The 144,179-nt window shown below is 44.7% G+C and overlaps 3 protein-coding genes across 3 annotated transcripts; 1 reads left to right on the plus strand and 2 right to left on the minus strand.

Annotated features, from left to right (window-relative positions):
* Positions 1 to 35,520: 35,520 nt before the first annotated feature.
* Positions 35,521 to 52,555, minus strand: TAL1 (TAL bHLH transcription factor 1, erythroid differentiation factor). The gene is made up of 4 exons (XM_075002661.1): positions 52,421 to 52,555; positions 47,135 to 47,560; positions 45,524 to 45,615; positions 35,521 to 39,227 (listed from the first exon to the last, which is right to left on the minus strand). Exons 1-4 carry the CDS (start codon positions 52,432 to 52,434, stop codon positions 38,809 to 38,811), a joined length of 951 nt encoding a protein of 316 aa, XP_074858762.1. The 5' UTR covers positions 52,435 to 52,555; the 3' UTR covers positions 35,521 to 38,808.
* Positions 52,556 to 58,948: 6,393 nt separating this feature from the next.
* STIL (STIL centriolar assembly protein) lies at positions 58,949 to 92,705 on the minus strand. Its single transcript, XM_075002571.1, has 17 exons — positions 92,654 to 92,705; positions 92,061 to 92,122; positions 87,609 to 87,716; positions 85,615 to 85,730; positions 84,844 to 85,031; positions 81,588 to 81,835; positions 80,654 to 80,737; positions 80,439 to 80,525; positions 78,585 to 78,732; positions 77,406 to 77,515; positions 76,438 to 76,552; positions 72,875 to 73,960; positions 70,840 to 71,005; positions 69,109 to 69,334; positions 66,348 to 66,540; positions 64,143 to 64,393; positions 58,949 to 60,647 (listed from the first exon to the last, which is right to left on the minus strand). The coding sequence occupies exons 2-17, from the start codon at positions 92,102 to 92,104 to the stop codon at positions 59,822 to 59,824; spliced, it is 3,996 nt and encodes a 1,331-aa protein (XP_074858672.1). The 5' UTR covers positions 92,105 to 92,122; positions 92,654 to 92,705; the 3' UTR covers positions 58,949 to 59,821.
* A 7,166-nt stretch (positions 92,706 to 99,871) lies between these two features.
* CMPK1 (cytidine/uridine monophosphate kinase 1) lies at positions 99,872 to 114,080 on the plus strand. The gene is made up of 6 exons (XM_075003119.1): positions 99,872 to 100,081; positions 107,494 to 107,640; positions 109,461 to 109,613; positions 110,903 to 110,979; positions 111,057 to 111,153; positions 112,677 to 114,080. The coding sequence occupies exons 1-6, from the start codon at positions 99,911 to 99,913 to the stop codon at positions 112,716 to 112,718; spliced, it is 687 nt and encodes a 228-aa protein (XP_074859220.1). The 5' UTR covers positions 99,872 to 99,910; the 3' UTR covers positions 112,719 to 114,080.
* The last annotated feature ends 30,099 nt before the right edge of the window (positions 114,081 to 144,179 follow it).

The following is a 144,179-nucleotide window of genomic DNA, read 5'->3' on the forward strand; positions in this document are numbered from 1 at the left end:
AAAAAGCCATTTAAATGAGTGTGGGGTGGGGGGTGTCTTAAAAGAGATGTACACTTTGATTCATTTCAGATCTTATTGTTGAAAAGCATTGTGGAAAACTAGCAAACAAAGGAAAACTTGTTCATTGGTTTTGCTGCTTTGGATGAAATTAAATACTGTGGCCACAGACCCCGGTCCTAACACTGAACTTCTTGACTTCATTCTCTAGTTTACCGCAGGGGTGCACAAAGTGAGGGGGCATGAAATTTCGTGAGGGGGGCGCAGCATGATCAGCTGCTGGGTCTCAGGCTTGACCATCTAATTAAAAATACTGAAGTGTGTTAGTGTTTTTATGTCTGTGTATTCACATTTATATTCCAATTAATACATTTTTTACATTCTATGGACTTATTTTCTTACACAGGCCAAAAGGGTTTTTTTGTTTTTTTTTTTGCATATGGGGATAACTGAAATTTCAGTCGGTTTTCATTACATTAGACTGGTTGGGGGCCCTGCTAATTGCAGGGAAGAAAAGAGGGGCCCAAAGTAAAAAGTTTGCTCACTTCTGGTCTTCAGCAGCTGACTCTCAAGTGTTTAAAACACTCCAGGTTCCTCTTCAGAGAGAGCCTACAACTATATCCTTGACTAGACAAAGGTTCTGTTTATGCAGCATACCCATAATGAGTCCTGAACTTTATTTTCAACTCTGCCACATGCCCCTGATAACCCAGCAGGCAAATTTTGAGACTCAGTTTCCTCATCTGTAAAATGGGGATAAATCTATTAAAGTTCTTTGTAAAAGGCTTTGAGTTCAACTGATGAAAACTGCCATAAACAGCTATGTATGGTACTGCCTGGATCTGAGAGGGATTTTGTTTTCCAGGGATTCTGTTTACCTGGGGAACAAAGCAAGATGTTTGGAAGGAAATTCTGTTTTCCCCAAGCTGGAATCCTGCCTCCTGGTGCAGTTTGGAAGGCAGGCGCTAGCAGAGAGTTTCACTTCCCTGCATGGTGCCAGAGCACACACGCAAAAGATAGCAAAGAAAGAGGCGCCTCTCACAGTTTGCTTTCCACTTCCCAAGCCCCCTGAGGGCTGGTGCTAATTAGACACTTTTCTGTACAAGAGGGCCTTTCTTTTGCGGCAGGCCTGGAATGATCCATGCAGAGGAAGGCTTTGAAAAGAGGGCAGGGCTACAGATTGCCTGGATAAACAGTGCCTGGTGGGGGGATGAAGGCACACAATAGATGTCAGGGCAGAGCAAGTGTTTGTGTTTCCTCCAAGTGTTTGTTCATCCTGGGGCAGCTGGATTCCTGCAAATACATCCTCAGGGCTGCTCAGAATGTGTGTCCAAGGCTGCTACTCAGGCGGTCAGATGGGCGATGGCTGGTGAGCATCAGCTCCCAGGATGGTGACATCAAAGGCTGGCGTGCCAGTGCCCAGCCCCAGGGATTGGGATACCTAGCAGAACAGTGGCCCTGGCAAAGCACACTGCCCAGTGGAACACTAATGCTACGTTACCTATGGGACAGGCCTGGCAGTGGCACTGTCCAGAGGATAACGAGAAGCCGGCACAATAGCGCTCATGAAGTGCCAGGCCTCTGTCGGGCAGAAAGCAGCCCGCACGTTGGAACCGGTAAAGCCCAGGGCCACCCCACCTGCAAGCAGCGTGGAAAGCCCGGTGGGGCTGTGAGGTGCACACTCAGGGCTGGGGGCAGGGACCTCAGTGTGCTGTTTTCCTCCCTCCCTGGGCAAAAGTCTGCATTGCAGACCTGCAGGGTCCCCTGCCCTTCGCCAGGTCTCAACACCCCAACCGCAGTGCTGCGGGGTTCCCTCCCGCCCCTCGGCCAGGGATCTCATGGCTGGGGCTGCCTGTCCCGCATAATTACAGAGAGATGGCCGTGTTAGTCTGGACTGTCACAAAACCAAAAAGCAGCCCTGTAGCAATTGAAAGACTAGCAAAATAATTGATTAGGTGATGAGCTTTTATGGGGCAGGCCCACTTCCTCAGATCTGGGGACAGTGCTGAAAGTGAACTGGCACAACAAATATAACTATATAACAGTATAAAAAGGATGTGGATGTGCTGGAGCAGGAGCGGAGGGCAACAAAAATGATTAAGGGGCTGGAGCACAAGACCTATGAGGAGAGGCTGAGGGATTTGGGCTTATTTAGTTTACAGTAGAGAAGACTGAGGGGTGATTTACTAGCAGCCTGCAACTTCCTGAAGGGGAGCTCTTAACAGGATGGAGAGAAACCGTTCCCTGCACAGACAGCCGGCAGAACAAGGAGCAATGGTCTGTAGTTACAGAAGGACAGGAGTAGGTTGGATATTAGGAAAAGTTACTTCCCCAGCAGGGTGGTGAAGTACTGGAATGCGTTGCCTAGAGAGGTGGTGGAATCTCCATCCCTAGAGGTTTTTAAGTCCTGGCTCGGCAAGCTCCTGGCTGGGATGACTTAATTGGGGCCGCTTGAAGGATCATATATATTCATCATGCTAGCTCACTTTCAGCACTATTCCAGATCTGAAGAAGTAGGTCTGCCCCACAAAAGCTCATCATCTGATAACAGGGTGACCACCCATCCCGCTTCGGCCCAGACACTCCCGTATTTCTGGCCTCAGGAAGATGTCCTGCCTTACTTTAACAAAAGCGCTAATTGTCTCATATTCACATGCCCTCCTGAGCAGCCCTTTCCCCCAAGGCAGCGCAGTTGCAGGTACCAGCTGCAGGCCAGAGAGCATGTGCAGTACATACTGACCAGCCAGGTGCACAGGCTGCAGCAGGAGAGAGAGTTTGGGGCCCTGCCTTACGGTAAGGCACAGTATGTTGAAACAGTGGGGAGGAGTGCATCCCCCCCACCTGCTTCTTGTTTAAGATTTTAAGGGGATCTGGTGCCCTTCTTTGGGGCAGCTGTCCCTCCAGCCAGGGAGACCCCTGCAGACAGGTAGCCCCATCCATGCTGTGCTGCAGGGCTTCCTCCTGGGGAGCGGCGGTACCTTCTGTGGGGCAGCTGCCTCCTGCAGCCAGGGAGCTCCTCCCCCACGGCAGGGCTACAACCCTGTTCCCTGCTCCTTGTGGTGTGGGGCAGCTGGGAACCACACTGGAGGGCTTCCACCCTGTTCCTGGCTCCTCGCTGCTTGGGGCAGCCAGGAGCCACAGCCACAGGGCTGCAGCCCTGTTCCCAGCTCCCCATGGTGTGTACATGGCTACATTTGGTAAACGTTGACACTGTAATGTCATATGCACCTCATTGCAAGACAAGAAGAGTTTTTGCATTAGAAACCATGAGCAAGTCGCATGCTCCACTTCTGGCTAACTTCAATTCCGTTCAAATAGTTTTAGTATTTTAACTACTAGTTATAAAAATGCAGCATGTCTTTTTAATGGGTGCTCAGTAAACAATGTTATTTTGAATGTACTGCATACATCTGATTGATTTCCACTGAACTCGCTGACGTCTGGGCTATTTTACCAGATGTCCTGGATTTGGCATAGAGAAACACGGTCACCCTACCCAGTAAAGTATTTTTTTAGTCTTTAAAGAGCTGCAGGACTGCTTTTTCGTTTAGTGCCGCATAAGTTTTCCAGAAATCTGGCAACTCTCCCCACCCCTGAGGTCTGTACGTAATCTGAAGATACTGTCTGACAAAGCAATACTGTCAGTTCCCTTCCTGCTTCCAAGGAGGTAGCCAATAGTTCCCACACGAAGTGATATTTTAAATGCAAGGCGAGACGCCCAGATAGAAATGCTCCACTGACCGATTTACACCAGCTCATTAATTACTGTCCCATGGCCCTAATATTTCATGCATCCTCCGCGGCCAACCAATGCCCCAAGTGTTGCCTACTTTGTAGCTGCACCAGGCTGTCATATTGCAGCTCCAAGGGAATCCTGAGCCTTTCACGCTAATGCCTGGAGTTCTTGCTCCGTTTTCACTCAGTGCTTAGCAGGCCAAACTCCCATCCGTTGCAATGGGCTTGGCCTGAGTTGAGACTGAGCAAAAAGATTCAATGGGATAGTCACAGCTGCAATTGACTGATGATACAAGCCTGGATTAAGAGTACTTATAAGAACTGCCTATTGAAGGCAATGGGACTACAGGTGCAGATGAGATTATGGGGCATCATATTGTCTAGCACATTACCAACACTGTCACTGCTTACTGGGCTCTTAGGGGTAAATTACAGCACAGAACACTGAGAGCCAGGACTGGTGGCTGGAAGCAAACTTTATGGGACCGCGGGAAACTTGGCCACACCCATGATAAGTGGCTGTCCGGCTAAATGAAATCATGCTGGATTAGGGATGTCGCCGGATGAGAGAGTTCTGGATTAGAGAGGTTCAACCTGTGTTCACATGAGTAACTGCTGTACAGACAGGGCAGGTGAGGTAATATCCTCTGTGGGCCCAGCTTGCACTGGTGAGATATACAAGCTTTCAAGCTCCCCCAAGACCAGGACACACCTACTCAAGAGCCCTGCCAGAACAACAGATGCCAAACTCACTGACATTTTTCCATTACCGCAAAGATCATCTCCCACCCCCATGTAGCTTTCAAGACCCCCTGGGGCCTACTCACACCTGCCACAACATGGGGTGTCCCTTATCTGGTGTACTAAATGCCCCAGTAATAACATGCGTGAAACAATTACTACGCTCTTGAATGAGCTCACACTTCAGAATGATATAAAACAAGCTCACCGACGCCACCGGTGAGCACCAGTGGTCCCTAGACACTGTGAACTTGGGCAGCCCCTGCCCCTCCAGTAGAGCTTCAGGTACTCCCCAGCTGATTGCCAGAGTGCCCACAGACACCCAAAGTGGTGGTGCACACTAGCACGTGTCTTGGGGCACACAACAAAATTTATTCCACCCATGGATGGACGAAATCAGAGGAAACAGTGGGGAACACCCTTCGTAAAGCGATCACTCTATAGATGACCCCCTCAGTCTTGTACAACACTTTAAAAACCGAGCCTGGGAGCTTAAACTCATAACTCTGCTAGATACTACAAACCATGGACCGAACTGAGACACTGGGTATGTGGCTTATTACAACAATCCATAACGCAAGAACAACTGCTTTTTTTTTTTCAATGTGACAACAGAGGCATTAACAGGCCTGTATGGTACATTAGAACATGTGCTGTTGACTCCCTATGATCTTTAAATGATCTCTTCCGGGGCGTATTTTGCCAGAGTGCTGGCAGCATCTTTCTCAGACCTCGGGAAGAGCTCTGTGGAGCTCATGTCTCGATCACCAAAGGATGTTGGTCCCATAAAGCCCTAAGGCCAACCCACCTTGTCGCAAATGTCCTGGAACCAAGTCTGCAAAGAGGCAGACAGACTCATCTATCAGCAAAAAGCAGTCGAGTAGCACTTTAAAGACTAGCAAAATAATTTATCAGGTGAGCTTTCGTGGGACAGACCCACTTCTTCAGACCATAGCTATACCAGAACAGACTCCATATTTAAGGCACAGAGAACTTGATTATCTTTTTCCGATTTGTCCGCCTTGCTTACTGTTTTTGGTTCTCTGTGCCTTAAATATGGAGTCTGTTCTGGTCTGGCTATGGTCTGAAGAAATGGGTCTGTCCCACGGAAGCTCACCTAATAAACTATTTTGCTAGTCTATAAAGTGCTACTTGACTGCTTTTTGTTTTGATAGTGTATAGACTAGCACGGCTTCCTCTCTGTTACTATTCATCTATCAGCAATGCATCTGGCTCTGGGGCAGAGCTGAAGGAAACCTGCAATCGCTTGAACGCCCCCTGCTGGCTGATCCATAGGAGTGTCCTACATTGGTTGACTGCAGAACTCCAAGCAAACGACTGATTCTGCTGCACTCTTGAGATGAATGTAATAGTGGCCCAGCAGTATATAAGAACCTTGCACAGCAGTTTTGGCATGGAAGCAAAGAACATCTGAGTCTGGGAAAACTGATCAGCTAAATGGCAACTCAGCTAGGACAGGGACGTTAATTTCATCTCTCACCAAAAAACCCAATCTGTCTTCTTCTGTCCCACCTAGGGGGACATTCTCCGGCTGGTGTTACGCAGACACTCTGATTACTTTATCCCAACAGTTCCTTCTGGCCTTAATCTATGAAACTCTGAGTAACTCCAGAGATCACAGCCAGGTGACTCCAGTCCTGCCCGAGTGCAATAGTTGAAACCTTCTATTCATAATTGTCCTTTTGCTCACTATTCAGAGCACAGATGACCAGTAATTCAAGGACAAGTGTTACAGTAACACTGAGGTGGAAGATCATAAGTGTTCCCAACCTGGATACTGAGGAAGAGGAGAGAGATTAATCTTATCTAGATATGCCCTGTTGCCTGCTGGTATCAATGGAATGCACAATTTACTATTCGATCTTCTCTAATCTTCACCCCATAAAATCAGCTGCAAGTCAGGCTGGTGTTTGAAGCCTTCAGCTGCATCCACTGATAAGACAGGAAGCCAGAGGGGCTGGAAACCCCATAAAAATGATAATCTCCGCTGACAGCCTAGATGGTGCAGGAGTTTTCTGCCTTCTTATCAGTAGGTTTGATTCTAAATGGATTTCATGATCATCCCCAAATCATAACTGGTCTCTGTCCTGGGGCAGCTCCAATCATGAATACGGCTTGCATTCTGGCCTAGGAACAGCTGGCCCAACTGAGCAGAGAAAGCAGCCAGACCACAGATGAGTCCCAAGGACTGAGCCCTGTGGGGAGCTCTTCTAAAAGGCTTCAGCCTTCCTTGTGTGGTTTGAAACTGCCCAATTTGAGGGCAAGGGCAATCAATTTGCCTGATGTGCAATTAAGCAATTAAGCTTAGGTGGATGCCAAGGACCCTCAACACTGCCATGAGCATAATTCATGATGGGGCAGGGGTTGGAAAGTGGCCAAGGGCTGCACCTTTCTATAGAGGGAGTGCAGGGTCCAGGATGGAGGCTGGGGGCAGCAGGGAGCTCGGGGTACAGGACTTGAGTGCAGGAAAGAGTGGGGGGGGGCAGCTGGGTGAAGAAGCGGGTTGTGACCTGGGACAGGGGCTTGGAGGCAGGGTCTGGGAGGGATTTGGGTGCAGGAGAGGAGTCTGGCTTGGGTGAGGGAGTTCGAAGGGGTGCAGAGTCTGAGCGGGAGTTGTGACCTGGGGGAGGGAGGTGGGATGAGGGAGGGGCAGGCTGTGGCTGGGAGGTGTTCATCAAGGCAGCCCCCAGCCAGCAGCCCTGCAGGACTCCGAAGTAGGCTCCCTGCCTGCTACAGCCCCAGATAGCTCAAAACTGCTGCCTGCTCCAGGTGGCTCTCTGCTCCACACACCCAGGGGAGGGGGAGGATTTGCACATTGCCCCCACCTCCACAGCAACCTCACTCCACTCCTATTGGTCAGAAACTGGCCAATGGGAGCTGAGAGATTTTGCTAAGGGGACGGTGCAGTGCAGGAAGCCTCTTCCTCCTCCCAGCATCTGGAGCAGAGGGATACATGGAGCAGGAAGCAGCCTGGGGCTGCTGTGAAGTGGTAGGTTGTTCTGTGCCTGAAGGGCCCTGTGGCATGGTGCACGGGCCGTATCCATTGGCTTGGTTGGCTGCATCCAGCCCACAGGACATTATCTTGCCCACTGCTGCTCAACACGAAGCTGGTTTTCTTATATTTGGCTGACTTACCCCCACTGTAGAAGCTCTTGGCAGGCTGAGGCAGACGCACCTCCGAAGTACAATGACAGTATTGTTAGGGTCCTACCAAATTCACCATCCATTTTGGTCAATTTCACATCATAGGTATTTTAAATTTGTAAATTTCAGGTATTTAAATCTGAAATTTCATGGCATTGTAATGTCAGGGACCTGAGGGGGTCACAAGGTTATTGTAGGGTGGGGATGCGGCACTGCTACTCCTACTTCTGCATTTCCTTCAAGGCTTGGCCCCTGGAGATTGGAGGCTGCTGGCTGGGAGCCCAGCTCTTAAGGCAGAGTGACCAGCAGCAGCCCAGAAGTCAGGATGTAATAGGGTGGCATTGCCACCCTTTCTTCTGCATTGCTGCCTGCAGAGCTGGGTCGTTAGTCAGCAGCTACTCTCAGGAGCCCAGCGCTGAAGGCAGCAGAACAGAAGTAAGGAGGACACGGGATGGCATTGCCATCCTTACTTCTGCTGGCAGGCTACTGCCTTCAGAGCTGGGCACCCAGCCAATATGACAACCACCGCTCTCCCGTTACAAGCTCTGCAGGCAGTGCAGAAGTGAGGGTGGTGATACCATCACCCTCCTAAAATAACTTTGTGATTCCCCCCGCTCAAGTCCCTGTTAGGTCAGGACACCCCCCCTCCCCATTTGAGAAACTTTGGTCTCCCCCCCATGGAATCTGTATAGTATAGAGTAAAAGCACCCAAAAGGTCAGATTTCACTGGTGGACACTAGATTTCATGGTCCATGACGCATGGCTATGAATTTGGTAGGGCCCTAATTATAATAGATCACTTATTATTATTATAAAGTTAGTATTAGAATAGCACTTAGTTGCCTCAGATCAGGCTCTTATGCTATGTACTACACCTCCACTTACTAGGGGTACATCTCCACTACTCGGTAGATCAACCCAGTCAGGGTCGATCTTCTGGGATTCGATTTTGTGCCCCGAGTGGAGATGCGTGAAATCGAACTATCAGGAATTGCCAGTCAACCCCCATACTCTTCAATCTCACAAGTAGTAAGGCAGGTCAGTGGGAGAGTTTCTCCCATCAACCTCCCACAGTGAAGATGGAGAGATAAGTCCATCATAAATACTTCAATTCCAGCTACACAATTGCCATAGCTGGAATTGCATATCTATGGTCTACTTTAAAGTCTAGTGTGGACCTGGCCTAGGAGACAGGCCCAGCTGCAATGGTCTTGTCATCTGCAGAGAAGGAAACATTACTTTCAGCCCCATTTTGCAGATGGGGAGCAGATAAATGGGGCGACTTCCATAAGATCACCCAGCGAATGTGTGGAAGACCCAGGAATGGAATGTAGACCCATGTCCAGACCAGCACCAGAGAAGCTTCCTGTATAAATTAAAAAGAATAGAACAACTGGTTCATAGTTCAGGACCTTTTTATGAACAACAGCATCATAGCTAATATCACCTGCACAAATGACAGGCCAGGCCTGGAGAAGGTAAAAGTGGAGAGGAAGCAATTTTCCCTCTAAATTTTGCAGTTATAGCTGTCATCTGGGAGAAAAGTTGGAAGTATGAAAACACAATGTCATGTGTACTACAACCGCGCTGGAAGGTGGTGGCAGCCAAGAGGGATGGCCCAGGAAAATCATTATCCAAGATAACTGACTAGAAGAAAATTAAAAGCATCAACTATAATCAGATGTTAAGTTGATTTTCTTCTACTAATTGAAATATTGTTTCACACACACACACACATCCCTTTCAGATGCTAATCCCTATCATACATGCACTTACAATTACCAATTCACAGACACCTTTCCCAGGAGCAGAAATGATTTCACCCTGTAACCCCTACAATGAGGTCTTAATAGAAATTCACGAGCAGTAGCTGGTGAAGCTTCATTAGCCAGAGAGAATAGACCAGGGTGAGCAGTAGTGGTCCCTAACCACTCTAGGGAGAAATTAATTTAAATTACTTTGTAAAGTGACAAGGCCAGATAATGTGTTTCCTTCTTGGATGATTGTTTTCCCACATCCTAATGCGCCTGTAGATGAGGTTGCTTTGCCTCCCTTGGTGGTGGGCCATATTGATAAGGCTGTGATTTATTAGCAACAACATCCTCCTGGAAAACTCCCTATCCTGAGTTGGAAGGGAGGTAAGCTGCATGCGTCTGCATATTGATGATTATTGTCTATTTGTCTACTTCGGAGCAATATTCAAGTTGGTGCTTGGCTGGACAACTCTAGACATCTCTGATATTAGGGAAACATTCAGATTAAGACAGGTAGCAAACCTTCAACAGAACCAGCAGAAGAGACGTTCTCAGCTACGGACGCAAGTCCAGAAGGACAAGTAAGCATTTTCCTGAATGAGTATTTACAGGATGGACCCAAAGAGCGCTGGAATCAGCGGAAAGAGTCTATCTATCTGTAACTGTGATTCTCTCGGTAAGCAAAGAGTTGAATAATCCCTCCAGCTGTTTAAAAAGTTTTGCCAATAAAAGGATCAGATAAATAGATATATTCCCTTTCCAGTTCAGGTAGCTTCTCAGATATCTTCCAGGCTTCAGCATCGTCTCCTAGGACTCCAGGGTCAGTAGCAAACAGTGTTATCTGGAGAGATGCATGTGCCACCAGGCTGGTTAGCAGAGCCCATGTGTTTCTATTGGTGGTGCCCATCCTTGAATGCCTCAGTGACCATAACAAAATTTATTCCACCCCAGATGGAAAAGCTTAGAGAGAATACTGATAGCAAACCAAGCTAATCAGCTCAGACAGTCCTGGAAAGTGTTGTGTTGACTTCTATCCACTTTGGATCTGGTTTCTTGAATCCTGGAGCGTCCAATCTACCCTAACTCTTATGGACATTGCTGCTGTGCCAAGCTTGGATCTGCGCCTACCCCCTTTCACATCCATGGGAGTTTTGCTGGGGATTTTATTGGGAACCCTTCACATTCCAGTGCATTGTCTGTGTGTTCGCCACCTGTTTTTAAAATGGGAAACTCGGTTACTAAGATCTACAAATGAAGCTGCTCAGGATGATGAAGCAATGGGAGGTTTGGAAAAGAGGAACTGACAGTTGCAATTATTCACATCACTTTGCTCTTTCAGCTTTTTTGTTGTTGGTTTTTTTTTAAAGCCCTCAACTGGAGCCAGCCTGGCACATTATTAACCAGAGAACTGCTGTGCAGAATAGGCTGGCTGGTTAAATCATCAACAACAACATGCCCAGATAATTCAGTAAAGATACAAAGCTTTCAAAGGGCCTTTCGGCAGCTTGGGAGCAACCAACGGGACTGATCATATGAGCTGATTAAATAGGTTTGTGACTGACCCTGGAGTCCTAGGAAACAATGCTGAAGCCTAGAAGATATATGAGGATCTACCTGAATTGGAGAGGGAATACAGCTATTTATCTGATCCTTTTGTTGGCAGAACTGCTTAAACCGCTAGGTCGTGGCCACATTAGCCCTTCCTTTCGGAAGGGCTATGGTAATGTGGCACTTCAGAATATACTAATGAGGCACTGCTCTGAATATGCAGAGCCTCATTAACATAATAGGGGCCCCACATGCTTTGAAACTGCCATAGAGTGATAGTTCAACTTACAGAGAAAAACCATGATTGCAGAGCAAGAGAGAGGAGGGGGATAGATGCATATGTAAGGCCGATGGACCCAGGTCATCAGCAGCAGGGAATGAACCTACAACCGTAGGGGCTAAAGTCTTGTGCTCAGCCATACGAGCTAAAGGCCAGCTGCTGCTCAGCTGAGGCTGCAGAGACTTCTCTCTCCAAGGTCGTCTCAGTGGCTCTGGGGTTACAGCTCGACAGATAGATAGATAGCGACAGTGAGAGGAAGATCTAAGAACCCCACAGCAATCAATGATGTCACTCACAGTCCTGGGGTGATTTAGAACTGGCGTGTGCTGGGTCAGATTAGGGCAAAAGGCCTTCACTGGTAGGGAGCACCATCCTACAGGCATGGGAAAGAAACCCATGGATGAAAATCACGTAGCAAACGCAGCTGCACCCAGGCTGAGGGATGGATTTTGACCAGGCAGTATTGTTCATGTTTTAAGCACTTTGCAACACTAATTGATTAATATTACCCACCCCTGAGACATGGGCAGGTGAACGAGCATCAGCCTCCTCCTTTTACAGATACAAGTTGAACCTTGTCTAGAAGAAACAGCAAGAAGTCCTGTGGCACCTTATAGACTAACAGATATTTTGCAGCATAAGCCTTACTGGGCAAAGACCCACTTTGTCAGATGCCTCTGACGAAGCAGGTCTTTGCCCACAAAAGTTCATGCTCCCAAATATCTGTTAGTCTATGAGATGCCACAGGACTTCTTGTTGTTTTTGAAGATACAGACTAACTCAGCTACCTCTCTGATACTTGTCTAGCACCATTACCATTACTTCTACTTCTGACTTAGAAGCCATTGGGGGGTAAATTACAGAGAAGTAACAGCACAGAACATTGAGAGCCAGGACCGGTGGCTGGAAAACTTTGTGGGACTGCAGGAAACGTGGCCACACCCACAATAAGTTGACACCCGGCTAAGTAAGATCATAACAGACCAGGGATATTGCTGGACCAGAGAGCACCGGACTACAGAGGTTCAACCTGTAGAGGAATGCAGGCACACAAAGGTTAAGTGTCTTGCTGAAGTCCACAGACGGTGTGAGTGTCAGAGCCAGGGTTAGCTCTCAAGCGGTGCGCTAGATCAGGTCATGGGCTCCAGGCTGACAGGAGTTCCAGTCTGTGCCCTTCATCCAGAGGGTGACCAAACAAAACAGTTTGCTTGAAACCCCTTGGTCCAATTCTCCTGTGTTCTGTTCACTGGGCTTTTACAAGCCCCATATTGTGGGGCCCTGCATGGCCCACTGGGGCAGCCTTAACTCATGGTCCCCACTTAGCCCCAGGAAGCAGAGAACAGCAGCTGTGCAGTGTGATCTGACCATGCCCCTGGCCAGCCCTCTGGTCTCACTCCCTGCCCCTGACTCACCAGGTCACCAACACACTCTCTGTTTCAAACAGGTTGCACCAAACCCCAACTCCAAACAGCCCCTGAGCCTCAGAGCTCCATCAACCCCAACTCAGCTTTGGGAGCCAGATTCCCTGGCAGGGACCCACCAGACTTCTGATCTGCAACACTTGTAATATTAAGAAATCACCCTAATATTCTCATCTCCCCCACATCCCTCCCAAACTGCACCCCCCCACCCTGGGATGGGTGACTTCTCCTCCCCCACCCCACACACACCAGTTGTCACAGCGAAGGCACTTCCATACTTCAGCTATGGCAGAAACCAAGCCCCCCCACTGCTCAAACCAGACCCACCCCCCTTCAGAAACAAGCGAAACATATCTAATGACCTGCACTTCCCTGGAACACACTCCTTACAAGTGTCCTCCACCCCCAGGAAGTGCCTCACAAAAGCATCGCTCTCCTCCGCTGTGTCTGTTGAACAGTTGTATTATTTACCAGCCTGCATCTGCTTGGTGGGGACAGCAGCCGGGTGATTACCATAACAGAGGCCTGGGATTTGGCCTAGCTGCTTGGCTGGGACTTTGCAACAGGCAGGCGGGTTTGCTTGGCTCAGAAAAAAAAATCTCACAAAGCCCCAAGAACTTATGAAGTCACTTCTTTGGCCTTCGACCAAGCAAGCAGATGCAAGTAGTAAAGGGGAGGCTATGGGCAGATGAATCTGTGCACATATATCTCTGCTTCACATTATCACCCTGGGCCTCTCATTGTAGAGAGGTGATGAGGGGGAAGCCAGAGATGCTGCATCGATTTCAGAGGAACTCAGGGGACGTGATTTTTAAAGGTGTGATGGGACAGAGGGAGTATCTGAAGGTTCCTCTTTGCTGAGTGGGATGGTCACATGTACTCAGCTGGGAGAGTTTTGTAGGACCCGGGGGTTAACAGCCAAGTGTCCCATGGGAGGGAGGCAGAGAAAGACCTGAATAAAGCAGAGAATTGTCACTATGTCATCTGGTCTCTGGGAAGAGCCATGCTCTTTACACTGGCAGTGTGAATAGATTTCATGGACAGACGTGTGAGACCCTTGAGAGATGCTTGTGCCTGGGATTGAAGAGAAGAGCAAGTCTCCAGGATGTAAAGATCTATTAATTTAAATTGAAGCGTGCATGCACGCGCGCGCGCGCGCACACACACACACACACACAGAGCAGAACACCTCCTTCCCCAACAAAGCACTGCCTCATTCCCATTCAGCCCAACTGGAAAATAGCAGTCACACAAAAGAGTTGAAATCCCTCTGATGATCAGCCAGTGAGTCTCCAAGGCCACATGGAAGAGTCAACAATTTCAGGATCTCATGGTGGAATTGAATGGTGCCTCAGTGACACAACAGTTTCTACCTCTTAAAGGAATAAAAAAGTCCATCATGAAGGGCACCATTGCTACCAAGAGGGCCTAATTGCAAAGAAGTATCACAGTTTGCATTATTTCTTCTCCTTTGATTTTTGTGTTGAGCTCAACCTGTGGAGGGCTGAAATCCAGGTGCTCAAAATGAAGACGTGTTTCCGGGCAGGGCTGGCACAATGCTAAGTAGAAATGTTGGAAAACGATCCTTAAACCAGACAAGCACTCCTGCAGCACTTTAAACACTAACAAAATAGTTTATTAGGTGAAAAGCTAATTATCATCTGATTATTATCATTTATCAGCATTTTCCACATCTCAAGGGGGCCACGGATTTGTCACATTACCATAGAATTTTAAATCGGAAAAGACTTCTGAAGGTCATCCTAACCCAGTGGTTCCCAGCCTGGGGTCCATAGAGCCTTGGGTTTCCACCAGGGCATTGCAGGGGGTCTGTGAAAAAAATAAAAGATAAATAAAAATGATCATAGCAAATAAGTTTTAAATACATTGCGGAGTGACAATCTATAGTTTGTTGCGATGAGATGTGCAGTCGAATTGTTGCGATGTCAGACATGAATGTGCATTGTTTTAAATGTTAATTATTTATATTACCTTTTTCATTTAAGAAGGTGTACGGGAGAGGTTCAGGTGCCACCCAGCTGATTCGCAGAGCACCCGCCTCCACGCACAGGGGGCAGCGTGTATTTCTACTGGTGGTGCACATCCACACATGCCTTGGTGCATGTAACAAATTTTTTTCCACTCATGGATGAAAAACATTGGAGGGAACTTAATAGGAGCGCGAGGAAACTTTGCTGATATCGCTTTTCACAGCAGACTTGTCGTTCCATTCCCACCCCAACAACTTTCTGTGCTGGCTGCCGGCAGCAACACCGACTTCACACTTGGACAGCTTGTGAGCCCTGCATAAAACAACCTTGTGAGCCCCTAAGCGGTCATGACCTCCAGCTGGAGACAGCTGTGACGCTTTTCACTCACGCCGAACAGCTCCTCATTCCCCACTTGCCCCATCGACATCAACGGGATTAATCCAGGGGCAGGCAGTAATTTTTGATGGTTAGGAACTGGAATAAATCACCTGGAGAGGTTGTAGAATCTCCGTTATTGGAGGCTTTTAAAAGTAGCTTAAGTAAACACCTGTCGGGGGTGGTCTAGACGGTGTTTGTCCTTCCACGAGTGCAGGGGACTGGACTTGATGATCTACAATCCTGTGATTTTATGATACAGTCTTTAAAGATGTGGTCACATGTTATTTGTTCCCAGGAGCCCTGGCTCACTTAGTGCATGAGCTGGACCTACTCTGGGAATAAATCAAAGATGCCTGATGAATGAGAATGTTGTGGGAGGAGCTGTGCCTCATCTGTGACCAAAATAGGAAGGGGTTTGGAGGAAGGAGTATAGAGAATGAGGCAGGGAGTTGCAGAAATACAAAGGATAGTGTCAGGGGGTTATAGCAGTTGAATCGTGCCCTTGAGAACTGGAATTTAGGCCTGCCTCTGCCAAAGACCTCTTGTGCGATTATTGGAAAGGCAGCCTTTTCATAGCTGGCCACTAACTCTATGGCTACGTCTACACGTGCCCCGAACTTCGAAATGGCCACGCAACTGGCCATTTCGAAGTTTACTAATGAAGCGCTGAAATGCATATTCAGCGCCTCATTAGCATGCGGGCGGCCGCGGCACTTCGAAATTGACGCGCCTCGCCGCCGCGCGTCTCGTCCCGACGGGGCTCCTTTTCGAAAGGCCAGTTGCGTGGCCATTTCGAAGTTTGGGGCACGTGTAGACACGGCCTATCTTTGTCATATTTGAGTCAGCTGGGGTCAGATTTGCAGAAGAGCTCAACACTCACAGCTGCAAAGGCCAGTAGAAATGTGCACTGAGCCTTTAAAGTCTTACCAAAATGGAAAGCACTCTGCGAAATCAGGGGCTAGGCTTCTCAGTTTTGGCACAAAGGATCAGTGTTTACTTTTGACAATTTTGGCCTCAGTCTCCCTAGCCTCATCTGTAAAATGGGGATAATACAACGGGGTGCTGTGACGATTAATTCATTAATGTTTATGATGCACTTGCCTGTAGACACTGCCAGTAAGGAATGAATTATTCTGCATTCAGCACAAGGTATGGATGATGTGCAGTAAACAAGTTGTGGGGCACACAGAATGAAGGAGGGAATAAAGACATATTGATTAGCTGTCTATTCAGCTCTGTCCCTAGCTTCTCTCCCAGGGCACCAGCAAAGAGAACAGAGAGAGCACAGGCTTGACAGGTTCCCTGCTTTCAGTGCCTGTGCCCAATGCCACAGCATCCCTGGTCTGCAAAAGATTAATTGCAAGGAAAGCCTGATTCAGACTTTGAAGCTGTGGGATGGGACGTGTAACGGCCTGGAACCTCTGGAGCTTAGTGCAGGAGCCTCTACAGTTTGAGCAAAAAGCTGGTGTGCTCTCAGTTAAGGCTGCCGAGGAGGTTTGTTTTTTTTCTCTTTGGAAGTGGTCCAGGTGCCTCTACATGGGACAGTGATGGGTTACAAATGTTTAATCACTTCGTGGGAGCAGCTGGCCAGCAAGCGAGGGGCTCTGCAGGGATGGAGCATGCTCAGAGCAGACAGATTCTTCGGAGAATTTAGCTGCCAAACTCCAACAAACCTCTACTGAGCATGTGCAAATTGAGATTTTACCAGATGCTTATAAATTGACCAATGTGGGTGGATTTTCCAAGTGAGAGAAAAAGGCACCTCCCTGACACCAGGTGTCCCCTCCCGTCCCCCTACGGGTAAGTCCTGAGAAATGTAGCTGTTGCTGCAACTTCGGTGCTCCAGCCTCAGCTGCGCTACCAGACGGTGCAGCAAGTTCATTCAACAGACCTCCAAGCTGTTCACACGAGCGAATACAGGGTTGGTTCAGCCGGGGTTATTGTGGGCAAAGCACGGTACTAGCCCCCTGTAGAAGCCGCTAGTGCAGGGACACATGTATGCCTGCCACAATGGTACTAGCGCAATTGGGTCATCAGGACATTACATCCTAGGCCCAGGGTCTGCAACAGATGGCTCCGGAGCCATGTGCATCTCTTCAAGGACTTCTTTGTGGCTCCTGGTGAGTGTCTAAAAGCCCAAAAATGACCAGCTCCTATCTGAGTAGCAAACGATACGTGATCTCGGAACTTTGGCTAACTCCCTCTGTAGCCTCCTCCAGGGAGTGAGAAGGTTCAGGAGTGAACGTTAGGAAGACAGTGGTGCAACCACACATGTAAAGTGCGAGGAAATTGCCTATGTAAAAAGTTTGTGAAGGTCCTGCTGTAAACAGGTATCACAGCACAAATCTTTGTGTGTGCGCTCTTCTTAAAATAGGGGCTGCAAATGTATGGTTTGACTTAATTTATTAAGGGTCATCTCACATTTGCAAGCATCGTGGCTCTTGAATTATCGAGTTTTTTACCAAATGGGACAAAACTGCTCTTTTTGCTATTTTGGTTGCCAGCCCTGCCCTAGTCTGACCGAAGGTGCCCCTTGAAGGCCAAGAGTACAACACGGCTCAGAAAAAGTGCTAGTTTAGGTCCATCAATGGCTATTAGCCGTGATGGGTAGGACCAGTGTCCCTAGCCTCTGTTTGCCCCAAAGCTGGGAATGGCTGACAGAGGAGGCACTCGATGGCTATATGTGCTGTCCCCTCCCTTTGGGCACTTGGTATAGGCCACTGTCAGAAGACAGGACACTGGGTGAGAGGGACCTTTGGTCTGACCCAGCGTGGCCATTCTTATGTTCTATTACTTCCTCTTTTATATGTTGAGACAAACAAGTTCCATACTACACATTTGACACGATTAGTTACCAACTCTCGAACATAAGAGTGCGTCCCCATCCGTTACCCTGTCGCCACGTCCTCACCTCACGAGGGGTCACTGCGAGCCTGCACCATCTCTAAGAAATACATTTACATAGTCTCTTGAGAGTTCTTGGTGTTCTTATACCGCCTTCTCTGGTCCAACGTGGCCTTACTTGGTTAGCCAATACTGGTATGTGGTTACTTTGCCGTGGCCTGGCCTGCTGTGGGTCACAGCCTATGGTTCACACTGCTAGTTACGCCTTGGGCTCCAGTATATCATACAGCCCTCTCTGCAGCTCCAAGTTAAGTTCTTGCACTAAAGCACAAAGGCACTAGAGCAGGGGTGGCCAACCATTGAGGGACTCAGAGACATGGATAGAATGCAAAGAGCCAGATATGATATATTTATTTTTATCTAGCTAGCTAATTATAATATCTATCTATCCAGAGAGAGAAAGAGATATAGAAAAATATATACATAATACGTGGCTCAGTGACCTCCCCTTCCCTCACAGCCAGGCACCCACAGCCCCCTGCTCTAGCCTAATCCCCCGCTTCCTCCAGAGCCAGGCACCCGCAGCTTCCCCTCAATCCAATGCCCTCCCCATCCCCCAGAACCAGACATCCCCAACCCTTTTTCTGCTGGCTAACTCAATGCCTTCTCCCCAGAGCCGGGCACCTCCAGTCTCCCACTCAAACTCGATGCCAGCGACTCCCCGGCACTGCCGCAACTACCACTGCCGGCACTGGCGCGTACTTCTCCCATCAAGCGCTGGGGCCCATGCTCAGAATGGTGAACGGCCCTGCCAGCAGGCAGCTCTGGGCAGGAGCTGCAGTTAACTGCTGAAAAAGCCACATGCTGCTCGAGAGCCAGGCCTGGCCACCGCTGTGCTAGAGATCCTCAGTTAAATGGCTGTAAGGATGTTTTAAGCTGGGCAAAACCACCAGGTTTTTGCCCTAATCTTAATCTCAGAAAAGGCAGAACCAGCTAATTGGAATTTAAAAAAAAGTCAGCCTGAGACAGCCACCCTGCATGGAAAACTTGAGCCGACACAGTTAACATTTGGCAAAGTCATAGGCTCCTGAAAACTGAGGCTCTTAATTGGCGCTGTCAGGCAACCTTACCCCAAGGCAACGCTGCTCTATTTTGCACACTGCTGTAATACAGTCAGATGCAGAAAACAATAGCAGTTCGCAAGCAAATTGCCACTTCCCAATGTTATTCCTCTTGCAACAGTTAGAATCCAATTCACAACAGCACAGTAATAATACCCGGTTCATAGCCCCAACAGTTTGACATAATCTGACCTATAAAAACAATACCAGCTCAGACTACTTCGGGCATGAAGTGCCAGACCAGAGAATGAGCGTTTTCCTATATATACCCACACAAAGCCAGGAGTGAAACTGCCGGCTGGGATCATTTACATTTGGTGAAACAATAGAGCAGGCTCTGCGCCAGTTTACTAGAGCTGCTATTTTTATGCATGTTCGGTTTGTTTTATTAAACCCTCTGTAGTGGTTCCAAATTCCTTTGAGGTTATTTAGTGTGAGAACCATGACTGGAGGTCTGATAGCACACAGATAGTATGTGCGTGGCTATTATACAGTACACTGTGTTGTTTGCTGTCATGCATTTGGTTTGGATTTTCTATTATTAGTATTTTCAGCCTTTGGCTTCTTTCTTATTCACTCTCTGGTGTCCAGACCTTGCAATAGTACAGAGCCATCCATCTCACGTCATTTTACAAGCAGACACCACGCTGACTGCCTTGCTTAGCAGTTTCAGTTTGAAACAGAAAACACGAGTTGTCTTCACATTTGGAAGGATTCAGTTCTGATCAGTAAATACCAGTAAACATCGGTTTCCCCAAACACACACAAAGTGGCCCCCAAACAAAATTATTTCCAGATATAATAATTGGGAATGCTACTTGCAAACTTAGTATAGTTTGATTTAAGGATATTTATTGTGTCTATTTTGACCTGTGATATTGCCAATTTGTGTTTTAACAGCTGGAAAGCTATACCTTTGTGACTCTGAATGCCTACTGCCATTAAAGAGTTATTGTCCCATAATTCCATGCAACTATGAAAAATTCAGTTAATAAAAATCTAAAAAATACATAAAAATAAATACTGATATTGTCCATTGAAATTATTTTAAAAAGTCAGGTTTGGGCCAAGCCCAGTCACACAGCACCATTTGCCTTACATCATATTTGCAGCACAGATCTAGCCAGTTTTCTGTCTTTATCTGAAAGGCAGTGTTATCTTGTGCAGTCATTCCCAACCAGGGGTCCAAAACCCTCCCAGAATTAACAAGCAAGTAGCAGGGGCGTGGCTGGCATCATACTCACCAACCGTCAAGGCAGAAAGCCAAAACCTTGCTGTATGGGACTGCAAACTTGACTCCCACCTCCTTGGGCTGAAGTAAGGCCTGAGCAAGTTAGCATTGTGTTGTCCTTTGTCAAGGCTGATTCCCATTCTGACACTCTGAGTGCAGAAGGTGGACGTCTCTCTGTAGGCTTCTGCTTAATAACTTCTGAGGTCACAGACTCCCTGACCCTGGGAGGTAGCTGCCACCACCCAAGCGAGAAAACCCCCCACTTTAAAACCCGGGAAGACACTCTTGGGATGTCTCCTTGTGAGGTAACCCTTAGTGCCTAACTCTCCCTCAGAGAACTTGAAAACAAAAAGGAAGAAGTTAAGCTGCCATCTGATAGCTGACCTCTCATTCTTAAAAGTGGGTATACACAGATACTCCTCAAGGCACCGGAATCAAATCATTGCCTGAAAAAGGTGATTTATTAACAAAACAAGAGATTTACGTGATAAAGTATACTTGGTTGCTAGGTGTTACACAGCAACAACAACAAAAAAAGTTAGGTTAAAGCATAGAGAATTACTGCCCTGGGATTCAGTTTAAAACTTACAGTGTAGAGGGGTACATCAGTCAGCCTGGGATGTCCGGCACCAAACCCAAAATAAACAATAACCTGATTATGTCTGACTAAACATTTCCTTTCTGTTTACATATCTGTATGCCCAGCTCTCCTTGCTCCCTGGATATTTATGGAATTCCTTAAGCCTACTCAGGTTTAAATATCTGTGTGTTTCTCTCCTCTGGCCACACAAAAGAAAGACTCCTCAGAAGGTAACTGCTTCAATTCATAAAATCCCCCCACTCTCTTCCCATCAGCTCTCCTGGCTGCTTGCCAACAGAGAACCCCCTCTCTCTGGATTTAACTATTAACAGGCATTCATTCATGACTCCCTGTATGGCAGGTGGCCCAGGGCGATTACCCTCCTCGCTACCCCCTCATGGCAGCCCTGGATTTTACATGCAGAAAAATGGTTGTTGTGTCACAGCTGGGCCAGGGCTTTTTTATAGCACATTGGCGAGAGGGGTTCAAAATAAAAAAAGGTTGAGAGCTCCTGGTTTAGTGCGTAGGGCTGGAACAAGGGCTGTGGGAGGTGCTACAGCAGCCTTTGGCTACGTGGTTTCTATTATGTACAGGATTTACAGTCTGGTTCAAGGGCTCTCCGAATCCCCACCACACAAAGTGTTCCAGCACCCGATCTACTGGCTAGGCATGCAGAGCATAACTCAGGAGCTCTGTTTCTACTCCTGACGGGTACAATGCGCTGCATGGGGCTGGTCATTTCCTTCCCTGTTTCCCTCTTTACCCACATTGGCTGTGGCCACACTTGGCCAAAACTTCGAAATGGCCAAATCGAAGAATACTAATGAGGTGCTGAAATGAATATTCAGCACCTCATTAGCATGCTGCTGGCCCCGGCACGTCAAAAGTGCCGCCTTTGACTTGCGAATGGCTCAGCTACACGGGGGTCCTTTTCAAAAGGACCCCGCAGACTTCGAAATCCCCTTATTCCTATCATGATCGGAATGATAGCAATCTCAGCTGATAGGAATAAGGGGATTTTGATTTTGAATAAGGGGATTTCGAAGTCTGCAGGGGCCTTTCAAAAAGGACCCCCCACGTAGACGAGCCACACGCAAGCGAAACACGGCACTTTCGAAGTGCCACGGCTGGCAGTATGCTAATGAGGGGCTGAATATTCATTTCCACACCTCATTAGCATTCTCCAATATGCTCATTAGCAGGGCCATTTCAAAGTTTTGGCCAAGTGTGGCCACAGCCTGTCTGTCTTTTCGTTTACAGATTGAACCTTCACTGTCCAGCAACATCTGTAATTCAGCATCATTTTAGTTCTCCAGAGAGCTATTGATCATGCGCGGCCAAGTTTCCTGCAGTCCCATGAAGTTTGTTTCCAGCTACCAGTCCTGGCTCTCAGTGGCCTGTGCTGTTTTTTAGCTGTAATTTACCCCTAAATGTCCTCTAAGAGCCCAGTCAGCAGTGGAAGTGTTGATAATGCTGCCAGACAAAATTGATCTCCTGTCAACCAGCAATTCCCTCATCCCACACCAGTCAGATCCTGAGGGTGCTGGACTAGAGAGGGACAACCTGTATACGCTGTTTAAGACAGGGACTGCTCTTTACCATGTGTTTGTACAGCACCTAGCACAACGGAGCCCTGATCATCTTAGGGCTCTCTGAGTGCTAGAAAATAATGTAACTAAAATAGGTACTTACACAGATGCCCTCCCCATAGTACAGCTTGAACCTCTCTAATCTGGCAGCATCCGTAATCTGGCATGATGTTAGTTAGCTGGACAACCACTTATTAGCTGCGTCTACACGTGCACGCTACTTCGAAGTAGCGGCACCAACTTCGAAATAGCGCCTGTTGCGTCTACACGCGTCGAGCGCTATTTCGAAGTTAACTTCGACGTTAGGCAGCGAGACGTCGAAGTCGCTAACCTCATGAGGAGATAGGAATAGCGCCCTACTTCGACGTTCAACGTCGAGGTAGGGACCGTGTAGACGATCCGTGTCCCGCAACGTCGAAATTGCTGGGTCCTCCATGGCGGCCATCAGCTGGGGGGTTGAGAGATGCTCTCTCTCCAGCCCCTGCGGGGCTCTATGGTCACCGTGGGCAGCAGCCCTTAGCCCAGGGCTTCTGGCTGCTTCTGCGGCAGCTGGGGATCTATGCTGCAGGCACAGGATCTGCAACCAGTTGTCAGCTCTGTGTATCTTGTGTTGTTTAGTGCAACTGTGTCTGGGAGGGGCCCTTTAAGGGAGCGGCTTGCTGTTGAGTCCGCCCTGTGACCCTGTCTGCAGCTGTGCCTGGCATCCCTATTTCGATGTGTGCTACTTTGACATGTAGACGTTCCCTCGCTGCGCCTATTTCGATGTTGGGCTGAGCAACGTCGAAGTTGAACATCGACGTTGCCGGCCCTGGAGGACATGTAGACGTTATTCATCGAAATAGACTATTTCGATGTCGCAACATCGAAATAAGCTATTTCGATGTTGGCTGCACGTGTAGACGTAGCCATTATGGGTTTGGCTAAGATTCTCCTGGTCTCATAAAGTTTGTTTCCAGCCACCAGTCCTGGCTCTCAGGGTTCTGTGCTGTTATTTAGCTGTAATTTACCCCTAAATGTCTTCTAAGAGCCCAGTAAGCAGTGGAAGAGTTGGTAATGCTGCTCGACAAAACTGACCTCCTGTGATCCAGCAAGTTCTCTCATTCAGCACTGGTCAGGTCCGAAGATTGCCAGACTAGAGACATTCTACCTGTGCCTCAACACCCCAAAACAGCAGTTCCAGCAACCGCCCCAGAACATCCTGTAAATTCTCTTGTGAGCGCCAAATCTTTGCGCTCCTGCAGGCAGAGGGAAAGGGGATCTGGAAATATGAGGAAAAAGTTGTATGAAGTTTTCCCTGGGGCCGCATCGATCTGCAGTGCCTTGACCTCAATGCCTATAAGAAATGCAAGACAGGGTTTTATAAAGTGTACTCCTTCGAATTATTTTCCCTTACAGAGAAAAGGGCTTTCTGGCATAGTGGGGTGTTTCTGAAGCCCTGTAAAACAAATTGATGATGAAATAGTTTGGTCTGGTGGGGTTACCTGGGCATCTGTCAATCCCTGGGAACCAGAATTACCATAGAACTGGAAGGGGCCTGGAGAGGTCACCAAGTCCAGTCCCCTGCTCTCATAGCAGGACTTATTGCCATCCCTGATGGGGTTGTTTTTAATATAACCTGCCCAGACAGGGCCCCCCCTCAAGGATAGAGCTCCCACGCCTGGAGTGACAGGCCAAGGCTGTAAACACTGAGCTATTCCCTGCACCCCCAAGGAAATTGATGTCAGGAGTGGGATTGAACCCATACTTCCCTTTGTCAACCGGGACACACAGGTGAGGGAAAGCCAGTATCTTGAGGCCTTCGACCACTCAGCCATCCTGACAGAAGAAAAGAGAGAGCCCTACCGAGGTTCTGCTGTTCATAGGCTAAGCAATGTCTAGCTCCTCAACCAGTGTAAAACTGGTGTGGAGTCAATAGAATGTCCCTGATGTCCACTGGCTGAGAATCTGGCCACATTTTTAAATGTGTTGACAATGCTGCCAGACAATACTGACCTCCTGTGATCCAGCAAGTTCTCTCATTCAGCACTGGTCGGGTCCTGAGAGTGCCGGACTAGAGAGGTTCTACCTGTGCCTTAGTGCCAGGGATAGCACTCAGGTAGCTGTGCTTGAGCGTAAGAGGGGAGGGGGAACTAATACTAAAACTTGAACGAGAAGTTGTGTTTCCCATCGTTTGGGATTGGGGAGCAGGTAAGAAGTCAGAAATATGGACAGCTGATTTGCAAAGCAAATGGGACTAATTTCAAGTCTCCATGTGCATTTCATGATCTCAAGCAGGGCTCCCACCTCCTGCACAGAAAATCCACAATAGCAAGTCGCTAAGATGCCATGTGGCCCCAGGGAAAACTTCACACAACTTTTTCCTCATATTTCCAGATCCCCTTTCCCTCTGCCTGGAGGAGCGCAAAGATTTGGCGCTCACAAGAGAATTGACAGGACATTCCGTGGTGGTTGCTGGAACTGCTGTTTTGGGGTGCTAGCGTTTTTCATTTCTACTCCACTGTATTTGCATTGCATGTATTTCTGGAAGCCTCAAACATCTACACCCCGAAACTGTCAGACTCGCTCTCCAAGACTCTTAATGTGCATCGACACATAATCAAACATTACAAAGGACGCTGTAAAAGGATGCAGAACAGCCTGTGAAAAGTGGCCTCCGAAGCCTACTGAAGATAATGGGAATCTTTCCCGGATACACGCTTCATGTGCTGCTGGTAATAATTCCTTGCATGAGGAATCAGCAGACCTCACCTCTGCAAGGCCAGTCATTGGACCCCCACTTAGACAAATCTACTGCCAGCAGATCCAAGTGCCAATGCTCTAACAGAGCTGCCGCCCCTCCCTGTTACTACGAGCTAGATTCCCAAAGGGTTCCCTTTCTCCAGATCAGCAAAACAGAGTGTAAAAATAGGGGCAAGTCGGCACAAAAACAATGGCAAATTGTTCCCTGGAAAGGTCACTGCCGCTTCTCAGAACAGCTCTCCGCAACTAGCTCAGCCAGAAGCCAAGAAACGAACCAAGCAAAAAACAACCGTAGAGACAAACGTGAAAATGACATCACCAAGGCAGCTGTACCCGTGTTTCCTTTCCCTAAATCAAAGGGATTAGTATGAACCCTTGGTTAGATTCGATAATAAGGTTCCATTTCTACAGGGCTTACAGAGACTTTACTGCCCTGCCTTTGCTTAGCACAATGGGGATCTAGCTTGGTCACGAGACATGCCCATAATAAACATCATTAAGTGTTATACACGGTTGTAAGTACATCACTACCAGGTGTTAAGGATCGTTATAATCTGTGCAACCTATTGCCTAATTGAACACCACCCCTGTGTGTGTGTGTGTGTGTGCGCGCGCGCGCGTGCTTTTACTCAAGTAGTTTTCCAGAGGTGGCACCAGTGACTTGTACTTAAGTATATCCACCCCTCCACCACCAGCAGCAACTGTACTTTTACTCAGGTAACTTTTGGGGTACTTTTTCCTCCTCTGCATGCAACTGTAATGCAGATAGGAATATCCATGCCTTCTAATCTGAGCACTTGGGTGGCCACCCAGGAGGGCTTCAAATGCCACCTAATTGATTACCGCAGCAATCACAGCTGGCAGCATGTGTTTCTAATGGTGGTGCGAATCTGCACATGCCTCAGCGCACATAACAAGATTTATTCCACCCATGGATGGAATTAAAAATAGAAGGAACTCAGCCCATAACTAGCTATAGCAATTATTGAGCCATTTAGTTTGAGGTGCCTTGCTTGACTGAAACCCTACAAGTCTCCTCCACTTCACTCTGCCTTGGGACAAAACTTCTAGATGACCCCAGGAGTACCCCAGTTGTTGTCCTTTAAGCTCAGTAGATCTTCTCCACTGTGTCCGAGGTCCTCCTCTTTTGTGTTTTCCTTGCAGGTTCCAGGTGAGAGCTTGACGGACTTTGCTGGATGATGGTTTTGGCCAAGCCTCCCCCACCTTCTTCTCTTGATTTGAATGTTAAGTGGTTCTTGGCTTGCTCTGTTCCAAAGTCAGATCTCGTATCCATCCAAGAGCACACTCTTGGCATTTGTATCGAAGATCTGCAGTTTTGTCTTTGCAGATATTATTTGTGATCTTCATATGGGATGAAGAGTCTTGAATGCAGCTGTTGCTTTCCCTAGCCTGGCACTGATGTCCTTATCTGTTCCTCCATCTCTGCCCTAAATGCTCCTCAAGTCGGTAAACTGCTCCACATTGTCCACGCCCTCCCAGTGTGATGGTGTTGGACTGGCTGATCCTCATTGTCTTGGTCTTTCCCTTGTTGATGCTCAGTCCAGTCTATTTTTAAGTATCCCAGGGGAAACAAAGGAAATGAGAAGGAAGCAAAAAAAACAGGGAGATGGCTGAATCCTGCGTTCCAAGGTCAGCTTGAGGATGGGAAGGGGGCAAGGAATGGGGAGTGCTGCGGTCTAAGTCAAGAAAATAGTTCAGTTCTGCACCTTGAATTCATGCAAGAAGGCCCATGGAGGTTGGGGGACACCCCTGGCAGCCAGCACAAATGAGGTAAGTAAAGGCTCTGTCGTTGGGCTGTGGATTTACCAGCTTCTTAACACTTTGCATTAGATCATGGGCTTGATTCTCAGTTAGGGGAGGTCTGGCCTGCAAGGGGAAAGTGTGACTCAGAGGCGGAAAAGGTGCCCAAAAATTGTTTGAGTAAAAGTATAGCTGCTTTTTCTTCTGGATACTTGAGTACAATCAAAATATGATGTGTGTGTGCGCGTGCTCGTATGCTTTTACTCAAGTAGTTTTCCAGAGGGGGCACCAGTGACTTGTACTTAAGTATATCCACCCCACCACCAGCAGCAGCAGCTGTACTGTTACTCAAGTAACTTTTGGGGTACTTTTTCCACCTCTGTGTGCAACTGTAATGTAGCTAGGAATATCCATGCCTGCTTTAGTCTAGCCAGCACTGATAGCAATCATATTGAAAACATGGCAACATGGGTGAGCAATTCCAGTATGTTCCCAGGCTTCCTGGGAACCCCACATGGCCACATCTTCCCACCTATGTTACCGGCAGTAGCTGCTCTTTCAGGGAATACATATCTTCATATGCACTCACTTTCATGTTACTTTACAGAGAGGGCTGTAACCACTCTATGGCCTTCGTTTAAATGTGCATCAATGAGAAGGCTCAAAACATCTTTTATTTCAAACTTGGATTTCCAACCACCGCTTTATTAGCCATGCCACAGTTTTTGAATGACAGCTGATGGGATACTGATCTCAGCTTAGTCCAAGCTCATCTCGAAACTGCATCTGATATCACCACTTTTTCTCCCCTGAGTCTAGTTAGTTTGACACAGCTTTTGTCCTGCAGCGGGAACATTGCAGCCAGGCAGATAACTGGCTGAGCTCCGTCAAGCACATGGGAAAAGGGATGTATTGAGTCATTTCAGAGAGCAATAAATGACTCTGTCCCATTGCTGATTCTGTATAATAATGAGGAGGTGAAGCTTTCTCATCATTCTGTAGGCTGGGAACGTTCGGATACTGTGTTTCAGCATATATAATTTATGACTGTGGGAATCCCATTAACAATACAGGTACGTGGGCTGAAAAAAGCACTGATTAGGCGTTTAGACTATCTTGTAACATCATCATTCCAGAAAGACACTCTTTTTTATTTTTGAATTATATGCAGGTAATCAAGCTTAAAGATGAAATCTTCAAAACGCAGGGTGACCTTGTTGTTTCTGGGTTTTGTTTGTCTGAACGAAAAGTAGTTACCGACTTATTCTTTGTACTTCATTTTACTTTTTAAAAGCAAACCTCCACCCAGGTTCTTTGAGGGTTACAAGCACAAAGTTAGAGTCTGGCACTGAGGATTAAATTGAAAAATACAATGGCTTGTGAGGAGGGACTTGAATCTTTCTCGTGTGTTACATTCTGTAGTCTGGTGCAATCAGGTCTTTCAGAAAATCTCATCCAGCATTATAGCACTAGGTTTCTGGGCATTACATATTAGGCATTTGACTGCAAAAACAGAATGCACTTTTTGTTCGGCACCAGTCAGATCCCAAGGGTTCCAGACTAGAGATGTTCAACCTATAATTATATTTCTTCTTTTTACATGCATTTTATGCAGCTATTCTGGCACTGTCTTACTGTCAGCTGTTCAGCAGTATAGCATCCATAAGCTGAGCATCTCTAGGCATCTGGGGCAACTAAAATGATGAGGGATTTGGAACGGGTCCCGTAAGAGGAGAGGTTAAAGAGACTGGGACTTTTCAGGGCAGAAAAGAGGAGACTGAGGGGGGATATGATAGAGGTCTATAAAATCCTGAGCGGTGTGGAGAGGGTGGATAAAGAAAAGTTATTTACTTGTTCCCATTAGATAAGAACTAGAGGGCACCAAATGAAATTAATGGGGAGCAGGTTTAAAACTAATAAAAGAAAGTTCTTTTTCACACAGCGCACAGTCAGCCTGTGGAACTCCTCGCCAGAGGAGGCTGTGAAGGGTCGGACTATAAGAGAGTTCAAAGAAGAGCTAGATAAATTCATGGAGGTTTGGTCCACAAAAGGCTATTGGCCAGGGGGTAGGAATGGTGACCCTGGCCTTTGTTTGTCAGAGCCTGGAGATGGATGGCAGGGTACAAATCACCTGGTGATTGTCTTTGGTCCACCCCCTCTGGGGCACCTGGCATTGGCCACTGTTGGCAGACGGGATGCTGGGCTAGATGGACCCAGTAATGGCCCTTCTGACGTTCTTATCTCTGACTTAAGATCAGCTGCCCTGGCATTTTGTAAATTTGATCCAGTCCTTTTTAAGGTCTCAATCCAGCAAAGCATTTAGGCACACGCGTAACTTTAAGCAGGTCAGTAGCTGCTTGGAGCTGGACGGAACTGCTCGCCCACTTCAACAGGTGTTCAGGGGCTTTTCTGGACTGGGCTCTGTCCTGGTCTCACTATGCTTGGAGCACTCTCTCAGGGCATGAAACAGCATTTCACGTGCCTATTCAGAGCAGGAAATCAGCACCTCTGTGGCTGCCGGCCGACTGATGATATTCGTTGGGCTAGTCCATGGCTGTTCATAGGTAGGTACATGCAGCATGTGTAGCAGGACAGGGCACTGGAAGATTGGGGTGGTCAAACACTGGAATAAATTGCCTAGGGAGGTTGTGGAATCTCCGTCTCTGGAGATATTTAAGAAGAGGTTAGATAAGTGTCTGTCAGGGATGGTCTAGACAGTACTTGGTCCTGCCATGAGGGCAGGGGGCTGGACTTGATAGCCTCTCAAGGTCCCTTCCAGTCCTAGTGTTCTATGATTGAGAGCATTTAATTTTCAGATGCCTCCATGCAGCTGCATATGGTCCATAGGTCTAAAGACAGCCCTCATCACCACTGGCGATGATGCATGGAGTTATACCTATCTCACAGAACTGGAAGGGACCTTAGAGGGTCATAGAGTCCATTCCTGTGCTCTCATGACAGGGCCAATCACAGTTCCTCAGAGGTGTATTTTTTTAAATCTAGGTGCTCTAGATCCCTAAATGAGCCCCTCAAGGATTGAACTCATAACCCTGGGTTAAGGGCAGGGGGCAATGCCCAAACCACTCAGCTCTCCCTCCCCTTTAAACCCAGGCCCTCCACCATCACACTCAATGTGTGGCACTGCCTTCTCCCTGCGCCCCCCCAACCATTTGCTCTTCTCAGCCAGCAGGCCTCTAGCTGAGGGTTCCCTCTTGCCAGATGTGGGATGGAGAGAAGCCCTCAGCCACTGAAGCTCTGCTGTGGCCCCTAGTTCCCTCAATAACTCCCCTCAGGTAGCTTACCTTGGACCCCATAAAGCCTACAGATGGCCCAGTGCTGGGCACACAACCCGAGCAGTGTGTGAATGTTGCCGGTGGGTTCCCACGTCGGCAGCCTGGCGAGCCTCCCAGGAATTGGGCTACACAGCTCTTCATGCAATCGCCCGAAGTCCTGACTCACCCTGGGACGAATTCCAGGAGAATGCAAGGGGCCCAAAGAAACTCCTGATTGCCCATCCCACAGAAGGACTTACAGGCCTCACCCTGCCCCGGAAACAATGCGACACCCTCAGCATTGCAGAACGTGGGAAAGCTGCCACTGTCACCTCTCTTTGGAAGAGGAGAGACAATATACAATGCAGCTGTGGATGTCGGTCACAAACTACAGACCACGCTGCAAATCAATGCCAGCTCTAATCATTTGCAAAGCCACCCCGCAAGCTACCCACTGCTCACTGAGCTGGTCCTCCCTTGCCATGCAAAAGAAGGATAGTGCTTCTTCAGCCTCTCTGCCTCAGGACTTCAGTGGTCTGGAGTGGCGGTGATTCAACCCTACAGCCAGGGCCCCCATTAGTTCCAGCCCTTCCAGGGTGTTGGTGTATCAATCAAAGAACAGCCCACAGAATTAGAGCTGACACCACTTCTTCAGTACCTCCTCTTCAGCCTCACTCTCCTTCTGGAGCGGCGGCCCCTGGAGCCCCTCAGCACACCTAAGGAAGGCAGACACCGGTACAAGCTAGGCAATTTCCACCTTCCTGGGGATTGAGCTCTGAGTCCATCTTAAGCTCCCCTGCCTTTTCTCAAGCCCAAGTCCCTCACTCCAGGATCTCCTTGCCTTGATGTCCTGTCTTCGTAGTCCTCCCCCCGAGCCTGACAAACTCTGCAGGTGTAATGAGATGAGGCTAATTAGAGCTCTGGGTCTCTAACTAGTCCCCACTTGGCTGGTGTGGGAAGTGTATGTCACCAGGAGTACTGTGACTGTGGAGAAAAGGAGAGAGGAGTCTGGCTTACAGCCTGAGCTACAAGGCAACCGGCTTTTGGGTCATGCAGTAGAGGCTCATGGCTTTAGCCCCTGAAGTCACAGGTTCGTGACAACCTGGGCCTGCAAAGGTTCTGGTCTAACACCTCCCAATATGGCAGGTTAAGTTCAGGCCCTCACGGGTGCCTAAGTCTCATCGTTTTCAGTGGGAGCTGGGCACCTAAATAACTCTGAGGCTCTGGGCCTTACTCTGCTCATAGACTACTTGGTATGATTTGCGCTTAAACAGTTTTGCTAGGGGCCTGATCCCCCGCCCAGCAGCAGACCTTCCATTCGCAGCTGTGGTAAGGTCAGGCCCCTGGGACCAGGGTTATGATGCTGCTTTGCTGCTGGTTTTAATCCCTCCTTCAGATTATGGGCAAACCCAACAGCCCGTTCTTGAGCTCGCGTTGAAAGAAAATGACTGAGCGAAGGAGAACGGGACCCTGGAGCAGTTACATTTCAGATAAATAAACTGAGGGGAAGGTGAATTTTTCCTGGAGATGGAGAGGGTGTGGGGGGGTGTCAGCGAGAGATAAAGTGCAACACACAACTATCAGCTCCTTCGCCGGCGGGTGCGGGATGACAGCTGTACAGCAGAGCTGGGCAAAAAGCATCTGTGAGGCAGGGATCAGCCATGCCACCGATAAACACACAATGGATGCACGCACGGCAGCGGTAGCCTCACCGTTCACAGGCCAGCACCTCTTCCCCAGGCCAGTGAGCACGGGTAATTACAAACTAAAACACCTTGTTTAAAGGGCAGAGTAGAACTTGACCGATGCATGGACCGGCTCGCCGGGGTGGGGTCAGCCAACTTCAGATGGCGAAGATCAGCGCGCTGAGGGTGTTGGGCCCTGTTTCAGTCCCATCGATACCCAATTGTGGAAGTGCAAGTACTATATAGACCTCTTGCTCCTGAGTGGTGAATTTCATCCCGAGAAACTAAAACCACACCATCAAGGGCTCTTTCACCTGCACATCTACTAATATAATATACGCCATCACATGCCAGCAATGCCCCACTGCAATTTACATTGGCCAAACTGGACAGTCTCTGCATAAAGGAATAAATGGACATAAATCGGCTGTCAGGAACGGTAACATACACAAACCTGTAGAACACTTCGGTTTCCCTGGAGACACAGTAACAGATTTAAAAGTAGCAGTCCTACAACAAAAAAAGTTCAAAAATAAAAGGGAAAGAGAGATTTGAGAGCTGCAATTCATTTGCGAATTTGACTCCATCAGCCAAGGATTGAACAGTGAGTGGGAGTGGTTGGCTCATTACAAAAGCAGTTTCTCCGCTCTTGATGGTCACACCTCCACATTAGCAACGGACAGTGGGCCACATCCCTCTCGACTGATCTGACTTGATTTCTCCTCTCTTGATGTGCACAACTCCACTGGGCCACATCCACTCTGACTGAATAGACCTCGTCAGCTCTGGCCCTCCCCTTTACTGAGCCCCCTCTTTACATCCTCCTCTAAAACCCCCAACCAAGAAAGAGCGTCTTTGCCCACGAAAGTTTATGCTCCAAAATATCTGTTAGTCTATAAAGTGCCACAGGATTTCTTGTTGTTTTTCAAATCAGATTGTCTTTTTTAATGAACTTTCTGGAAACTCTGTACAACTTCAGGGAGCATTTTCAAATAGTTTCTTGCAAGAGGGGAGCTGGCAGCTGGGAAGTCATGGCCGGGGCCAGGAAATGACAGCTACAGCTGAGCTGCAGGTACAGCTGGGGATCTTGCAAGTGTCAGCCGACAGATGGGAGGAGACCCCAGGAGCAAGGGCTGGAACACCAGCAGGGGGGCATTGACTTCCCCTGGTCCAGGACCACTCAGGTCCCAAGGGTGCTCTGGACCAGGGAGGTTCAACCAGTACTAGGCAGCAAACAAAAGGCAAGGCTTCACATAAGGTATCATCATCCTGTGGACCTTGTTGCTATGGGATGGTGTGAAGCCCAGAAGAATTAGAGAAGTTCTTGGAGGATAGACCCATCAGTGGTTCTGCCAAGATGGTCAGGGACATGACCCCATGCTGCCAGGATCCTGACAGCGCCACCTGCCGGAACCAGGGCCTGGACAACAGGGTTCTTCTGCCCCCTTCTGTTCAGTCCCTATGGAGCATCTGGCACTGGCCAAGCTTAGAAGGCAGGATGCTGAGTTAGCTGGATCACTGGTCAGACCTGGCGTGGCTGTTTTTATACACACACACACATGATCAGCAATTGTATGGAGCTTAACCTGTAAGTGCTTTCTATCAAGTAGGCAGGCTCCCCCCTTTAAAAGGTATCATTTCAACATGTCACTCAATAATGAGTGATTTTAAAAGCAATTAACCCTCCTCATGTCGTAAAGCCAGTGGTGTAGACACAGGTGGGCTTGAGTGACCTGCAGCCCACCCACTTTTAATCCAGGCCCATCCGCAGTCCAGGAGTGGGGATGGGGCACTGGGGCTGACCCTGCTCCACCCAGCACTCCAGCGGGGGAGCAGGATTGGCGCACTGGGGCTTAACCCCAATCCGCCCTTCTTGCCCATCCATACAAGGTTGAGCTATGCCCTGGATCAAAGCATTCTTGGAAGGTGACTTGGTTTAAATGCAAACTCAGTTCACCCCCATCCCAGAGACATGAAGACAGGGTTGTAATACCACTGTGCTCCGTTGTTAAAATAGCGTCCGATTGTTTCATAAATAGGAGGTGATGACAGATGTGAAGAGGGAATTGTTTTCCCCGTGGCGGGCATGTCTAGCAGTCAAGCAGTGCCACTAATTTGCACTGGGTGACAATGGATATGTTTGAAATGAGCACACGAAAAAGGAAGGGTACCTTAACTCCTTCCCATTACAGGCTGAAACTTCCCGGTTTAGAACCCCCAGGGCCTGACCAGCCACTAACTGGGGAATTTGCCAGCCTAGAGAAGATTAATAGCTCCAGAGCCATGCTGCATCTTCCTCTAACAACCCCCTCTTTCCCCACCACTTCCCTGCTCTGTCCTCCTGCTTCTTCTCTGGGTTTGAACCCTGCAAATGATCCACTTGCAGAGCTCCAGAAGCTCTGAGAGGGCAGGGGAAAAGCTGGGGAGCACAGGGCCCCCACTTTCCCATCGAAACGATCCAGTCCCAGAGCACCCATGGATGCCAGATCATGGATGTTGCTGAACAAGAGATGTCTGGATTGTAGAGGTCCATTTCCGTACTCCTATTTCTTCTCCCCTTCACTGCTCACGCTAACAGACACTAAATGTTTATCATCAGTTGGCTGAGAAATTAGAGATAGAATTGTTACAACTCTTTCTTCTATTGCATATTTTATCTTCAGGTCTCAAGGCAGTATTGTTATTCCCTCGTGGGGAAACTGAGGCATATGACAGAGGGGGGATTTGAACTCAGAGCTGTTCAAGCCCATGTCAGTGTCCTAGGCACTAGTGTCCAGTGTGTTGCACTTAAATGTAGCAAGATAACCACTGCATCTAATCACATCATTAGCTCTTGGACTCAAGCCATGACAAGAGACTCTCAGCTTTTATTTTTGAAAATCAGTTAAATTCCTTGTCCTCTTGTTTGCTGAGAAGAGCTGGAACAGGTAGAGACAAGGAACATGATTCATCATTGCTGTGAAGAGGCTCTAGAGATTTTTACGTCAACCACACTCATTTTTTCAAATTTTTATTTATTAAGCTGCACTCATGCTTGAAGTTGGCAGGACCTACAGCTTGAGCTAAAGAGACTTCCGGTCACAAGCATTCCCTCTAATTTTTTCCATTCCGGAAGAATAAATTTTGTTATGTGCACCAAGACATGTGCAGATGTGTACCACCATCAAAAACACATAGGCTGGTTCTACCCTACAGAGTTTTGTTGACAGAGGGGCCCTTCTGTCGACAGAACTCAGGGCCCGTTCACACGCTTAAAGCATTCTCTCAACAGAACTCTGCATTTGCCAGGCAGCCCTCTTTGCAAAGCTGCCATTCCATTTTCTGGCACCAGAGGGCAGTGCAACCTGGTGGTTCTCTGTCGACAGAGCATGTTGCAAGTAGACGCAATCCGTCGACAGAATACTGTCGCAACTTCTGTCAACAGGTGCTTCTAATGTAGACATAGTCACGCTGCTGGCTGTGAGTGCTCTTCTAATCAGCTGGGCTGCACCTGAATTTCTCCTGGGTGGCAACCCATGTGCTCAGCTTATGGGGAACACTGCAGTCAACTCGCCTCAGCTGGAACTTTTATGCATATCAGGTTGCAGTAACAGCTCATAAAAATGAAGGGAAAAAATGCTGAACTGCCAGCACTTTAAAAAAAAAAACAGAGGCTGATTTGTAAAACTTTATTTAGAAATAGTCTTGATATAGTCATTATATATATATATATATATATATATTTATATGTACACACACATTACAACAAATGTGTTTTCTAAATAGCACATCCACTGTGGGTTGCCTAATCGGCTTTACAAAGATAATAAGGGTACCAGGCCTGGTTACTTAATTTCTGCAGAAAATGCAGAAACCAAAGGACTTTTATAAAGAAAAGAAAAGAATTCATCACAGAGTACGACGTTGACCAAAAGTGCCGATTCCAAACATAAATGAGATGTTATATCCACCAAGACACAGAGCAGGCAGAAGTAGAGACAGAGAAATAGGAGATGTACCATTCAAATCACAATTAAAGTACAATTATACATACCCCAGATATACTTAAGTTATGTTCTGCTTAGATGCTACAAATAAATGTGTTTTGTAAAAGGGTTAAAAGTTGTACCATTTTGTTTTTCTTTCAGATACAAAGGGGGGAGGATTTCTAGCATTTTAAACAATTTGACTTGGAATATCTGTCTAAAATGGGGTAAAATATCATTATTATTTCAATCCCTTAAAAACACTAATCACATTTTATCTTCGGCACAAAATTTTTCTCCCTTCTCTCCCAGAAACTACTGGTCCCCTGGATCTTGCTAAGTGATCAGCGCCCTCTGCAGGAGCTGAGAATGCTCAGCCCCTGTCAGGCTCAGGTTCAAATACACATACCTCATCGAACTGGAAGGGAGCTTGACAGGTCATGGAGTCCAGTTTCCTGCACTCACAGCAGGTTTCTTACCCCATTCTGCATCCCCCGACTCCCACTAAAGAGAGAATCCCCTACCACTACCATTGTCTGAGTCATGGGCTCCGGCCATGCTTACTCCCACTAATGTAAATGACAATTCCCACTGGGGTGAGCTCTGGCCTTTAGATAATGCCTGATGGTGAAACTAACCTGGTCAAATGCCCCATACAATGTAATCTTCACCTGAGCCCCATTTAAGGGCATAACTGGCACATGTGCGATGTTCTGACCTCTGCACATGGGTGAAATCTGAGACCATTTCCTGGATCACGCTAACATATCAAAGGGGAACTCATGGAAGTTGGTACGTCCTCCTAAATATACCCATATGCAACACTGAGAGAACCTGGCATTGCTCATGTTACTTCCAAAGATTGCGTAAACCCACGTTCCACAAATTGGCATTAAAAAAAAAGTGACTGTACCCTAAAATAAAAGTAGGGTCAACCTGGCTTTCAAATAGGTAAACTAATGGCTCTAAGTGCTCACATACAGAAGGATCTGCAGTGCACTGACCTCGATGCCTATAAGAAATACAAGACAGGGTTGTATAAAGTGTACTCCTTCGAATTATTTTCCCTTACAGAGAAAAGGGCTTTCTGGCATAGTGGGGTGTTTCTGAAGCCCTGTAAAACAAATTGATGATGAAATAGTTTGGTCTGGTGGGGTTACCTGGGCATCTGTCAATCCCTGGGAACCAGAATTACCATAGAACTGGAAGGGGCCTGGAGAGGTCACCAAGTCCAGTCCCCTGCCTCCATAGCAGGACTTATTGCCATCCCTGACAGGTTTGTTTTTTTAATCTAACCTGCCCAGGACAGGCCGCCCCTCAAGGATAGAGCTCACAAGCCTGGATTGACAAGGCCAAGGCTGTAAACACTGAGCTATTCCCTGCACCCCAAGGAAACTGATGTCAGGAGTGGGATTTGAACCCATATTTCCCTTTGTCAACCAGGACACACAGGTGAGGGAAAGACAGTATCTTGAGTCTGAGGCCTTCGACCACTCAGCCATCCTGACAGAAGAAAAGAGAGAACCCTACTGAGGTTCTGCTGTTCATAGGCTAAGCAATGTCTAGCTCCTCAACCAGTGTAAAACTAGTGTGGAGTCAATAGAATGTCCCTGATGTCCACTGGCTGAGAATCTGGCCACATTTTTAAAATGCTCTCCCGTTTTTAAGAGTATCCGTCAATGAACCTCTGCAGATGGAGGGTTATTTCTGTTTTAGAGTGATCTGGTCGTATGTGGCCACCGACTGACAGTATATCTGGGAATTGTTGTGTCCACTGCTAATAACATGGAATCTCAGTCTAAATCCACGAAAACAAAAACAAAACAAAAAACAGCCCAACAGCAGTGAGTTTCAGGACCCGTACAAATGCTTTGCTTCTGAGACGCTAGTGACCGCCACATCCTCGTGAAAACAAGGCTCCAGGTGAGGTCTTATGTAGACAAAGAGGCAGGTTCAAATGAGGCTATATGAAATCACCATCATTTCCAAACAGCTAAAACCAAACAATTCAAAGCACATAATTAAATCTCTTCTATTACCCTTATGCGCACACACGATTTATTATTCCACCGCCGCCTTTGTTTTCAATCAAAAAAACAGAATGACAATTGCAAGGAAAATTCCCGCTCACCCACACTGAAATGTGCAATCCTGGAATGATGTTGTGTCCTCATCAAAGCAAACAGCAAGATTCCCACAGACCACAACAGGGCCGGGATTTCAGCCGTTGTACAATAGTCAGGAGGGGAGAGAGAAGAAAACCCCCAGGTACCTTTTCATTCCATGGATACTGCATGATGGTATTAAACAGATGTAATTCCACGTCGTATATAGAACACCTCAACAAATGCAAAGTTCAGCTAGTTTTGTATTTTTTTACCCTTTAGGAAAGTCTCGTTCCTGGCAAATGTTCTTTAGTGGGAGGCATTGTTCAGCTCTTTAAAAGGTACAGTCAAAAGCTGTTGGACAACAAGAAGGTATTGCTGTTGATTCCACACCAAATTGCATATAAGTCATCAAAATGGTTTGGGGAACGGTTGCAGATTTTGGTAGCTTCCAATCCCACATGTGAATGGAAGGCATATGTAGTTCCGTGGGCAGTCCAAGAGGCAGTTGCTGCCTGTTTCTGGTCTGTGAAGACTCTGTTTAAGCAGAGATCCTCATCAAGTCCGTTGACATTGAAGAGATCTCACCCACTTCCTCCCATTCCCCCCACCTTTCCTTAGCATTAAATCATGAATAATAAGATGACTCCCAAAACTTTTCATCTCTGTCCGATCAAGTACCTAAATGTTGAATGTCTACTTGATTTGGTGTCGTTCTCCATCAATTCATTGTCCTTTTAGTTTAGGGATTGTGACCTTTAAAAATTTCAGAGAGAGTACTCGAGGAACTCAAGTTCCTGTTTTCTTCTTGGAGATGAAGACTTGAGGAAATGGGATGTAATTACAAGACCCAAACACTTAGGGTTTGCTTTCTCCTTTGTGTTTTTGGAGGGATATGTAAGGTCGTCATCGTTGTGCACTGCCTTCTACAGGAAGAATGGAGTGATGAAGACTCCTTGTATGCTTTGAATCTAATGTTTCATGTTCTTCTGTGAAACTGTCTGGGCTCCCTGCTCCATCTAAAGAACTTCCACAGCTAGAGTTTGGAGACAACATGTCCTGCAGAAGATCTTCTTGGACTATCCCACTGTCTTTGTTTGCTTTGCCCCTTTGGTTTCCTTCTTCTTCCTGGTCATTAAGCAGTTTCGCCAGAAAGTTGATGTATTTCATAGCCAAACGTAAAATTTCATTCTTGCTCAGTTTTTTGTCAGGTGGGTGGGTCGGAATGAGTTTACGAAGCTCTGCAAATGCACCGTTGACATTCTGTTGTCTCCACCTTTCCCGGCTATTGGTAAAAATGCGACGGACCACTTTAGTATGTGGACCTGAAATTACAATAGTGCATGATTAGGAGCAGCATTAAATAGATGATGTATCATTTCTCTTAAAGGTCAAAATGTCCCAATGTGACTATCATTAGGTACCCACCATCTCAGCAGAAGTTATCTGGTTTTCAGAATAGCCAAAGCGTCTGTTCAAGCCAAGGAGCTGAGAATAGGGTCCTTTCTATTTAGGTGCCTAATTAGGGATTGTCTAAATTTAGACAGATCAATTTGAAATCATGAGCCATATATGTGATTAGCAAGCTCTATGATTTCATCATAGCCCACTGATAAAGAACCTGTAAAAAGTTAGCTCATGCAGCTGTCTTATATTTTACACTTCACTGATCTTAATAGTAAGGAACCTAAAAATGACCAGAAACAATATGAGAGAGCAGAGGTTTTGGCAGTTTAATGGTCAGGATGTGATGCTTGCCTAAATCATTTATTGGTAGGAAACAATAGCTAGTAAGGAGCTTGAAGTTGTTACGTGTCCATCTGATAACCTTTGTGTGAAATCAGGTGCTCGAATCTTGCAGAGCTCCTTGGAAACAGGAAGCCACATCACCAAACCAACCCCCGCATGCCTCTGCCAATAAAAAGCCACCCAACAACGAGTGCCCTTGGTACTCTGAATGGAGCCCCGGAATCAAATGATCTTGGAACTGCCCTATCGGGTGTAGAAGCTGTCTCTTCAGACGAGCTTTGTAGAACAGTGTCAGAACAGTGGCGAGTCCACTTGATTCTATTTGGATGTACTTTTGTGAGAGGGGAAACCACAGCAATATCCTGATGCTCATTGAACCTTGCAAGCGGTGAACTCCATTTAAAATGCTTAGAGTTTTACCCTGTGGCCAGTTTTAACGTAAAAGGGGTAACATCCAGGAAAGCCGGAAAGAGAGCAACTTTCCCTGTTTTGCCTGCCATGCATAAGATCCAAGTTCGTGCACATTCTCGGTGTCCCATTTCCATGGCTCAGTGGAAGCTTCTACAGGTGAGCGCTCATTCCTATGACCGGACAATGCAATAATCATCCCAATATTACTCAGATAGTATATTATTATTTATTCCTATGAGTTTTGCTTCTGGCAGTCCTGCCTAGAGGTCTTGTAAATTGTTAACAAAGGGGCCTGGGAAAAGACCTCATGTGCCCATGGAAGGATTGCCATGGCAAAAGCCACTGTAAAGATGAGAGACGTTGGGCATGACCAAGTGCCTGGAAAAGCCCAACACAAGAGTCTCCATGGGTGTGCCATTGAATCACAGATCACATGACCTTATGCAGCACGGGACCCCTATGATGCAAGCTCAGGTTCTGAAACTCCTTGTGTGATGGTGGCATCATGGTGGCATCTCTGACTGCCCAGTGTTCCATCACCCAATGCTAGTGCCTACTGGTGGGTTGCTTTGGCTCTTGGAACGTGCCTGCGGCACTGTGAGGGCTCATCTTTGGCTTGTTAAAACACACTCGGACCACTGGGTGTGACGTTCAGCTACAGCAAATGGATCATAGACCATGTGCTCTGAAGCGCAGTTATAATATTATTGCAACATACTACAGGTTGAAGCTCCCTAATCGGGAACTCTCTCATCCAGCAACATCCATAATCCGGCGTGATTTAAGTTCAGCAGATGATCACTTTTCATGGTTGTGGCCAAGTTTCACACGGCCCCATAAAGTTTGTTTCCAGCCACAAGCCCTGGCTGTCAGTTCTGTGCTGTTATTTAGCTGGAATTTACCCCTACATGTCTTCTCAGAGCCCAGTAAGTAGTGGACGTGTTGGTAATGCTGCTAGACAATATTGACCTCCCAGGGTCCAGAAAATCCTCTTGTCCAGCACTGGTCAGGTCCCGAGGGTGCTGGACAAGAGAGGTTCACCCTGTAGTAAAGTACAGCTGCTTCCAATAAATCCACCTTCAAGATCAGAGAAGACAGAAATCTCGGTCAGTAGGAAATAAAATGCTGGCTGGGGAAAAGAACACACTGGCACATGATGTGTTGCAAGAAAAATCCATTCCATTGGCTTAGCAACTGGAAATGTTTCTAAGCTACCATAGTAACTACTGCAGCAGATTTCAGCTACTGGACCCTCCAAACCAAATCAGCCATGTATAAACAAACATAGGTCAGACACATCTCTTTTACATTATGAGGAGCTGCATGGTTCAAATACACAATAATCCCTTTTCCCCCTCCCACCATGATCACTAAATCCGTGCAAAATAACAACAAGGGCCAATAACAGAAAAAACCATGAAAAGAGGAAGGACTGAGGTCCACCACTGCCCACCCCAGATCCCCCCTCCCCTAAGCAAGAAATTGATCGTGTGGGATACGCCCACCTGATCCTAACAGCTGATCCCTGCTCAATGCTCCAGAGGAAGGTGAAAAAGCCAAGGTGTCTGCCAAAGCGCCGTGGGGGGAAAAAAGTCCTTCCTGACCCCAAATCTGGTGCTCAGTTCAACCCTGTTCATGAGAGCAAGAACCACTGTGATTAGGTAAAAACTTTAATTCTGCAACTCTCCATTGCTTTTGCTTAGGGATCTAACTATCTGGGCCCTTCTGCGGCCCCCATCCCTGGAGCGTCTAAGCACTTCATTACCCTGAATGAATTTACCCTTGTAATAGCCCTACAAGGTAGGAAGCTTTCTGATCCCTCGTTTACAAGTGGGGAAGAAGAGGCTCCAAGAGATCAAAGTGACTTGCCCAAGGTCACAATGGGAGTCAGTGGCAGAGCCATAAATTACACCCCCATCTTCACAATCCCAGTGTAGTGCCTAAACCTTGAGCTCCCCACTTCCATTCAAAAAGACCACCATAATTGAGCACCTAAATGCACTCGCAAGAGCTTAAGATTGTTTCTTACTCTGGATTTGTACAGCACCCTGAACATTAGGCACAATGCAGATGTGGAAATTTGTCTCCTGTTTCCTGCATCCAACCCACAAACCATGGTTGAATTGTAGCATGTCTTCTATAAAGACATCCTCTCTCAATTGAAAGATTTGAAGTGATGGGTAGCACGGCACACTTTGTGGCTAGGTCAGGAAAAACATCGACATTCTTCTAAATGAAATTTGGCCAGTTATTACTCCAGGAGATTGAATAGGGATTTCTACATAATTTGTTAAATATAATAAAAAGCCTACAAGTAGCAGAATTTTCTCAACATTTTTGCAAAAATTTGTCAAAACAGCCTTTGAAAATTATTTATTTACTTATTTAGCTACTGGCTTGGAGCTCAGTCAAAAATGTTAACACGTCAACAAAGTGATAGCAGAAAAAAAAGATTTGACTGGAGTTACTTTGTGGGCTTCACACATGTCCCTTTGATGCAGTTCAGCCTGTGCAACTAAGGGTTGAGCCTGGCCGAAGAGAACACAAAGGCTGGGAGAAAGACATCAAGCCAGGTGGTTTGTTACTCATGAGCCAATGAGCTGAGAGAAGCAGGTGCTACAGGCTAAGGAGCCAGTGAAGAGTCTGCCTGGATGACGTCAGAAGCTACTAAGACTCTGCTTGAAATATATATTGTTTTCTTAGAATCTTCATACTCATTTCTGGTCAATGGCTGGCCCTTGTGAAGTCAGTTTTCTTCTCAGGCTTGGTCTACACTAGACAGGTAAGTTGATTGCAAATATTCAATTCTAGCTACGGCAACTGCACAGCTAGAATAGAATTATCTGCCATTGACTTATCTGGCCATCCGCACTAAGGAAGGGTGAAACTTTCCCATCAATCTCCCTTGCCCCTCACAATAGCGAAGAGTACAGGGGTTGACTGCTGACCCCAATGGGTCGATTTCATGTGTCTGCACTAGGCATGCAAAATCAAACCCTGGAAGATCGACCCTGAGTGGGTCGATCTTCCAAGTAATTTAGAAGTGGCCTACGTGCAAACATACTGGATTAAACCACTAGTCGTGGTTGGCAAAGGAAGCAACTGAAAGGCCTAAAAACGGCCACCATACAATCATCATTTCCACATCACACTTATGTGCTGTCCAGTCCCCCACCCAGTAGATGCCAGTTCTCCACCTGCTCATTCTGGTTGGATCATATGTCAAACTGACCTGCAAAGCTTAAGAGATGCCATCGGTCCCTAGACGGAAATATTCATATCTACACTGCTCCCATTTAGGAGGAATAGTCAGGCCTATTTCACCATTCTGGCTCCCAACGAGCTCTTGTACCTTAACACCTCTCTTTGTTTTTCTCCCAAATCTGCAAATTTTGTCAGAGATTAAATACTCCTTGACAGGCAAAACATAACAATGCTGAAGACATTACACTTTCCTGTATCAGCTGCAGCCCATCTAAGTAAAATTGCTAGTAATGACCCAAATCTATCACACACAGCAACAGTTGACATCAGTGGGAGTTGCACAATCGTATCTATAGGCACAATTTTGTTCTATTTACCTGGCTTGCTAAACAAGCATTTGAGCCCAACCCCCTTGGAATCTTCCCACTGAATTCAGTGAGCTTTGGAGCAGGCTACAAAAACTTGCCCATGTAATATTATTCACATGCACAAGCGGTTGCAAGCCTGGGTCCCACGTCCCCCCACAACCACTACTCATTCAAAAGCCTGCTCATGCAAATACATAATCAAACAATTAGAGATCTACAGGATCAGGCCTAATGAATACACCCAATAAATTATCTGGTAAGTCCATAGTCACATTTCTTTCAAATACGGTACATCTTTTACACACACACACACACACACACACACACACACTGCTCATCTAAAGTTATTGTGTGTGTGTGTATATATATATATATATATATATATATATATATACATACATATACACACACATATAAAACCTAACATCGAAGGTAAAAACCAGTAAACTCAGTGATAAGGTTAATATTCTTGGACAGACTCTATAACATTGACACACACTGGTGTTTTTATTTTTCAGCCTTAGCTCTGATTATATCATGGTGGCACCTAAAGAACCGAACATAAGGACTCCCCACTGTGCTAGGTTCTGTGCAGACACATGGTGAGAGACAGTCCCTGCCCCAACCAGCTTACAATCTAAATGGACAAACAGACAGAGAGTGTGGAGGAAAAGGCAGTATAACATAAATGCAGAGCGAATGGAGTGATGTTTTGCAAGCATTATGTTGGCATCTCCATTTTCTTTTGCAATACGTGAGACCAGGATTTTATTGGCTAGATTAGAGAGAAAAAAAGCCAGACAAATGAAAGTAACTAGATTTTCTGGCTTTTGTGAGTGTCAGTATTTTATAATTTAAAATTTATTCTGTTTTTATCATTTCATCTCCAATAGATAGTCCTTTGTCACTGTACGTAAGTGCAGAGTTTTAGGCTTTGATTTAAAAACTAACGGCCTCTGTCTGGAAATATACTTTCCTATGTATCATTTACCCACACAGGCATTCCCAGTTACAATGATGGGGCAGGAAGAAGAAAACATCACAGGCATTTTAATTCCTTCTGGTACTTTGAAATTTTTTTTTTAAAAATACATGATAAACTCTGGGCCATCAGCTGGGAATCAGAGCCAGTCAATTTCAAAGAGAAATTCTGCTGGGGAGCAGATAACACAAGGTAAGCCTCTACATAGTGTCTGGCTGAAGTGTCTTTGAATTACTTCCCATCTGAAGAATGGCCCCAGCTCAGCAAAGCACTCGAGCATGTTTGTAGGTCTCTCTCATTACAAAGGGACTTAGACATGATCTACCCTTAAAGCTATGGCAGTCAGGGAGGAGAAAGGGAACACAGTCCTTAGCCAAATTAGCTACGATGACCAAACCCCCAGTACAGTTGTCGGAACAATGACAAAGGACAACATCTGTCAGCTTAGCTAACACTTTTCAGAGAGGTGGCGTTCCTACCCTGGCAGAAAACCTCCTTCTGTCTTGTACACTGTATCTACGCTAGGGGGCTAGGACAGCATGGGCTCTGTGGTTTTGACACAGCCTAAAACAAGTGTTCAGTGGTTTGCAGAACAGGGATGGAATTAAACACCTGCTCAAGTGCATTGCTGAACTGGGGCAATATTAAGTCATTCATCATCAGAACGGTTACCAGATGGAGCCAGAGACACTGGCTGCATTATCCATGAATATAGACCAGGACAAGAGAAAACTATCAGACAGAAGGAGTTGTGTCATCCTGTCTCTTATCCTTGTATTGCTTTGTATTCTGATCCAAGCAACTTTCCTGTGTCCCCAAGGTGTTGGGGTGGGGAAGAATATTAAGCACTGGCTACATCCCTTTGCACTTTTTCCATCTCAGCAGGGGAAGAAGAAAAGGTTCTCACCGTCACTGATCTCCACTTCGTAGGGAGATGGTCTTCTTTTCATTCTGTTGTTGCTGTACATTGAGAAGGTGTCTGGCTCTCCGAAAAACCCACTGCAAACAAGGGGCAAAGTGGAGGTCAGAAAAAAATGAGGAAGAAAACAGACAGAGACACACGCTCCATGAAGGGTATTCACGTGTGGCTGGAATCCTTCCAGATGGAGCCTGAACCTTACCACCCATGGGCACCTGTGAAGCAGCCACTTGAAGAACTATTAGATATTATAGGCCCGATCCTCACCTGACTTAAACAGCATAGGTCCGCTGACATCAAAGGGAGTTTGAAATCTTTGGAATGGTGCCAGTTTACCCCAGTTTGAGATAGATAGATAGATATGCATGTGTGAATGTACATATAACAGACATGCACACATTATAAATACATATACATACATATTGCTATCATAACAGACATCTGTCTTAAGCAATCAAAATAAAATATTTTAGTGGTCTTCCAATCAATGGGATAGAATTGCGATACATGTATATGTGCCTTCCTGCAAGTCTTTTAAGACAGGAGGCTACCTGATAAAGTTGATCCCTGGAACAGGTTTTTCTGATGATATAGTATTAATTTGTGTTGAATGAGAGAATATTGAATTGAATTGCATTATAAGGTGTATGTATGTTTATTTACATACACTACATATAATGTGTATTCTGAAATAACTTCATTTCATTGTGATTTTTGTAGGGTCATGCACGTCACACCGAGTGCATAGAGCTATGAAATAGCTTCAAAGAAACAAACAAATTTGCCCTAGAGATAAATGTTGCATTGGCTACATCTACACTTTTGCTTTTAAAAAAAGAGTACATTTAAATATAGTTTTAATGTATGCAGCATTAATTATGTACTTTGTCCTTGTCCCAAGGTCTACAAACAGATGTTTGCTTTGCAGCTTTACACACATCCGAATTCTCGCATGATATAACTATTCAAGTACAAATATTACAACCATAGAGAGAGAAAGGTCCCTTTTCCAGACAATATCTTGCCCTTATCAGCTTTGGCAGCAGGAGGCTGTTTTTATTGTAGAGACCATTGCCCCAAATAGGTAGATAGATAGATAACAAGCAGTCCTGTCGCACCTTAATGACTAACCATTTTATTTATTAACTAATGAGCTTTGGTGGCTAAGACCTGATGAAATGGGTATGACCCATGAAAGCGCATTACCTAATAAACAAAATTCTTTGTCTTTAAGATGCTACAGGACTGTTTGTTTTTTGTGCAACTACAGACGAGATTAAACTGCTAGACAGAGAAATAAGTAGACAGCTAGACAGAATGCAAGGCTGGGAGACAGGGAGACGCTGAAGAGACAGAAGAGAAACCCCCCTGCCGTCTTCATGTCCTAAAGACCTACTTCTCGCAGGGCAAGACACGGTGGGGATGTAGCTGGGACACAACAGACAGACGGACAGACAGACAGAGAAAAGGAGGACGGACGGGAGGGCTGGCGGCTTCCTAGGCAGAGCGCTGCAGAGCGAGGCGGGCAGCCAGAGGGGCTGGCTGAGCGGCCGGACGGACAGACAGACAGACAGACAGACGCGCGGAGCGGGCACGGACCTGTTGATGGAGGCCAGCGGCTGGCCGAGGCTGTAGAGCATCGCTCTGCCGGCCGCCGGCAGGGGAAGCGCCGGGGGGCTCAGCTGCACCATGCGGGCGTCGCAGGCGGCCTCGGCCGGGGCTCTGCAGGGCTCGGCGCCCGGCGCTCGTTGCATCGCCTCGCCCGGCGCCTCGCGGCCTTTTATGTCCCGGCGCACCAGCTCAATGACCGGCACGGGGGCGGCGGCGGCGGGGGGCGCGGGGGACCGCCGGCCGGTCTCCTTGGCAACCCCATTGAGCAGCAGCTGGGGCTCTCCGGGGACCTCCATCCCCCCGCGGCTGTTCTCCGGCTCGGTCGTGCCTTCCGCTCCCGCCTCGTGCTGCTGCGGGGGCCGGGCATCGCGGGGGTCAGCGGCGGGCAGCTCGGCCGGCGGCCGCTCCATCGTCCTGCGGGGAGAGAGGAGAGGAGGTGAGGGGGGGGGCAGGCGAGGGGCACCCCCGGGGGCGAGGCGGGCTGGAGCCGAGCGGGGGGGGGGCGGGGACGGACGGACAGACAGACGAGGAAGGAAGGAAAAGGGGGGGGGCACAGATGTTGCACTCGGACCCCCGCGGACCGGCCAGCCCCACAGCTGCAGCGAGGGAGCCCCATTGTTCCGCCCGGCCCCGGCTGGCAAGCGAGAAAGAAGCCAGGCGATTCCTGCTCGTCGGAAGAGGGGCGCCCACTACCCGGGGGCTTCCCCGCCAGGGCAGGGAGCGAGCCGGGATCCTGGCTCCTGTCCATCAGCGGCCGAGCGCCCCGGGAGCGCAGAGAGGGGGGTTGGGATGTGGCCGCAGACGGGCTCGGGGCAGCCCCCTGCCCAGCGCCCGGGGATCGTTTCACCCCCGCCCTTAGCCCGAGCTCCACAGTTGAGCCTCACGCGCAGTGCCTCGCCCCGGCGCTTGCTGCGCCCCTGCGGGTGGCTGAGCCGCCGCTGGGAGCTGCCTCTTCTCTGCCCATTTTTGCAGGGCGCACAGAGGAAGGATCGACGTCGGGGTGTGGGGACGCCGACGTCGCGGGGGTTCGCGAGCAGGGAGCATTTCCCTGGCGGGTAAACCGAGCGCGTGGGATTTTTCGTTTCCTTGCAATTGTGGCTGGCAAACGGCGAGGGCCGGCCAGGCGTTTGCCGCTGAAACGTACAACGGAAACGCCGCGTCGGTGCTGCGCGCGGTCACACTCCGGGGCGCTTGGAAACTCGTGAGCGGATGGTGAATTGATCGCGCTCAGCAGCTGTCCGGAGCGGGACCGAACGTGCCCGGGCGCGACGTTCCAATTCGAGAATGTTGTGATAGTTCCAAAAGGGGCGCCTTCCCGCACAGAGTGGAAGCACACACACAACGCATATGTGTCAACAAAACTACACACACACGCGCGCGCATGCACTATAAAACACAGGACCGTTGTGATTCCATCGCATTTATATATGCACATATGTAATAGTGTGTTTATAGTAATGTAATAGTATGTTTATAGCAAGCTACTCTATTGTATTATATTATATTATATTATACACACCCCCTTCTATATAATACACTCTATAATACACACAATATAATACAACAATACACACAACAAAATGCATTCTATTTATAGAATAGAATACAATAGCTTGCTGCAAACATACTATTACATTGTATTACTTTCATAAAGAGCCATTATATTCTAATATAGACAGAGACTGTAAATATTTCTCAGCAAAGTCATTGTGGTTCATTATGTTGTTGTACAGAGAGATGGAGCTGCAGTATTAACTTCTACCCATGCAACGCAGTGACCAAAATGGCTCTGCTGCGAAATATAGATGGGGTGTGTATAGTTTCACACACACACGCTGTAACATATAATGTATAATTTTGGCCAAAGCCATTGTGGTGATTGTGGTGCAGGAGGTGACTGGGACCTATTTCCTCTCTATGCAGTCAGGACAATGGCTCTGCTGAGAAATAGAGGCATGTACCATGTCAGGTGGGAGCGTGGTGGAATATAACACTTTAGATGGCAGATTGACTCGAGAGAGACCTGAGCTGTCCTGCTCGTTTCAAAGGCCCAGCTCTGCCTGCAGTTAGGCTGTGGAGACTGGTCACATGAGCAGAGCAACGGGAAATGAATTACATTGTTCCCAAACAACTGTCTCCTCCGGGGCCTACTCCTGAGCAAGGCTGGTGCATGGGGTTCCCTTGATGTGTCCTGCGTTGGGGCTTGTTTTCAGCAGAATGGCCCATGGATTCGGGCCGAAAGACCCACCCGCCTCCTGCGGCTGTACCGCCTTCCGGTATCCAAAATGTTCTAGGCACCCGGGAAGGCCCTTGTCTAAAAACCAGTGACGTACCTGCCTTCTGTCTCCGTCAGCCGAGGCAGGCGGCTGGGAGGGTGACCCCGCTCCCTCTCCTCCGCCCTCGGACAAACGCCCGGGTGCAGCTTTGCAGAAGAGGCATTTCAGGCTGGAAAATCACGAGTTCCAGGTTGTCCCCCCGGGGATTTGGTTTGTTCGGGGCCGGGCTGGTAGATACAGGGGGGCCGGTGCTTTGCTGATCTGATCTGCCCCAGACTCGGCCTGCCCCACCTGCATGTCCTTTGCTGCCGCGGGGCAGAGCTCGTGGGGGGAAGACCCGCGAAAATCCCCGGGCGCTGCCCCTGCCCAGCCACCTCTGCCTACAGGGGTCCCCTTGTCCACTCGGATACTGCAGGGCCAGCCAGGATTCGCCTCTGCCCGCCTGAGAAGCAGAAAGGCAACCCACCTCGCAATAACGCGCTCATGGGGCGTCGGCGCGGGGAGATCTCCTGCCCCGCTTCGCGTAGATCAACGGCACAGGAAATCCTTGCAGCCGGAAAGATGGAGCTCACGATAGCAAAGGACAGACAGAGAGGACAGACCCCCCAGACACACGCCCCCACTGCCAAGCCACTCGCTGGACCCACATAGAATTCCCCCTTACGCGCCAGCTGGGTTTGGAATTTGGCATACCCCACTGAAACGTCTATATTTAAATTTCAGCCGACAGAGGGATGTTTACCTTGTTAACCGGGTATATAGACAGAAAATACCCTCTCTATCTACGCACGCATAATATTTATTCTCTTCCATTATATAACCCATTTCATTTAGATATAGCTCTATAAATTAAATGTATTGTATAATTAAAGAGAATAAATATATTTTATTTTAGTAAGATTTTATTAAGATATATATCTTCATAAAAAATGTATAAAATATTTTAAAATCTTGTTATATTTGTATAATCTATTTTAGTTTAATAAGCTTTTATTAAGATATATACATATATTAATAAAACAAGAGTATTATATAATATCTTGTGTTATGTATGTAAAATCTATTTTATTACAATAAAATTTTAAGATATACACACATCTTAATAAATCAAGTGTATAATTAAAAATATTGTATGTATATGGACAACCTATTTTATTTTAATACGATTTTATTACGATATATCTCTTAATAAAACAAGTGCATAATATATTTAACATATTGTTATATATAACTTATATATATGATATATATATACACAAACAAGTGTACAACATATTTCAAATCTTGTTTTATAGATATAGAACTATTTTATTTTATAGATATAGAACTATTTCATGTATAATAGTTTGCATATATAAACAAATTTTTAAAATATATAAACTATTATATATATAAAATAGTTTTATATATATAAAATAAGTTTAGAATATATTATACACTTGCATATATGCAAGATTTTTAGATATATAATTGGTTTATAGGTAGATAGATAGATAGATAGAAACCAAATACATACTTTAAAATCGTGACTATCTATAAAGGACTTTAGCATGGGCGTAAACCCCACAAATACATAACTCAGAGATTTCTCTCTATTTATATATAGTCAAAATAAAATATATGATGACGTATTTGTTTTACCGGCGTTCAGCTGAAACCAATGTACCCGCAGGTTCCTGAAATGCTCTTAAAAGCGCAGGGCCTAAACCTTAACCCCCAAGCCGCGTGAAGAGGAGAAAACAGGTGGGCGTTTTCCTACAGCACTGTCTTTGCCAGGATTCCCGACAAAAAGCCTCTGCCGGAATCCAGCCTTGAATATTGGTTAATTTCATTCCCACCCACATCACAGCACTATTCCTCCTGTAAATTCCCCTAGTATAATATTAATTACCAATCAGCCCCGGGTTTTAAAAATTCCCGTTCTTTGTGACTGCTTAAGTGATGTGTCCCTGGACGAGACACAAACCACCCGGGTTAATATCTCTGCCTAATATGTCTGCCTGTTTCTCCTCACATTTCGGAGCGGAAATCCTTCCTGGGGCGGGGGGAGGGGGGTGTCTTTCAAGGAGTTAAATCCCGACACAATCAACCGAGAACCGAGCAGGTTTCAATGTCTCGTTCCTTCTCCCTTCCCGGGCGCAGGAGGCAGAGGAACAGCCGCGCACAGGCAACGCTAGCAAAAAGCCACCGCGCTTTCTTGTCGGCGCCCCTGGTTTCCCGAAGCCTGGCCAAAGGCCGGGCGAATTGGCTCAGGGTTTCTTTTCCCCCCCAGGAAGCCGGGTAACTATCCCAGCCGGCGTCCCGCGGCGCCTTCCGAGCACTCGGCGGAGGATCGGGTTGTGTTCGCTTCTTTCGGATCGAATGGTCGCCGGAGAACGAGGGGGGACGGATGCCCCCGCTCCTTGTAATGTCGTTTATTTCCCCCTCTCCTTTTGTTGCGTGTGTGGCTCGGGCCCCCTGCCCTGGCTTCTTTGTGTTAGAAGTGCGGCTGTGACGCGCAATGTCTACCCCTTAAGCCCAGTGTTAGTTCATTTCCCCTTCCAGGAACAACACCACCAGCAGACACAAATTTCTACCAGGCTGCACCGAGGGGCCTTTCCGATGAATTGGCTCCGGAGCCAAACCAGATCCCGGTGAAAAGGAACAAAACCAACATCGCCCCCCCTCGCCCCCACACACCTATCCACCCATCTCTAGACATCTGGCCCGAAGAAAAGGCGCCTTCTCCTGCCCCCTCTCTGCCGCCTGGAAATCTCCGGCGGTTTGGGGGCCCGATCCGCTCAACCACATTTCCCAAAGAGAGAAAAAAAGATCCGTCCCCTCCCCGTGCCGCCAGCCCCCATCGAACAACTGCGAATTTAAACCAGCACCGTTGCGCGTTTTACAACTTGCGCGCCTAACGCCCGAATATCTCCCCTGCCCCCGCCGCGCGGAAAACACCGCGCAAAATACATGGCTGCGCCCCTGGCTCCCGACACGGATCGATCTGTGTACTCACCATTTGCTTTTCATGGCTAAAAGTGAGTGGAGCCATTTTGTGGCCTATTCATTGCTGCTATATTTCCCACCCCCCTCTCGCTCGCTCTCTTACGGGAGCGCTGGGTGGCTTCACCGGAGCAGGATCTAATTCCACATCACGTCCAGTTTCCTATTTAGTATGGCGAGCGGAACACTCCAGCAATGTGGGCAACAGAGATAACGCTCCTGCACTGGCCCGCCTGCCCTGATAAGCGGCTAGGCCCATTATTTATGAAATGATTCATTATTATTTGGCAATTTTATCGAGGGAAAGCGGAAAATTATTGCAGGGATATGCATAGGAATAACTTTGGAATGCGTGCCTTATAGCTTTTTATGTGTGTGTGCTTTAGATGCTCTTAAAAAGACACCGTGGAAAAGAGGAATACAAAATACACCGTGACTGCCCGCATTTGAATAGCAATTCTTTATTTTAGTCCTCTTGGAGGTTATTATGCCCCTGCATTTTTTTTGATTAAATATGGAACACCTACTCAGTTCTTAATTAAATTTAATGAGCCAAAATAAATTGCTGGAGATATTGTGGGAGGAGGGGGGAGCTAGTCTGGGACAATAGGGTAAATAAAGGAAATTGACAGGGTAGATTTAAACAAATTTTCCCATCCCCCCTCTGCTCGCACCCCTCTTCAATATTTCTTCACTGCAGACATAATTGGGGGGGGGGGTTTCTAGTTTTAATTTGAACCGATCAGGTTTAGGAGCGGGTGGGTGATGTAGGTAGTTAAAAATCTGCAATCCATGTGGGGCTCGGGGATGCTGAGTGCGTGGAAAAATAAAAGCCAAATTCTGGGAAATAATCAGCTAGAAACTGGGGAAGTGCAAAAGCATCAAGGAGAGCATACAGCAGGGTTGTGAAAAGTGAAGTGGAAGGGCCAGGGGAGGCAGACACGCTTATTTAAAACAATGACTGAAAGAGAAGGATCTGCCGAGATAGCAGGTGAGTGCAATTTAAAAAATAGCGGATCAGATGGGAAAGGATCACTGTCCTTCAAAGCTATAGTGCGGGGGAGGGGGGCGGGATTTTTCCCTCTCCGAAACACATTTGCTTTTTATATCTAAGCCAGCCAGTGGGCAGTATATATTACCGTTAATACAAGGTACAGGAGAAATCTGGCTCCGTAGCGCGGAGGGGCGTCCACACTAGCTTTTACAAACGTTCCAACTACGTCGATTGAAAGAGCAACCTACGAATTTTATCAGCCCACGCAGAGAGGTCCCGCCTAAAGGCTAACAAACAACAGGAATAAAATAACACCCTTTGCTTTGCAGAGCGCCGCGCGCAAACAACACACGAACAAGCAACGCAACTCAGAGCAGCCCAGTTAATTGGGCTTTGGTTGCCCAGGCGGTGCCTTTTCCAATGGCGGTGGGCTCAGCAAGCTTACATTACAAATGCCCGCAGGAAAGTGACCGCCAAGGAGGCTAGTGGGAGGCGGGCGGAACTGCCATTGTGGATGTATTTTCCCCCCCTTAGAACAACGTGAGGCCCGCGTGTATCTCAGGCACTCGGTGGCTGGGCTGCGAGGCTCCCTCTGGGGGATCCCCCCGCCCCACACTGAGAGGCTGCCTGGACTGGGCCAGCAGTCAGAGGGACGGTTCGGCTCGTCTGGTCTCCCCGGCCCCGAACGGCCTCCTGCAGCCGGGGGAGGCTGGCGAGGGAGGGCGCAGGGGCCACTTGGCGCCCGCAGCCCCTCGACCCATTTCTCCCGCCCCTGCGTGCAACCCCCTTCTGCTCATTTCTGGCGGGGGACGGCCACGACTCCCACGCCAGGCGGGGCAGTCCCGTCCAGCAGCGCCCGGGCACCCTCCCAGGAACGGACGGCAATTCATTCAGCCACCTCTTACACTCGACGTTGGGGGCGGGGGGAAGAAAACGGACCCCCCCCCAGGGGAGCAAGGAAACAGCCTGTCCCGCAGCCGGTTCCTGCGGGGCCCCCAACGCCTTGTGGTTGTGTCTGTTGCCTTCGGAGAAAGGTGTCTGGCCGGGCCCGCTCCCCCTACCCCCGCCCCGTCCGCTTTCAGCGCGATCCTGCGCTTCCCCCGCTCCCCCTGCCCCGGCCACCCCTCGCAGCGGGGCTGCCGAAGGCGTCGGGCTTGCGGCCGCTGAGCCTGGCGGGGCTAGACGGAGGGGGGTCGATTTTCCCATCGCCCCCCTCCGGCAGGAGGAGCAGAAACGCTGGCTCCGGCCTCTGCACGTGCCTCGTGTCCTCCCCTAGCTTGGCCCATGTGCACCCCCCCGCCGCCTGTCACTGAGCGCCCTCGGGTGGGTGACCCCGGGGACGCGACCCGCCCGGGGGCTGGGTCCGGATGAGTTTCCTGCCCGCAATGCCGCTAGGCACGACGCGCGAGGTCCGTGCTTCCAGCTTCCTCCAGGAAGCACGACCGCTCTGCGCTCGGCTCCTCCCGGCCACAGGAAGCGTTCAAGATAGACCCGGGAGGGCGGGGGAGATAAGGAAGTTAAGCCCCTCGTGACAGATACACGGCCCTGCACGCCCGGCCGGCCGCCACGACTTCTACCTCGTGGCTGGAGTCACCCCCACCCCGCTAAAGCCCGGGGAAAGTCGTGGGAAATTCCCTGTTGAATTATTTCATCTATATGTAACACCGACAGACCCGGGTTACCAGCCCCAGGAATTGAACCTGTGACCGTAGGGGCTAAAGCCCTGTGCGCTACCCGCATGAGTTAAAGGCCCCCCTGGGTCTTAGGTAAGGCTGGAGAGCAGAGGCTTCACTCACCCTAGTATGAAGTCTCAGTCCTCTGGGTACTATGCAGAGGTGCTAGAATTGTTGGGATAGGAAGGGGGTGGTGTAGCACCCCAGGACTTGCCCGGGTTTCCATTACATACAGCATTTCCAGTTTGGCACAACAGCTATCATGCCCCCTATAAAATTGTTCCAGCCCCAGCCAGTTCATCCATCTGTATCTAACTGCCTCTAATATAAGGGGGAGCAAGGAGAGTCACTGTATCAAGTCAGGGAGGTAGGCTGTTAGTCTCTGGCTTCACAACAAGCAGTCCTAGGGCAACTTACAGACTAATACATTTATCAGGGCATGAGCTCGCGTGGACAAAACTCACTTCCAGAGATGGGTACAGTTCACATTGGGCACTGACAGCAAGGGAGATCCCCCATGGCTACTGCATCACAGAGAAATATTAACCTGTTCCCCTGCCACTACATGGCCACCCCTCCCCCTCTGCCAAAGAACTCCCTCACCTTCAGCACAATCTCACTATAATATGAGATATGGGCAATTCTACTACAAGGTGTGCATATTCACAGAATCCTACATAATTTGACCTTGCTGAAGAGTCTGAAAAATGTTCAGGTTACAAATATTTCTCATTCACTAGGACCAAACTACAGACCTTAGAAACAAAAGGAAGATTTATACAACTTCAGCCAAAGCTACCACTCCAAGTGAAGCAAATTTTACTCCCTAATAGCAGCAGTAACTCCGCTGCTAAGTTTGGGGCCATGATCTTGAGCGCCAGCCCTTGATAAAACCTTTTCCCCTAGTTCTCACCTAACAAAAAGAGAAGAAAAAAACCTACTCCGCATCCAGTCCTCTCCTGAGTCCTTAGCCTATTTTTACTAAGTCTGCACCAACACTGTCACTCTGACCATTCTAGGCTACCCAGCATTATAAGGAACAGGAGAATAGCCCAGGGGCCTATTTTGTTTCCAAGCTGTACTGTATACTCTATACTGCAGAGGAAAACAAAACTCTTAAAATTATGTACTGCTATACTATGGAAGGAGGAATAGTTCTGATGCCTTGGTGTGCTATATACTCACATGTGGTAAAGGGGACGCGGCCCTGTGGTGATTTGGCTCTGAAGCCACATGTGGCTCATAGAGCCTTTCAGTGCAGCTCCTTCTTACTGGGTATTCCCTTTATACTAGTTGATTTTGCACTTATTCTGGGTCCTGTCTATCCCATGATTCTACAGTTTCTGGAATTTGCCACTGAGGCCAAACCTTGCTTCAAGACTGCTCTGACAGTTGAGTTTATTTAAATTACTGTTCTAGGCCCAAAAAAAAATTAACTATTGACAAGGTATAAACCTATGTAGTGGGGCACACCGAAAGGTCCTCAGATGTATGAGTGGCCTTGTGGATGCTAATAGGATGTTAACTTTAAAACTTAGAACAGGCGTGTCCAACCTGCGGCCCGCATGCAGCCTTGGACAGCTAGTAATGCGGCCCCACAAGATCGTAAACTTTTAACATTATTATGTGATTTATATACATTAAACTATATTATATATTTTATATGCGACCCAAGACAATTCCTCTTCACTCAACGCAGCCCAGGCAAGCCAAAAGGTTGGACACCCTGACTTAGAAGCAACACTATTTTATTACTTGAGCAAAAACATCCAGATAGCCATTGGGCTTACCCCTGATTACTAGTCATTTGGAGCTATTAAAAAGGTTCTCAAGCAGCTTATATGTAGGCAATAGAGGAAAAGGGCCCAAAAGCAAACAAATTTTCTTGTTGATCATTAAATAATCCTCTTTGATAGGGTACAATGGGCCATAACATTAACAGAAATATGTACATCAAGACCACTGGAGTCTTCAGTGCAATTGTTGCAAAATTTTTTTATATAGGTAATATTTTAATCATATAGTCTTAATCTTACAGTTTTATACAACAAAATATCCTCAATAGCTCAACACACACACACGCCCACCCACCCACCCACCCCCGCTTCCAGCCTGGCCGAAGGTCTTGAGATACTTCAGTACCCAGGGACTGAGAAGGTTACAGCACAGGCTGTTCCTTCAGCTGGAAAGTGTGCCTGATCTTTTGGTTACACAGCAGCAGAAACCGAGATATAAAAAACCCTGGAGACCAGCTATTCATTGCTCTAGGGCAGGATGCAGGTCAACACATTCTCAGTACTTGCTACAGTTCCAATTATCACAGGGCCCCTGAGCTTTTGCATGCTGGCTGTAGCCTAAGCCTATGGAGCCACGAAAACAGCCCTGCAGCCTGAGATAGGAGCACAGGCCAGCTGCAGTGTTCTAGTTGTGTGGACACACCCTCAGAGAACAGCTTGATGTTAAGCAACATACTAGCCCAAAGAAAGACAGTCCTCTCTCAGCTACCACTCCAAACCCCTTATCTCTTAGGCTGAGGAAAGTTTGACTCTTAATGAGAAGGATCTAATTCATCTGCAGTATCAGTATGTTCCACTAAATATTTAGCTAGTAATTCTGGGAATCCGGGGGAGGTCAGTTTCCCCCCCAACTCCAATCACTCATTTTGCCCAGCAGACAGCTTCAACAGAAGACCCACAATCAGAATATCCCTTAACCCAGTGGGTAGAGCTCTCTCTTGATGGAAGACCCCTATTAAAGTCCTCTCCCCTCCAGTGGTAATTTGAAGCTAGGTCTCACAATCCAGGTGGGCACCTTCTCCAGTTGTTTTGTACAGTGCAGGACAGAAAAACATTCTAGCAAAAAAACACTGTAGCTGCCTAAGATGTCCCACTTCAGGCACCTGTCTCCCATTCATGGGCCACTAGCAGCAATAGCCCCCCCCCCGCCTGGGAAATTGTTCTTGGATTTGCTAGGTCTGATGATGCAATGCTTATGCCCTCTTTCGGGATTACACCTGTAGGACCTGGTTTGTGTTCTGAAGCACGAGAGCTTACACAAATAAAAATTCCTAAGATTTTTAACAAAAGATATACTTGCTGTCCTGGATTTCAATTGGGCCAAGTAGGTAGCCAGAGTTCTCTTCACATTCAGAGAGGAACAAGTACCATTTTGTTGCCCAAGTTTGAGTTAGGAAACAAGGAGATTTTTAATTCTTGAAGTAAAGTGAAATTTGGATTGATCAACTGTCACACACAACCCATCATCAATCCATCTTGCATTGAAACAAATTATAACTAAAATGCTGGGTTAGCATAATTAGCCTATTTATCAATGACAAACTAGATACCTCTCACTCCATTAGGACACTCACTTCATTGTTTTCTCATTTATGACTCACTAAATTTCTCCAGAATTCAACAGAAAAAAAAAAAAAAAAAAAAAGACTGGCACTGGATTTCATGGGGGAGCTGGATAAGGCCCTTGGTGCCTACTGAACATGACAATCGGTAGCTTCCACTCAGGACTCCAAGAAGTAATACCTCAGGTCAGAATGAATGGAAGCACTCTATGAAGTTTGACAGCACTTGCTAAAACTAGCAGTTACCATTAAAAAGACAATACATAAAAATGTTAATCTGTTCTATTTAAGATTGCAAATAACTTAACAAGCAATGCTACTGACAATTATACCCAAAATATTGAAAACATCTAGAGCCTCATTAAAGAAATCGAGGATTTAAAGAAAATCTGTAATAAATTACTTAACAAATGGATATATCTTATAGGATTACCCAAAAAAAGGCTTTCAGTAATACACTCCAGAGTGTTGAGGACATGTTAATTTACATAACACCACAAAAGAACAAAGTGAACCAGTTTGCTTGTCTTTATTGAACTTCAAGTTGTTAAAATGTTTGAAACCACATGAAACAGCATACTTGCCATTTTACTTTAGGTTAGTCACTCCTTTTACAGTTAACTGCGATTGCTAGATTCTAAGTGTTTTAACAAGGATTCAACACCACAAATGTAAATAAGCAACACGTCAATAATTCAGTTTTGTATCTTATGGATTTGCTTCACCTTTTACGATTAACATGTGCTTTTCAAACAGACAGACACTTGTTCAGCAGAAAAACAACACACAACAGTACAAAACATTAAGTGCTAAGTTTACTGACTGCCTTGCTTGGTTTTCATGATACAGAATGTAGAATTTTAAAATAATTTTACATTAAAGTCATGGTTATGCTTTTTCATGTGCAGTAACCCATATGCTTGGGTGGACTTTAAAGTCAGTGCATTCATTCTATTGCTATTTAAACCCCCACCCCCATATTATAGCCTATCGCTTAAAACTGGCACAAATACATAAAAAACGTCAATGATGCTTTAAAAAAATGGAATGCTTGAAAATTTAACAGGCACTATTCAAACTATACTGGAGCACATTTTACGTCCAGCCTATTCTGAACCGATTGACCTTTTGCATATTCAAGATACACCCAAACTGTAAACAAAAGTACATGTGTACTTTAAAATCTGACATCCAAGTCCTTTGCCAGCTGAGCATCTGGCAGACTAGCAGTGTATCTATCACACTCAGTTTTGTTAGTCATTTATTGCCAAGAAAGCTAGGTGATGTATAAAGACAACATAATTACTGGCTTCTAATTGCATCCAACCTTGGATTTGAAGCCTTCCTAAGAAATGCTGGTTGCCAGTCTAGTTTTTCAAAAAAAGGAGGTCAGAACAACTTTGGCAACTGTCTGAGGTGTTTTACATCAAGAAAGGTACCAACTGTACTCATGCTGTCTGCCTGATTTAAAGTCTGAAGGGTAGGAGTTTCTAGATTTTCAGGAAACACACAAATATTTCCTAGGTTGTCCTTGTCAGGTTGTTGAGTGAACTCTATCTTCCCTGCTACAAGTTTGTTCTTTGGCTTTATGTCCTTCAGAATCGGTTGTGAATTCTCATTTGGTTGATGTAGTATTTTTGGAGGAAAGATTTCATTTGTAATACTTCTCAATATAGGAACACTGGATTTAGAAATAGAATAACTTCCAGTTGACTCCTTGCAAGGTTTCAGGTTAATGGATAATTTTTCACAATGTCCTTCAGAAGATTCTTTACAGAAGTTAAAGCCCTCCAGCCTGGGCTTAGTTTCTAACACGTCTTCATTCTTGCTAACACTAGAGATGTTGCAGTTCTGAGTTTGCAGCTCCTCTTCATCTTCACTATGGTCATTGCTTTGTAGGAGCCCATATCTTTTCATGTACTTTTTGGTCGCAAAGGACATATTGCTTGGTGAAATTAAACTAAGACCCACCATGCTCTTGTCCATATTTGCATATAAAAGGTTTTGGAAAGATGAATCTTGAGGGTTTTTTTCACTTGTGTGACTGAGGGAAAGCTGCGACAGCTGACTTTCACTTAGATACTTGAGTGCTATTGCGTTCGCCTCCATACTCAGATCAACCCCACTGGGAGTTAACCCACTCATACCGACGTTAACAAAAGACACGTAGTTTAGTCCAGGGACCACAGCTTCAGGATTTATGCAGGCCAATACGCTAAAACAAAAGCGTCAAAAATAAAGTTAATTCAGCTTTTTACTGGGTGCATACTCCATTGCAAAATCCCCTCTCTTGCACTCCCCATATACCTGGCTTCTAAGCAGACTGTTTGTTCACATAATATACACCTCACACAGGAAGACTGTGTCTTACCAAAAGGTATCTACATTACACAAAAAGAGCCACAAGAGGATTGAGAATAATCATCCCTGATTCAATGCTGATCACAACTCTAGGAGTGTCACAGTGACAGGAAACCCCAGGCAGGCTTAGTACTTTGTAAATTAAGACCAACAGTTCAATACACCACTCAGAAACTATTAATTGTTATCTGATCACTAGGCAGTCATAAATACGTCCTACGCTGTGTCTACATTAGCTCCCAACTTCGAAGGGAGCATGGTAAGTAGGGTGTTGAGAGATCATTAAGCAAGTGCTGTGGTGCATATGCAGTACTTCATTAAGCTAATCCTCCCCCGCGGCAACTTCGAAGCAGCAAACTTCGACATGCCGGCTTCCACGTAGCCACGGCTAACCCGCCGGTGCTTCGAAGTGGAGTTCTGAGGAGTAAAGGGACTTTGAAATACTGGCGGGTTAACCGCAGCTACATGCAAGCTGGCACTTCAAAGTTTGCCACGGGGGAGAATTAGCTTAATAAAGTGCTGCATATGCACCGCAGCACTTCATTAGTAATCTCCTGACACCCTGCTTACATGGTCCCTTCGAAGTTGGGAGCTAGTGTAGGCACAGCCCTAGGTGATTAGAGCACTTGTTAGCACTCTGAAGACCCCAATTCTCTTTCTAGATTAGGTCACTGACCTGCTGGGTGACCAGGTACAAGTTACAGCATTTATGTTGCTTAATTTCCCCCACCTGTAAAATGAGGATCATATAGGACTCATCATTGCTTTTAGATCTACTGGTGAATAACCAACTTTTGCACAGGACTTTTATCATCTGTAACTGTCATCTAGTTCAATATTTTTGCTCAGATGAAAGACAGCCTCTTTTGTAAACTCAATAACTGCTTAAGGATTGCTTTTTTTGTCCCCACTGCAAAATAATGCCAGGACACGTAGGCTATGTCTACATTACCATCCTTCCTTCAAAGGAAGGATGGTAAATGAGGCTGTTTGGAGTTTACTAATGAAGTATTGCCATGCATAGGCAGCACTTCATAAAGCAAACTCCCCCCCGCGGCAAATCCGAAGTGCCAGGGTATCTCCTTACTTGGAGTAAGGGGACTTTGAAGATGCCCCGGCACTTCGAAGTACTGGCGGGAGCGCCATGGCCTAGACATGCGCCAGTACTTCGAAGTTTAAAGCTTCGGAGTTGCCGCAGGGGGGAATTTGCTTAATGTTAAGTGCTGCCTATGCACGGCAGCACTTCATTAGTAAACTCCGAATAGCCTCATTAGGTGGTAATGTAGACACAGCCTTAGAGATTATTCCCAACATACACATTTCTGAAAGCCCAAAAAAGAAATTTAGGGGACTTATTGTGACTGAGAAGGCATATTTTTTAAAGATCTCTTTCAGTATGCGAAGAAAGTTCACTCTTTCCTGTCCTTGCTCCACTTAACTCTTCTAGAGTCCAACTGTAAAAATACACAGTAAAAAGATGCAAACAAAAAACCACAAGCAGTCCTGTAGTACCTTAAACACAGAAAGCTCATTAAACACACACTGTGGGACTGTTTACACTTGCCCCCAACTTTGAAGGGTGCATGGTAAATCAGGATCATGGGAGATTACTAATAAAGTGCTGCAGTGAACATGCAGCTCTTCATTACGCTAATTCTTCCCCACAGCATCTTCAAAGTGCTGGCATGCGTGTAGCTGCAGGAACTTTGAAATGCCTTTCCTCCCCAAAATTTTGGGGGAGTAAAGGCACTTCAAAAGTGCCCCCAGCTACAGGTATGCCAGCACACTGAAGTTTGACACGGGGGAGAATTAGCCTAATGAAGTGTTGCATATTCACCACAGCACTTCATTAGTAATCTCCCATCATCCTGATTACCATGCACTCTTCAAAGTTGGGGGCAAGTGTAGACCCAGCCTGTCAGTGTTTAAGGTGCTACAGGAGACTTGTTCTTTGTGAAGCTACAGACCAAACAACTAGCCCTCTGAGTCAAAAGAAGCTTTAAGATACTGATGGCCATTATTTCATCTATTACAAGCTAGTGCTGAAAATTAATAAATCTACTCTCCTAATGGCAAGAGACTGACACCATTACCTACACACTTCAGTGACTATAAAGATGTCTGTAACATGTTCAAAGATGGCCTTCGGAGGGGAAAAAATAGGCCACTAAAATTAAGCGTGAGGGGCTTAATTCTCCTTGTTCCCTGTTACAATGCAGATGGCTGTGGAAGAACTCTTTGGTCAGCCACAAAGATGACAGAACGGAAGGTTTTTAAATGGGGAGGGGGGTGGGGAGGGAGTGTCAAGAAAGAAGACCTAGTTTGCCTTACAGTTTGACATCTATTAGGATGACAATGTAACATATTAATAGAACATAAATTAGAGAATGATTGTATGAAAAGTCTGATACACTCTTAAATTTTGGTAAAAGCACCTGTTGCAACGCAAGGCAGAATAAGTCTCAAACTTCCTCCCAGTGGAGAGGAGTTTTTATGACCTCTCCCCCATGCCTGCCTGATACTATACCTTCTTTGCAGCAGTCAAAAACTCCTAAGTTTACATGAGCAAAGAAACACCTCCATATTATGGATGAATAAGGAGAAAAACAAAGCTTGCTTTTGTGCAGTTGGATTGGCTCCTTGGTAACCTCTATTTTCTGACCCCTCCATTTTTAATCCATGTCCTCTCTAGGGATTCAACTTGTATCTCTTTTTATTGTTCCCAACTCCCTATTGTCTAAGCTCTTCATATGGCTTTGATTGGTTCTGTCCTTTCTCTCATGTGTTTGCTATCTCCCTAGTTTAGGTCTCCTGACACTAAACTTACACTGGCAAAATACCAGACAAAGGAGAGCTTGAAGACAGCCACACAACATACAGAGCTACTTGATTTGACTTTAAAAGTTTCATTGGTTAACAAAGCCTGATGCTGGTATACATCTAGCAGCTAACAATACTCCTTGAAGGAAAGGTTGGATTTTAAACCTCTGATAGCAGGAACACGGTAGGCTAGCTAGATGCATGGCCCAATCCTAAATTTGGAAACTGCTAATTTAAAAAAAAAAAAAAAAAAAAAAAAAAAAGGCAGGGGGTATCCTGTATCTGGTACCTGTGTGAACATTTCAATGGAAGCTTGCATTTCCCATTGCTCTCTGACAACCTTAGCAGTGCCTAGCTAGAAGTTGGATGATGTCAGCTGTCTAAATTTGTGTTTTTTGTGCAAGCATATGAAAATACAGCCCTAGAAGTAATGCATTTGGAGCTTCCTAAATTACTCGTTGTTTACTGGGTCCCTTGGTCCTTAATTTGTCTGTCTGAAAGAGATGAGCAGCAAAAGTTAACATTTTACCTGGCATTCTCTACTTTGTGTACATTTTTCTTCATTTTGTCAGGAGATTCAATTCTCACTCCAAGGTTCCTTAATTGCTTAAGGGTTGCACTAATCACGCTATCTTTATCCGTCAGGCCTAATACTGAACTCCTTTCCTTTGGGTCATTAATATCCTGACATGCGATACTATCATTCCTGACCATTCCTTGTTTTATAGGTAGATAATCACTTTTTTCAGAGGATGCCTTCAGGAAGTGGTTGACTTGACCCTACAAAGGAAAAAAAAAGGATAAGCACATGGAAGAGACCAACTAGCCAGAAGGACCAGGATTACAAAAAAGGAGTCTATTACAGAACCTGTTTTCTGTTATATAGGGCATACTTATGCCACATCAAAACACAATACAGATCGGTTGGTTAACAACTTTTTCTGACAAAGAAGCCAAATTAAATACTTTTATTTAGACACGAACAGACCTCGTAAGTACCTTAAAAAGTCAGACACAGATTAGCTCAAAATTGAAATGTGTGCAAACCAGTAAAATTTAACATTGTTTAACACTTCAAAAGAAAAAATAATAAATTGTTATTTTAAAATAAAACATCAGTTTTGTTTTGATCTTAGAAGGAAGCCTAGGATTTGTAAAGGCAATTTAGCAGGCATGATTTTTAATACCATTAGCCAAGACAAGTCAGCAAGGCAACATTTCTTAAGTTCATCTCAACAGCAAAACTACTGCTATCATTAAACATTGTGGCTGCGTCTACACTACATTCCTCTTTTGAGAGAGGAATGCAAATGAAGCACTGGATCTACAAATCTCATGTTTCATTCATATCATATCTTCCAATTGCACTTTTGGAAGAGATTTTTTTGGGGATAAGGGGGGGGGAGTGTAGATGGGGTAAAAAGAATTTTTAGGGTAAAAAGAATTTTTCAAAAGAACCCTTCTTCCTGAAACTAAATAGGAAGGAAGATTTCTTTTGAAAATGTTCCCTCTGCCAAAATAACTCCGTTTACATTGTTTTTCCTTTATAAAAAAAAGCCTCTTCCTAAAAGGGGATCCGAATAGATTATGAAAATGAAGCACGAGATTTGTAAGTCAGCAAAAATGCAAATGAAGCAATTTCCCTCATTTGCATTCCTCTTTCGGAAGAGGAATGCAGTGTAGATGCAGCCTGTGTGTTAAGTTGTGTGCAAAATAAAATATACCCTTTACGTAAGGAGGAAGTGAAAGTTAGGATGTGTTTTTAAACCAGCAAGAAAAGCAAGTCACAAGATTACCTCCTTTGCACCACAGAAAACACCGAAGCCCCATCTACACTACAGCGATCTTTCAAAAGATGTCCTTCCGTAAGAACTACTTTTAAAAGAGTACATCCACACACAAAAAAGTAGATCAAAATAGTGATCCGCTCCTTTGAAAGGGCGTGTCCACATAGCCCCCCACTCTTTCACAGATGAGCGGGCCAGGGATCAAAAAAATCTGGCTCCATGAGGACTGCTCTTTCGAGAAAAAGCACTCTCCCTGAACCAGGAGCGGCAGAGGGCTTCTGGAGGAAGAGCTGCCTTCTTTTGATTTCAGATTGAAAGAGTACGTTTCGGCTGTTTCTACACAGGCTAATACATGGAGTGAACAATGCCAATGAAGTGCGGACGCAAATTCCCTGAGCCTCATTAGCATAACGTCATGTGATTTGGAATCTGGAAAGACTGTTCTTCTGGACTCCAAAACACTGCATAGAAGCACGGCCCGGGGTGAGGGAAGCTTCTGGAAGGAAGCCCCTCCCCTGGGGCTGCGCTTCTACACTGTGTTTTGGAGTCCAGAAGAATGGTATTCAGGACTCCAAATCACGTGACATTATGCTAATGAGGCGTGGGGGATTTGCATCTGCGCCTCATTGGCATATTTCGCTCCGTGTATTAGCATGCCACTTCCGAAGGAAGTGGCCTGTGTAGAAACAGCCTGAGTGTGTAAATACTATCATTCCTGCATGTTCTTTCGAAAAAGGGCTAGATTTTCCAAAAAGAACTTGCTAGAGTAGATGCAGCGGCAGAGAAAAGATGGCTGTGACAGCCACATATAGTTTCTATCCCAAGAAAAGTTAGTTTACTGCACGTAGCCTACTTGGTTATGAGACTGCACTACCAAGGACAAATGGCAAATAACTGAAAAATATGAAAGATTGTCAGTTAAAGGGTTTGTGTTATAATACTTTTACCAATATATCCTGGTAAAACTTTTGATCGTCTGAGGGGTCGCTCGGCAGTGATGGAACAGCATGCTCAGTTTTTGGTTCATCTGGTGCCACCATGTGGTTATTAGCTCCCTCTGTGGGTATGGTCTGTAAACACATGCTAACACTGTCTTCCAACAGAGAACTTGGAGCACATGCTGGGGAAACTGGCTCATTTCTGAAAAAGACAGAACAATGAGTTAACGCACCATTGATTTTTTTGCCTTCTGTTTGAAAGTAAATTATAAGTCTCTTATCTTTCCATAAAGAGAAAGCGTTAGAATTTTTTACTCCCAGAAATGTGGGAAAGTTTTATCTTCTCTCAATTTCTCTTAATGTTCTACAGTATGTTGAAAAACTGGAAGTGGTACAACAAAGCTACAAAAATGGTTCAAAAGCCAGAAAAAGTGCCTCACAGAGAACTGAAGGAGCTCTGATTAGCTTATCAAAAAGAAGCTGAAGGGGCGACTTATTTATGGAATACAAGCACCTTCCTGGGCAGGCTATACAGGGTACTAATCACCAAAAGGAAGAGCATAAGAACTAAAGGTGCATCTACACTTGCATTCCTCTTTTCGAAAGAGGTATGCAAATGAGGTATAAATTTGCATATTTGGCACCTTTAATGTGAAGAAGGATTATTTCGAAGATGGGGTTTACTTTCGAAAGAGCAGTGTCTACACTGGCTCTCTTCTTTCGAAAGAAGCGCTTTTGAAATTACAATATGCAAATGAGGTGCCAAATACGCAAAGCTCTGCCTCATTTGCATACCTCTTTTGAAAGAGGAATGCAAGTATAGACGCACCCTAACAATTAGAAAGTAAGCAGGACAACTTCAAATTGGAAATAAGGCACAATGTCATGGAACAGCAAAGGGGATTAACCACTGAAAAAAGAAACTTGGGGAACTGGTGCATTCTTTGTCACTTCAAGCATTCAAAGAAAGCCTGGATGTCGGACAGATCTACTTTTCTTCCCAATGACACCATGTTGCCCACGTTACAATGAGATCAGACTAGATGATCTAAAGGTTCCCATTCTGGCCTTTATTGGTTTTACCTGAGTTTTAAAAATATCAGCAATTTATTGCTTTACAAAGCAGTTAGGACTTTTTTTTTTTTTAGTTCACAGTCATTTTAACACAAATATTAGTAACAATACTCATTACTACCTTTCGCTGTAAACACATACCGATATTTTCATGTACTGCAGTTTTACAGAAATATCAATCTGACTGAAAAGATGGTGTGTTCGCAATGCTATGCACTCACCTGGCTTCTACAATAAAGAAAGTGAAGTCCAGATTGAAAAATTTCAGTGACTGATTAAATGGGAGCTTCATGGAAGAATCTGATTCTGACTCTCCACGCATCAGAAAGCCAGATATGCCGGATTGAACTATCACAGGGCATGGGGAAACCACTGTATCTGTGTTTTATCTACAAATTGTAACAGTTGAGGCCAGAAGGAATGATAATGCTGGGGTCCCAGATAGATCTCTGGGTGACCCCCAGAAACAAACAAGAGCGATAGCAGAAATATCGGAACCCAAACCAATCAACGGTGCATGTTGAAAGAGATAAGATTTAAATCATGTGCTGTGCCAGATAGTCAATGCAGGTTATCAATTACTGCAAGGAGAAGCAATTCATTATCCCTTGCAAAAAAACAAAAACAGGTAAAATCCAATGCTACCGTGAGTTCCTCTTATGAAAAAATAACCAATCAATACATTTCACATGGGTTAAAAAAAAAAGTTGGAAAAACAGTGCTCGAGAGAGTTCTCTGGAAAAGAGCTGATTAAACCAACTTTACTAAAACTACATGCATATACTGCTTCTCTCATTCTAATTCTGAGCTCCCAGTTAGTTTTCAACTGGATTTCTTTAATTTTACCAATTACTAACTTTAAGACATTAAATTAATCTGGCCTGAATGGTCTTGCTTCATTTGGATTTTTATATCTGTGAAATATACCGGATCAGAATTTGTGTGTGTAGCTGTCTGAAAATGAAACACACTTGACTCTATCAAGGGAAGAGACTGAGAATATTTATGTATGGTAAACTATAATTTCATTCTAATACAGGAAGTGCTTGGAGTTAAATTTTTTTAACCTTGTAAAATTGTGAATGGAGGTTTTAAAATAATCAATATGGCCTATTCTGGTGTCAGACTAATAGATTCTATCTTTAAACTTAGTACAGTGAGAATACAAGGGAAATGCCCATAATTAGGTGTGAAATAAATAAGAATCCTGACAGACAGCCATGTCATATGACCTTCAACCCTGGGGATAAAATCAGCCCCTGAGAGACTGAGAACTGTCAGACATTTGAAGGCTTGGAAGTGGAGAGAGCTCATGTAGAAGAATGATAAGAGTAACAGTGCTTCCCTTTGTCATTTAAGTGGAGGATGAGAATATTGCTTGGAAGAGCTTTGCAATGTTTTTAAGTTACACAGACAGCTTTTGTTGCCACCAGCTATTGCTAATAGCCACTGGTTGTCTCCCAAAAGGTGACCAACTGCTAAGGGCAACTATATTTGATACATTTGGAACAAGATAAGAGATGGGATAATGGCAAAAAGGAAGGAAGGAATTACACTGAACAGTTAAGTCAGATGTCAACTCAACTGTTCTGTAAGAGTCAGTTGTTTCTACATGACATTACTTCACTTGCTGTTAAGTAAACAGCGAACAAATCTCATCAACCCTTACACAGGATCATTCAAACAAAATATTTACCCGAGTTCAGCCTGGTTAGTTCCTTCTTCTGCGACATGGTTACTTTCTACAAAGCTGGGTATGTCAACAGCCTTTAATGAGGAGGCAATACTTGCATTACTTGTATCGTGCTCAGCGTTAACAGAAATGCTTATATCTTCTTTAGAAATTTCAGTCTCATCTTGTTTAATTGGACACACTGAGTCTTCTTGCTTCTCACATGGGGTGTTCCAAAATAAGCTAGCACCTAGCAGAGAAAAATTAATGCAGTTTGTGATTTTAGCAATTTAGAAAGACTATCTGGTTTTTAAATACATTTAGGCTGTGTCTACACTGAGCAGTACTGCCGGCAGCTTGATGTAAATGAGCAGTCTCGAAAATGCAACTGAACACTTATTTGTATATTCACATTGCTAAATTGCATATTCGCATGAGATTGTCCTGCCAGCAGAGGCTGCTGCTGGCAGAAAACAAGCAGTGTAGACATGGTTCTGAGGGCAAAAACCCTCTTTGTCAGCAGCCTCTTATACCTCTTAAAAAAATCAAGGATAAGGGGCTGCTGACAAAGTGGTTTTTTTTTTAAACCAGCAGAGGCCGGTCTTGGGTAATATTCAGATTAGCAGTATGAATATGCAAACAGAATTGATTTGCATTTTCGAGACCACTCATTTACATTGAATTGCCAGCACTGAGGCTCAGTGTAGACGCGGCCTTACTGACCACAGAAATTAAAACCCAACACAAAGGCTTTATTTTCGTTAACTTTTTATTTAATGACAAGTTCTAAAACTGTCCAGAAAATCTGAGAAAGTTGTCTCTGATCAGTGAAACAACTGCCAAAATTAACATTGTTCTGCAATTTCAAAGTGCTAAATGTATGTGCAATAGCAAACAAAAGCTGTATTTTACTTAAAAAACAACTAGATAGGAACACAATAGAGCATGGGTGTCCAACCTTTTGGCTTCCCTGGGCCACATTGAGTGAAAAGGAATTGTCTTGGGCCGCATATAAATCACATAATAATGTTAAAAGTTTACAATCTTGTGGGGCCACATTACTAGCTGTCCAGGGCCACATGCGGCCCGTGGGCTGGACACGCCTGCAATAGAGTATGCCCTAAATTCCTTTGAGTTTAAAGAAAAAGGATGTACCCATCTGTAATGCCGTGAACTTATCTCCCATTCCAAACCAACCACAACCTTGCGATAAAGGGTTTAAATCGGACTAGATATATTAGGTCATGACTTAGTGGCTTCTGCTGAGCAACTCACTGACATAAGAGCCAATTTTCCCCTGAAGACAGGTATGATACCAAGCATTTACTACCAAGGGAAGATATGGAGAAGCTCAAGGCTGTTGTGGATAACTATTACTATGGAATACACGATTAGAACTATTGCACCTAAAGCACAAGTAGGTACATCACTGTGCACGTCGAGAAATGAGTGTCACAAGAATTGTGAGCCCTGGGTTGAATACAGGACCTCACATAAAATACAGGAAATGTTACATTTCCAACGAGATCACACATAAGCCTCATTGCCTTGTCAAGAATAAATTCCTGCCTGACCTTGAACGACAATTCCCAAAGGATAGGCCTGATTTTTCAGAGGTGCTCAGCTCCTAACAACCGATGACTAAAACTAGAGGGTGAGTGATCAGTGTTTCTGAAAAACCAGGCACAAGAGAAGCCTAAGCACCACTTAGAACAGGTTTATTCTGAAAAAGGAATATTAAAAAAAAAGTGTTACCTGTGCTTACAGCAATGCTCACACTTTTTCTCATGTGTAAACCTTGAGACGACTGGGTTTCCATGGCAACAAATTCCAGCTGCTTCTCAGACTGCAAGGCTTTGTTATCTACAGTAGTTTTGGGAGAACAGGGTTGAAGAGTTTGTGCCTCCAACAAACGCTGGATCTGTAACAATTATCAGGAGTGCATCACTTGCAGAGTAAGTATAAACAAACTCATGATGCTAAGAGACAGTGCATTATCATACTAGATTTTCATTTCTAAAGATCTGGATTCAAATTTGGATTATGTTGCAATAAATTTAACAGGATTTTATTTACCATCAGAAAGTTTGGCATAATTTTTTAGGGACTATTTCAAGCTTGAAATAGCAGGGAAATAGCAGAACTATACCAAAAAGCCTTCACGTACCTATCTGCGCTATGCCTGGTAAAAGCCATAATGATTAACCCCTTTTGCATACCCTCCCTCCCAGCATGTTAACAAACATCCTTTAGGTTGCAAAGCTAAGTATAGGAAAGGCCAGACTCCTACTATTCTGCAGCCACATTGGTCACTGTAACAGGTCAGTCCTGGAGAAAACTGTACAGGATCATGTAATGAAATACTGTGCCATAATGTATATACTCAAAAGAGAAGACAAAGTTTCATGGGCAATCAAAAATCCAGCATCAACCTTGGAGTTCTTGACTTTGCAACCTAAATAATCTTTCAATGCCACTTCCTGGTTTTCTTTGTTCAGGAAAAATGGAAAAAAGAAACATGTTATTACTGACTTTTCCACTCCCCTTTGCCTCATCTGCTGGGTCTGAACTCTGAACCTTCAACTGGACACGTGAACTATGCTAGCTTGGAGGAGAAAGCTGGGTGAAGGGAGAGAATTGGTCATTGGCCATAAGCTGAGCCCATGGGGGGGAGCAGAGGGATGGAGGCGGAGACAGTGTAATCAGGAGGTGGGAGAGGAAGGAAATCTGGTTTGGTTCCACCCCATAATGCCACAGCTGCTCTAAAACCACCTGGCTATTTAGAATGCTCCTTTTCAGCTATTTTAGCAGGTTGACAATTTTCCAGAGAAATTCAAGTGATAGAAGAGAAACGGCAACTTATTTTAACCTGAACAAAATTCTATGGGACAAGCAAAGCACATATCCAATACAAGAGCTGAATTTTGACAGTTTGCTGCAAACAATGGAGATATTTGTGCTTCTTGAAAAAGGTCACATCTTCGACAGCCTAGGAAGTTAACAAATTTACTTATGGGAGAACGAAAAACACATTAGAGTGCATCAAGCTTTCACCATATATTTACATTAATTCCAAACTAGTTGATGGCTAATTAAAACTATGCAGTTAGTACATCTAACACATCCAGAAACCATATCTATAGCAATACAAAACAGTTTGCTGAAAACAGGGCAAATACCCACCTGTTACTTGATTGTAATTCCAAAATCTAATTAGAAAAACCAATTTCAATGTGCTTTAATAGAGACCAATCATCAGTACAGCTGCCTACTCAGAGAACTGGGTCCCAATTTAACAGGATCTCTTCTCACAACCAAAAAAACAAGATAGCTATAACTGAGTCATTATCATTAGTGTTATTTTTAGGGGGGAAAAAAGGGATCAGTATGGCTATGGCCACAGAGCCAAGTTATGGCAAGATAACAGCTGTAATTTTTAGATAATTTTGTTAAAGTCTACACTATGCATGTGCTGCTTGGAAATAAATTCAAAATAGCAGGTACATTGTTTCGAAATTGGAAAACCTCACTGTAGAAAGAGCAGCTCCTATTTCAAAATAGGTGCTGTTAAGAGGCTGAATAGCGCTTATTTAAAAAAATAAGTGCTATGTGTGCAAACTACAGATTTTGAAATAGCTCAGTACTATTTCAAAAATACATTTGTGTGTGTAGCAGCCCTATTCTGAAACAGCTATTTGGGAATAGCTATTCCCAGATAGTTTATTTCAAAAGAAGGCTCCTGTGTAGGCACAGCCTCGGAGGACAGAAGAGCAAATCTCCCAAAACAAACCTGAGTTTGAAGTAATTTCAGCTGCCTGTTTTGTTCTGTAAGAATCCTGTAAGCATCTGGAGATAATCCCATCATTCCATTGTCCGATCCCATTTTGGGGGTAGATGCATATGAACATGCTGAATGTAGCGTACAACACTGGAGATTACAAGGGCTTGCATGTGAGGCAAGCCTTGATCCAGGCAATAAGCGGTTACTAACAGGAGAACAATTCCCCATTTTCCCATTGTACCCGTGAGCTGCAAGGCTACGTGGGGTATGTACTGGATTACAGCAAATATTTGGACAAGTAACATTTTGATGGAAAACTGAATATGCACTGTCCTGGGGAACATCAGATTGGATTTCTAGGTGGTTGGGGCCCATTTTAACCAGTCCTTGCCAAGGATTTGTTGAATCATATTGGATATGTCCACGAAGCTGACAGCTACACACACCAGATGGATAGGAAGATGGCACATGTGCAACTGGCACCTGCAGTTCTGTTGGTCTTCTTGGGTTCTGGGGTGAAAAAGCAAAATTGTAATGGAGTGGCTGCATGGCACCAGGAAGCTGCTTAGAATTAGATGTTGAGGGTCTCCTTGCTGGAGATTCTCCTTTTCTTTGTGTGGTTCCATCAGGATTTGATACAAGTCTTTCAGATGGCAGTCTGGGTTGATGTACAGATGTATCAGGAGAGAGCCCACTTACAGGTGTTGGAGGGGAAGGGCATGATGAAGAGGAAGAAGATCCAGAACTCTTCCTTGTTTGAAGGCCAACTTTTCTACAGCTAGCCTGTTGTTGCAGTGGTGACTGCTTCCCTTTGCAAGGTTTCAAAATTGGAATGATCTGGTTTGATTGGTTTGGTAGCTTTTTCAAAGAAGAATGTCTAGCATGGGTGTTGAAGCTTTGTTTCTCTCTTTCAAAGCATTGATTCTGGTGATATAATTGTTCTGCTGAACAGGTGTTTTTAGTAGGCTGATGTACCAACAGTGGTTGATTTTTGTTAGTCAGTATTTCCACAGGCTGAGACACTGGGTTTGTTTCTATGAAGCTGCCATCAAAGATGAGGGAGAGTTCAGGAACTGAAGGATGGATCCTAGTAACCTGAACAGGAGACAGTTACAAAAGTGAAGTCAAGCTTGCTAAGGATCCATCATGTCACCTTATCTCATCTACATGGTCCTAAAAGCCACTCCTAGCCAAAATAAATAAGGGACAGATCAAGTTACTTCTGGTCAACAGGATTTCTTCCTTGCCACCTCAAGGCATTAGGACATTAAAGCCCTGATTTGAGCAAAACTCCTGCCTCTTGGAAGGTCCAGATGTTGTATCTACCAGAGTCAATGTGTTATTGTGAGGGTGGGTGTTTGGGGAAGAAACAGCTGTGAAACTACTTGAGAGTAGCATGCATGGGCCTTCCTTTTCAGGATGGACTGTGCCCTTCATAGTACTCCAGACCAGTAAGCTAAAAAAATCCCTAGAACAGGGATTTTAAGTACACTAAGGTATTTACTGATTTCTTGGTAGTTCAAGTTTATAAAATGCACCTATACTAAAGCTTTAGGAGCACAGAATAAAATTTCGAGAAACAGACAGACTATGGACTAAGGGGCTCTTCTCACCCACAAATATACTGTTAGTCAGTTCTTATAATACCTTTCCCCCAGAAGTACTAGTGGAATGGAAAGATATTATCTCATTGTGGTAACATCATCTGGTTTTCCCCTCCACACACAATACTGAACTGTCTTTTTCGCACTATGTATAATTCCACTACATCTGTTAAGTAAGGTACCAATGCTATCGCAGAAGTCTTTAGCTTTCTGATATATTAAAAACCCCTTCCTTCTTCCTAATCTTCACTCTGCTGACTGGAGATTTCTCCCTGTGTCCTTTGCTTTCCTTATTTTCTACAATTCTTAAGTTCTGGTTTATATTCATAGCTTAACCTCCCCTTTCTCCCCCACTTTTTTTTTTTTGTTTAAGGACAGCTCTCTTCATTTCCCCTTTAATTTTTAAAATCGGCATGGTAGTTTTCCTCTTTCACGTGATTCTAGCTTTTTGGACACTTTGTAAGATGAATCTCAATTATTATTTACGCTTTCCTAATGAAGTCTTTCTTTACCCCCACCTGATCTGGCTCATAACTGTTTTCAGCTTTGTGAAAACTACCCTTATTAAATTACCAAGTTTATGTATCACTGGTCTGAACTTCGTGACCTCTACATGTTTATAATGTAGAAGCAGAAGATCACTTGAACCCAAGATTTCACAGAACTAAAAGTTAAATGGTAATTCCCTTTATATTATATTACATTTATAGCAACTGTATAATGTAGAATGCCCCTACGTCGCCTGCCACACACTTTGGCTACGTCTACACGTGCACCCAACTTCGAAATAGCTTATTTCGATGTTGCGACATCGAAATAGGTTACTTCGATGAATAACGTCTACACGTCCTCCAGGGCTGGCAACGTCGATGTTCAACTTCGACGTTGCTCAGCCCAACATCGAAATAGGCACAGCGAGGGAACGTCTACACGCCAAAGTAGCACACATCGAAATAAGGGAGCCAGGCACAGCTGCAGACAGGGTCACGGGGCGGACTCAACAGCAAGTCGCTCCCTTAAAGGGCCCCTCCCAGACACACTTTCATTAAACAGTGCAAGATACACAGAGCCAACAACTAGTTGCAGACCCTGTATATGCAGCACGGACCCCCAGCTGCAGCAGCAGCAGCCAGAAGCCCTGGGCTAAGGGCTGCTGCCCACGGTGACCACAGAGCCCCGCAAGGGCTGGAGAGAGAGTATCTCTCAACCACCCAGCTGATGGCCGCCATGGAGGACCCCGCTATTTCGATGTTGCGGGACGCGGATCGTCTACACGTCCCTACTTCGATGTTGAACGTCGAAGTAGGGCGCTATTCCCATCCGCTCATGGGGTTAGCGACTTCGACGTCTCGCCGCCTAACGTCGATTTCAACTTCGAAATAGCGCCCAACACGTGTAGACGTGACGGGCGCTATTTCGAAGTTACTGCCGCTACTTCGAAGTAGCGTGCACGTGTAGACGCAGCCTTTGTGTGTTAGAAAATTGCCATCTATAAGCTACGTCTACACTAGCCAAAAACTTCGAAATTGCCATTTCGAAGTTTACTGATGAAGCACTGAAATACAGATTCAGCACCTCATTAGCATTCAGGCAGCCGCAGCACTTCGAAATTGACGCGGCTCACCGCCGCACGGCTTGTCCAGATGGGGCTCCCTTTCGAAAGGACCCCGGCTACTTCGAAGCCCCCTTATTCTCATCTGCTCATTGGAATAAGGGGACTTTGAAGTAGCCGGGGTCCTTTTGAAAGGGAGCCCCGTCTGGACGAGCCGCTCAGCAGTGAGCCACGTCAATTTCGAAGTGCTGAGGCCGCCCGCATGCTAACGAGGCACTGAATTTGTATTTCAGTGCTTCACTAGTAAACTTCAAAATGGCCATTTCGAAGTTTTTGGCTAGTGTAGACATGGCCATGGTGTTTAGAAATTCCAAGAATTGCTCGGATGAGAAGCAGTATTGAAAAATTAAAGTTACCTCTTGACTTGCTGGATGAGGACTTGGAATAGGTCTTGGGGATAAATCTTCATCTTCCACTCCTGAATCATGATCACTCACTGATAGTTTACTGGGGGAAGAACCTTGAGGAGGACTTAAAAAAAAACAGAAGCAACTTTTATGTAACTTTGCTATTTTAAAATGATTTGTTTGGACAGTTAGGAGTACATGAATCCAGACAACATTATCTATTTCTCACTTGACATCCAGACCAACAGATCAGCACGGTTACCAGTGTGGAAGTATCTCTAGATAAACATCTATCTCCTGACTGGCTAGGAAGCGTTGATGGCAAAAAGACTTCAAAGTAGTGCAAAAGACGTGGAAAAAATAAACATCCCTTTTTGGATTATCCTCAAGTTTTTAGTCCAAGAACCTTTGACAGATGACATTCTAAGCTGAGGCACTGATCTAGAATGCCCTCTGTAAAACACGGACAGGGAAGAAAGAGCTAAAGAAAAATACCTAATATGGCTTGAAGCAGAATAAAGATCATGGTTAGACTCAAGCTTTGATGGCATGGTAGATTTATAAAAATCTAAACTTCCTACTGTGGACATCTCATAGCTCTGAGAAACAAGGAAAGGTGTGTTTTACTAAGACAAGCTGTTTTCGGTTACAGATTTCCCCGGCAACTGGAACTCACCAACAAACTGTCACACAGTACAACAGACAAGATACATATTTTAGGAAACACCCGCTTAAGTGAACGATGGCTTTAATGTCAATAACATACCGAATAAGTTTTTTCGGAAATATATGGCCAACTTCTAGGTCTTACTACACGAAAAACCCATTATGCTGATCACTTGCACTTTGTCAATTAAAAGACTTTATAGACAGATAAGGCTATTTTATTACCTAGCCTAACCTGCATAACTCCAGCATAGATGTTGGAAATAGATTGTGTGCGCATAAACAGGACATTTGGGAGAAAGATTCTTCACCTTCGAATGGAAAGATTCTTGGAAACTCTGCTGAAGAACTCCATTTCTGCATTTTGTTTTTCTGCACTCAGCTCAAATTGAATAGGGTGCTTGTCTGAAGGTTCAACATTCTGAAATTAAATAAGGGGTTGTATTAACAAAATCTGAAGCAACTCAGTGGCATCCCACTACCCCAAAGTGCTATATTATAGCTAAATCAAAAATGTAAGAATGGGTTACCAATTGAAAGGTACATTCCCTGCACAATCCCTTGCAAATATGCAACTCAAGGATATGAATCAGGGTCACCTCCATAAGACATGAGTGCCTCCTAGCTGCTTCCCATTGCTTCCACTGCATCTCTAGAAGCAGATCCAGTGTGAGCAATGAATACTGAGCAGCTGCTCTCCCTTTCTTGTTGTTGCCTCTCAGCAACTCCCTCCTAGCTGCCTTCAGAATTGCCAGAGACAGTAACTGTAGCTGTTCCCCTATCTGTTTCCCTGCCAGGATGCAAGAGTCCTTCTCTGAGCAGACCAGGAGCTTGAATGGCTCTGTCTGAGCCCAGGGAAGAATTAAGGTACTGACTCTGGCCCTTTAACCTGCTAGGTCTCCATCTGAAAAGGCTAGATACATGGATGTAATTTATACACGACTTTGAAACCATTGCAATGAAGATATATTCATATTGTTGTTTGCACCAAGAGATACAAAAAACCAGCTGCTATTCCTGATATATCCCCCTTTATGTTCATTTTCTGGAAAATGGAATGAGACAGAACACCACATTTTACTGCTCTTTACAGAAGTAATATGCACTACTGAGGATTCCACTTACCCAACATGCATGGAACACACAAAATTTATTGCTCATATTCCTTCTCAATCTGTTAAGTCCCAGAATTTTGCTGATCACATGTAAAGAGCAGTTGTACCACAAGAAAGCTAGCTTTTTCAGTGCTTGCTATGATTAGACAGTTGCAAACAACTTCTAACTTTGGAAGATATTGCGGGGTTTATGTCCCTCAGAAGTTCGGAAATTAGAGTAATTACTGTAATATATCCACTTTTAGAACTACCCTAGCATTATGTTAGTGCAAGGCACATTCATGTTTTTGACTTTTATGCTACAATACAGCTTTTAATTATTAATTAAATGATAATTAATATATTGCCAATGTATTAGGCAAGCAAGTCACTTACTTTGAAGAGATGTAATGTTTCTTTACTTGTTAACAGCTGAAACCCAAGTTCAGTCTGTCCACTACGAGGAAGGCATTCATAAAACTCTGGTTCCTTGTGGGTCAGTGAATAGAGAACAATAAGGAAGCTTCCAGACTCTGAAAAAACCCTGCATAAAATAAAAAGCCACTTGGTCAGTAGTGCACTACCCAGCTAGTCACGGTCCCGCCACAAACACACACACACAGCAAAAACTACTTCAAAATCACTCTGCATCCTGAGCAGAGGAACTCGTTCACAGAACAGATGTCAAGATGGAATTACTGTGCCGTGGAGCAACACAGCAGCATCTTAACCAGGTTGTCTCTCTAACTTAATCAGTGAACCTCAGTTGTAAAGAAGGTACTGCAAGTGTTTCTACATACTCAGTAGTACTCTTCTATCAAGAGTAGAAAGAATGATAACTTAATCCTGTATTACATGGCCATTTTCTAGAGCCAGAGAACACAAGATGTGCAAGTCCAATTCAGCATTCAAACAAATTAACCCAAGATCAAGAAAAATGAAAAAAAATATGTAGATTTTGGGGGCAAATGTACAGTTTACTCACATTCATTTTCAAGTACTGTGAAAGACTTCACATGCAAGATGGCGATTTCTTTAAGAAGTAACCACAAGACAACCAAGAGATGATAAAAAAAAAATGTGAAGTGGTTAACTTCAAAATCCCATGAGGTGATACAGCACCCTTACAAAAAAAAAATCAGCATGCAGTCACTAAATAAAAAAGAATTACGTTACTTTGCCCCGTTGAATGGGTAAAGAACATTTTAGTTTTCCAGTTTATCCCCTTGGTAACTTGACTACACAAAGAGTGCACTATATGAAGTGCAGTTTAACAGTGTAAGCAAAATGAACAGTAATATTTTCCTCAAAGATTTCAGTTTAATTAATTATAGACATTACTGTTAAAAGCAATGCCTGTAAATCTGAACTGCCTGAAATTTTTTCATATATTTGTAAATTCACGCTCTCTCTCCCTCCAGGGGAGGGAAAAGAAACTATTTTTCAAAATTAATATCAGAATCGGTAACAAATTCTAGTTTTAACGATAGGTACAATCAGGTCACAGAACTCCATACTTGGGATTAAATAGTGTAGTGCAGTGCATTTTTTAACCCACCATAACAGAGTAGCATTCTATTCCACAATGAATGGGAAAAAGCATTGTTAGTGACAAGCAGCTAATAGGTAAGTATTGCTAATGTTAAGACTCCAAAGGAAATATTGATTTATTTTTAGTAATGGAAGTGCTTTGGAGGCATATGGGTACAAAAAAAGGCAGACAATAGGGGAAGATGTACCAATTTTTAGTTTACAAGAAAAACATATTCCAAAAGAAACAGCATCTTGTCAGGCAAATCAATACCACCTACTAGAGAGTGAGTTTGAGCACAAGGAACTGTGCAAGTAGTGTCTACTGTGGGAGGGGAGGAAGGGAGTGGAAATGAGGGGAAGAGATCAGTGGCTTAAAGAGCGAGGGGAAAAAAACCCAAACTCTGGAAGGTACAGCCCTTCATTTTAAAAACTAACAAACATTCTCTTCACTGCCCTGTTCCCAAAAAAGCCATGAGATGAATATTGACACGATTTTCTGAAGTTAATATTCAAGGATTATTAGTAGTTTATTTTTACACGAATAAAATTTTAAGACCAAAAGGGATCATTGCATCGTTCGGTTTGACTTATATAGCGCCAACATTCAATTGGAAGAAGGTAAATGGAGTGCATATGATCAAACTGAAAGCAAGTTTTCCACAGCATCATGTTCAGTAGCTCAGACGACTTTTACCAAATCAAATTTAAGTCATTTACCTTTCTTGAATTGAAGAACTGAACAAATAGCGCAGGCAGCAGGCCCAGACATGTGGACTATAGATATGAGTGATGCCGCTCAACCAACTAAAAGGCAGGGGAAAAACTTGCCGTTAGAAATTAATTTCTTGTAGTCTCCATTTAACACTCATCCAAGTATTAAAACAATAAAAAGTATCAGAAAGAGACATTATACAAAGCTAGCCAATACTTACATTCCAACCAATGGCATAGCATAAGCTTTGGGATCAGATTCCAGCACCAGAAGTAGCTTTCGGGTTTGGTCCATTGTAAGGTATCTGGAACATAAATAGGCTGAGTGTTTGTCCTAGGACTGAGGAAGTCCAGAGCAACCTTTATGGTAAGAACAAAATCCTGGGGTGAAAGCATGTTTTCGGAAGATGCTGTGTCAAGGCTTTGGGTGGCAAAAGTACTCATGTCTTGGGAAGAAAGGCTATCCTTAAGTTTATTCACTAGCTATTAGTGAAGTCACAATAGTCCTCCTGATATATTGGTAGCCCTGATGATCCCAGAAAAACAGCAAAGTATGTCAAACATTGAGTTATAAAGAAGCGTGGGTTGCGGAGAGAAACCTACATTTTGAATGGTCCAAGATCCAGAACAAAAATCCTGACAGCACCATAAGCTCAAGTTATTTTCTGATGTAGGTCATAAACGAATTTCCTACTACATCCCATTAATAAAAACAGACGGAATGATAATTCCCTAACGTTATCTTATTATGAATACTTACAAATGGTTTATAAAAATTAGGTTACTTTGGATGGATGGAAATAACCTCATTTTCATTTTTGGCCTAGCACTGACATTATTTATATAATATAAAAAACTGCACACTTTCGTAAAGTTAATAAATCTACACAATTATGTTTTGCTTTTTCCCCCGGTAGACTGATCTTTCCACTACTAAGAGCTCCCGTTGACTATGACAATGCAGAACGCCTCATAATTCCTGTACCAGGAGGACGAGTCTTATTTGCTCACTGTGTAAAGACTCTCTAATTGAAGATACTGAAAGCTAAATCAGAAATAATATTCTTTGTACTTCAGCTGTCTACTAATGAGAGAGATCTCAGGACACTGAGCTGACTAGCACTTCATGCTTGACAGTTTTAACATTGAACTTACCCCCATTTGAGAGTCCCCTGAACCTGTGCAATATTCATATGTCCACTCAAGTTTCTTGCCAGGGCTGTAGGAATAATTGGGACAGCCTTCACAGGAGTGCATTCTAAAGAATTTGTTATGGTAACAGCTGCCCAGTGAAAATCAAAGTTTAGGTTGTCCATGTTCTCTGTTGAAGCGATGTGAACTCTTACAGTGAGCAGTTTGGATATATCCAGAGAGTCTCTACTGCACAAATTGTTCTCAAGTCCCTAGAAGACAAAAAGTAATGCTGCAACTTTATATACACATTGTTTATATATGATAATACATATATCACAGTACAGCCTTGGAGCATGTGTCTATATAGTGCCTGGAATTGCTCAATACAAAGAATCAGTTCCTGCTTCAAACAGCTTATCACTATGTTGAACACACTGAATAGTAATATGAAATGCATCTGCAGTAAACTCATTCATATCTGGCATTCTATCATCTGAAACTCTCAAATAACTGGCATTTTAACTGTAAGTAAATGTTAGTTATGTTTTCCACGAGTACAGTATAGTGAAAGTGAGTACAAATAAATACAGCAACTACAGTATACAATACTATTGTTGTTGGTAAATAAAGTACAGTAATCTCTTTCATATCCAGCAACCCCGGAACCAGCAGCTTGCCAGATATTCAAATATGCTGCTTAATGGAGACGTGGCTGCAGAATCTACAAGCAGGAGGGCAGGGGACCCTGCAAGCCCAAAGCCTGGGAGTTGGCTGGAGCATGGAGCCCTGCCAGCAGCTCCAGCCCCGTGGAGCCAGTTCAGGGAACTCCAGCAGGCCCAAGGCTGGGGGAATTTGGCCAGGGTACAGAGCCCTCCCAGCAGCCCTGGGCCTGTGTGCTGGCCAGGGGAACTCTGGCCACACCAAGGTGTGGGCCTCTACTGGCAAGCCGGGGGTGCAGGACTCTGCTGGCTGAAGCTGACTGGGGCCCAGTGGAATGTCTGCAGCTCCAGAGCTGGGGAGTCAGCCAGCATTCGGACAGAAAAAACGGCATGTTTGTGTCGGATATCTGAGAGTTCCAGCTGAACGAATACCGGATGAAAGAAAGAGTTTACTGTATTCTGCACACATTTATTTGCTTCTTAATATCTAATCTTGCTTTTCTTTAGTATTACGCATTGCTAGGTGTTCTTCTCCGCTACCCTGAATATTTGAATATCTGACAACTTCCCAGTCTCAGGGCTGCCATAGATGAAAGTTTACTGTATAATATATATGAAAAAGCATGGCTAGCTATGTTAAATGGGAGCATACAAAAATCCATATGGGCAAATGGAAGGTCCAAGAATTAGTTTATCAAAAACCTAGCAATAGGACAACTGCACACATCTCAGACATCCTCGTAACACAAATGAATGTCACCACAAAGAAATTATTCCATGTAACAAATTGCTTTTTCCCGATACGAAAAGACAACCCGCAAGTACCTTTGCGGGACGCGAGTAGCAGGAAAGTAATGTTTTGCTGCCTCACGTTCTCTGCTTTGATGTTTTTCTTTCCAGGGCTACAAATATCCCTTCTCTCCAGAAGAGTTTGACTTAAGCTAGATTTAAAATAGATAAAAGATGCACTACTCCCATTTACAGAATTTAGGAAAAGGACATCAGCCCAGCTGTAAAGCCTACCACATTAACTTTCGTCTGAGGAGCAATATACGTACTCTTGACAGATCACTTCACGAGTCATGGTGAACTGTGTAATTTAACTTTTTGTCTACACTTGACATCTATAGTTACTGGTATTTTGTTCCCACAGATCAATAATGTTTTTTCATAGGCTAAATAACTTCCCTGATATTTTGGGTATTAAGGAGTAGCACAAACCACACAAGGTGCAACTTGTCCTACCAAAGAATTCTAAACATCATTTTTGTTCAAAATTAGATGGGTCTTAAAGCAAATCATACAACCTTGTCGCAGGGACTGATCTTACAAAGACTTATGCACATGTTCAATTTCAAGCACAAGATTAGTTTAATTCATTCTCTCTTTAAAGATGAATGGCAGAGAAACTCCGATTGCTTGTATTTATTACTGTGCCTTGCTTTTTGTAAAAAAAGACAGAAAAATACCTCTTATTTTGTAACCGTGAACAAAAATTTGTCAAACATCAGGATTTGCCTTAACTGTTTTACTTGAAGGACCAACTGGAGCAGGACAAAAGACTAAAACTAAAATCTAAGATTGATTTCAACTGAAGTCAGAGCTAGAGTTTGAAACAACTCTCAACCAGCATAACTTAGTGTAACTAGATACCCCATCTTAATTGAACACTCGCAAAACTGCAGCTTATCTTGCAGTCACTTGAGGTATAATGATTTCAGTTTCTCCAATTACAAAAGTTGTCTACATTGCAACAAAAAACCCACAGGTGGTTTGTGGATGCTGACTCAGCCTCCAGGGAGCTGTTGGTGAGGGGAAAAGGCAGCCTTCAGGCTGTTGCATTACAGTGTAGCCTTCTGAGCTCGGGCTAGAGCCCAGGTTCTGGCATCCTACAAGGTGGGAGACTCCCAGAACCAGGGTGAAAGCCCAAACCCAGAAATCTATATTGAAACAAAACAGCCCTGTAGGCTATGTTGGCTGGCATAAGCCAACCACAAGTGTCTAGTTTCTGTGTGGACATACTCAAGAGGATTTTTTAGCCCTGCCCCACAAAAAAAGGGGTATGAACTGATAATCCTTCCATATAAACCAAAAAATCCACCAAAATCATGTATAGTTTTCTTTTGTAGGCTGTACATAAAACAATAAGGAAGGTGTGGGGGGGTTTTTTTGGGGGGAGGGGGAGGGCAGAAGGAAGAGGAGGAAAGAAGGTAGGTTTGCCCTTTACAGATCATTCAATTTTAAGATAAATGTAGTGTTGAATATCACCTTGCAAATTGAAACAGTGATACACAAGAATGATTCTGCACCATCAGCATATCCAGCTTTCCTGATATTATCCCAACATTCTGGAAGAGAAAATTTACATAGGAGCAAAAAAGATTGTCTTCATGCTGATGGCTTTTGGAATTTCTGCTGAGACTGCCAATAAAGGAGCTTGTTGGATATAGTCATGATGTGGACTGAGAACAGCACATTTCACATAGCCCCCACTACATGGTAACCTTCCAGCCTTTGCTCTTCTGCTTTGTATTTAGCTGAACATCGGGGAAGTGAAAGCTACTGAAAGCCATCTAGTGTCTTCTGTGAGATTGTTTTAAAAGATAGAAGTGGCTTACCTTAAAAGCTGAGCTGAGGTCTTCAGAATTGTGCACTACAACATCTCCAGAGGAAGATGCCCACGCATTAATTGTACATGGAATTAAAAAGTCTCCAGGAAGAGGTGCTGTGGGGACTTTACCTAAACCATCAGTTACTTCTCGACCAGGATCAAATCTGTCTATTGTCAGTGAGACACATTCATCATCTGGGAAGGAAAAAAACATGGTGAAGAAGAATGGTTTGAATATGTATACTGCATCTTGCATCAAGTTCAGTTCAATGACTGAAGCTTGCTCAGTCACCAGAAATGCAGAAAGAAACAAGTCACTGGCAGCTAATAAAACATTCACGTAGGTCTAACAAACATGTTAAATAAAATTTAAAAAGAGCTACAGGTTGAGCCTCCCTGGTGGGCGCCCTTGCTACCTAAGCAGTCCTAGATGAGGGGATGTCAATACCCCTCAGCTGACCTCCAGCCACTGGGCTCCCTCCCACTGTCTCCTGTGGCTTCCAGGCCAGCAGCTTCCCCAGGCCATGGCTACGAGCCACCGGCTTCCTAGTCCCAGCCACTGCTCCCAGGACAAAGCTCTCTCATTTCTGCCCCCAGGATTGGGCTCCCTGTTCACCGCCTTGCTGCCAGCCCACCTGTGGCTGTCCTGCCCCAGGCTCTGCCACTGGTCTAACTGGCCCCTCTGTCTCCCAGTCCTGGGACTCTCTGGTCCTGGAAGATCTGCAGTCTGGATGTTTCTGAACAACACAATTCTGGATATCGGAGTTTCAACCTGTACCTTCATCCACTGTGAGAGTCCCCAGCAAAAAACAGGAAAAGAATTTTCTTTCGCTCTGCTTGGCGTGGCGATAGGTGAGACGAAGAGCCTTCTCCATCATTAATATTTTGGGGTTTCTGTGGAGGGAGGAGAAAAAAAAGAAACACCTACACTAGTAAAAGTGATTTCTATGTACATTACCAAAACAAGAATATTTTAGGTACACACAGAAAATGAGATACACCTTTTGTCCTGAATAAACTCTTCAAAGAGCGAACCAACATTTTACTACAATGGAAAAAAGCTTGTTAAACAATCCCATGCCGTGAACAGGGAGAGATTTGGATATTATTAAATAATAGAAAGAATAGTGGAATCTTGGTGCAACCAGCCACTTGAAAGTATTTCTGCTTGAGGATGCATGTTTAGTTTTGACTGTGAGCTGTCAGTGAAGAACATAAGAGTAAGAGAACTGTAGACTGACACTGTCCAAGTGAATGCTATAATGTATGTCCCAAATCCTACCCAGTCATGATAGGAAAGATGTATTTGAAGTCTTCATCATACACTGACCACCGAATGATTCTTTTAGAACTATACTGTAAAGGGTTCAGGCATATTGTAAGAAAAATTCACAAGGACAGAGGTGTAAGAGAAGTACAGTCAACTGACAAGCAACATGTCTGTGAATGACTGCAATGTCCATACAATACGCTTAATTTTTATAGAAAATCTTTTGTGAAGTTCACCTTTGAACAATCAGAAAAGTGTTCTGTCAATGTAGGATTTATCAATCACCTAGATTTAGTCTTTTTGGTGAAGCTCACATAGCATCTCTAGGCCGCCCAGGAGGCTGACATCTTCAGCTAGCACTGACTTATGGGCACTAGAAGAGTATAGCTGCTGTTGCACTGTTAAAGTTGCAGGATTTTTCCTCTCCTAATATTAACTCTGTTAACAGACTGTTTGAATAATCAAACTTTGACACCTTCTTTACTATTTGACCCTCTTAAATCGTGAAGGTCACAGATTTCATTCCAGGGTATGTCAGTGGAGCAGCCTGCTTCCCACCACCCCAACCCCTCCACACAATCCCAGTCTTGACACACAATGCCCTAAGAATGGAAACGGGCCAGCATTTACCTTGGACTTATGTTAATGGGAACATATGCTAAAAGCTTGACATGTTAACAGGACTGTAAACTTTTTACTTAATTAGAACTTCTGGGTCGAGTTTTAACATCATTCAGCATTTTGGCTTTCGCTTTCTCAGGATTACTCTTTCCTGCATGTGTGTACTGGCAGAGGACAACTAGTCCACAAAACAAGAGGTTGCCATCATATTTATCCCTTGTAATTTTCTTCCCCTTCTCCCTTGAGGGGCAGATATTTTTCACAGGGGCATCTCATCCTATTGATTGTACCAATGCACAGGGAAAGGACTCCTCGGTATTTTAGAGGGAAGAAACCCTCTATAGCTAGCTATTTATACTGGGCTCATTGTGATTTCCTCCTCAAAAGTTTCTCTGTCTTCTTGGGAAGACAGCTCGTTTTAAAAGCATGGAAGTGATGCAGCATTAAGCAAACCCCTCTTCTCTCCCATGAACTGTAGGCAGAGAAGACAAGTACTTACTGCTTTCGGCAAAAACTAACACATGGATATCTGTGACTAGAGAAAGATGCTGTGGACACCTTCCTCACAGTCCTTTTCTGAGGTAACATTTCAGCACAAAGTTGCTTTTTGCAAAGGTGGGGTTGGGGAAAACCAAAATTCCCTCTGTCTGTGGAAGTGTAAGGGATGAAGAGACCCCTATATAAGTTAATCTATCGCATCACAAAGTAACAAAGCTTTCTCATCCACCTGTGATGAGGAGGTATTGGAATAATCTTTAACCAGACTGAAAAAATTATACCCATACTATGATGTACCTTATGGAACAGTTTCTCCACATACTTAAAGGAGTCCTTTTAAATTCACCCTTTGTATCTTGAATACGAACAAGCCTTACTTATACCTGTTAAAACTGATGTGCGCAGCAATAACATCTCCGATAGGTGTTGGATCCCAAAGTGCACATCTTGACAGAGGAAAACTGAATGGTACCATCCTGCCTGAAGCAATTCTGCAGAAGAAAAATAATGAGAATACACTAAACCAAATATTTTAGCTTTCTGTTATACGGTGTGGGTTAGAGGCCAGAAGAGGAAGCCAAAAAAAACCAAAAAAAAAAAAAAACCACACCTTATCTCTTATCAAAATGACTGAAGCAGAAACTTTTCCTATGAAACAGACAAAGAAGATAATGAGATTTTCATTTACTCTGCATTTTAAAGGATGAATTGCTGCAGTGCCTTCATGTGGTCTCAGGTGTGAATGCCAAGACACTAATTATTTTTAGCTCAATCTTGGAAAATGAAGCTGTTCCAGATAAAACATTGGAAAAATAAGACATGCCAGGAAACAAATGATTTTCAGATCACTTGAAATTAAAATTAAGAAAAAAATTGCCAAAAGGTCTTCTTTTCAGTTTCCTTGATTGCTTTCCCCAGAGGTTCCAACTTTTAAAGTCAGTATTTGTTCCATTAAAAAGCAGCATGTATTGAAGAATATTTACACAAAATTATATCTGATGTTAAACAGCATAGTACAAAGAAAGAGTATTACTCTGACTTTTGTGACCGCAGTACTCCAAGTTTACAGCCACAAACAGGACTTGGAAGATGTGAAGAAGCTGTAGTCTTAAAACAAAATTTGTAAGATCTCTTCAAGTTGAAATAATCTTTTAGTAATCCATATAATATGTTTCATAAAACTCTCTGCTAACATTTGGCAAAAGACCACCATCTCAAGACATCCTTAAAATATTTTACCTTAATTAAAAATAGACATGGAAGTCCTCCCTCAACAATGCCTAAACTGTCAAGTTATCTTCTCTTATTTCTTTTTACTTTACACACTTTGAAATCTTTCAGCTGCCACATGAAACAGATTTCTCTACTCCGAGGTCCTACTCCACTCATTTCTTATATTGGTTATGATAGAAGATTAGTTCTCATTACAGGAACACTGTCAGGTCAATTTAAGTCCACAGTTTAGATTCTCTTTTTAAAGCAAACGTGCAAAGCCCAACATAAATATTGACACTCACAGAAATGTTTGTTAAACAAAAGGCTAATACTTCCCTGTATTGTTTACAACCCAAACACAGCACTTCATAAAGTGACATAGAAAGAAATATCTAATGAAAGCATTGCAGGCCACATAAGTATCCAGACGGACTAATCAATTTCCTGTGCACCTATTGTTTGTATTTTGCATTTTACTTGACAGGACAAACAGCAGAAATGGTGAAAAGTTGAATACTCTTTCAGTGTTAAAAATAAGTGATCAGTAAATCGGGTATGGAAATGGCACATTAAAAGTTGACCTATCTATATTACTTTAAAAACTAAGGGTCCAATACTACAAACACTTATAAAGATGCTTAATTTCAAACATGTGAGCAGCCTACTATGTAAGCACCACTCAAGACTGGGTGGATTGATTTAATCAAAGAAAATTTTAAACGGTTATTTGCAAGCAGGAAACCTTGATTTAAATCAGTTGTAAGAGTATTTTGTGTTTGTATCTTTTAATTATTTTTCCTAAAGAAAGGTTGATTCTTACTAGCTGGTAACCATTAAATCATGTTGACTTGCTACTAAACATACTATTTGATTTAAATTTAATCATCCTTTTTGCTAAGCAACAGGATATGCTATACCTATGTGTATTTACTTAAACAATTACACATCTTAACTTACATTTAAGAGCATTAATTTTTTTATAATTTGTATTATGTTAAAAATGGTGAAGGATGAACCTTTTATCTGCTAGATTTTTTTTTATTTGCGATTATGTCCAGCTCTATTTTGATGGAAATTAAAAGCAATTAAAAATGCACAAAAAACATTTTAAAGGTGTAAATAAAACTACTGAAAGGTGCTGGACAAAAGAAAAGAGTTTTTCAGCAATGCTTTGCACTGAAAACTGGCTTATTAAACAGAGGAAGTATTAGCCGTAGCCAGTGAACTGAAGTGCTTGTTTCTGGTCCTTCAAGATATTACAGCTTGTAGAACTCCTCCACACGTGTAGCTTTTTATTCTTAAGCTGGAAAAGCAAGACAAGCATTTCTGCTTTATCTAACTCTCAACTAGCATCTTAATTCTGAATGAACTAGGTACAGGACAGAGCAAACTAAAAGAAGAAATAATCCTACCGTACTTGCAAAAGAGCCAACTGCTCTCTGAAGTTTGTAAAGCACATCAACAAACTCCAACTACAGTTTAGATAATCACCTCCAACTGTTAAGTGGTTGACTTTCTTTAAAACTTGACAAACATCATTATTACTTAAGATATCATATTTAAATTAAATAAGTTTGATGACTTATTGAAGCCTAATGTCAAGATTAACAAATTGTTTTTAAAAATCCACAAATGTATATGTAAATTAAAAGAATTAAAATACTAATTTTTGTCCACCCTGATTCACAAGCTTAAAGTAAAGTCCATATAAACCTCTTAGCAGAAGTATGGCTCAATTGTGGAATAGACACTGGTTTTGATCTAAGATTTTGTGGGTTTTTTTTGGTAATTACTGTACCACAAAGTTGGATCATACCACAAGTAAACTCTGTTTAACTACAAGCACTTAACACAATACAAAGAATAAAATTTAGACATTCCCTATACCAAAAAATTATACAGAGTAGGATGCATTGGAAAACCCAGAAGAATGTATAACTGATTTTTAAGTGCTGTACATATTTTTGTTACTTTATAGACACTGCAAAAATTTCTTCCACAACAGTCTAGCATAACAAGATTGTAGCTTGCTCTACTAGATGTGGAAAGGACATTCTATATATTGCAAGAGGTGGAAAAAGAGACAGGAATCAGGCAGTGGCTACATTAGTGAAAAGCTCTGGCTTGAGATACCTGGAGAGTGATGTCCTATGTTCACCAATGTAGTAGAATGCCACTGCAAGCTTCCTCACCAATGTTTCCCTGCTGTTTATTTAGAGGTGCTAATTCATAAGGAAGGCCACTATAAAATCTTAATGATTTTCCTTAAGTGGCCCTCTACAGTACCAAATGATGTTTGTCCAAGTCATTTGTCATCTCTACTCCATGTTTTCTCTCCCCTTCTGCCCACTGCCTGTCACTATGCAAGTAAAGTTCTACCCCACTCACATTTGTCAAGCTACCAGTCTCTCTACATTCATGTCTAACTACTTCCATGGCAATCAGAAATGAGCAAAACAAAATCAGTTAAATCTTTATGGACTCTCACAGCTTAGCTGGATACTAGAATTGCACTCCCGATGGTTTCTGTAACATGCACACACGTGCACTATGACTTGGGCGGCATACACAGCTTTGAATGAGTACTTAATAACAGTGGAGTCCAATTCTACAATTAAGTATTTGTTTAAAAATAAAGATATTGTTAGTGGATTAAACAGTTAAAAATGCACATCATCTGAACCATTCTGCACTTGTAGCTGAATGGGTTGGATATTAATTACAGTAAACCCTCCATTTAATTGGCTAATGGGGAAGGGAGGGAGCAGCCACCATGCAGCCTGGACAAGGTGCCACAGGAGCATGTGGCGGCTCTGGCAAAAAAAAAAAAAAAAAAAAGGGTGGCAGTGGCAGAGGCTCCAACAGACTGCAGAAAGTAAACTCCTTAATTTTTTGAGTGGGAGCGAGAGGAACTTTTAAAATTTTACTGACCCTATTTCGTAAACTTCATGAGCAATGTGTGGGAGTAACACATCTGTTGTTTCCAAAGTCTGCTAAATCAGGGTCCATTAAAAAAAAAAAACCCTATCTTTTTACTGTATAGAAGCTGTATTCCTCACCCAGGCACAAATAGTGTGCAAGTACATACTCAGATCTTCTAATATGTAAAATGCCACCAGTTAAAATGGGGAGGTCTAAGAATGAGAGAGAGACAAACAGACATGCTCTCCCCCATCCTTCTTTGTAAACTCTTACTAACAGTTTTGGGCTTTAAGAGCAAAGCTAAATGGGTTACCAAACTCAGTCATTTTAAATATAAAGAACTTTCACTAGTCACAATATTTAAGCCTGACCATGAAATCTGACCTGTAAGGAGTAGGCTCTGTGAAAGCACAGGGATCCACCTGCAGAACAGGACCTGAAATTGTAATATCTTCAGAAAAAAGCCTGACATTTAAAGTCTATTTGCGCAGCACTCTGTACACAGGGAACCTAATCATGATTAAGAATTCCAGGCATAACTGCAATACAAATAAATAAATAATGAACAATAGCATCTTTTTCACTGCAGAGATAAAAAGGGTGTGTTATTTGTAGTTCCAACTATCAAAATAAACAAGCTTTCTAGGAACAACATTAAAATCAAAGGCTTTCCAATCTGTCTACAGAGGAGCACATACCTAGGATCAGGCTGATGATCTGAAACAGCACAACTAGCTTCCATAACTGCAGCCTCAAGCCCCTACAAGAAAAAAAGAAAAGAAAATTAAAAAAAGAGGGCCCGGGCTCATAACTGGCCTCCTAGGCAACACAGACAATGAACAGCATAGAGAAAACAACACATATGGCATCTTCTAACGGGCCTGATTTACTCACAGCCGCTCACCAGCTGAAGGTAATTAATACCGTGACTAGGGCTGACATATGACTCCACCGCAGCTTGTATCTTACCTTTCCCCCACGAGATCAAATCAGCCCAACTTGTGTACACACATACGCGCGCGACCAGGAGGACCCAGGGCGGGTAGGGGTAGGAGGAGCAGGAATAGTCACCCAGGCCAGGGTGGTGGGGAATGACCCGAACCTGCCTTGGGCTCGGGGGGAACCCATCGACACCCAGGCAGGGCGGAGGCCCGCCTGGTTCCTAAGGCGCAGCTCGCCCTCCCCTGGGCCGGGAGCCGCAGCCTCACCCCAGCAAGGGGCCCTGTCCCCGCTGCCGCTCAAGCAGGGGAAAAGCCGCGAGTCAGGGTGGGGCGCTCGGTAACGAACTCACCTGGAGCAGCTGCTTCCGGGGCCTGGCGGCGGCAGCTCCAACGGCAGCACCGCCAGCCGCCCGCCTCCCAGCCAATGAGCACCCTGCCCCGCCAAGCCCTCGAACCAGTCAAGAGGCAGCGCCTGAACTCCGCCCGCTTTTTTGCGTCGGCCCAATCAGCACGCCGCTTCGACTCGCCCCCTTAACCAATCCAGTGACACCCCGGGCAACCAACGACTCGGCGCGCGCAAGAAAAGGGAATTTAAAAACGCTACGGCTTTAAACGGTCAGGTCACCCAGCGAGCGAGAGCGCGCGGGCGGGGCAGGAGGAGGAAGGCGTGGCTTGCTGCTATAGCAACAGGCCAGCTGTCTGGGGACAAAGATTTAAAGAGGCACAACCCTAGGAAAGGTGAGGCGCGGAATGCATGGGAGCTGGGGGACATGCGAGGTACTCCCGGATTCCCTGCGGGATAAGGAGACAGGGTGGTGGATCGCTCGCAAGAAAAAGGCACATTGGTCTTGGAAGGTTGATTTGCACATCTCTCCCCAGTGCATTTCTGTCATAAGAACAGCAATACTGGGTCAGACCAAGGTCCATCGAGCCCAGTATCCCACCTGCCGACAGTAGCCAATGCCAGGTGTCCCAGAGGAGGTGAACTGATGACAATGATCAAGTGATTTGTCTCCTGCCATCCATCTCCCGCCTTTGACAAAAGGCTAGTCACCATACCTTACCCCTGGCTAATAGCCATCTATGGACCTAACCTCCAAATATTTATCAAGCTCTTTTTTTAAACTGTGTTAGAGTCCTGGCCTTCACAGCGCCCTCTGGCAAGGAGTTCCACAGGTTGACCGTGTGTGGTGTGAAGAAAAGCGTTTATTAGTTTTGAACCTGCTACCCATTAATTTCACTTGGTATCGCTAGTTCTTATATTATGGGAACAAGTAAATAACTTTTCTGCATTCACTTTCTCCACACCATTCATGATTTTATATACCTGCATCATATCACCCCTCAGTCTCCTCTCTTCTAGACTGAGAAGTCCCAGTCTCTCTAGCCTCTCCTCATATGGGACCTGTTCCAAACCCTTAATCATTTTAGTTGCCCTTTTCTGTCACACCCACTCTCTGGCCCTGGCTGATCTTTTCAAGGCTCTAGCAAAGGGGAAAAAAATCTTACTGCAATTAACCAGGGGGCCTCACTTAGGGCACATGACAGTGTGAGGTTTAAAACACTTTGATTAGTGACAGTCTCAGAAGGGGGGTCGTGTTAGCCTGTAGCTTCATGAAAAACAAGCAATCCTGCAGCACCTTAAAGACTAACATCGTCGTCGTCATCATCTTCAGTAACTATGGGCTCAGCGCCCATTGGTGTTTGATGCCTCTCTCACTATTTCCTTCCATCTTTCCCTGTCCAGTGCGGAGTGGCTTAGTTTCTGTAGACTGGCTCCACACCAATCTACTATACCATCTATCCCTTCTCTGTGCGGTCTGCCTCTCCTATTTGAACCGCCCATTATGCCAAATACCAGGGTCTTGATTTTTCATTTCTCATTCACTCTGCAAATATGCCCAAATAGTTGTAGGTCATGAGCTTTCCTAGGTAAGGCCAGCTTCATCAGAGTTGGAGCAGATAATAAGAATCAAGGGTTTATATGAGTGGGGGGGGGAGAGAGGTGGAGGAAGGAAGTCAGAGGAAGAGGGGAAAAAAGTGGGTGAGGTCACCTGTCTTGAATAGGACCTGTGGAAGCAGTAAATTAAGTGGGAGGCATGCAATTCCTGTGAATATCAACAGTGGAGAAGTTGCCTTGTAATGTGTAAGATAATTGAGAAATCTGTTAAGCCTCAGGTTAAATGTATCAAACTTGCAAAGGAACACCAATTCGGATGTCTCTCATCTCCTAAAGCAGATAAGGCAGCAGCTCCCAATCTTCTCGAGCTGGGGACCCATTCTGACAATTCAATAAGGCTTTGTGACTCAAGGCAATTCAAAATGGGGGATGCAAGGTGGTGAGATTCTCCCCTGGAAAAATGCACACACACCCTGCAGCCAGCTTATACCCCAGTGAGCCCCAAAATGCACCCTCCTCCTACCTCTCATGAGCTCTGCACACTATCGTCGCTGCCACTGCCTCCTCTGCATGGTTCCCCCCGCCACTTCCTTCCCCCACCTGCAGCCATGGCAGCTCCCTATCATGTCACACTGAAATGGGACTCAACTTACTTGGCTTAATGGCCAGATCCCTCCTGATAGCTGTGAAACCTATTAAGTTCCATTTCTGTGTGGCAGGGCAGTGACTGGGAGCTTAAGGAGTGAGCAGCAGCAGCATCTGCAAATGGCTCCTTAAAGAGCTGCTTGGAGCCACCCAGCTGGCAACCCTTAGAAAACCTCATGGCAACCCATAGACTGGGAATCCCGGAGATAAGGGAATATTTTTTTTTTTTTTGCAGTTTCCCTGATACAGTCTTCCTGAATGGTTTCCACTTTGTTCCGAAGTTTGTTTTTGAATTAAAGGGTTTGGTTTTTAACTTTGTCTTCTTTACCAAACAGATAATTTCTCATCCTACTCTAGAACAAGGGGCAGAAACAATACAGAAATGTATTGTTATCTCTTTGGCTTGTTAAGAGAATCAGAGAGAGACCATGGGTGGAAGAGAAAAAGGACAGGGAAAGAAAAAGACCAAACTACTTGATGCTATCAATCTGTAGTATAGACCACAGACATCAAATCTTGTACCATGTTCTAGGTCAGAAACGGGCACCCACAATCATGTGTATCTTATTTGCCTTAGTTGACAGCAGCAGCCTACAGCCCACTGGAGTTCCACCTGTGGCTCTGCAATTTCTCTCTCCCCCCACATACTCCTATAGCTCACAGGAGCCCAACACTTCCTATTCCTTTTCCAGCTCTGGGAGGGATGGAATGTGACTCAGGCAATTTGCAGTGCTCTGAAGTGGGGAGTTGGAAGCGTGGGCCTCTGGTGCCCTTGTGATGACAGATACACAGGGGCATAGGACAGCCAGAGATCTGCCAGCTGTAACTGGAGCCCCAGTGGGCTACATACAGCCTGCCTGCTGAAGGTTGCCCACCACTGTTCTATGTGGAGCATAGCAAAAGCATGCACGCCCCGGGCTAAATAGCAAGACTGAGGCCTCACATTGGCTCAGAAAAGGAAAAAATTATATATAGTGTGTGCAGCGTTTTGCCATGTCACTGTTCTGAGTGCTGCGGGGCCTGTTGCAGTCTGGCACTTATGATGAAATGGAGGTGCTTTCGGCTCCCCGCTGAGATCATTTCGCAAAGCACTTTGAAGCTAAGGTCACTCACCTTCAATCTGGCCTGGACTCTGGTGGCCATGTAAATGGGGTACCGAATGTGTAGAGCACACCATCCAGTCGTTTCTCTTTGGCTGTGGAATTCTCTTCCCTGGGATATATGCATGGCACCAACATTAATATTGTTTTGGCCCCAGATTAAAGCCACCCTTTTTACTTGGGCTTTCATTGGCATTTGAGTTTGTGTGAGATCCTTCTTTTGATATGTTTTAGTAGGTTTTATGTCCTTTTGGAGTTTTATGCTTTTAAATGTTTTTTAAAAATTTGTAAGCTGCCTCAAATATATGAAAGAGATGGAATAAAAATAGTTAATAATTTTTTTAAAATAAAGTTAAATGGTCAAATGAAAATAAGCTGATTATTTTTAGCTTCTCTAGAATACCAAAACATATCAAATGTAATCTACCATTACATTTGCAGACTTAGTTTAGACAATGCTACAAATTGGATTATTTACACAATTTAAGGTATTTTCCCCAAAGTTAGTTGTAGTATGCAAGTCATATTTAAAGCATGTGATAGCAAGATAAAGTAGCTCTGACACCATCCAAAATAGTATATTGCCATTTTGCACACTACAAAGAGCTGTCTCCTACCAAAGTTAAAACCCAAGAAAGGGACAGCTAATTTTAAACATTTAAATTACAATATACATAGAACCTGATGAAATTAAAACTAAAAAAAAAAAAAATAAAGAAATTATTTCCCTCCTTTCTCAATTACTTAAGCTCTTTTTCCATTTATCTGAGGGGCAATGAAAACAAACTATTGTTTCAGTTTTGATTGTAATAACTTTTTTAGTCAATTGCATTTTTTCATGCAGTGACACAATGTTTGGATTAAAAGCACAGTAGGCAGAGCTGTACCTTAACTATTTATACTAAGCTTTTTAAAAGTTAGAGAAATATTTATATTGGCATTAAATAGTTAAACAACAAAGAACAGTGCTTACCCAACTCAAGGTGTAAGTCAAAATTTAACTCTAAATAATTGTTTGATTACTTATAATTTATGGGCCAATCCTGCCAACACAAATTCACGTTTAACTTTGATTACATGAAGAGTCAATCAAAGCTTCCAGCTAAAATATTAGCCACCCAAATAAATCTCAGTGTCCACACACAGGAGGATCAATTTAACTAAAAAGATTTTGAAAGCAATTTAGATAAAGAAGTGGAACTTTGTTTGTATAGACCAGCCCTTGCACACGTTTTATTTCAAATGTTCACTGGGTAGAAAGGACCCAAGCACAAGATCAGGACCTTATATAAGTTTCCAAACATTCATCCTTATAATAACTTTGTAAAATGTGTTATTAAATATGGAAAAACTGAGAGAGAGGTTAAATTCACAGTCCTGTAGACGCAACATGTTTAAGTTTACAAATGTAGATAACCTTAATAATTTCAGTGAAACCATTCATATGCAAAAAGTTAAGCATGCATAGGCCGGACTGGGGTCAAGTGACTTAAGTCCACATAGCAAGTTACGGACAAACCCAGATTTAAAATCAAGCACCTCTTAGCTTCCAGTTCCATGCTTAACCGCCAGTCTGCATTAGTTCCTAGTGTGATATCAAATGCCCTCTAAATTGAGTGTGTAAGTAAGATTTAAAATAATGCTTACAACAGAAACAAAATGCCAGAAATCAAGAAAAGCATGCTTATCTCATCTGCAGGACTTTGCTATGTTGGTGATTAAGAACCAAACATCAAACTAATCCAGGGGAATTAGGCTAAATGACAAACTGTAATGAAAGTTTCTAAAGTTAAAATATAACTCAAAACTGCAACAGTATAATCATATAGTTTGTCTGTTATAGGATTTTAGCTATATTCTTGAACAACCTGACAATATCCCATTGCACAGCTATTGTTCTAGAAGACCATACAGTTGTCTTGAGTATCAATAGGAACAGTTAGCTTCGACACAGAATTGGTAACTTTCCATATTATTTGCTTTATACTACAATGAACTTTGCACTACTCTATTGGCCTCTCCAGACAGTAGCCTATTACACAGGTAAGTTTATCCCATTACCTATTTTAATTAAATACAGACTTGTTTCTGTGTCAGGGGATTTTAATTAGAGACAACTATATTTGATTGCAGCGATCAGCAACCTTTTGACCACTGTGTACCATCCAAGTGCTGGTGATACTTTTCAAAGTCAATAATAACCCTACTTACAACAGCTTCATTAATAAATTAAGACCCAGAGCTTTACTGCTTAGATGGTGGTTGGTAGATAAGCTGGTCTCTTGTTAATGACCAGGCGGCATGGCTTTGATCTAGCTTCTGGCTGCATATGGGAGGAGAAACGGGGCTGAGCTCCCTCCACATCTGTGGATGAAAATTGGCTCATGTGGCACTGTTGGCACCCGTGACCATCTTATTGGCTACATGTACTGGAGATGAGGAATTAGTATACGTGGTGCAAATTATTATACCTATAAACAAGCCTGATATTGGACATACATAGAAATCTCATTGTTTCTGAATCAAAGCGTCTCTGCATACTGCATATACATCTCCTGTATGAGCGCCCAGTTTCACATTCTTTTTAATCTGAAAAACCAAAATCACCAACAGGCTGTAAAATCAAATCTGGAATATGCTCTTATCCCTGCTAAAGATTTCCTAACACTTAGAACTTTGGTCTCAACTGTAACCTACTGTTTTTGTGTAACACTTACTCAGGCTTGAAATTCCTGTTAGCTGGGTGCTCCCAAAAAGGTGCTCACTGAGAAGGACTGCCACCTTGGACGTGAAAACAAAAAACAAAAAAACAAATCAAAACCCAAAAGAGGTCATCTAGGATAATCCAGAGCATTAGGATCATCCTGGACATCCTGAAGATATAGGCTCATAAAACTGAACAGCTGGCAGTGCCTATAGCATGTCCTGAACGGATCATAGACTCAGGAAAGATTGGGGTTGGAGGAGACCTCAGGAAACCATCTAGTTCAGTGGCCAGCAACCAAAATAGCAAGAGCCATTTTTTCAAATCCAATAAAAACTCAATAATACAAGTGCTGCAATGCATGTAAATAAGACTTTATTCACAACCCAATTAGAACACAGATACAGTATTATAGCCCACAAGGCACTACACAGATTAAAGGGGGAGTTATCCAACATTTCAAGATCACATTGTTTGCTATTTAAATATGAGTTGTTCATTGTTGGGCTTTTAGATGTCTGCCATTTATCAAAAATAATCAAGAAGGGGTTTTGTTGGTTGTTTTTACTTTGCAATTATAGTATTGAGGGCCACAGAAAAGTCCTGTAAGAGCCGCCTGTGGAAGGCCCCTGATCTAGTCTAACCCCGCTGATCCAAGTAGGATCAACCCCCCAAGTAACTCATCCCACCCTGGAATTGGTCCAGCTGGGACTGTAGGAACTGCTAAGGCCAGAGATTCCACCATCTCCCAAAGCCACGCGTCGCAGGGCCTCTGCCCCTCCGAGTGAAGCACTTTTAACCAATAACCGACCCAGACCTCCCCCCTTGCAGTTGACGAGGGCTGTGCCTCGATTTCCCCAGAACGACCGGGGGGGGGGGGCGAAGCGGCGAGGGGAACCCCGCTGCTGATCAGAGCAGCAGGCCATGCTACTGCTCTGTCCTCCAACACCCCTGGACTAACCTGACCCTACTACCCCGCTCCTGCCCCACGTGCCCTGTCCCTTTAATTGGCCGAGCGCCCATCTGGGGGCTGCAGGCTGCGCAGGGCCGAGTCCCCTCCCCCCCACATGTACACGTCACAGTTTGCCCATTCCAATCCAGCCGGAGGGAGCGGCCTGCGCGCCAGCCCCCCGGAAGTACTTTCCCTGCTACGTCACTAGCCGGCGTGTGACAGCCGGTGGCGGTTCGGCGGCCTGGGCCTCTCTCCCGGCCCCACGCCCTGGCCACTCCCTTCCCCCCTCCCCACCCCCTCCCGTGCATGTTCTATCGCTGCCTGCCGGCCGCCGCGGCTCGCCTCCGCCCTCGCGCTCACTGCCTCCCAACCGCCACCGCCCTTCGCCGCTGCCGCCTCCTCATGAAGCCGCTGGTCGTGTTCGTCCTGGGCGGGCCCGGGGCCGGCAAGGGGACCCAGTGCGCCCGCATCGTGGAGGTGAGAAGCGTAGGCGGGAGGGGTCCCGTCCTGGTGCCTGCAGAGCGTCCTGCTGTGTTAGCGAGCGAGTGGACTACAACGCCCAGCGGGCACCGCGCCGAGGGGCTCCGGGCATCTAGCCCCGCGAAGCGGCGCGGGGCATGGCGGGACTGGAAGTCCGTTGGCTCAGCCAGCGCGGGGTTTCGTTTCCGTGGCCCTGCTGGGGTCCGGAGACCCCCACAGCTGGGCGGGGTGGCAGCGGCCGGTGGTGCTCGTTTCTATTGGTGCCCCGTCTGGGCGCCAGGCGGATCTCTGCGGGGTGGGCTGCAGCATGGCAACAACCAAGCGGTCCTGTGGTACCTGAAAGCCTAACGCTCTTATTTATTACGTAACGAGCTTTGGTGGGCTTGACCCGTCGGGGGCGTGGGCTGGAGGCCCACCCGAGAGTTAGTCTCAGCGCCACGGGCGGAGCTAAGGGTTGGGGTGGCATGGTGCAAATGCTCCTGGTTAACGCCAGTCACAGCTGGAGCCAGAGCTGAGGCGTGTGCTTGCCAGATGCCAGGGAATCTGTGTCCTGCTTCCCCATACCTGTCAGCCAGTGCCTCCCTGGGTGGGTCTAGACAGGGATAAGCAATGCACAGTACCCAGCCTTACAGCCCACGTCAGTGGAGACCCGGTCTGTGTTAGGAGGTTAGGTTAATGCAGGTCTGCTGACAGGGGGGTAATAGCCCCCAGGCCTGGTGTTTCACAGGAGCTGAAAGCTCTGGCTGCCATGGCCACTACTTTGTCAGTGCTTTGGGCCCCTCTGAATTGCCATGGCGGTGCTGCTGCATAGCTGTCAGGGGCATTGGTCCAACAGCAGGGCCCAGGTGCAGCTGAGGACTGAGTGTTCTTGGCCCCACCCCTTCAGGGCATGGAGCTAGGCCCCCTTCTCACCTTGTCCCTTGGTGCCTCTGGGTCAGTATAATTACATGGCTCAAAGATGTGAAAAAATCCATACCCCTGGGCAATGCAATTAAACCAGTTTAACACTCAGCATACCCTGTTAGGTAGATGGGTGAACTTTCTTGTTCCCCTAGCTACTGCCTCTTGGGGAGGTGAAGGAGAGCGACTCCCACTGGAGTAGATAGGTGTCTTCACTGAGGCATTAAAATGTTGTACCTGCACTGCTGCAGTTGTTTCTTTTTTTCCAGTACAGACAAACTCTAACTTGAACTGTGGGATAGGGCAGCCATTTGGGCTGAGATTCTGAGATCCATCCCCTTTGCAGGATTTCAAAACCTAGCATTTCCCTTAAGTACAAATACAGTATCTACGCTGCAATTTCAGTCCATAAGCAGATCCACTAACCTGGGCCACCTGCTATGTTGCAGGTCTTTTTATGCAGTGTAGGTGTACCATCTGTGCCCCTTGTTTATTCCTATAGTAACTTTTGTATTTGTAAAGTACTTAACACAATTGTGGTCCTCCGTGGTCCACGCAATGACTTGCCTTAATTATCCCCTGCTGCTCATAGTTCCAGGGAGAATTGCTGGTAACCCTCCCAGGTGGAGTGAAACACAATCATACATAAGCCATTAATAAATTTGAAAGAGAGGTCCCAGAAAATACTATGGGGGGGGTTGCAATATCTGCTACAAAGGTTTTTTAATTCAAGATGTATGTAGTTTTGAGTAATTTTGAGTAATTTATGTATGCAAATTGACAGCCAAAGGTATAGGCCCATATTTCATGATCTACAACCAGAACAGTACATGTTACAACCAAGGAGGTAATTCCAAGGGCAGATAATTTCATCTGTGCCTCTGTAAATTGTGAAAGTCAAATGAAATTAAAAACAAAAATAGAAGGTGAAATTTTGGTCTGTAGCTGAGTGTGGTGGAAATCACATGTTGCCTACTGAGACTCTTCATGTGCTGTGTCCTGTGTTAATTGATCCTTGTCCTTTTTGCCAATAAAGATTTTGAAACTTTAGAATTATCTTAGTTTAATAGTACTTTAAGATTGGAGGGACATTTGTAAAAAAGAGATCAATAGCTGATGATGAATAGCTGACATTTCTTTACATACAGAAGCAGACTTCTTTAAAAATCAGGGTAATTAAAATCTGTTCTGTTTGATAGTTACCATGTATTTAAGACTAAATGCCTCCACATAGAGCCTTTTAAAATGATGTCAACTTGAATATTTTATGCATGAGTGCTATAATGATGGTGGGTTTTCCACACTTGCACTGAAAGCAGTAACTAAGATACATAACAACACCCATATTGCTCAAACTACAGAAAGAAAACCTCAAGTCTTGGCATTATTACTTTAATTTCTGTTTTCTAGTGATGCCTGTAGAATACCATTGTAGCTCTCCATAGTGCCGTTATACTTGAGTTCTCTGTACTGTACAACTTAGTTATAAAAATTTGGTCCTGACTGAAACTGAAAACTGACATTTATTTTATGCAGTGGTGTTGTAACTGTGTCAGTCTGGAGGGTAGGTGTATGAGTGTGGGTGTGAAGTATAGTGTCTGTAATATAAGATTGTAGCCATAAAAGGGTTTTCACCATAAATTGAGCTCAAACTCAAATGAGCTATTTAAAAAAACAAACAAACCAAAAAAAGTATGTTGAGGGATGCACGGCTTGTAACTTTCAAAAAGCCTTTTAGTTACTTTGGGACAAATCCTGTTCTTGTTACATACAAATGAGTAAGCTTGAACCATAAGGAAGTTCCATAGAGCTGGAGGAATGTAATTACAAGCCATTACTGCAGCCTCAAGGCTGAAGTAGTGCCTGTGATTGCTGTCCCAAGAAATCAAAACCAAAAAGCAGTCCAGTAGCACTCTAAAGACTAACCAAATAGTTTTGTTAGTCTTTAAATGCTACCGGACTGCTTTTTTGTTTCAATAGCATGTAGATTAGCACGGCTATCTCTCTTGTTGTAAATCATTTTGGTTTGATATCCTAAAGTAACTGGATAAAGACCACTTGAGGAGGAGTGGGTCCAAGAAGTCACTGCAGCTTGAATTGTAGCCACTACCAGAAAAGCATGTACACGTTAACTCTTTAGTAGTAGTAAACCTAGGGGGGGAAAGTCCTTAGGCATAACCAAAAAAAAAAGGGGGAGGGCAAACAAGATAGAGAGCTCAGTTTTATTTAACTCCTTTTCTGTTGATTGTATTTCCAAAAGCTATACTAAATTATATGATAAATGCAGACAGTACAATGAATTTGTAGGCAAATTAAGTAGCCATTGTGCTGTCAGTATTTTCTCTTCCAGTTCTTGGTCCTTATTTCAATATTGTATTCCTAAGAGACTGGGGCTTTCTCTTTACATTTTTTTATTTGGAGTCATGCCATAACAATGAAAGAAGAAAAGGATGAGGGGGGAGAAAAAATAAACTCATGTCTGTATGCCCAGTGATTACCCCAGAAATTAATTTGGGTCAGTGTCCCATTCTAAACCTTACCCAGGCTATGGAATATCAAAAGAAGTCCATGCAAACTATAAATAACGTCAGTGGCTACTTTTGTTGGTATTTTTGTGATGGATGATATCAAACTTGAAAAATCTGTGCACACTCATCCAATAAAGTAACTTCTCTGACTTAGACAGATATTGGCTATCTCTATATAAGCAAGTTCTTTTGAGAAAGCCGGGGCTCTTTGGAAAAATCTCGTGGAGCATCTATACATGAAATGCTTTCTTTTTATATTGAATCAGAAGAATGTGGCACTTTTTTTGGAGGCCCTCTTCTGCTTCCAGATGAGGAAGAGTACCTTTTTCTGAAAGAGTTTTTTGGAGGGGGAGTGTGTATATGCCCCAGGGGCCCTTTTTTCCGAAAGGGCAGTGCTCTATGTCACCATATTTGATCTGCGGCATTTCTTGGCGCACTCTTTTGAAAGAGGGGCTGGGGTGCGGCTGCTCCCTATCAAAAGAGCAGTTCAGTTTTTTTCGATCTGTTTTTGCATGTGTGGTGGTTGGAAGCACAGCATCTTAGGGAAAATTTTCTTTTTGTAATTTTGAGCCTAAATCATCATCACCTTAAGCTCCTGCATGTTATAATGTGCTTCAGCATATTTATTATGCAAGAGGAAGTGCTCACCTCAAACTTGGATCAAAACAGAGAAGAGATTTGGAGAAAGAGAGCATATACATGTGAAGTGGAAATTTATAATCACATATATGTGCAGCTGAAAATATCACCTTGCCCTGATCTATTTATCTTTGCGGATTCAGTGAGAAAAAACACTTTTTCTAGTCTGATTCCTGGGTTAAACAAGAAAGTCTTCGCTATGTGCATGTCATTAATTCATCTAGTCATGTAACACAAAGAACTGTGTATTAATTTTAGTTCTGGAGAGTAACATTTCTTGCATATAAAAAGGTTTATGGCTTCTGCGGTTTGTGGTTAAAATGTAGATTTACAGTTAAATAGGCACTGCATTTCGATATGCCTATTTGAGGAAAAAATACAGGAAAGTTAGAGAATGTAGCTAGAGTTTCTCTTCATAGTTATTTAGAGCAAAATCATGCCTGCTTTCCCGCCCCCCCCCCCACTCCAGCTGTCTCCAGTTTTTAGGGGATTTAGATAATTATATAGTTTCTTCAATTGTGATTATGGCAAAACTGTCTTTCTAGGCTTCTGTGGGTAGAGTTGGAAAGCAACTAAATGTTTTTAAGCTTTCTTGGTGAGTTGTGTAATGTTGATTGTGTTTATTTCGTAGCCAAGTTTTTAAATCCCTAGTTCATAGTCATAAAAGGGACTTAGGCACATTATTATTCTGCCCAGACTTCTTTTTTGAAAGTTGCTGTGGCCTTCTCTGTAGCCAAGCACATAACCTTAGTTTTTTTTCTTGTGTTCTGTACTAAACCTTTAGAGTAAAAATATACATAGTGACTCTATGCTCTTTTCTTAGAATTATAATTTACTTTTAGTTTGATACCATGCTATGTCTCTCTGTTTATGATAGTTGTGTGTAATCTTATGTACTATTAAAATCTTACTTTTAAAAAAGACAATGTATTAGACAGATCTGAAGTTAACTGAAACTAGTGCAGCTAACACATTTTTTTTCCTTTTCTAACTTTTTCCTGCTGGAATTTGTCACTCTGAAATCTGTTTTTTCTGTGCAGCATTATCATAGACGTATTTTGCGTAATGTGACTTTTGCTTCTTGTGTCTAGATGTTGTGGTGGTGGGTGCATTGGAAAAACATACAACAAACAAATACTTTTCAGTGAGGTTTTATGTTAGATCATTTTGTTTTCAGATGTCATAATTGACCACAGAATACAAGTGTGATTGCAGTAGTTAGTCTAAACAACAGTTTCTGATAGTTGGCATGTGGACTCCCTGTGGTATTTTCTTCTATAGTATATTGAGAGATTTCTAATAGACTCAGTCTGGTTACTTAACCTGAACTGCCACGTCAGCAGTAAGGGAAGACAGTAGCTTCTCTCATGGATTAGCCTTGACACTCTTCGTCTCCCTGGAGACTGCCACTTGGCTCAGCATATATGCTGAGTTTCCTGGTTTTGAAGGATCCATGTACAAATGCATACAAAATAGGGATTAAAAACAGAATGAAGAAACCAAGAAAACTTCCTCAGAACTACCTTATATACAAGTTGTTTCTGTTACTTAGGCACTACAAACATTAACTCATTCTCACAATGTAGTTTTGTATTTGTTTAGTAATGTTTTCCCCGTTTAGAAAATAGGGACACTGTGGAATTCAGCTGGGTGTAATATTTGAACAAAACACCTTTTGGCAAATATGCAGATTGGATGGCACCAAAATGTTTTGCGAATTCATGTTGATTTTGCCAAATTGTTTTTGTTATTAAAAAAAAAAAAAAGTTCTTTGAACCATTTTTCTGAATGAAACATTTTCAGTTTTGATTCAGCCTTTCATTTTGAAATTTCCTTTTATTTTCATAAGAACTGAAAATGTAAAAAAAAAAAAAAAAAAACAACTCGATAAAATGAAACATTTCATTTGGCTCACAACTGTTTATAATAGTTTTCCAGAGTTGCCAACATACTCAGATATTCAGTTTTCTTCAGAACAATATAGACAATTAGCCCAAGGCCACAGAAGGGTTATGTCTAGATTACACTGATTTGTCAGCGCAAGTTTTCTTGGATGATACTTCCCAACAAAACATCTGTTGACAGATTGTGGCCAAGCTGCCAAGTGGATTGCAATCCACTCTGTCAACAGAGAGCAGCCAGACTGCCTGGCCACTCTCTCGACAAAACAGGCATCTGGAAGCATAGCATAAAGGGCTGTCTGGTGTCCCAGAAGCCTTGTCTGTCAACAGAGGGCCCCCTGGAATGTCCAGACAGGCTTTCTGTCGAGATTTGTCAACAGAGGCATTATGCCGTGTGGAGAGTAGGATAAGACTGTTGACAGAAGTGCTGCTTTCTGTCAATTTACTGTCGACAGAATGCCTTGGGAAATGGGACCTTTACCGGGTTTTGTCGAAGCCAAAGTGTTAGCATCAGAGTCAGAAGTAGAAAGTAGGTATTTCTGGCTTTCAGTATTGTGCTTGGCGCATGCTGCCTCTCTATATGAAGAACTCATTTCAAAACATATAGTATTCCCATATCTGCAATAAAAGTAGGTAGTTACTTCAAAATACAAGCCTTCCTTTGAACTTGCCTGGTAAAGCAGCTGTCTGACTCTTTTTTATGTTTGCCAAATTAAAATTTGATCTACGGGATAAATTTGCCAGGAAAAGTCTAAAGAGGCATGCATTTTGGGTGGGGCTGCAACATCTATCTTCTAATCTTTTAGTTTACTTTAAACATCTAATTTATTACAAAGGGTAAAATGTTCAAAGGTGTCGAAGTGACTAAAGTGCTTGTCTACACTTAAAACACTACAGAGGCTGTAGCCTTGCACAAGTAGTGGGTCGCATGAGTGACCCTCCATCGTCTCAATGGGCTGAAAGATTGTTGTAACTCAGACTACCAGGACAGGGCAGTTTTGCTGCCTGTGCTACACCTAGAATTTGTGAGGTGTACCAATTAAACTGTAGAAGTGCTTTGATTGCAGGCACGAGTGCAGGGATTTCACCATCATTCTTGTATAACTGGCGAGCATCTCGCTTTGGTGGCTCCTTTTGGAAAAGATAATAATAAATCTCCCTACCAAGCAAGCAGTTGCTTCAAACTAGCATAAGTCACTTATACCTTTTTGAAAAATGTTACCTCTGGTGCCCCAGTCAGCCCCATTTCCTGTTCATACTGTGTATACTGTGGAGTCATGACAGAGACAGAATGCTTTTTATCCAAACTAGCTGCTTTTGCCTGCAAGCTAGCCTTTTTATTAAAGGTTAATGTGTTTCTCCTGAACTCCTAGGTTAATTTAGCATATGTATATACTTAACGGAGTCTTCATCTACTTAATACTGTTTACATGTATTTCAGAAATATGGGTACACCCACCTTTCTGCAGGCGACCTCCTCCGAGATGAACGGAAAAGACCAGGCTCTCAGTATGGAGAACTAATTGAAAAATATATTAAAGAGGGAGCAATTGTACCAGTTGAGATTACTATCAGCTTGTTGAAAAGGGTAAGAAAAGTGGATGTTAGCTTGAAGATTCGACTTTTTTTTAATTGAAATTAACTCAAAACCAACTACATTAAGTGCACCTTGTATTTAGTAAGAGTACATTTCAGCATCTTGTCTACTATGGCTACGTCTACACTAGCCCTTTCCTTTTGAAAGGGGCATGGTGATGACAGAGGTTGGACAATGCTAATGAGACACTGCTATGAATATGCAGCACCTTATTAGCATAATAGCTGCAGTGATTCGAAAGTGTCGCTTTCAAATCACATGCCACCCGTGTAGATGGGGGCCTTTTGAAAGGACTCCCCAGTCTTTGAAAGCCCCTTATTCCTATTTCCTTTTAGGAACAAGGGGCTTTCGAAGACTGCAGGGGGGTCCTATTGAAAGGCTCCCATCTACACAGGTGGCGTGGGATTTGAAAGCAGCACTTTCAAATCACTGCAGCTTCCATTATGCTAATGAGGTGCTGTGTGTTCATGGCAGTGCCTCATTAGTGTTTTCTGACCTCGCTCATTACCATACCCCTTTCAAAAGGAAGGGGCTAGTGTAGACATGGCTTATATGTTTAAGAGAATTTGCCTGTCTGATCAAGAACTCCACCTAAATGGTAAGAGCTAGGACCACCACGGTCAGTATACAGCTTCCTCTTATCATAATTTAAAGCAAGGTATGGGTTTGATTGTGTCAGGAAAATGGGATGTGCCTGGAAGGGGTTGCTTTTCATAAAACCAAACAAAAAATAGAATCACCAAGTACAGGCCTGAATATTGACATAATTGAGTGAATGTTGAAGAGACTGAACCAAGATGAATCAGAAGAATAAGACGAACCTGGAATAGGACTATTTTTAATAAACCTTACAGAAAAGGGGTAAAACAGAGATTTGGAGTAATGTTCAGTTTTGGCACAGCTAAATCAGTGCTTATGGTTTGAAAACTAGAAGGAAAATTTTATTGGAAACCAAATTGAGTAGAACCCTTTTTTTTGTTAACAGTGAATAAGAGTTTATAGGGAGTTAAAATAATGTACTTGGTGGAATTCCCATTTTAAAAAATTACAAAAAATATTAAATGGGCAAATTTTAACAATCCTCTTCAAAAGAAATCTGAAGTAAAAGTTAACTTCATACAAATAACACTCTTCTTGAAAAATACAATAATTTAAAGCATGTGCATTTTCCTTTAATTTTTTTATGGTTGAGTTAAGGACCGTAGAAAACCTGTTTCAGTCTGCGAATAAACTCAAAAAATAACTCCCGCAATCAGATTTATATATATCTTGATCACTGAGATCTTGCATGACAAGTTGGAGTCTAGCGTATACTCTTAAGTTTTGAAATGGTAAAAGAATGAACAATGACATTTATAACAATATTATTAGTGCTAAAGTTATGCAGCAGTGAAATAATGAGAGTGCCTTTAAGACAGTGGAGGAGTGAGCTCCTGTAGATATATAAATAACCAAATTACACATCTTAGAAAACTTCCTCACCCACCACCATTCAAGATCCATGGGTCCTACACATAACGTGTAACATTACCACCTGCAACCCACTTACTCTTCCCCACCCACCTTTTTTTGTCTTATGATTACTGAGATCTTAACTGGTCACTTCATATTGAAAGGTCTCCTGCAATGTGTACTGAACAAGTATCTTATGTTTCCCACACCTGAAGAGCTCTGAGTGAGCTCAAAAGCTTTTCCCTTTCCCTGACAGATGGGTCAATAAAAGATTGCCTTTTCAGTTAAGTTTGTAATTTGTGTCCGTATCTGCCCAAAGTTCAATAGACGTGTTTTATTTTAACTCTGTCATCCATTAGGCTATGGATCAAACAATGGCTGCCAATGTCCAAAAGTACAAATTCTTAATTGATGGATTCCCCAGAAATGAAGACAATCTTCAAGGCTGGAATAAGACTATGGATGGAAAGGCAGATGTGTCTTTTGTTCTGTTTTTTGACTGTGACAATGAGGTATTGACATATCATTGCTGTGTAGCTTTTTCCACGTTATATGTTGAGCGGAGAGAACAGTGAAAGTGATGGAGGTGGTAAATTTTCAAATATGCATGCGTATTAGCAATATGAGTTGGAAGTCCATTTGGCAGCTATAAAACCACTGTTGTAAAATGGGGTTAATTATCTGACCACCTTTGTAAAGTGATTTTTAGATCTAAGTATTGCTGCTATTGTGTGCTTCAGAATAGCAAATATTCAGCAAATATCCAGAGAAACACACAGCAAAATTACATTGCCAGTGGTTCAAAATATTTCATAGTTGGTGCATTTTCCTTGCTTCATGAGTAAACTTTTTCTAAACAACTAATTTGATTGCAATGACATTGACAATGATAAATTGAATTAAAGTAGCAAATGCCTTATGCCATTGCCCTTGACATGTAAGCTAGTCAGAAGCTGAAAGTTTTAAAATGTTAGATTGAGCTTTTTATTTGCCACTTTAAAAATCTACTTTTCAATGTTTTCTTCCAATTTCAAAATAGCAAATTTTCAATTTTGGAAAAAATTTGTTTTAAAAATTTATTTATTTGGGGGGAGGGGGAGAATCTTGGTGTTCCTTTCCCTCCAAAAATAAGTTCTTTGTTCAGTTTTTTTCCCCTAACCCTAATAATCTATAGTGATATGTGAACTGTCTTTTACTTTATTTAAATCAGGGATGTATTTTATATGAAAAGTTGTTTTAAAAGTTCCCTCTCTTGCATCGTGACATATATAAAAACTTACATCTCAGAATGCGGTAATATTGTCTGAACCAAAATTAATATGATTAACTTACTAGCTCTGAATGACAGTGTGTATGTGTACCTTAAATACAGCACACTTGCATTTTAAGAAAGAGACTAATGATTTTTGGCTGTATCCATTTTTAGTGGCCAAACTTGACACTTAGTCTGATTTTTTTCAGACAGAGCTGAGCACCTACTCTCTGAAAGTTGGGTGTTCTTAGTGTCTCGGATTTGGCACCCAAAATCACTTGGAACTAGAAACAATCGTTCATTTCCCAAACCACAATTAAAAAAAGGTGAATCCAAAACCAATTCATATTACAGTCTAGATCTAGCTAATCTTTTGTAAATTATATACACTGGCTGGTGTACGCACATGCTTATTTTGCACCAAATCTGTCTTACATGTTAATGAACAAGGCCTGTTGACCCAAGGACACAGGTTTGTTGTTGAATCTGTCTTTAGATATGGAAAGATAATGGTAACATGCTTTTAATAGTTCATTCTGTGTTTGGTAGACATGTATTGGTCGCTGCCTTGAAAGAGGAAAGAGCAGTGGTAGGAGTGATGACAACCGAGAGAGTCTAGAAAAGAGGTACTGTAGCCAAAGCTTTTCGTAGTTATGGTCTTGTTTTCTTTGTAGGGGTGATGAATATTTTTTGTGTCTTCTAGACTTCACACATACCTGCAGTCAACTAAGCCCATAATAGACCAATATGAGAAAATGGGAAAAGTCAGGAAAGTGGATGCGTCTCAATCTGTTGATGAAGTAAGTTACAAGGACAAATACATTTTGGAGCTGAAAAGAGACGGTGTATGTTTTTGATTCCTTTCTTCTGATGTAGAACTAATGATATCCCTTCTGTCCCTCCCTTACACATAGTCTTTCCTCTTCTGATCTCTCTATGAAATGCCAAATATGATTTAGTGGTAGGGCCCTTCTAAGAGCGCCCCATTTATCACCCTTAATTGCCGCCTTTTCATAATTCACACAGTTTTAGGCTTTTTTGCTGTGAGGAGGACTGGAGAGGGCTCCATGAAGAGAGTCGTCTGGGGTTGTTACGTGCTTCCTGATAACCCCATGATCCATAATACTGTTAGCCTTTGTGTGTTCAGGACCAAGGCACCAAGCTCTAGCTCTTAACACTGAGACCCAGTGAAATAGGGAATTGTGCAATCACGCACCAGTCAGATGGGATTGTAATGTAGACCTTTCTATCTACTCTTCCAAGAGTTCTGGGAGTAAGTAACAAGAAGATCTCTGGCACCTTATAGACTAACAGATATTTTGGAGTGTAATTGAAAGGGATTCTGTTTGGTTAGATTTGGTCCAGAATTTGGAATTTGTGAAAATATATTTTTATGAAACCTTAAACCAAATGAAATGTGGTATAAGAACCAATATAAATATCCTCTAGAGCAGAGGTGGGCAATAAGTGGCCTGCAGGCTGAACATGGTTCACGAGGGTTAGCTGCTGGCAGGCTGCCAGACCTGTGATCTGTGTTCTGTGTCCGCAGGTACAGCCACTTGCTGCTTCCATTGGCCCTGGATCACTGTTTCCTGCCAATGGGAGTTCCGAGAAGCAGTGTATATTCATGTACAGATAGAGCACTCCTGTAGCAATGTTTTGATAAAGTGAATTCTTCCCCCCTCAGCTGGGAACCAGTTTTATTTCAAACAGATATTCTCATACAATTCAAATGTTGCAGTTTTTATACCAACACATAGAAATATGGGAGGGGCTGGGGGAGCAAAGCAGAAACTAACGAAAAATGAAATTTGTTAGCCTGTTTTCGTTATCGAAGCTGGTTGACAATGTAAACAGTAAACAAGTAGGGGAAAAAAAAGTTTTGGGTTTACTAATCATTGGTATTGCTATCATTGCTATCTTATTGTAAAGGTTGGGCCTCCATCCTGCAATTAATCAGTACGTACAGAGCACTTGTTCTCAAGCCGCAAGAGTTAACCTCCCTCGATCTGCTTGAGATGGGCTTGTTTGGCTTTTTTTGGTTAGATTTTTTTTTTAATTAATATTGCTTTTGAAGAGTTTTCTTAGACAACTTGCTTTTATGCTGTAATATAAAAAGAAAACTTAATGTTACTAACCTAAAAAAAAGGAAGTAAACGACTGTCCTTTCCCTCTGTTCTGATATACATATCTTTTAAAATAAATGCCTTATTGTACCTCTTTAAAATACTAATTTACCATTAATTGTTATGTGGTGGTCTAACTTAAAGTTGCTGAATATTTTAACATTCTATAATTGTAATTAAATGTTTCTTTCTTACAGGTTTTTGATAAAGTTGTGAAAATTTTTGACAAAGAAGGCTAGTTTCGTACTTGAAAATGCCCTTGCAATTGTGCTTGAATCTTGCTTTGATAGCTGCTACTAAATTCAGCATTTTTGTAAGCATTTTAAAGTTTTTTTTAAAAACAGTTCTTGTATTCACAGATAGTTGGAAAATTGTTTTTAAATAGGATTGGGTTCATTTATTGTGGTAATAGACAATAAATTTCAAGATTCTTCTCTTAGTACAGTTACTTACAAAATAAAGATGCTAGTCAAAATCAATCTGCAGAGATTATCAATCCTTTCATAGTTTTGTGCTTAACCTTAGTAAATAGCAGGGCCTACATTTTGTTTTTTTTTGGGGGGGGGGGAGGGCTTTTTTCTTTTTTTAAACTCTGTTTTTGGACCAAACTTAGGAATTTTTTTCCAATTAAAATGTTATGCAATTGAGTGTTCTTCTGTTTCACAGCCAAATTCTGTAAACAAAACTGTAAAATTAGCATGTGCAATTGTTTAGAACTTCTTGCCTAACTAATTTAATACCGTTTGAATCTCTCTGCTCTGGCAACATCTGTGGTCCAGCATGAGTTTAGTTAGCCACTTACCGTTTAGTTTAGTCCAGTCCACTTACCATTGGTGTGGCCAAGTTTCCCCCAGTCCCATAATATTTGTTTACAGCCACCATTTCTGGCTCTTGGTATTCTGTGCAGTTATTTAGCTGTAACTTAGTCCAGTTAGTGTTGGGAGAGTTGGTGTTGCTGCTAGATGGTATTGACCTCCCGTGGTTTGGCAAGTTCTCTAGTTTGGCACCCAACAAGTCCTGACTGTGCCAGACTGGAAAAGTTCAACCTGTAAAGTTGTTACTCAATAGGTGTACAAAGTACTTTGAGAAAGTGGTGCTCTGACTCATGAGGCATACCACATGTTGAGTACTTGGAGAAGAGCTACCCTTTTGAATAATCCTCATGTGCAGGAAGGTAAGAATAGAATTGCAAAGTCAGTTTAGTATCTATCCTGTCACTTATTTGTGATGGTAGTTATGCTCTTAAGTACAATGAAGTCACTAAACAGTGACAAACCTCCAATTAGATGAGTAGTAAAACTATTCTTTTAGGAGTTCTGTTTTTATAACAACGTGAAAGGGCATTTCTGTATTATTGAATTTTGAATACTTGAAGATTGGTTATGTAGGGAGAGATGTTTTTATGGTTAAACTTGTAATTTCTCTAAAATTGTATCATTTGAATAGTTTGTTTTAATTTTTTAAATTATACTTTGAATTTTTTTAAAAAACATTTCATTCCCTTGAACACATTACTTCAGGCTTTATGGCGTTATCTTGGATTAGTACAGTGCCGTTGGCATCAGTACTGGTTGGAATAAACAAGTGACTGGTTGAAACAAGCCATCGTGTATTTAAGTGTTGTACGGTTATATAGTTATGCCTTTTTCCCAGAAAATACCACTTCCTTTCACCCCCACAACAAGCTTTAATGTTCATAAATACATTAGGGTCCAAACCTGCATTCCTCAAACACTCAAAACTTTAATTAAAGGATGTCCAGAAACCTGAGGATGAGTATTTTAACTTTTTTTGTGTTATCCATTTTTGCTATAGCAGCTGTCACTGTAATTGGATGTAATACTCTAACAGATGTTGTGATATATAGGGAACAATGGTTTTGAATTTTTGGGCTAGAGCTCATCTTTAAAATCCTGCTTGGGGAAGTCACAAGTTAGTTAAAAATCAAGCCGATCATTAACTACAAATACTTTGATCCTGATCCTGCACTTGGCTGTGCTCAGACCAGCCATTGCACTTGCGTGAAGCTCTGTTTATTTCACTGAGGCTCATAAGATTGCGAGATCAGAGTTTTTAATATGTAATGGAATGGAGCCACTGCTAAAAGACTTTTTTTTTTTTTCCACCAACACCTTGGGTATTTAAAATGAGACTATTGAACAATATGGATCATGCCTTGTTCCTGAAAAATTTGGATGATTTTCACAGCATCTCGTAAATGCTTTAATCTGATTGATTCACTCCCTTTTCAAAACCATTGATTTCTATTTTCAGTGTCTACTCTAAATGTACTGTCCTAAATCAGGATGAAATGGAACTCCAGTTCTGATGCAAAAGCTAAAATCAAGACCCAAAAACATTTTTGTAGGCTGATTGAAGAACTCTCTCTGAACCTGTAAAAATTATTTTAATGTCATTTTAATAATACTGTCTCAAGAGTTCTGCTACTAATATACGGTTTCCTTTCGTCATATATCTTGCTATGTACTTAAGAGCCGAAGTCAAAAAAATAGCACTTAGGAATAAGTTTTTAAAAAATTAACAATGTTGGCAATACTGAATTTGGAGTAAATTGTGCAGTGTATATGCAACTTGATTTCGTCCTTCTGTTGTTGAAGATGTCACTAATGTGACACATGGTTTTATTCAAGATGAGACATAGTTGCAATTAAATTACATTTTAAAAAGTAACCTACCACTGTGTCATTTTCATATTGCGGCTAACTGGACAAAGAATCTGAATATTTTCCTCAGTAAATTTTGCTCTGTGGCTTCATCCAAGCACTGGCTTACATTTTTGATGCTCCACACTGACAACTCCTTTTTGTCTTGTGACCCCTGCACTTACACCACCAGGAATTTTAAAACTTAAATAGCTGAAATCATTACATTTTTGACTTTTGAAATCCTATGACCATGAAATTAACCAAAATGGTCCCTGAATTTGGCACAGCCCCACCTACAGCAGAGCTTACAGTCTGTGCTCAGGAGAAGCTGGTTGATGTTCCGTTACTTAAACCAGGTTGTTTCCCCAGGACACAGATTTACAGTACTGTAGCTGTTAGGGGACCAATCAGTGTGAGGCCACATTATTCTAGGTGCTGTACAAACACCCAATAATTCTCTAACCATCATTCTAATTTGCTTTCCTTGCACTAAATGAAATATTTATATTGAAAAGACTTTGAAACAGAAAATTGGGTTTTCTGCTCTGTTGAAAAATGTGGATATGTTCATTGAAATCAGCTGAAGGCCCCCAAACAAAAAATTTCATTTGGAAATACAGCTGTGTTGTTTGTGAAAGATGTAGTGAGGGGGCAGGAGGGATAGCTCAGTGATTAGCATATTGGCCTTTTAAACCCAGGGTTGTGAGTTCATCCCTCAAGGGGACCATTTAGGGATATAGGGCAAATAAGTTTAAAAGAAAAATGTCAGGGATGGTGGTTGGTCCTGCTGTAAGTGTAAGGGATTGGACTTGATGACCTCTCAAAGTCCCTTCCAGTTCTATGGGATAGGTATATTTCCCAAGTCTCCTAATAATGCAGGCTTTGCAGCTGGACAGCACCTTCCATAAAACTCCATGATGCACCTCCCTCACTCAAATGAGAACACCTAAATGAGGGAAGCCAGACCATAAGGGAAAATGAGACTGGCAACATTTTCAAAGCAAAACTTCTTGGATTTTGTCTGAAATATTTTGGTATTTTAATTTCTGTTGAGGAAATTAACAATTTTCCTGCAGGAAGTTGACAGACTATTTTCCCCTGTGTTTTCATTGAAGTTTTCCATGGAAAGTAGGAAACCAGTTTTGACCAACTCTCCATAATGCCCATGTTAGGGCTTCAAGTGTTTTTCAGAAAGAAGCTACCCATCTTGCCTCTATTATGTGACTCCTTGTAAAGGGTCTATGAATCTGGGATGCTGCTTTTGCCAGGGATACAAGCTGCAAGGAATAAATGTCTCACAAAATTATGTATTAACAGAAAACTTTTCTGTTAGTCTATAAGGTGCCACAGGACCCTTTGTTGCTGTTACAGATCCAGACTAACACGGCTACCCCTCTGATACTTGACAAAATTATGTATTTTCTTCAAGAAAAATAACAGGACTTTCTGCTAATGGCAGAAATACGTAATGGATGCCTGCAGCATCTGTTATGTATTCTTAAACGACTTCATCTATAAGAAAAATGCTGAACAAACAATAACATTATGTAGTTCCAGTGTGTCTGTCACCCAGGCACCCTACAGTTGAATTTTGTTTAAAAAATACCCACAGATTTGACTTGCAGTGAAGGAGAGAGTTGTTTTATAGTGGTATCTTGTGGAAATCGACAACCTAGAAAAGTCTTTGCTGAAAACATCTGCTAGATTTTATTTTTTTTAAGCTGTGCTGCTCTGGAAGCAAGCATACAGATGGTCTCTGAAGGGATGTTTTCCCCTTGCAATTGCTCCAGTTCGCCACGGGGTGGGGTGCTAGGCTCATAGAGAAGAAACTGGAGGTAGCAGTGTGTAGCACGTCCAGTGTACACCAAAATCATTTCTTGTGTGCTGGTATATAAGAAACGTAAGTTTATGTTCAGGCATGTGAAAATATTTGTACCCAATAAATATGACCAATAATCCAAGATGGTTTTCAGTGCAGACAGAAATCTGCTGTATTGCTAAACTGGCAACAGTCATTGTTTGAAAGTACTGAATGAATTTTTGTCAGTTTATTACTTTTAATAGCAGCAATTAATGCCAGTTTCTTTCTGGAGGGTTTTGTACAACCGCCCTCATGATTTAGCTTCTCATTTAAATTTGCTAGCCTGCGTACCTAAATTAATAAACTGGGATGAAATCTGCCCCTTGGAGGATGACGCCACACAAAATCTTGAATTGCGCAAATGGTAAGGCTGCATGGAACAAAGGGATCCATTAAGCCTATGGGCTGCGGGAGAAGAACTCTGGATTTGACATGACTAGGTTGCTAAAGAGGGAAGTGCTAGGGATGAACATACTTGGCACAGCTGTTCAAATGGGGGTTCTCTCCAGTGTTGCCTATATGCTGAGCACTTGGGTGGCCAACCAGGAGAGAGTCGGGGGTTGCTCAGCTGATTAACAATATGCCCCCAGCTGGCAGCATGTGTTTCTACTCAGGGTGCACATGTTGGTGCACATAACAAAATTTACTCGGCACGGGTGGAAAAGGAGAGGGAGCATTGTTCCTTTCCTCTGTGAAAATTCAGCTGGGTAAAACTGATTATTCTATTTTCCACAATCCCATTTTCCCCTTCTCCTTCCCCACTTCCCTAAGGGAAGTTTCTGTTTTGATGAAAATTTTACAAGTAGTTCTACACTTGGGGCCCTGCCTGCCTGGATCCATCAACTAGGAATCCCCACATGAGTACCCCACCCCAATGCTACCTCAGTAGTGGCACTGCTGCAACCTGTCTGTCTTTCTCAGAGTCCATGAACTTGTGTGGGGCACCTCTATAATGTCTGGTTTATTTCCTCAAATGCTTCCCATAGCTACGGTCCCACCCTAGTCTGGAAATGTACCAAACTTTTTTTTTTATAAGTGCTAAAATGTCTTTAATTATTGCAGCACTCGTGCACCTGCCTGGTAGTTAGTATATTCCCATTTTACAGGTGGGGAAATAGAGACCCAGGGAGGGGAAGTGACTTGCTGAAAGTTATGTTTACTGCTGTTTCACCCATCCAGTCTATAGTTGTATGGGTGCTACCGTCTCTACGTAAAAGAATAAACACACACAAATCACATATCTCAAATGGCAATATACAAAAACCCATAGGAGAGCACTTCAATCTCCTGGGCCACACGGTAGCAGACTTAAAAGCAGCTATCCTACAGCAAAAAAATTCCACGACTAGACTCCGAAGAGAAATTGCTGAGCTACAATTCATCTGCAAATTCGACACCCTCAGCTCAGGCTTAGACAAAGACTGTGAATGGCTGGCTAAATACAAAAGCAGCTTCCCCTCCCTTGGTGTTCACACCTCCAGATCAACTGCTGGTAGTAAGCCTCACCCTTGCTGACTGAGCTAACCTTGTTATCCCCACCCTTGCTCTGGCTTATTTATACCTGGCCCTGCAGATTTGCATGGCCAGCATCTGATGAAGTGAGTCTGTGCTCACGAAAGCTCATGCTCAAAACTTTTCTGTTAGTCTATAAGGTGCCACAGGACCCTTCCTTGCTGCACAAAGATAGTCCCTTGTCCAGCCTCTGTGCGGCTGGGTCAGAAGTAGGCCTGCTCAGCCACATGGAAGTGTTCACTTGGTGCCCCAATTCAGTTATTCCTTTTCTCATGCAGCTACTGTCAATCCAGAGCCTTACTTTCTGTAATGGAAATGACCTATTGTCTCTGCAGCCATAGCCTGTGAAGAGCTGAGCAATAGGCTTCTACAAAGGAAAGCATTTGCAGTGAGGTGCATGCCACCATGTTGTCAACCCCAAGCATTTTTAATGATACATTTCAGGTTCTTTCTATGACCAGGCCATGCTTACTAGTTCTTCTCCAGAGACAGGCCTAGAAATTTATTTAACAGGGTGAATTTTATTGTGAAACTTGGAATATTTGGTGTTTGGCTTAAAGCTGCAGCCCCTGGAGTCTGATAAGCAGAGACTCTTCATTTTCCTGCATGGAGCTGAGCTTTAAGCCAAATATGGCAAGTTTCACAATAAAATAGCAAGAATTCAAGTTTTATTGGCTGGAGGAAATCCAGGAATTATGCTACGTTTCCTTGAGTGGCAGTTTCTGGCACCTTGTCTATTAGCTAATTGTACACCTGTAAAGCTAGCACTCTCTTGCGAGGCATCCTACCTCCTTCCACGCCACCATGAGCAGGTCCATGCAATACTGAGGTTCAGATCTCAGAGTTCAAACTTTCCACCTGTCTCCCTCTTGTTTGCCAGAAAGGAAGCCGGATTTGGCTAAAACTGAAGACCGAGACCACATCTACAAACGGGCATGGTCATAGCTTAGGGGTTTATTGTGCATATTTTTCTAGATACAGGAATTAGCAGCTGCCTCAGTCCATCTTCTCAGAAACACCATTTAAAAAATCAAAACAAAAAGCAGTCAAGTTGCACTTTAAAGACTAGCAAAATAGTTTATTAGGTGAGCTTTCGTGTCCCACGAAAGCTCACCTAATAAACTATTTTGCTAGTCTTTAAAGTGCAACTTGACTGCTTTTTGTTTTGATAGTGTATAGACTAGCACGGCTTCCTCTCTGTTACCATTTAAAAAATTTTTGCTTGGCCTTGTTTAGCATTTCAGTTCAACAGCTACAGAGCTCTGGATGCTGATATTTAGCCCGTCTGAGGAAGAACGTTAAATATAAGGTAGAGAGCTCGGGCTACTATCTGGTTTGAGGCTATCGCTTTGTTCACAGTGGGCAAAGGTAATTGGAAGCATAAAACCTGGACTGAAATACAGGATAAGAATGGGAGCTGTCTGGAAAATACAAATACCTCCCTTCAGAAATGTTCACAGTAAAAATAGAATCATCCCGAATCAGAAGAAAAAGTAAAAAGTCATTTCAATTTACCTCTCCCTATAGGGAGAAAGTAGATGTGATAAAGAGCCTTGCCACTCCCCCCCAGCTGGCTGAAATGGACGAGCACTTGGCAGGGAACCTTCATTTCATTTTTTCCTGATGGAAAACAATTATTCGTATAACTGAAATTTTCCCACCAAAATGTTGATCCCTCCCTGCCCCCCAAAATGGGTGTTTTTCATTGAAAAATGATCCTGGTGGAAAATTCCCTGAAAGCTTGAGTAAGAACAGTAGTCTGCACTGACGTAGCCCCTTCTATTAAAATATTTATTATTGTGGCAACATTTAAAGACCCCAGCCAGGAATCAGGATCCCATTGTATTGTGCAGTGTATGAACAAATAACACAAAGATAGTCCCTGGCCCAGGAGCTCCTAGCCTAGGTTGTAGATACTAGAGAGCAGGTGAATAAACTCTCACCTGGGATGCATGAGGGAATTTAATAAAGACAGTTCTTCTATCTTAAATCTAGTAATACAGAGAGCTTAACGAAGGTATTTGATATTATCTCCTCCCTCATTTCAGCTGGGGAAACTGAGGCACATGGTAATTCAGAAATGTGGCCCAGGTCACAGTCTGAGCCAGTGAGGATGAGATATATAGTCTCAGTCTACACATGGAAAGGGCATTTAAGTAAGTTTAAAAATCAATGTAGTTAGATGTGTGAAGTTCCACTGAATATACTTAAATCATTTTAGGAGCTTTATATGTAACTTCATTCATTCATAATGGTCAGCTGCAGTTTCTGTGCAGTCAAAACCATGGATTAGATTAGATTAGATTAGATTAGAAAAGCAAGGATGAATGAGTTACATTCATAGGATGAGAACAAAAGTAAGATTTCCTTCCCTACTACTTTCCAAATAGCACCTAGACCAACTGAGGAATGAAAGGGTAGCTAATTCCACTTCAGATGGCATGTATTTTAACAGTTACTCAGGACATCATCTAATTAAACCGATAAGGCCCAAGTGACCTTAATAAAAAAATGGGAGATAACGACAATTTTCAAAATTAGGTAAAAAGTGGCTGAGTGAGAACTACAGCTGGCCTTTGGGTAGTGATTATTACAGGTGATAGTAGGTGCATGCAGGTTGGGACAGTCGGTTAATTTCTGCCACATGCTTGGGTGGAGGGGGTCACCCCCACTGTTAAAAAGTAGTAGACAAAAGGCATATGAAAGTGCACAATTAATTTGGTTGTCATTCTTCCATCAAGAGCAATTAATTAACTCAGGTCTTATCTTGCCTGCACTTTTCTGGACTGACCAGTTCTGTAATAAGGCTTGAGGAGTGGGGGAGACTCTACCAAGGAACCTGATCCTGGCAACCTTGCATAACCCACGAGTGACTGTACATTGCGTCCCTCTCTCTACTGGGGATATGAGTTTGTTATAGGGGCTACTATGTACATTTTGATCTTGAATGCAAATTGTAGCAGTTTATGTTTTTAAACCTGAAATAGCCTGTGCATTATTCCAATTCCGGTAAACCTCATTTCCTGAGGCATAATGCCTATTTTGAAACAGGCCATAATGGTCTCCAATGGCAATATTTTGAAATAGCACTGTGGGCCCAGAAATACTATTTCAAAATGCACTTTGTGTCTGGTTGTATTGTGATTTTGAAATGGCTATTTTGCAATATCTTATTTTGAAATAGGGCTGTCCTGTGGACATAGGCCAAGTGCCTTGTGGTGTATTCCCGTGAAGCTCCAGTATGGGCCACTGTTGGAGCCTGGATTTACTCCCTGGGTGGTGCATGACTCCTCCATTTGGGGAAGCTAGATGTGCCTGGACTGTGGCTCTGTCCTGAGGCCTCCCCTGCTTTGTCTCCCCGCCTTGAAGCCCATCCCACGCTCCATGCCGTGGCCCTGCTTGACCCCTCCCTGAAGCCCTCTCACCTGCTGCTCCTGCCTGTCCACCCCCAGCACCTCCCCTTGGCCACTCACTGTTTGCAGGCACCTCTTTGCCCTTTCTTCCCATGTCTCCCACCCACCACTCCCCTCTTTGCCCCCTCCCGAGAGGCCCACATGTGGGTGGAGCCGAGATGGGAAGAGGTGGGCAGGGCCTTTGGAGGAAGAGGACGCATGGGGGCCCAGGTAGGACCATGGCCGGGCACCCACCCTTTTGGCAGCAGACGCCATGCTCTAAAGGTGGTGGGACAGCTGTTTGGAGAGGCTTGGCCTCTTACACCCACAACCTGTGACATTAGGCTAGATGGCCCATGATCTGATCACTGTGGCAGCTCCTATGGTCAAACATGACCAGGCCTAATGAAACCATTGTGATTATTGTCGTGCTGCAAAGTGGAGGTGTTTGCAGGATTGGGACCCAGATAGTCAAGCCAAAGATAATATTTTCCCAGTTCTACAGTACAGGAGGCGTAGGCATAGAGCTGTGCTGTGTAAAGACAGAACAGGCCCTGCGATGAGATCCAAATGACATGGGTGTGAGTGGCAGATGCCACCAATAAACAGTGGAAAGAATTTTTTCAGGGGGTTGGGGGGAGCTAATCAAGCCGAAAGCTTTTTATTATTTTAAGGGAGTCTCTTCAGGCTTCTGGCCTTTAAGAGCATATTGAAGACGAGCTGCCATGAAGATTTAGTCTGGATCCAAATCCCATCACCTCTTGCCTTTCTCCCTTAGAATGGGAGCTGTCATCACACTGCTGAAGCTTTTAAGTCAGCCTGAATGCTGGTTGTCTCTCTTGTTTAATACAAAAATAAAGACCAGACACAGCACATGAGGTCATCGGTCTATTTTAAGGTGGTTTTTCTCCTTCCCCAGCTCTCCACCTCCTTGAGATTCAAACAAAGTCGCTGATGAAAAGCTCCTGTGAATGACAGGCAAAAGCTGGGCTTGTATCTCCCTCAATTAAGCTGCTGTTCCCGACACCAATGAGACCAGAACTTTGACTCGTCCGGTCCGTGTCTGGCTTCAAAAGGAACCACTGCCCAGTGCCTGTCTTGCAGAGGGGTCGATTGCAGAGCCATTATAAGAAGCAAAGGCTTTTCTCTCTTCCGCTATTGACACAGGCCTCACAGCCCAGGGTGCCCCAGCCAGAAATCTTTCATTCTCAGTTCCGGGATGAAAAACATTCCCAAGGAAAGTGATGGAAAATATTATTTCACACATCCTAGGTAATAAATAGCAGTCGCCAGCCAATGAGAAATTCTCGCTGACGAAGCAGCTGATGATTTGGGCTTGATCTCATCATCAGACACAACCAGGAGAGCAACTGGTCTGGCTCGAGCTCTTTGAGGATATGAAACATGTAGCCCCTGGCCACAGCAATAGCTGCGGCAGGAGGCACAACTGGTAATCAGTCCTCTGCTCAAGCTCCCACACTTTCTCTTTCAAGAGCCATAATCTGAAGCTGTCTGTTGAAGGGACAGACAGGAAGTAAAAGCACTGGGCTGGCACTCGGGAGATCTGTTTTCAGAACCTCTCTCTGCCAGGCGCTCTCTGTATGACCATGGGCAAGTCACTGAGTCTCTCAGTGCATCACCTTGCTGTGATGGTAATACCTGCCTTGTCCGCTTAGGCTGCAGGCTCTTTGGGGCAGGGCCTTTGTCTTACTCCATGTATGTGCAGCGCCAAGCCCAACTGGATCCTGACCTCTCCTGACCTCAAATACAAATAGCACAAAATAATGTTATTCTTGAATACAAGGGTAACATGCTCAAAGATGTTTGCTCTGCACTTCTGACCCTTCTAGCCGAGGATCTCAAAACACTTTGCAAACAAGCTAATTAATTCACAGTGGGCGGGGCAGGAAATTCCCCTCTTTGTCGATGGGAAACTGAGGCACAATCAGAATTATTTTTATCCATTATCCCTTGGAGCCGAGTCAGATGTAAAACGCCAAATTTATGATTCCCATTCCTGATTCTTAGTCCCAAGACCATTGACTGAGATTGTTAGCAGGGTTCCCTCTATTTTTTTCCCACCCCTGGGACATTTTTATGTGCATCCAGGCATGTGTGGATGGGCACCACGAAGAGAAACACAGGCTGCCGGCTGTGGGTGGCTGTGGGCACTCTGCTAATTAGGTGGGTGGCACCTGAATCTCTCCTCGGCAGCTGCCCAAGCGCTCTTACAGGGAACACTGCTGGTAAGCCTTTTGGGGCAGGGAACTAGCTTTTTGGTCTGTGTTTGGACAGCCCCCACCACAGTGGTACCTTCCCAGGCTCCTACATGCGAGGGGAATACAAATAATAAATCATACTAACCCATCCCTTTCTGGTACCTCTTGCTGTCATCCTCTGCCAATGTGAGAGGCATGGCAATATCAGGTATATAATCCTTTATAAAATCAGAGAGGCCTGATCAGCCAGTGCTGTTGGTGATGGTAGATGCCTGATCAACTGGAATCAGACAGCTCTCACTGAGGCTTTTCATACAGACCATTAAACCAAGGGTTCTGGACCAGTTATGGCTATTGACTTTGCTGGTACAGGCTGAGTTCCAGCCAGTTAGAGCAGCGGAGGGCAGTGCCTGGGGGTGGGGAGGTAAGGGAGGGCTCAGAATCATGTGTGTCTCAGGGTGCTGCAAAGGTAAGATGCACCCCCTTCACTCAGCCCTGGCACCTGCAGACAGCTCCTGTGCCGCCTTCCTAATCCCTCCCGCACCTTCCACACCCTCCTGCCCAGACCCCACACCTGCCTCCTGTACCCCCAAGCAACCCAGACCCCCAGCCACAACTTGCTTCTGCCCCCTCTCAGACTCCTCACCCCCACCCTGACCACTCCCTTCCAGATCCCACACCCTAAACCCTCCTGCACCCTTCCCTTCACCTAGACCCACACCCCCAGCCAGCTCCTGTACCTCCTCCTACCCAGACCCTTACCCCACTCCTACAACCCCTTCCTGTCCAGCTCCCCCACCTGCAGCCCTCTCCTACACCCCACTCCAGCCCAGGTCACCCACTCCTGCACCCTCCCTACCGCCCAGACCCCATAGCTCATTGTCAGGGACCACATCGGTGAGGTGTTTTTTCTCTTCTCACTTCTGTGGCCCCTGACTGATTTGTCTACTGGTCAACGGCCCCTGACCCGAAAAGGGTTCCCCACCCCGATTTACAGAGTCCAAAGTAAATGTCCACATAATCCATTAAATGAAGTGAGCAGCAGGTGAGGACTGGCTTAGCTGAAAAGGAAAATAAAAGGTCAGCTGAGCTCAGAACAGCACCATGCAGCTGGGACAAAGGGAGAGCTCTTGCTGCATGCTTCAGGCTGACGAGAGGGGATCTCTCCTGGCTATTCAGAACATCTGGTTTCCTGGGACAGGAAGAACAGAGTTCCGCTGAACTCTTGTAGTCAATGGCTGTGTGGGCAGTGGAGGAGGTAACTTATCAAGAGAGAGATCAGAGGCTGGATTCTAGGAATTTGGGGCCTGTCCTGCTGGACTGGGGCCAGCGTGCTCAGCACCACGTGGGATAGAAACTCATAAAAGGGAGAACAGTGGAGGACCCAGCACTGCAGGGAGTATTTAGTAATAAACCATCAATTAGTGTTAGGCGTTCCAACCCATCACTCCCACTTCTTTGGAAAGAAGAGCTAATTTTTTTGGTGTGAACTATTGTATAATGAGTTTGAGTCACGGCCCAAAGGCATCAGTGAGAATTTTCCTACTGACTTCTATGGGCTTAGATCGGGGTGGGCAAGAATTTGTGTGTGGGGGGGCTGCTCCAAGAATTTGGAAAGTCATCAAGGGCCACACTCTTCTACAATACTGATGGAGGAGGTTTGAGGTCTGGGATGAAGGTTAGGTGCAAAAGGGAGCCATAAACCAGCCAACGGGAGCTGAGATATTTTGCAAGGGGGTGGGAGCAGCACTCACAATCTTTCCCCTCCTGGTGTGAGGAGCAGAGAACTACAAGGCACAGGAAGCCGCTTAGAGCAGAGATTGGCTGCTCTGTGTTGGGGCAGTCTGCTGGCCATATTTTACCCACCCCTGGCTTAGCTCAAGCCCAGTATCCCTTAAAGTTGTAAGCTGTGTGGGCCCGATTGTCCTGAAACATGCTCAGATGCAACCTGGTCTGAGAATCAAGAGTAACTCTCCTGAGATATCATAGGTAGAGACAGGGTCCTCCTTAGGTGATCATCTCACACTACAGACTTCTAACTCCCTTAGACAAAGGGTCAACAGGCACAAAACAGACATCAAAACACTCCAGATCCACAAACCAGTTAGTCAACATTTTAATGGAATGGGGCATTCTGTCAATGACCTCAAGGTATGTGTGTTACTGAAGAGAAATTATCGCTCCGTTTTAGAAAGAGAAGTGGATGAGCTGACATTTATATTCAAATTCGGCACATTAACACATGGTTTAAATCGTGATGGGAACTTTCTGAGTCACCATAGGGGCTCGTCTGCATACTTGGCTCAATCTAATTCTTGATCTTCCCCCCCACCCCTCCACTCTCTGATTTGCTCACCTTGATTATCTTTTTCTGATTTGTCCTTCTTGCTTACTGTTTTGGTTCTCTGTGTCTTAAATATTGAGTCTGTTCTGGTCTGGCTATGGTCTGAAGAAGTGGGTCTGTCCCACGAAAGCTCACCTAATAAACTATTTTGCTAGTCTTTAAAGTGCTACTTGACTGCTTTTTGTTTTGATAGTGTATAGACTAGCACGGCTTCCTCTCTGTTACTCTCCAATATATTTGCACGCACTGTGCAAAGGATGGAAATGCTATTTCATGCCTGCTGCATCCTCCACAACACCTGTGAAGCTTAAGGCAACATCGTCACATGAAGTGCACAGAAGAACTGCTGCTTTGCAGGGCAGGAGTGCACAATCAGGAAATTCCCTTTTCCCCTTTGGGTCTGCTTCCTCACATGGAAGTGAAGTGAGAGATGCCTTCAGTGCCAACATTTTTTGCATATCAGGGTGAAGTGAATGTCCTGTTGCCCCAACATGCTACAGACCTTTAACAAATGTTACTTCTGTTGGCAGTGTTCAAATGTTGGTTACTAATCCATACGTTGCTTTGAAAGGAGGTTGGGGGTGGGAAGAGGGCATCTTAATGTACTGTACACACTACAGCCTATGTGTGTTCGGGAGCCTGGATGGTAAATTATTGTAACCTGTGTTCCCCCTGCCACTTATTGCCTTTGCATGGGAACACTGAGGAGAGATAATAAGACCAGGACTTTTCAGCTTGGAAAAGACAAGTCTAAGGGAGAATAGATAGAGGTCTATAAAATCATGACTGGTGTGGAAAAAAGTGACTAATGAAGAGTTATTTACTCTTTCCCATAGCTCAAGAACTAGAAATTGATAAGCAGCAGGTTGAAAACAAATACAAGGCAGCGTTTCTTCACACAGTGCACAGGCAACCTGTGGAACTCCTTGCCAGAGAATGTTGTGAAGTTCACAACTATAACAGGGTACGAAAAAGAGGAAGATAAATTTTTGGAGGATAGATCCATCAATGGCTGTTAGCTTGGAGAGGCCAGAACATTGTCCCTAGTCTCTGTTGGTCAGAAGCTAGGATGGGTGACAAGGGAAGGAGCCCTTGATCATTATCTGTTCTGTTCTGGTCTTTGATTCTGGGGCACCTGGTGTAGGCCCCTATTGAAAGACAGAATAATAAGCTTGACGAACCTTTGGTCTGACCCCGTAAGAACATAAGAACATAAGAATGGCCATACTGGGTCAGACCAAAGGTCCATCCAGCCCAGCATCCCATCTGCCGACGGTGGCCAATGCCAGGTGCCCCAGAGAAGGAGAACAGAAGACAATGATCAAGTGATTTATCTCCTGCCATCCAGCTCCTGCCCTTGTTCTGAAGGCTAGGGCACCATACTTTATCCCTGGCTAATAGCCATTTATGGACCTAACCTGCAAAAATTTATCAAGCTCTTTTTTAAACCCTAATAGAGTCCTGGCCTTCACAGCCTCCTCCGGCAAGGAGTTCCACAGGTTGACTGTGCGCTATGTGAAGAAAAATTTCCTTTTATTAGTTTTGAACCTACTACCCATCAATTTCATTTGGTGTCCCCTAGTTCTTGTATTATGGGAAAAGGTAAATAATTTTTCTATATTTACTTTCTCCACACCATTCATGATTTTATATACCTCTATCATATCGCCCCTCAATCGCCTCTTTTCCAAACTGAAAAGTCCCAGTCTCTCTAGCCTCTCCCCATATGGGACCCGTTCCAAGGCCCTAATCATCTTAGTCGCCCTTTTCTGAACCTTTTCTAATGCCAATATATCTTTTTTGAGGTGAGGAGACCACATCTGCATGCAGTACTCAAGATGTGGGCATACCATAGTTTTATATAGGGGAAGTATGATATCTTTTGTCTTATTATCGATCCCTTTTTTAATAATTCCTAACATCCTATTTGCCTTACTAACTGCCGCTGCACACTGCGTGGATGTCTTCAGAGAACTATCCACTATAACTCCAAGATCCCTTTCCTGATCTGTCGTAGCTAAATTTGACCCCATCATGTAGTACGTGTAATTTGGGTTATTTTTTCCAACATGCATTACCTTACACTTACCCACATTAAATTTCATTTGCCATTTTGCTGCCCATTTTATGTTCTCATGACATGGTAATGGCCCATTGCCACCCCAGCACACACTTTTGTGTTGCTGTAATATCTGAGCACCTGCCGGCCATGCATTATTTGATATGACTAACGTCTGTCACATGTGGGTTGTTCGTTCTCTTGTACCCTAGCAACTAATTGAGTACGCAGAGAAGCTTATTAACTACGTGCATGCAGTGTTAATGTTCTATATTTTGTACAGACAGGAAGAGACCGTCTCTGTCCCGAAGAACTTACGATCTAACAAAGAGTAGGAGGGAAAACAGAGGTACACAAAGAGGAAGTGAGTTGCCCAAGGTCGTGCAGCAAGTTGGTGGTGAAGTCAGAAGGACCCACGTCTTCTGTTTCCCCACCTATCGCCTTGTCCTAGAGGTCAGGCAGCTTCTTCATGCGACTCAACCGATGTGACTTAGCCTTGACTTGGAGAAACCACCTCTGAGTCTCCATTGGCCATTCAACCTTTGTTCTCTCTCCTGAAGCTTCCCACCTGGGGACAGTGAAATGCCAGTTGTACCAACTGCATTTGGTAAGGTGGACAGTGGCAATTGGAGTGGGGCTTACCAGAGGATGTTGTGAAGGCCGGGATTTTGCCAGGGTTCAAAAGAGAACTAGAGCAATTCATGGAGGTTTGGTTCATCAGTGGATATGAGCCAGGGTGGGTAGGAATGGTGTCCCTAGCCTGTGTTTGTCAGAGGCTTGCAATGGGTGACAGGGAGAGCGATCACTTTGATGATTATCTGTTCTGTTCACTCCCCCAGGGCATCTGGCATTGGTCACAGTCAGAAGACAAGATATTGGTCTAGATGGACCTTTGTTCTGACCCAGTCTGTCTGTTCTTATGCCATCTTTTTTCCCCTCCACATATGCCACGAAAAAGTTATCCACTTGTAGTACCTAGAGGTACTGAGACCTCATCTGGGGTGAGTGAAGTCTCTGCTCTACAGCTTTTGCTGATAGCCAGCTGGCCTTTAGCTCACATGGTAGAGTGCAGGGCTTTAGACCCTATGCTCACAGGTTCTATCTGTGGTGCCGGCAACCTGGGTCTGTTGGCGTTACACGCTGCTAACAGCTTTTGGTCTCTGGTAATGTAGGAGAGCTTCAAAATGGAACCACCAATCTCAAGGTGAAGGGCAACCTGGTTCCCTGGCATTCTCATGTACCTCTTCCCTCCTACCTGCTGCCAGTTGAGGGGTAAACGTTTTGACTGAAAGCTGTTGCTAAATACTGCAGGTTCCTTTGTGCTGGGAAATGCGAGGCAGAGTGCGGGAAGGTCAGTTTTATCAGCTGCAGTTCAGCTGTACAAGGCGCTTGGTATTGGATGGCGCATTACATAATCCCATGCACCGGGGAGGTTTTTTGTGGCTTTTGGTATTATTATAAGAATAATGTTATGGGAGCTGACAGCTAATCCAAAATCGTGGCTCTCTGACATTGAAATGAGCAAACAAACTTTACAGCCCTTAAAATGAATGGCATGCCAAGCTCAGCTCTCAGAGCTCGTTTGACCTTGTAACCAGACCTCCTAGGCTGACAGACAGTCTTTTATGGCCAAATTAGAGCTTAGCTGACCTTGTTTATCCTGGGATCCAGCTGAGAGACTGAAGACATGCCCAGGTACATTAAGCTGCGAGCCGAAAATGTTTGCTCAGGTATTACAGACACAGTTAATTTAGACTTCATCTCCTCTGTGGGGCACTGGCTACTGTTCAAAGGAACAATGTTTGGAGGGGCTGAAGTCAGCTGGTTCAGACTTTCTTTAGAAATTGGCGTCATTTAAAAGGAGAGCAGGACAAAGTTTGGATTCAGAGCTAAACTCTTTCAGCAGCTGTGTGGGTCCCAGGCTTTTGTTAGTGATGGCTCTGCACTAGGGTATAGGCTCTGAAAAGGCTGGCCCCTCAGCCCTTTCAGTCATTAAAGCAAGGAGAGCATGGTCAACTGCTAGGATCCTTTCATTCTTGCTCTATAAAACATCTAACACGTGCAGCTAGCTCCTGCCTCTGGCTGCATTCAGGAGGTCCCAAGGGCTAACTCATTGTTAGTGCCCAACAGCGCAAGGTACTGGGGCAGAGCTCGGGATAGGCCAGGTTGAAGACAAGGCCCAGACAGAGTGCAACAAGCGACATCGGCGTGGTACACGGTGCTACCAGGGATCTCCTGCAGGAATTCTGGTGCCACCAGCCAGGAGTCTCCGAGGACTGCGGTGGCTTCAAAGCACCCTTGTTCCATCAGTGACTTAACCCTAAAAGCGTAACTCCACCGATGACAGAGCCCTGTTCATAGCAAATTCGTATCCCCCACCCCCTCATCCTGCAGACCATTGGAACCATGCTGTACACCTGGACTCGGACAGGAAGAAGTGGGAAGGCCGGAGCTGCCATACAGACTCAAGAGCAGCATTTGATCCTGTAGCTCAGCTGCCGAAGCTCGCACGAGGACTGCGCACTGTGCCCAGCCATCAGAAAGTGATGAGCAGCTATTGTTTTGCCTCGATTCCCGGTGAGCAGCATTGGATTCGATCTCCAGGGGTCATAAGCAGCTGCCGCTCTCCACAGAGAGACCACTTGTGTTTTCTGCTCCAGGAACGGCCGCCAACAGGGCGTGCAGAATTTCTGCAGGTTTTCTTTCCATGCCACAAGAGCAGAGGAGGCGCCTGTCCCTAGGCTGCTGGACAAAGGCAGGCCCTGTGGTTGTCCCTGGTTCCTAAGCTAGCGGCCACCTCTCTGGGCCTCTCGACTGGGGGTCTCTTTGGGGGGCCAGTGGGGGGTCCTGGCCTGGATTTCACACTCATGGGAGACGCTGAGGAAAAGTGGTGGCCAACATTTTGGGTCCTAAGGATTTGCTTGCACCATGTTGTATTCCAGCACAGGCAGGTAGCACTGAGCATCTTTAGGTGTCTATTTTCAGTTGACTCCACTCGCACAAAGCTGCCTCTCCTGCTTAATGCAGTGGTTCCCAACCTTCTCGTTAGTGCAGACTCCCATTGGCCCCCAAACTGTTCAAGGATTCCCAGTCGCCCCCCCCCCCCAACTGCTCACAGACCCCCCAATCACTCCCCCAACCATTCATGAATCCCCAATCATCCTTCGAACCGTTCAGGCCCCATCACCCCAAACTCTTTGTAGACCTCCAGTCGCTCCCCAAACCATTTGTAGACCCCCAATACTGTTTGCAGACCCCTCATCACCCCCCAAACTGTTCCTAGCCCCCCATCAAAGCCATTTCTAGCTGCTACGTACACTTCATTAAATGAAGAAGGAAACCACGACACAGATGCTCAGACAGCCTTTGGGAACATCAGTGGAAGATAGTTAATAATTGATGGTAACGTTGCAATTTCTTTAAAACTTCTTTTCTGTGGACCCCTGCAATACCCTTGTGGACTCCCAGGGGTTTGCAGACCCCAGGTGGGGAACCACTGCTCTAACGGGCTTCACTGCCTTTGAATTCAAAGCAATATTGGCACCCCAGCGATCTGTTGTAAACAGCTTCGTTCCAAACCCACCCGGCAGAGGTCACATCTGAAGATGGTTATTGCCACCAGGTCCACAAGGAAGTGATTATGACACCGCGGGCTTAGTGAAGAGAACAATCAAACAACACAGAAAAAATAAGGGAGGTGGAAAATGTAACCCCAGCTGTGACAGTCAAAACACTGTATACCACACACATGGTGTTCCTCATAGGCTGTGACTATGGATCATCCCCTTCTTTATTTGTTTTTAATGGTGTACAGTCAGTTCACTGCCACCCCCACCCCTTTCTTTCAAAAAGCCCAATTTCTGTCTTGGAAACCTGAATCGCTATTCCTGATATCTCAGAGTGACAGTCCCAGAGGGGTAGTTTTGTGAGTCAAGAGCGTCACAAAAGCCAAGCAGTCCTGTAGCACCTTAAAGACTCACACATGTATTTATTGGGTACAGGTTGAATGTCTCTCATCCAGCACCCTCGGGACCTGACTGGTGCTGGGAGCCAGACGAGAGAATTTGCTGGACCATGTGAGGTCCGTATTGTGTAGGACAGTACCAGCAGTGCTGCTACTTACTGGGCTTTTAGAAGACATTTGTGGTAAATTACAGCTAAATAACAGCCCAGAACACTGAAAGCGAGCACTGGTGGCTGTAAACAAACTTAATGGGATCCTGGGAAATTGATTCACACCCAGGACAAGTGGTCATCTGGGTGGCTAAATCATGCTGGATTACAGATGTTGTCAGACAAGAGGTTTTGGATTAGAGAAGTTCAACCTAAAATGAGGTTTCATGGGTAAGACCCACCAACGGTCTTGCCCACAAAAGCTCATTACCTAATAAATAAATGCGCTAGTTTTCAAGGTGCTGCAGGACTGCCTGGTCTCTGAAAAGAGAGAAGAGACGGGGCGAACTCAGTGTTCCCCTTAATTTTTTCCATCCAGGGCAGAATAAGTTTTATTATGTGCAGATGTGAACCATTAATAGAAACACAAGCTGCTGGCTGTGGCTGGCTGTGGGCGTTCTGCTAATCAGCTGGGCAGCACCTGAATCTCTGCTGGGCGGCCGCCTAAGTGCTCACCTTACAGGGAGCACTAGTTGCCGGGGGGATATTTGGCACCCTTGATCCAGCACTGGGAAGGACCTGCCATAAGGGCATTTCCCACTGCATTGTTTTGAGTTGGGCCCAGGGGAGCTGGAATGCTGATGGGGGAGACAGGTGGCTTTGCAATTCAGATACAGGCCGAGAGTGCGGGTGCACTGAATGTTTTGGGGAAGCAGTGTCAGAGGGGAGGAGAAAAGAAGGACCCTTTACGGAGGCCCCTTGGCCTGGACACACAGACACATCCTGTCACTCTAGCTAGCAGCCACCTCATTGGGCCTCTTGAAGTCCTGGCCTGGATTTAGCACCCAGGGAAGAGCTTGAGTGGCTGCTTAGCCTCTTCAGGAAGTGTGTCAGCCAACATGGTAGGCCCTAGTCATTTCCACAGGTCTGATTCCGACATGGGCATTCAGCACCGAGCACCGCTGAGTGCCCATCAGCAACTGACTCCACCTCTGCAATGCCGCATCTGCAAAAGGCATTGATTGTGGGCTTTAATGAGGCATTCGTGATGAAGCATAGCGCTGAGAGGCAGTGTGGTCTAATGGGTAGTGAGGTGCGAGCCCAGACAGCTGGCTTCTCTTCCTGGTGGTACCCAGTGACCATGGGAAAAATCATGTTAGCTTTCTTTGTTTCCTCTGCCAGACTTGGTTTGGCTTGCTGGTTTAGGTGGCTTGCTTTTTTGGGGCAGTGACTGTCTGGCATTATGTGACTGTAAGCTGAATGCTTGGGCAGCCACCCAGGAGAGTCAGGTGCCGCCCAGCTGATTAGCAGGGTGCTCACAGCTGGCAGAATGTGTTTCTATTGGTGGTGCACATCCTTACACACCTTGGTGCACATAAGAAAATGTATACCACCCATGGATGGAAAAAATGAGAGGGAACACTGGTGGATACCCCCTAGCACAAGGGGGTCCTTATCCTGTCCGACACGCTAGGCATTCCTGGATTGCCATGATAAATACCAAGGAAACAGAGGTGGTGAGTGTTTTCTCTTTTTTTGGCTGGAAATTGGTTGTCACATCCTCAAACCCACCTCCAGCTCTCAAAGTGCCAACGGGAAGGTTATCCACCGCGTGTCACTGCAATATTGATTTAAGAAAATAAATATTATCATGTCAGGCATTGGCAGCATTGGGAGAATACACCAATGTGGCTGAAATGTGTTTTCAATGCACTGCCCTCCACTTAATCGTTGTTTTCCTTCCCCATCGCGCGATTAACTTTACGAAAACTCTGGGCCCCAGGGTTTGCCATCACTTGAGTGAGGAATAACTCGCCAGGCACAATTCCAAACAAGCAGGCAGCAAGCTCTGGGTGCTGTCACATCCGTGCATCGCAGTGACAGTCAGTGTATTGCTCGGCCCAGCCTGGTTTGCTGTCTTTCCTGAAGCAAAAGGGAAAAACCCCGTGAGGTTCCTTTCAGCCCTGCGGTTATGGAGGTGGGAATCAGAAGGCTGTTATTGTAGGCCAGCTAAAGGTTTCTGACACCCATTGATTCTGACAAGCGCGATCAGCAAATCCCCTAATTAGTTACAGGCTCTGTGAAGGCTCCGAGTCATAACCTGAAGCATTGACATATTCCACCGGATCCCATACCTGCTTCTCTGGGAGTCAATAAAAACTCTCCCTTAAATCTTAAAGCCCAGTCCCTTAACAGCTTGTTACTCAAATCATCTATTCCGTGGCTGATCATTTTAAATCCTGCAAAGACCTGAGCAACCTCAGTCTGTCCTGATTTCCAGAAGCAGCTAAGCATAACTCAGCACCGTCTGGGAGGAAGGAAACCCAAAATAATTTGTGCATTGGGTGTTGCAGCAACTCCCAGAGCTGTGAAATCAGAGCCCACTCAAAGCCAGATCTCATACAGAGCCCATTGAAGCTAGTGGGGAAATTCTCCCATCTTCCGTGGGCTTTAGGGGCAGGTGTATTACCCCTTTAAGAAAGTAAGAAGGTGGGGGTTGCTAGCATCTAGATTTGTGCCCAGAGCTATGCCTGTTCCATCTGGTGCAGTCTGACAGGAGGAGGATGAGAGTCTCAATTACCAAACAGTAGCTAGTAACAATATCAACTCAGCGGCTTCCTTTGCTGCAGGGCCATTTGGAAAATTACAGCAAAGGTCAGGGACAAACACTGATCTCTACATGTTCCAAATGAGACAGCTCTGTCGCTTGAGCCCTCTGTTCTGTGCCAACAGCAGAGGGATTATGACACACAGTTGAGCAGTTCTCATTCCGTCCAGCAGAGGGCAGTGGTGCATACGCACATTAGCTTGTTTACGCTGTATTACACGATGGTTAACGTAACTGCCTCACTTTGAAAGTTGCATGGCGGTATGTCTTGCAAATGGAAGCCCCAGTCTGTGAGGACCAGGGCGTGGGTAGCTCTTGTGATCGCAGGCAGGAGCCAGATATTGGAGCCTGGGGTCAGAGCTGGAGTCAGAGGCAGAATGGAGAGCAAGAGTCACAGTCAGTGCTGGACTCATGGACAAGCCAGAGTCACAGTTAAGGGGAGGATAGAGGATCAGGATCTGGCATGAGGCAGGAAAGCAGAAACCCGAAGCAGAGGAGGATCTGGGATAAGGAGGGCAGGAATAGTTGCAAAGACAGGGCTCGTGAATCAAGCAAATCTGTAACAAAACGAGAACTTATCTACTGGAACAACATCCAGAGGGCTGTTGTGGAATCCCTTGTTCCCAATCACCGATCAAGATAAGATTTTCTTTCTCAAAGATCAGGTCCAAAGTGCAAACAGCCAACCAGGGATTCACCTTATCGCTCAGGCTGCCTAGATTACAGCGATTTGTCAACGGAAGTCACTGTCAGAAGATATCGTCTGACAAAACTTCTGTCGACACGTCGCGGCCAAACTGCCAAGTGGATCACTTGAGCGATCTGCTCTGTCAACAGAGAGTGTCCGAACTTCCCGGCCACTCTATTGGCCAAACGGCCAACTGGAAGCACAGCAGACAGGCTAGCCTGGTGTCCGGGAAACCCTGTGTGTCCACAGAGGGCCCCCCAGAACATCCAGCCGGCCTTTCTGTTGATAGAGCTCTATCGACAGAGGTGTTATGCCTCATGGGGAGGGGGATAAGGCTGTTGACAAAAGTGCTGTGTTCCGGCGATTTACTGTCGCCAGAAAGCCTTGGGAATCTGGATCCTCCCCAGGTTTTGTCAACAAAACCCTCTTGTGTAGACATAGCCTCAGACAAATTTTCATGTTGCCTTCTGGTTCAAGAAGTGCCATTTGGTGAGACAGGACGAAGGGGGTTGACAGGCTCGCTGGATGCCTTGGCAAGGTGGTGGTGGGGCCTGGTTCTGCACTCCTGGAAAGGGCAGAGCCTCAGAAGGAAGGGACCGGGCTTCCGGAGGAAGGGGAGGGCTTGGGCCAGCCCGTCCCGAGCACTTCCCAGAGTGTGCCATGTCCTAGCCCCCCACAACCCTCAGTGTTTTAAAGGGCCTGCAGTGCCAGGTCACTGGAATCCCATGGCAGTTGTCGCCTCTCCCCCCACCATTGGTGGGCCAGGGCAGGACACATCCACCAATCAGGAACTTTGTGGTTAGACTGATTGGTGAGCTGGAGTTCTGTTAGCTCCCTTCTCCAGTGACTGCAGTGAGGCAGCGACTGTGGTCGAACTCCTGCCCGGGCTTCCCCAGGCCTGGGTTGAAGAGCCCTGGCCCCCTGCAGACATGTACCACCTACTTAGCTTAGTGTACACGAGGGGTCCCCCGAAGTTAAGCCGATGAGAGGCTGCCATCTGTTCAGCTCATGTCTCTGGAGGATGTTCCAGAGGGAACCATGAGCAGAACTAGAGAGGTTCTCTCTCACTCTGGTGCCCACGACCCAAGAAGAGTATTGATGACATTCAGTGGCATTTAGTGAGGGGCCTTTGGGAGGTGGGGCACCGGCCACATGCCACCTCTCAGCCTCCCCTTCACCCAAGCTCCCTCCTCCTCTGCCACTGCCCTGTCCCTGGTCCACGCAGCCCCAGAAGTGCTGCACTGCGGCAGATGGTGGGGGGGTCAGTTTTGCCCCACCCTGGCATGGTGTGGCCCGTAAGCAGCGTGAGCTAGCTCCAAAGCTTCCCTCTCCTCTGCCACCACCCTGCAGCCAGTGGCAGTGGCACAGCGCGAATGGTGATTGCATGGGATGGTGTTGGGGGGGCATCTGACCCCTTGTGCACCTCCACTTGGCTGCATCTGAGGTTCAGAGAAGAACCATGAGCCTGAAAAGGATTGGAGCACGTGCCTTACCGTACGGTGATAGACTGAACTCTCTGTGGCTGCTTTGCTTAATGAAAAGAAAGATAAGGATGAACCAAGGGCCTCCAGGGCCAACAAATGTTTCATTATGGGCCATTCCATCCAACAGTGGAAGGTCTAACACCATCCGATGGCTGGAAGTTGAAACAAGACAAATTCAGGCTGGAAATCAGGTGCAAATGTGCAGCAGTGAGAGAAATTAACCTTTGGGGCAATTTCCAGAGGCTTGTGGTGGTATCCATCATTCTCCATCACCAGTAATTGTTCGGTCAAGATTGGATTTGTTTCTCTCAAAGGTCAGTTCTTGGAATTATTTTGGGGAACTTCTCTGGTCAGTGCTATACAAGAGGTCAGACTAGATGATCACAATGGCCTCAGAGCCTACGAATAAGCCCACACACCAAGTGTTTGCAGAATCAGACCTTAGCTAGCAGCTTAGCCTCAGAACACAGACCAAAGGAGCCAGTCTGTCAGGCCTGTGTTCTCCCAGTCTGCTGCCAACCCCTGCATGACTGAGAAGGTGGAGATGGAGAAGGACTTGCTGCAGAATGACTAGCTTGGGGCAAAGGGTCTGATTCTGCGTTGTTTGACCTCCCCAAACTTCCATTTCCTTCCGTGATAGAGCCTGAGGCCATCACAGCCCTAGATGGCACCAAGGTGTAAGCTGAGTAGAAATAACAATGGGCTTTCCCTTTCTCTTGAATACCAGTTTCACTTAGGGATGTTAGCAGTTAACCAGTTAATTGGGGAGCCTCCCCTTACATGGATGAAACTTACCAGTTATGGTTCACTGGTGGGTAGTGGAGCAGCCCTCCACCTATCATGGTCAGGGGATTGCTCCATCCTGGTGTGGCCTGCATTCCAGCCCAGCCTGAGCAGTTCTGATCCATGCGTGGGGGCCACTCCAACCCAGCACATCCCCCGGCCTCACCTCCTTCCCCGTCTAACCAGTTAAATGGCTAAACTTAACATTTAACTAGGGGACAGATCCGCCAATCCGGAACTTTGTGGGTTAACTAGAGGGTTAACTAATTAAATGGGATTTTACATCCCCATTTTCAACCACTGGCATCACTAACAGTTTTGGCAAAAATAACTGATGTTTTAAAGGTAGATATTGTGAAAAATAAAAGCAGCTTCTAGTGTAAAGGGTGTTCCTTTGTATGCATGCGAGACCCAGCATACCAAAATGTCTTCAAATCACAAGCTACAGGCATTCATAAACAGGTGCCTGAGGCACATCCTTTGCATCAAATGGCAAAACTTGGTCACAGATTAGGAGCTCTGGAACAGAGCAGGATGTTCAAATCAAGAGAAGAAGGTGAGGATGGCTAGGCCACACTCTGAGAAAACCATCCCCCAGCATGGTCCTTCCAGCTCTCAAAAGGTGTTGAATATATTGTTATGAATTACTCGCCCACCTCTAATTGAATGGATTTATTTATTACAGTTCCTGGAAAGAGAAAAGGCTTCAGTGGACCTACAGTCCCCGTTCTAGCATTTTCAGTTTGCCTGATGATTTGACACTAATCTGTAATGTGTTTAACTTTCTTTGCAATTTACGAGTACATTTACTTCTGATGTATTTTCGACATGTTACCTCATCTTTGAAAATAACACATTGCCACAGAGAACTGCGGCTATTCTTCCACTAAAGCACCATGTTGAAATGGAAATTTTCTTTCAGATGACACAAAACACCAAAGTCCTTATCAGTTCTAGTTCTGAACATTCCCATGGCATTTGTTGTTGCAGGAATGCTTAATTGGGAGGTCCTAGCACAAACAAATCAACAGCAAAAGGAGGGGCCAATGGTTAAGGTGCTGATTTGGGACCTGAGGACCTTGGTTTCATCCCATCTCTGCCACAGGCTTCCTGTATGACCCTGGGCAAGTCCTTAATCGGTCTGTGCCTCAGTTTCTCAACTGTAAAATGAGGATAGTAGCTCTGCCTCCCAGGCCTCTTCTGACGATCAATACATTAAAGATCATGACATGCATTTGGCACCATATAAAGGCCTTAGATATATGGATAGAATTATCTTCCTACCTAAAATTCCTCTGCTCTTTCAGATGGGCATAGTGTTTACCATTTTGTCCTAAACTATTATCCAATGTCTTGGGGGGGTGGGGGGCTGCAGGTGGTACCCCAGTGGGCTGCAGGCTGCTGTGGCCCACTGAGGCAAAGGAGAGCCCCTCATGTGGCCCACCCACTATTCCTGGTTACCCCTCGCTACATTAGACTGTGTGTGACTTAGCTGGAAGGCTGAGCCACACAAGACCCACTATGCGGGCAACAGCCAACAGGGAGCATTGCGAGAAGGGAAAGTGCTGGTTAGCACCCAGCTGTCAGGAGCCACTCCGGAGAGATGAATGCGCCCTGCCACGTTGTCATGCGCTCTTTCAGCTTCTAGCAGCAGTGCAAAAATGACAAGGACAATCTGAAATTTTCAAGAATACGGTAGATCTAGAACGGGACTCGCAAAACTGTAGGGCGGCCCCCTGTGGCGGGACACGGAGCGTAGGCAGTGGGTGCAGATCCCACCTGGGGAACGCAGGTCCCAGCTCCGCCCCTGCTGCCTGAGGCCCCACCCCTTCTGCCACCCCACCCCATCCCCGCATGTAGCCAAGCCCAGCCCCACCCCAGGGTACTACCTCCAGTCCCTGACTATCCCCAGATCCCTTAGTGTCCCCTGTCCCAGGGGATGGTGTGGCCCCACTTTTCCCAGTCAGCCACAGCACGTGAGGACTGGACAGCTGCAGCCCTGGATCTCCCTTCATGGCCAGATGGCCCCAGAGACAGCCCTCCCTGGGCTGCTAAGCAAGTGTGGCCATGGGCCTTCATGGGTGGCCAGGCAGCCCTGTCCCTGACCTGGGGCAGCTGGACAGCTGTGGCCTCAGCCCTGTTGTCTATCTTTGTGAAGCACGTTAAACAACATCTGCCTCATGTCCCAAAATGATGGCCTGCAGGAGGGGATGAGGCCATGTATACGTTAATTAAGTAAAATTATATATATGCCACACAGCTGAGCAATTCTGATTCCAGCCACACACATATACACATACCACTATAATGAACTGATTTCTGTACATATTTTTAACTTATTTACTGTTTATTAAAATAATTACTCACATGTGGCTGAAATCAGAATTACTCAGCTGTGTGCCATATACCCTGTATTGCTAATAGCCAATGGAGATTCTCCCTTGGTTCCAGTGGTGCTGTGGAGGGGTGGGCTATGCTTTTGGAACAGGATCAGAGTTCTACACCAATTGCCACCTGGAAATTCTGTGTGTCAGTGGACGCCTTTGACTCCTTACAATTAAAGGTCTGGAGCACAAGACCTATGAGGATAGGCTGAGGGATTTGGGCTTGTTTAGTTTACAGAAGAGAAGACTTAGAGGTGATTTAATAGCAGCCTTCAACTTCCTGAAGGGCAGCTCTAAAAAGGAGGGTGAGAAACTGTTCTCAGTGGTGTCAGATGGCAGAACAAGGAGTAATGGTCAGAAGTTGAAGAGGGAGAGGTGTAGGTTAGATATTAGGAAAAACTACTTCACCAGGCGGGTGGTGAAGCACTGGAATGCGTTGCCTAGAGAGGTGATGGATTCTCCATCCCTTGAGGTTTTTAAGTCCTGGCTGGACAAGGTCCTGGCTGGGATGACTTAGTAGGGGTTGATCCTGCTTGAAGCAGGGGGCTGGACTAGATGACCTCCTGAGGTCCCTTCCAGCCCTGTGATTCTGTGATTCTGTGAATGTCATGGCAAGGATGCTTTGCGCTGCTGTGTTCCTTTGGAGCCATAATGACGCATTAATTCTTTGTATTGCTTGTAAAGTACGTTGGAATGTCTCTGGCATGGCCTCTGTAATGCTAAGGACATTGACTCTGGCTACGCTAGCGGGTTATGCTGACAAATCCCAGTTTTGTTGACAAAACCGGTGGAACGTCCACACACAAAATGCGTTTTGTCGACAGTCTGTCGACAAAGCTCAGAAATTTCACCGGCAGCATTCTGCCTCTCAGCCATGAAGCATAATGCTGCTGTCAACAGATTCTGTCAACAAAAAAACAGTGTGGACACTCTGGGGGGCTTTCTCTCGGCAGACAGGACATCCAGAACAATGGGCAGCCCTGTCTGCTGTGCATCCGGGTGTCTGTTTTGTCGAGAGAGAAGCTGGGCAGTCTGGCCACTCCGTCAAGAGAGTGGAGCGCTCTTCTGATTGGTTCTTGTGTGCAGCCGCACGCTGTTGACAGAAGTTTTGTCGGGAAATCTCTTCCTACAGTGACTTCTGTTGACAGAGAGCTGTAGCCATTGGGTTGAATTTTTATAAGGGCCTTGTACCCTTGAAAGTCAGTGGAACTTAGGCTCCTAAGGGTCTTAGGTGCTTTTGAAAATGTTGCCCATTGTCAGGTGCTGAAGTCTTCTTTAAACATCCTACAGGCAAGTAAACACTTGCTACAGCATTCCAAATGAGCTGCAATAACAAAAGAAACCTTCACTGTCGTGAAACAAGTGTGCACTTTTTTCTCACACTTTTTTCTCTTGGCAAATAAAAGCAATTTAGCCTCTGTCTGCTCACATCTCTGTCTCCATGGGCAGAGCAGATGCTACCTTCTTGCAGCAGTTGACCACAGTGGAATTACTCCTAATGTGGATCAGTATGAATGTGTAGATAAATGATCTTTATAATTGGAGATACACATCTCCTAGAACTGGAATGGACCTCAGGACGTCATCTAGTCCAGTCCCCTGCCCTCTTGGGAGGACCAAGCACCATCCCTGACATCTATTTGCCCCCATCCCTAAATGGCCCCCTGAAGAATTGAGCTCACAATGCTGGGTTTAGCAAGCCAACGCTCAAACCACCAAGCTCTCCCTCCCCCTTTGTATATAAGAATAGCCAACAGGACAAGAAATACAGGTTGAACCTTTCTTGTCCAGCAACCGTCAGGTCCTGAGGGTGCTGGATGACAGAACTTACTGGACAACGGGAGGACAAATATCTTCTAGCACATTACCAACACTTCCACTGCTTACTAGGCACTTAGAAAACATTTGGGGTAAATTACAGCGAAATAACAGCACAGAACGCTGAGAGCCAGAACTGGTAGCTGTAATCAATCTTTATGGGACCACTGGAAACTTGGCCACTCCCATGATAAGTGGTCATCTTGCTAATTAAAATCATGCTGGGTTATGGAGTTCACTGGACAAGAGAGGTCCAGATTAGAAAGGTTCAGCCGGTACAAGGCAAACATTACTATGGGGGCCTGACTTTTGGTGGTGATCAGCAACATCTTGACTTCACGGCTCGTCACCTCATCAGATGAGGCCTTTCAGTTACCATTATTACTGATGTCTGAAACAATCTTATTGTCGCCTGGGTCATCCTTATGAGAAAGCACTTGATAATGTAAGGAAGGCCACATGCCAGGAAAAAAATATTTTCCCACTAGGGAAAGGTCATCTGTGAAATTTCAGGAACAACTGCCGTTTTCTCTAAATGGCCCCTTTTTGTTTGCAATTGCGTGTCAGACCAAGTGCACTCAAAATGTAAGCCGTGTTGGATACAAGGAGAGTGAAATGAGATAATCCATGTTTTCATCATTCAGAGGCCTCTCTTTTCACAGGCCGTGGGCCGTACTTTATTAGGTTGAGCAGCTCTGGGCGGGCAAGAAAGACCGGGGCCTTTCTCATCAGTATGAGAATAGCCCAGTGAATGGTTTCCAAGTGTTTACTCAGCATTTGTCTCGGAGTTCATCAGAGGTATGGGGAGGAGGGGTGCCGACAGATCTTTTGTCCAACTGAACTGCCTGATGTGTTATGACTATGTTCCATGAATATGCAGAATGGCAGAAGGGATTAGACCCAGCACAATTCCCCTCTGGCATTTTTTTTTTTTTTGCCTGGGATGTTCAGAGCTTTAAGGGTGACCTGTTCTCTGTCAGGGCACCAAACGTCAGATTTTCCTGTAGATAGGGGTATAAAAATCCCACACTTGTCCAAAGTTATTAACATCTGACTGGAAGGTTGGCCAGTCTTATCTCCCGGCCTTCTCTTTATGTTTCAACTGGCGGTAATGGCTTGATCAACGACATTGTTTTGTAGGACACATATAAATATTGGGGTGTAATTAATGCCAGAGTCAATCAATCACGCATGGTGTCCAGGCCAAGGATAGCTCTCTTGGCTTCTGCTGAACAGATCGTGTCTTTCTGATCATCTGTTATAGCTGTGCAGATTGTCCACTGCTTCTTTCTTTCTGCTTACCATAGTTCCGAAGATGTTAATATGCAAACTGGCCATGTGCACCCTATTGTGCCATAGTTCTGCCTGCCTAACTCTGGCGCGTAGCTACAGCCTACAGTGACAGAGGGGGTTCTTCCAATTTCTGTAGGAACACCTACCCCAAGCTAGGTCGAGGGACACAGTCTTCAAGGGAAGGAACATAATCGCTCTATTCCTCAGTTTCCCTCTTTGTAATATCAATACCATTCTGGCTTTCCTCAGAGTGGTGTTGTGAGGGTACACGTATGCATGTAAGAGAATATCACGCTACCGATGCAACAGGCTAGCCAGTTTCATACATTTATAAATTCACTGATAATTCCCCTGAAAGTGTCCTTTGGTTCTGACTTTTGTATTTCTTCCTCTTTACCTGCAAATTTCCAGACACTTCCCAGCCACTAGTACAAGAGACAGAGCTTGTACAAGGGCAGATTTGCAGTTGAGCTAAT

This window comes from Carettochelys insculpta, chromosome 9 (genome assembly GCF_033958435.1).
Source record: "Carettochelys insculpta isolate YL-2023 chromosome 9, ASM3395843v1, whole genome shotgun sequence".
NCBI lineage: Eukaryota > Metazoa > Chordata > Testudines > Carettochelyidae > Carettochelys > Carettochelys insculpta.

Bases quoted from the DNA above. Each gene is read 5' to 3' on its own strand.
- TAL1 (XM_075002661.1), bottom strand. The intron at 45,616-47,134 runs GTCCGTGCCCGC...CCTTGTTTGCAG, and splicing joins CCGCTGGCCTCCATCAACAG to TGGGTTTTTCGGAGAGCCAG. The intron at 39,228-45,523 runs GTGAGAACCTTT...TTGTAATTTCAG, and splicing joins CGAAGTGGAGATCAGTGACG to GTCCACATACTAAAGTGGTC.
- STIL (XM_075002571.1), bottom strand. From the start codon at position 92,104: ATGGAAGCTAGTTGTGCTGTTTCAGATCATCAGCCTGATCCTAG. The intron at 85,731-87,608 runs GTATAAGTAAGG...CTCCCTCCACAG, and splicing joins GCGCACATCAGTTTTAACAG to AAACCCCAAAATATTAATGA. The intron at 64,394-66,347 runs GTAAAAGTATTA...TTTCCTTTGTAG, and splicing joins AGTTTTACCAGGATATATTG to GGTCAAGTCAACCACTTCCT.
- CMPK1 (XM_075003119.1), top strand. From the start codon at position 99,911: ATGTTCTATCGCTGCCTGCCGGCCGCCGCGGCTCGCCTCCGCCCTCGC. The intron at 107,641-109,460 runs GTAAGAAAAGTG...GTCATCCATTAG, and splicing joins CTATCAGCTTGTTGAAAAGG to GCTATGGATCAAACAATGGC. The intron at 111,154-112,676 runs GTAAGTTACAAG...TCTTTCTTACAG, and splicing joins CGTCTCAATCTGTTGATGAA to GTTTTTGATAAAGTTGTGAA.